The 144179-nt window shown below is 36.6% G+C and overlaps 15 protein-coding genes across 24 annotated transcripts in view; 8 read left to right on the top strand and 7 right to left on the bottom strand.

The window, feature by feature from the left end:
• The first annotated feature begins 24918 nt into the window (after positions 1-24918).
• Positions 24919-58485, top strand: LOC120777832 (G protein alpha i subunit). Its single transcript, XM_040109369.1, has 5 exons — positions 24919-25616; positions 55302-55773; positions 55831-55925; positions 57160-57348; positions 57416-58485. The coding sequence occupies exons 1-5, from the start codon at positions 25496-25498 to the stop codon at positions 57604-57606; spliced, it is 1068 nt and encodes a 355-aa protein (XP_039965303.1). The 5' UTR covers positions 24919-25495; the 3' UTR covers positions 57607-58485.
• A 2633-nt stretch (positions 58486-61118) lies between these two features.
• On the top strand, positions 61119-62237 carry LOC120777408. The gene is made up of 2 exons (XM_040108706.1): positions 61119-61575; positions 61690-62237. Exons 1-2 carry the CDS (start codon positions 61431-61433, stop codon positions 62013-62015), a joined length of 471 nt encoding a protein of 156 aa, XP_039964640.1. The 5' UTR covers positions 61119-61430; the 3' UTR covers positions 62016-62237.
• A 3242-nt stretch (positions 62238-65479) lies between these two features.
• Positions 65480-70527, bottom strand: LOC120778840 (putative serine protease F56F10.1). 2 transcript variants are annotated; one of them, XM_040110864.1, is made up of 9 exons: positions 70433-70527; positions 69937-70210; positions 67314-67501; positions 66746-66981; positions 66548-66683; positions 66351-66489; positions 65994-66295; positions 65750-65919; positions 65480-65686 (listed from the first exon to the last, which is right to left on the bottom strand). In XM_040110864.1, exons 2-9 carry the CDS (start codon positions 70180-70182, stop codon positions 65568-65570), a joined length of 1536 nt encoding a protein of 511 aa, XP_039966798.1. In that variant the 5' UTR covers positions 70183-70210; positions 70433-70527; the 3' UTR covers positions 65480-65567. The 2 variants fall into 2 exon arrangements, with proteins under 2 accessions (XP_039966798.1, XP_039966797.1); XM_040110863.1 differs by lacking the exon at positions 70433-70527 and having other exon boundaries at positions 69937-70301.
• A 3110-nt stretch (positions 70528-73637) lies between these two features.
• On the bottom strand, positions 73638-76712 carry LOC120777948 (putative serine protease K12H4.7). The gene is made up of 9 exons (XM_040109560.1): positions 76618-76712; positions 75913-76269; positions 75605-75792; positions 75307-75542; positions 74758-74893; positions 74559-74697; positions 74188-74489; positions 73954-74123; positions 73638-73890 (listed from the first exon to the last, which is right to left on the bottom strand). Exons 2-9 carry the CDS (start codon positions 76171-76173, stop codon positions 73769-73771), a joined length of 1554 nt encoding a protein of 517 aa, XP_039965494.1. The 5' UTR covers positions 76174-76269; positions 76618-76712; the 3' UTR covers positions 73638-73768.
• Positions 76713-81487: 4775 nt separating this feature from the next.
• On the top strand, positions 81488-82961 carry LOC120779070. 3 transcript variants are annotated; one of them, XM_040111208.1, is made up of 3 exons: positions 81488-81843; positions 81901-82029; positions 82679-82961. In XM_040111208.1, the coding sequence occupies exons 1-3, from the start codon at positions 81567-81569 to the stop codon at positions 82912-82914; spliced, it is 642 nt and encodes a 213-aa protein (XP_039967142.1). In that variant the 5' UTR covers positions 81488-81566; the 3' UTR covers positions 82915-82961. The 3 variants fall into 3 exon arrangements, with proteins under 3 accessions (XP_039967142.1, XP_039967141.1, XP_039967140.1); XM_040111207.1 differs by having other exon boundaries at positions 81898-82029; XM_040111206.1 differs by having other exon boundaries at positions 81488-82029.
• On the bottom strand, positions 82914-87725 carry LOC120779072 (cilia- and flagella-associated protein 52). Its single transcript, XM_040111209.1, has 10 exons — positions 87361-87725; positions 87076-87285; positions 86003-86106; positions 85501-85928; positions 85263-85441; positions 84909-85138; positions 83793-84009; positions 83501-83738; positions 83293-83436; positions 82914-83219 (listed from the first exon to the last, which is right to left on the bottom strand). Exons 1-10 carry the CDS (start codon positions 87573-87575, stop codon positions 82989-82991), a joined length of 2196 nt encoding a protein of 731 aa, XP_039967143.1. The 5' UTR covers positions 87576-87725; the 3' UTR covers positions 82914-82988.
• Positions 87726-89539: 1814 nt separating this feature from the next.
• Positions 89540-98583, top strand: LOC120777644 (UDP-glucose 6-dehydrogenase). Its single transcript, XM_040109095.1, has 5 exons — positions 89540-90013; positions 96500-96638; positions 96738-97387; positions 97456-97770; positions 97846-98583. Exons 1-5 carry the CDS (start codon positions 89846-89848, stop codon positions 98020-98022), a joined length of 1449 nt encoding a protein of 482 aa, XP_039965029.1. The 5' UTR covers positions 89540-89845; the 3' UTR covers positions 98023-98583.
• On the bottom strand, positions 98135-99820 carry LOC120777645 (SURF1-like protein). Its single transcript, XM_040109096.1, has 5 exons — positions 99569-99820; positions 99391-99512; positions 99118-99312; positions 98891-99058; positions 98135-98831 (listed from the first exon to the last, which is right to left on the bottom strand). Exons 1-5 carry the CDS (start codon positions 99764-99766, stop codon positions 98621-98623), a joined length of 894 nt encoding a protein of 297 aa, XP_039965030.1. The 5' UTR covers positions 99767-99820; the 3' UTR covers positions 98135-98620.
• A 485-nt stretch (positions 99821-100305) lies between these two features.
• Positions 100306-105483, top strand: LOC120778439 (NADPH-dependent diflavin oxidoreductase 1). 3 transcript variants are annotated; one of them, XM_040110227.1, is made up of 2 exons: positions 100306-102158; positions 105422-105483. In XM_040110227.1, exon 1 carries the CDS (start codon positions 100394-100396, stop codon positions 102137-102139), a length of 1746 nt encoding a protein of 581 aa, XP_039966161.1. In that variant the 5' UTR covers positions 100306-100393; the 3' UTR covers positions 102140-102158; positions 105422-105483. The 3 variants fall into 3 exon arrangements, with proteins under 3 accessions (XP_039966161.1, XP_039966160.1, XP_039966159.1); XM_040110226.1 differs by lacking the exon at positions 105422-105483 and adding an exon at positions 102764-102848; XM_040110225.1 differs by lacking the exon at positions 105422-105483 and adding an exon at positions 102761-102848.
• On the bottom strand, positions 102290-107535 carry LOC120778437 (intraflagellar transport protein 122 homolog). The gene is made up of 16 exons (XM_040110218.1): positions 106832-107535; positions 106511-106738; positions 106223-106433; positions 105377-106144; positions 105261-105317; positions 105040-105204; positions 104730-104974; positions 104189-104671; positions 103859-104133; positions 103643-103790; positions 103379-103579; positions 103136-103256; positions 102910-103066; positions 102735-102847; positions 102505-102669; positions 102290-102442 (listed from the first exon to the last, which is right to left on the bottom strand). The coding sequence occupies exons 1-16, from the start codon at positions 106894-106896 to the stop codon at positions 102344-102346; spliced, it is 3501 nt and encodes a 1166-aa protein (XP_039966152.1). The 5' UTR covers positions 106897-107535; the 3' UTR covers positions 102290-102343.
• Positions 107536-108308: 773 nt separating this feature from the next.
• Positions 108309-114263, top strand: LOC120778438. Of its 5 annotated transcripts, none has more exons than XM_040110224.1 (5): positions 108309-108417; positions 110038-110750; positions 110952-112351; positions 112459-113758; positions 113997-114263. In XM_040110224.1, the coding sequence occupies exons 2-4, from the start codon at positions 110147-110149 to the stop codon at positions 113698-113700; spliced, it is 3246 nt and encodes a 1081-aa protein (XP_039966158.1). In that variant the 5' UTR covers positions 108309-108417; positions 110038-110146; the 3' UTR covers positions 113701-113758; positions 113997-114263. The 5 variants fall into 5 exon arrangements, with proteins under 5 accessions (XP_039966158.1, XP_039966153.1, XP_039966154.1 ...); XM_040110219.1 differs by having other exon boundaries at positions 108310-108417; positions 110952-112360; XM_040110220.1 differs by lacking the exon at positions 108309-108417 and adding an exon at positions 108444-108930 and having other exon boundaries at positions 110952-112360.
• Positions 114264-115362: 1099 nt separating this feature from the next.
• LOC120778560 (uncharacterized transmembrane protein DDB_G0289901-like) lies at positions 115363-119691 on the top strand. Its single transcript, XM_040110422.1, has 3 exons — positions 115363-117644; positions 117715-117814; positions 119315-119691. Exon 1 carries the CDS (start codon positions 115656-115658, stop codon positions 117633-117635), a length of 1980 nt encoding a protein of 659 aa, XP_039966356.1. The 5' UTR covers positions 115363-115655; the 3' UTR covers positions 117636-117644; positions 117715-117814; positions 119315-119691.
• A 272-nt stretch (positions 119692-119963) lies between these two features.
• LOC120778561 lies at positions 119964-124535 on the top strand. The gene is made up of 3 exons (XM_040110423.1): positions 119964-121607; positions 121674-121788; positions 124444-124535. Exon 1 carries the CDS (start codon positions 120263-120265, stop codon positions 121586-121588), a length of 1326 nt encoding a protein of 441 aa, XP_039966357.1. The 5' UTR covers positions 119964-120262; the 3' UTR covers positions 121589-121607; positions 121674-121788; positions 124444-124535.
• LOC120778346 (pupal cuticle protein Edg-78E-like) lies at positions 124364-124840 on the bottom strand (the record flags this gene model as incomplete). The annotated part of the gene is made up of 1 exon (XM_040110136.1): positions 124364-124840. A coding segment is annotated over one exon (477 nt), but the record flags the coding sequence as incomplete, so codon positions are not given.
• Positions 124841-143958: 19118 nt separating this feature from the next.
• Positions 143959-144179, bottom strand: part of LOC120778657 (pupal cuticle protein Edg-78E) — a 3801-nt gene continuing 3580 nt past the window's right edge. Inside the window, exon 2 of the mRNA XM_040110577.1 lies at positions 143959-144179. This exon is cut by the window's right edge and continues 175 nt beyond it. Coding sequence (XP_039966511.1) covers positions 143959-144179 — 221 coding nt within the window.

Raw genomic sequence — 144179 nt, 5'->3', positions numbered from 1 at the left:
AGGTATGATGACCTTCGCCTTAGGTTCCGATGGAATATTAAATCGGTCCACTACATCCAGTTTCGCGTTTTGCCGAAGATTAGGAAGTATTCTGACAATTCAGTATAGAGTTTGGCTGCGCTAAATCATCCTGCTCCATCAAATGATGGCATGGGTTTGGCTCTGAATCCATCCTTGAGAAGAGGCCTTACAATATCATAATCTACACTATTTTCCACCGCTTCTGTGACGTATGCCCCAACGTCGATGAACGCCGCTGATTTCGGCTTGTCGGCCGTGTGGCGAAATGTGTCCGGCCATTTTTTACCTCCCCTCTAACTCAAGCCAACCATTCCCTTCTTTTTCCTTTAAGTTAGGCTTGCCCTCGGTCGGCTACATATCCCGATCGCCGCCTTGTATCGCACCTTTACCTTCAGTTCCACCATGTTTTCTTCCGGGGATCATTTGCATCGCACCTTTACCTTCAGTTCCACCAGGTTGTTTTATTCCGGTGGATCAGAGTTGGAACCCTCGATCAGGTCCTGTTCTGGAGATCGCAAAAGTGCTTCTTCTTTTCCTCGTGTAAGATCAAAGCATTTTATTTCTCCGAATTTTCTTGAAATTTGGCACCCGTGCACTCTAAAGATGGCTTGGTAGTAGTACTGCAACCACTGCAACCTGCTCCCGTTACAATAGAGGTATGGCCGCTGGCGACACAGCTACAAATATCACTCTGATCCCCGCTGATAGGAGTCTCATCGCCCACCGACATTTGAGTTGATATCCCACCCTGCATCATCTCTTCTTTGGTTTACATACTGAGAATTGTTGTGTCTCTACCATTAACGTTTCATAAATACAGCCAGGTACCTCAGGTTAAGACAAGTAGCTTAGACAATTTTTGGGCCTATGATATACAAAGTAGTAATGACATAGTATTATTTACATATGGAAGATAAATTTTTTTTTTGGCTTTTAAAGTATTTATTCATATTAAGGTAATTACACTCCCACGCAATCTCTATCGAGGTCATAACATTTTGTTGCTAAAATGAATGGTGTGCCTTTACACACTTTCAAAAATTTCCATGAATTGAAATTTAGCTGACGAAACAAAGGCATTACTCCAGACTTATTTTAAAATTTACGGCATTTCATAAACACCTCATTTTCGAAAACTCTGCAGAACAAAATCACTAAACGGACAAAATGTACAAGGAACGAGTGCTATTTGCATTACTATCACCATTTCAAAGCCATAAACTACTAGAATCGACACATAAAATTTCCTTTACGCGCAACACTAAACGAGCGCCAAACAAAAAAGCCGAAACTACAAATGAAAAGAAAAAATAAAAAATGCAGAAAAAAGAACAAAATGATTTGTGCTAAATTTAGAAATGTTTATATTAACAGCAAAGTAATAATTAAAGCAATTCGTGCAGGCGTATAAATTGAGCAAATCACCAAGAACGAGCGGCAGAGGCAGAAGACTTGGCGGGAAAGGCAACGGTAGCGACACACGCTTGGCACCCGCTTCAAACATAGCACCAGGGATAATGGGCACATGTAGAAGAGCAAGTGCAGCGGTGGCACCCCCGGCGAGTGAGCATAGTCAGAGCGATATGTAATATGTGTGTTTGTTTACGGAATCTGTTGGGCCATACCAACTAATTTTGACTATGAAAATTAATTACGCTCAAATCTACACACCCGAAATGCCCCTGCAATCGATTAAGGCTGCTGGAAATCGTGCGGCAGCTCACACTCGCACACATGTGCCTACTTATATCCTGCCGCCGCACTTGCTCGGCCGACACGCGTCACACAGATGTACAAAAAACGACGACTTTTCCGAATTTTGTTTACGTTGCGCGTTTTTTAACACGAAAAAATGTAAAGAACCTGGGATGTAATCATAAAATTGGAGGCTACTGTATGTGCGGCTTTATGGAGTTAATCTACGCTATTGAGAACTTGAAAAGGGCAACAACAGACATCGTTAACCACAATCCGCGACAATGTTAGATCTTAAAATTGACACATTAATTAAAATTTAAGGGCTTAGGACAGTCCAGAACCCTCAAAAAAGACCCAAGTTTGTCTTTCATGCTAAAATTAGCGAATCACCTTTTTAAAAAGGACTTCGGAGGAACTTCGGAGATCGTAGCTACTTCTTTGATAATAAACTAAGCCAAATTTCAAATTTCACGAAGATACCTTGACAAAAAAAAAAAAGGTTTCCATACAAGGTTTTGAGCTCGATCGGTTAGCTGTATGGCTGCTTTATGATATGCTACGTTGTCCGGTATCGGAGGTTCTGTTTTTTTTTATGAGCAAGGACGTGTGCAGACCGACATCTTAAAAACTGAGAGACTGGTTCACCTATGAACAGACAAAACAGACGGAAATCTTTTATATGTGTATATATTTTTGTAGGGCCTTGACATAAAACATATCAGTAAAGTAACTGCACATAAATTTTTGGCAGAAGGTCGGACTTGAAAAAAGTTATTTTTATCGAAAAATTTAACAGTAAAGTATTTATAAAACAAGTAAGGAAGGGCTAAGTTCGGGTGTCACCGAACATTTTATACTCTCGCATGATAAAGTGATAATCGAGATTTCATTATATTCAATTACATATTTTTCAAATACCGTATATTTGTAAAGTTTTATTCCGCTATCATCATTGGTTCCTAATGTTTATACTCGTATTATACAGAGAAGGCATGGAATTCAAAATAGCGTTATATTCGAAGAAGGCGTGGTTGTAAACCGATTTCGCCCATATTTCGTGCATATCATCAGGGTGTTAAGAAAATATTATATACCGAATTTCATTAAAATCGGAGAAGTGGTTCCTGAGATATGGTTTTTGGTCCATAAGTGGGCGACGCCACGCCTATTTTCAATTTTTAAAAAAAGCCTGGATGCAGCTTCTTTTTGCCATTTCTTCTGTAAAATTTAGTGTTTCTGACGTTTTTTGTTAGTCGGTCAACGCACTTTTAGTGATTTTCAACATAACCTTTGTATGGGAGGTGGGCGTGGTTAGTATCCGATTTCTTCCATTTTCGAACTGTATATGGAAATGCCTGAAGGAAACGACTCTGTAGAGTTTGGTTGATATAGCTATAGTAGTTTCCGAGATATGTACAAAAAACTTAGTAGGGGCTAGGCCTACGCCCACTTTTCCAAAAAAATTACGTTTAAATATGCCCTCCCTAATGCGATCCTTTGTGCCAAATTTCACTTTAATATCTTAATTTATGAAAACTTAGTTATGACACTTTATAGGTTTTCGGTTTTCGCCATTTTGTGGGCGTGGCAGTTGGCCGATTTTGCCCATCTTCGAACTTAACCTTCTTATGGAGCCAAGAAATACGTGTACCAAGTTTCATCATGATATCTCAATTATTACTCAACTTACAGCTTGCACGGACGGACGGACGGACAGACAGACATCCGGATTTCAACTCTACTCGTCACCCTGATCACTTTGGTATATATAACCCTATATCAGACTCTTTTAGTTTTAGGACTTACAAACAACCGTTATGTGAACAAAACTATAAGACTCTCCTTAGCAACTTTTTTGCGAGAGTATAAAAAGCAATTGTTAAATTTTAAGTGCAAACTGGTAGAAAAATGCAGAACTACCATGGCATATTAGCAGTAAGAAGGAAGTGATGAGTGTTTCTTCCTCAGCTTCTTCCATACAGCTTCTGCTGATGGCGTCCGGCATAAAAATTTGTCCACAAAATATTAATTAATTAAATCTATTACTTCCAATTGGGATGAGCTCAGTTGTGGCGTTAGAGGCGCGCACAAAAGATTTTCATCAAAATTTGCAAAGAGAAGTATCAGGCAATGTGGGCGAAGAGGTGGACCTTTTACTATCAGCTGAAAATGAAAATTTCTATAAAATTAACATTTTTTAATTTTTTTTTTCAAAAAATTTATTTTCGAGGTTTTATATTTGTATATTTTTTAAGTATTTAAAGGAAAAAAACAATCCGTGCCAAATTTGTCATTTCGACCACTGTGAGTTATTAACAATCTAATCTAACACAGTATAACTACACTATGCGGAAATTTGAAGTGAATGCATACGATCGTATCCGAGTACCATCGCCGCCCGTTTTGAAAGCTGCTGTTTCAGTAAAAAACGCATTTGAAGTTTTACATGCTAAAATGGACTGACGCGTGTGTTTCGACTCTATGTATTGGGCAGGAAATGTTTTACAATATTCACACTTGAATAATTTTTTAAAAACCTTAAGTAAATTTTAAACCAAAAAATTTTAATTATGGAAAATCACACAGAGACTGAACACACTCCTCTAAAAATCACACGCACTTTCATTTCATTGGAATTTATCAAAGGCGAACTAATTGGTGGCATTGTGTAAGGCAAATCATAAAAGTAATGGTAAACCTTCCGGCTTTATACCGTAAATACAAAAATCGCTGACTAAAAGACTTTGTTCGCCACTTCTAACGTTTTTTGCAATGATTAAGACCGCCTCCATTCACTTGTCGACTATTTCAGGTGAAACAACAATGACGAAACTTTATTTAGCCGAAATTTTCAGCAATAATCAGGTTGCGTTGCGTTGAGCATTTTAAGTATCTGCGAATGAGATGCCACAGATTAGCAAACAATGTAGACAACAGCTGAACTGAGAATTTTCCAGCGGCGATTCTTATACAAATATACATACTGGGAGCTCGATCATACATACATATGTGTATATTTACTGATCTGCACCGGCTGAAAAGTTCGGAAGCATATGCTTGACCTTCCAAAAGGTCATATATAATTCACGCGCTGCAATAACATCGAACGGGAGTTTTCGCAGTAACAAAGGTCAAAAACTCTTTTGTGTACTTGTACTTTCAGCAAGTAATTATTATTACGGTATTGTCAAACATGTCATGCATGCTTCTTCAATCGATTTTTTTGTGTCATCATTAAAATGACTCACATATCCACTAATATGCGATATATGTATGTAAATGGTGATCCATTTCCAGGTTCCTAACTTTTTTTTAAAGAAAAAACACAGAAACTTTAAATTTAGTGTGGAATTATTATCAAACGAAGGAACATTCTTTGGCATTTATTTGTCGAAGATTATCTATTTCAAATGTTGGCCGTGGCTACGTCTCAGATGGTCCACTTTAGATTTACATATCCCCACAGAAAAAAGTCTAACTGTGTGATATCACACTATCTTGGTGGCCAATCGACTGGCTCAGAACAAAAAATTATCAGCTCACCGCAGTGTTCTCTCAATAAATCCATTGATTGATGCGATGTGTGGGAAGTGGCACCGTCTTGTTGAAACCAAATGTCGCCAAGGTCACGAGCTTCAATTTCACGCATCAAATAGTAAGTTATCATCATTTTTGAAGATATATGGCCGTTGAAGATATACATATGTATGTTATGTAGCGCTATCTTGTGTAAACCAACAGTCGTCCCAACCTCCTATTGACTGCAACATTATGACCGACTTCACTAAAAGGAAATATTAATAGTCGAAAATCGCTTTATTGTTTTTCAAAATATTCTCAATTAACTACTGCTACAGGCAAAAAATAGTACGACTTTGTTCATAATTTTAAAATTCTTAACTAATTCTTAAAAATCTATGTCGATTCTCTCAAACTAATCGCCCTTGACCCCAATACAATAGTTCCAAAGTTTTTCCAATCCTCGAAACAGTTGTTAAACTCAATTTCGCGAATAGCCTTCAATGCGATTCACGTTTAATGTCTTCAATTGACTCAAAAAATTTTCCCCGGAGTGATCGTTTGAGTTTGCTGAGCTAAATCGGACGAATACGGTGCTCGCGGCACGATATTGATCGAAAATTTGGCGAAAAACTCACGAAAAATCAATGCATTAGGCAACGGTGCAAAAACAAAGAGTCATAACACTAAAATAGTATTCTTTCTTCCCGGTCAGAATGAATTCGGAGTGCACCACACCTCGATAATCGAAGAAAACTGTTAATATAACCTTAATTTCTGACCTGCTTTGACGTGGCTTTTTCGATTTTGGCTCACCTTTGCCACGATATTCGGCCGATTGATCGTCTGTTTCCGGATCGTAAGCATAAGTTCAAGAGTCACCGCCAGTAATAATACGTTTCATGATTTCATGCATTATTTCACACACTTTAACGCGACGGTGTTTGTGAAAAAATTTAGTGATTTTGGAACCAATCGTGCTTTCACCTTTAGTAGGGCCAAATGATCATTTAAAATGGTTTTCACTGATCCTTCCAATTTTTCAACAATGCCAGTAAGATCTCTGACTGTTAATCGTCGATTCGATGTTGATTATCAGTTATGTACCAATTGTCTAAGCAATTTTGCCGCTCTGATCGAGGTATCTCCAAAATATGAGTTCTGAACGCATCAACCGCCTCTTCAAGTCAAGAGTCAAGAGGTGGCCAGTGTCATGCGGAGACTCATTTCATGCAGGACATATATGGGATAGGTTTGGGTCTATTCTGGATAAGTAGGAGTTTAACCTGCTACAGTGTTCAGAACGAAGCTGCGCCAGGGTCAGTAGCGTTTCTCGCGGCAACTCGAGCTCTTCGTTTGCGATTTGACTCCAAGAACGCCGTTCACTGGAAGAAAGTTGGTGAAGATGTTGACAGCTATACTGTGAATGGCGGTCAGTGCCTGTCGGAAGTTAGTTGCGTCCGAAGTCCGGCCGGCGTACTGTTCGATGCCGCCCACTTAGTTAAGGCAGGACCTCTTGATGTTCCTAGGAGGCGGTTCCGCTCCAAGCAGATTGCTACAAGGGTGATTTCTACGAAAACATCCTAGCAGAAACTGCTTGGAGAAGAGTGCGTTATGGTCCTTAACTGGGAGCATAAGCGTCTCACTATGTACTACATAGGTGTTCGATGGGAGACATCAAGAGGCATCCTGTCGTGATCCGAAGTGCATTGTTCGACAGGTCTGAAGTTTCCTCATCTGCATACCACTGCATCCAGGCGACCATATTGGTGCGGTGTAATTGAGGACCGACCGGCCGATTGCCTTGTATGTTGCCAACAAGGTTTCTTTGTCTTTTCCCCATGTGCTGCGGGCTAGCGATATGAGGATTTTGTTGCAGCTCTGTACCTTAGCGATAATCGCGGTCATATGGGGAGTGAAGGAACATAGGCTATCAAAAGTTACACCTAAAATCTTAGGATTATTGACAGTCGGAATTTTGACGCCACCGACTGCAATATTAAGCTCAAGTCTATACTCCTTCGTCCGGTTCGTAAAAATAGTCGCTGTGGATTTAGTGGGGGAAAGTGTGAGGTTCCGTGCAGTGAGGGACGTCAATATCGTACAATCATCTGCGTACGAGGTTATGGAAAGTCTCTGGTGGCTGTTTGAGTTTCGAGATGTAGAAGGTAAACAGTAGCGGGGAGAGAACACCACCCTGCGGAACCCCCTGTTTAATTCTTCTCAGTTTAGATGTTTCACCTCGAAATAGTACGGATGATTGCCGACCGCTCAGGTAGTTCAGGTCCACCTCTTCAGTCCTGGAGAAAGCGTAGTTTTTTCGATATCCCGCAGTAGCGTTGTGTGGTCGACTATGTCAAAAGCTTTTGACAAGTCCAACGCTACGAGGATTGTTCTCTCACAGGGTGGTTTCTGGTTAAGGCCACGAACTATCAGGGCGTTTATGATGCTAATTACTGTGGTGGTGCTGTGCACTTTTCGGAATCCATGCTGGTGGTTGGCTAGGCTCAGATGGTGAGTGAAGGTCGGGAGTAACAAGGCCTCAAGTGGCTTCACTACTGGGGAGAGGAAAGTTATCGGACGATAGGACTCCTCTTTGTTGGCGGGTTTCCCAGGTTTCAGTAGTGGGACCACTCTTCCGACTTTCCACACATCGGCTATTTGAAGAGTGGTCAGCGACAGGTTGAGGACCTTGGTAAGATAGCTTACTCCCGTTGAGCCTTGATGATTTAACATAAGCATGTTGATTCCATCAGGGCCAATGGATTTAGAAGATTTCGATTTGTTGATGACATTCTGAACCTCCTGAAGGGTGAAAGTAAGTGGTTTTGTCTACCGAAGGGTGCAGTGTAAATTGACGGCTAAAATAGCTCGCGCACTTCTTCGGGTCCGAAGAGGCATGACCATTGAATTGAACTTCAACTCGGTCGTCATGTCTCCTCGAGTTAGACATAGCCTTGACAGTAGCCCAAAGCTTACTCACACCGGTGGAGAGGTTGCAGGACCTCAGATGCTCTATCCATTTCGTCCGCTTATGATGGTTTACCAATTGCCGAATCTCCAAATTGAGATCCCTTATTCGGGGATCCCCAGGATCGGCATGGCGTAAGGTGTCGCGCTCATTAGCTAAAACAGGAGGTTCCTCGATCGAGATAATTATGGGCAGATGGTCGCCAGGTTACTCTATTTATCAGGTGCCCATAACTCTGGTGGGGGCTTCGTCATTAATTAAGTAGAATGTCGAATCGTCAATCTGTTCAGCCAGCTCCAACTCCCTACGATCGTTTGACAGGCAGGAATGCCAAAGATCAGGGTGCGCGTTAAAGTCGCCTAGTACCAAACGGTTTTCACCGCGAAGTAGCGCACCTTCGGGTTATATCCTGTGGGGCAACATGTAATTGGGGGGATGTATATATTAAATATTTCGAGCTCGACATCGCCTGACCGGATAGATATATCCTAACATTCTAGGATAGTATCCCTGCGGGTCGATGAGACGATACGGCACAGTGTTGTGCAATATGAAGGCTAGGCCACCACCATTATCTCGCTCGCGATTCTTACGTAAAACGCGGCTGTTTAAAGGGGTATTCTGGTCTAGGATTTTGAAAATCGATTTTTTTTGTTTAGACTTTCAAAAATATGACCTTGGAAGGATTTTTCAAAATTCGACTTATTTTCGGAGATACAGCCGATTTTGTGTCGTGGCGTCCGTGTTCACTAGAATTATCTCCTAAGCTTTAAACGCATTTTTCTCGAAACTACTTTTTTTGAGGTGGTTGACATGATATCTCAAGTTCTACTGAACCGATTCCTTTGAAATGTGGTATATATCTTCTGTATACAATGCTCTATCGTGCCTGCCTTGGATTTCCAAAAATTTTGATTTGAAGTATTTTTAAAAAATTCGAAAAGGTCGAAAAAATCGGGCCAAAAATTTTTTTTCAAGTCGACGCCATTTTGTTATTATTATTATTTTTTTTTGAAAATGGTCAACCCGATAACGACATCCTTACTAATGAAGAATCTTCTTGTTTTTTGTGTTTTAGATCTCAACAAGGGGTTAAAATCACGTCAACCAGGACAGTTTTTTTTGAACCCCACCCACTACACCAGGTGGTTCTCTCGACGAATTTTGGTTTTTTTTCTTCAAATTTTTTTTTTTATATTATTAAAATGTCAATAAAAAACATAAAAAAGGATTGTAAAAATGTTTTTCATTTTTTTTTATCTTAGTTTAAAAAAGAGCAGAATACTTAACCCTTAACTTGGTTTCTTGGATCTATGAACCAATGATTGCCTCTGCTTAAGGAGCACACCTCAAAAAGGATGCAACGGCATTCATTACAAAATGGCAATCATATTAAGTCAAGCAACAGCTATCAAAAAGACTTAGCGAAAAAAGTATTGCCTCATTGAAAACCACACGTCTAAAAAAACACCCTGTACGTTATTAGGTCTCCAACCAATCGTGCAGGTTGTTACAAATATTGTACAATATTATTTACCGGTCAGGGTATAAACGTCTATAAATTTAATGTGATTATAGTTAAAGCACCGTTGCATAAAGGACTACCTTAATGGAGAGATACACTTAAACTAATACTTGTATACACAAACATACGAACAAACACATGTAAATGAAGGCGCATATGTATGTAAGTATGTATGTATTTTAGAAGTGACGAAAATCACGCGTCGTTCAAAGTAAATCCATTCGCCCATGCATCCATTCGCCGTCCATCCATCCATCCATCAGGCCATCCATCGCACAACGTTTTCGGTGAAGCAAATAGATTTCGATAAGTCACTAGCGCTGCAATTGTGTTAATCTTGAGCTGTTTTCCTTAGCTGTTGGCTGCTGTTGGCTGCTGTTTTGTTGTTTTTGTTGCTCTTGTTGCTCTTATGTTTTTTGTTGGCTGCTTTATACCCATATTGGTTTCTGGTTTGCCCATGGCACAGCTGAGTGGCTCAATTGAAGTTCGCCGTCGCTGTCAGTCAACTTCGTTGGCATCAGCCACGGCAGCCACAGCAGCGGCGGCAAGCGGCCAGCGGCTTTGTGTGGAGGTGTTTAAGTGAGTAGTGTTGCTGCAATTTTTATGCTGTTGTCAGCTAAAGATCGGCACTGGTAATCCATACAACAACAATATCGATGATAATAAGAAACTACTGACTGAAGGAAAAACAAAACGCTGTGACCGCAATTGGAAGATGATATTAAATTTTAATGTCTTATGCTACCGCGCGTCAACCGGCTGCTTGCCGCCAGCATTTGTAGCTATGTGTGTGTATGTGTGGATAGTTCATAAGCAGACGTTGGCACTCGTTAGCATGCTGAGGCATCGCGCAGGGACCACCCAATGCGCTGCTGCAGCTTTCAAGTCTCCAATGCGTGGCAGCTTATGCAAGGCTGCGGCGGCCACCGTCAACGCGGCAGCCCCACAGCAGAGTTGCTGTTGCTCAGCGCTTAAAATGACGCTCCCGCAAAACCGCATCAACCGTATTTTACTCAGCAGCAACCAACAATTGAATGGAGTGAGTATGAGTACGCTGCAACAACAACAACAACAGCGATAAATGCACTATAAGAAATGCATATAAATATTGTTCAGAGACAGACAGACATCCTAGGCGTATTTTGTTGTTTGTATAGTGTATGTGCGACTATAAAATTCATTGCGAGCAATTCTCATTCGGCGTCTGCTGCTCGCCATTTGATGAATTGTTGCATGGAGTTGTTGCTGCTATTGTTGTTATTGCCACGTCAATTGCTGCTTCGGCGTGTTGTTGCTGTACTTGCCGCCGTTTGTGATTGTGCTGTAAACATGTGTAAATCATGTCTGTCCGTCCGTCCGTCCGTCCGTCCTGTTGTTTGCTCAACGCTACTATCAATGTTAGAGGCGCTGCCATCGCCAGCCGCCGTCAACGATATCAACGTGTGACGTACGATGTCGATGATGGCTCGAAAATTGGGGTGATCTTTCATTGTTTACTTGATGTGGCTGGAAAATTTTTGGTAAAAAAGAAATATTGGCATTAGCAGCCTTGAATGAGCTGAGCACACAACATACAAACGTATCTAAATATAGCGGTGGGAAAGGGGCGCGGAAAATAAAAGTGATTTTTAAACGAAATAAAAAACGTTTTCTTAACGCTTTGATGAAGAATTTAAAACGAATTTTCAGTGCTAAATACATTCACCATAACCTAAACGTCGGCTAACTTGCAATAGAGAGGGCTGATAATTTACGCTAAGGCAGCACCTTTTTCTGAAAGGATTGTACAGTAAAAGTTGACAGGCTGTATTACAACAGATTAAAAATCTTACATGCCAGTAAAAGAAATAGATGCGATAAAGATGAAAAAGGATCCTCCTAACAGTTTCTCATTGTAAGAATATGGGTCTAAATTCGAGCCAGCGAATTTTAAGCCGAAGATTTTAAGGGACTTGTTCGTCAGTTTTTGAGATATCCCAGTGAAGATGAATTTTGATATAATATTTATGATTTGTTGGAATCTCCCACACAACCGATTATTCAGAATCGCTGGCCCCAAACCGGTTTTAGACCCTAGTCTCTTAGACAAAGTAGTGCAGAATGATCTATAGAACATTTCTCGCAAACGCGATATATAGTAAGAACAAGTAAGGAAGGGCTAAGTTCGGGTGTCAACGAACATTTTATACTCTCGCATGATAAAGTGATAATCGAGATTTCATTATACGTCATTTACATATTTTTCAAATACCGTATTTTTGTAAACTTTTATTCCGCTATCATCTTTGGTTCTTAATGTATATACTCGTATTATACAGAAAAGGCATCAGATGGAATTCAAAATAGCGTTATATTGGAAGAAGGCGTGGTTGTGTACCGATTTCACCCATATTTCGTACATGTCATCAGGGTGTTAAGAAAATATTATATACCGAATTTCATTGAAATCGGTATAGTAGTTCCTGAGATATGGTTTTTGGTCCATAAGTGGGCGAGGCCACGCCTATTTTCAATTTCTAAAAAAAGCCTGGGTGCAGCTTCCTTCTGCGATTTCTTCCGTAAAATTTAGTGTTTCTGACGTTTTTTGTTAGTCGGTTAACGCACTTTTAGTGATTTTCAACATAACCTTTGTATGGGAGGTGGGCGTGGTTATTATCCGATGTCTTCCATTTTTGAACTGAATATGGAAATGCCTGAAGAAAACGACTCTGTAGAGTTTGGTTGATATAGCTATAGTAGTTTCCGTGATATGTACAAAAAACTTAGTAGGGGGCGGGGCCACACCCACTTTTCCAAAAAAATTACGTCCAAATATGCCCCTCTTTAATGCGATCCTTTGTGCCAAATTTCACTTTAATATCTTTATTTATGGCTTATTTATGACACTTTATAGGTTTTCGGTTTCCGCCATTTTGTGGGCGTGGCAGTGGGCCGATTTTGCCCATCTTCGAACATAACCTTCTTATGGAGCCAAGGAATACGTGTACCAAGTTTCATCATGATATCTCAATTTTTACTCAAGTTACAGCTTGCACGGACGGACGGACGGACGGACAGACACACATCCGGATTTCGACTCTACTCGTCACCCTGATCACTTTGGTATACATAACCCTATATCTGACTCTTTTAGTTTTAGGACTTACAAACAACCGTTATGTGAACAAAACTATAATACTCTCCTTAGCAACATTGTTGCGAGAGTATAAAAATCGACCCGCTCTAATGGACTACTGTGAAATATAAAAAATATGTAATGGAAATAAAGCCTGGCACAACGAATATAATTACGATACACGATTTATCGTTTGTTCGACAGAATATAATTCTATGACTTTTATAGAAGTGTTTCTAGGAGTCTTTTTCATCATTTCGGATTCAGCGAAGCTTGTGAAGCAATGGAAAACTTGCTTCATGCCAGCTGTCCATCCACCTCTCACTATAAGATCGAACAAGCTAAAGAAATACTTTTTGAATATCTTCCTTTAAACTGAAGGTCATCCCAGTCGAGGCTTCTAACAAGCGTATGAAAATTTGGATTAGCGTTGGCGCCTTTTTATTGGATCGGGAGCCTACTCTGAAGGCTATAAAACAGATTTTTACTAGAAAATGTATTTTTTTTGACATTCTGTATTATTTTTGATCAGATGTACAAGTATGTTAGTTCATATATAGGCAAAATATACCTAAGGTAGCGGTGCAATTCTCATCTATTTATCTTATGTTTATATATTATGAAGTTGGAAAAGATGCAAATTAGATACAAAGCTTTCTATACAAGGTTTGTTCGGAAAATATTAGGACTGATTTTCTTCCTCCGCGACTGTACTTCGGAGCGTACGCGTAACGACTGGATTCGGTAGACGGCGTTCCTAGCTAACGAACGAGCGGCTGGTCAGTTGTCTCCAAGCACCTGAAGAATCAGGACAAACATTTTCGCGCAACGTCTTTCTGTGAGTGGTGCAGCATTCGTTAGATCAGAGGTACGACCAGAAATTTTCTGTAAATAAAGAAGGTCAAGCGGCAAAACTGTCATACTTTGATAGGAATTGTAAAGAAAACTCGTTGGGTAAGATATTAACATACATACTCGTAAGTATGTACATGGTAAAGGGAAGTCTTGGACCAGTAACGTTAAGGGAAACCTGCAAGTCTATAATTTTTCTCTGAACTTCTTAGTGTATTACTTAGGAGCGTTAATATTTATCACGTGTTGATAGAACCTGTGTCAATATTTTGAATAATACAAAGCATCGAAGAAGCTATTTGTATACTGAAAAGGTCATTAGAAAGATATTCCAAATACGAGCTTATAAATAATAGTGGAAGAAAGTGAACTTCTTTGGATGAATGGAAAAAAATATCAATGACAGTTGTAATATGTGTAAATTTGTGCAGGACTTTAAGAATCATTTCGTGCAAAACCAAACCCAATGAAGGTAAGACTAACAACAATATATAAAAATTTAAACCCCTTTCTCTAGCGATCTTTACTGTTGAACACAACATGTTTATACCTACTTATATAATTACCATTTCCGGAAATAGCACTTTCGAATAGCACTATCTGCCGTACCTGGTAAATGCAGCGTTCGTTAGATCAGAGGTACGACCAGAAATTGCAGCGAGTAGAAGCTTGATGAGAAAATTTGAACATGTGTGAAAGAAACTCCAATTTTTGAAAAACATTATTACAGGTGACGAGTCATAGATCTTTGAGTATGCTCCCGAGACAAAGAGGCAATCTTTCAAGTGGCACACGCCGGCGATGAAAACGATGCTAATTGTCTTTTTTGACATCAAAAGCATCGTCCACCATGAATTTGTTCCTCCTGGATAAACCGTCAACGCCAAGTTTTATGTGGAAGTTCTCAAGAGACTCAAACGAAGGGTCACTCGGGTCCGACAAGACATCGCAGCCGATTGGAAGTTACAAGCCAACGCCCCGGCTCACACCGTCTTTCTCTTGGAGGGCTATGTACCTAGCCAAGGCCGGCATCCCAATGCTTCCGCAACCGCCCTACAGCCCTGATGTGGCCCCCCGGACTTTTTTTGTTTCCTTACCTAAAAATACCGATGAAAGACAAGCATTTTGAGACGACAGAAGGGATCCAAGCAGCATGCATCTCGGCTCTCAAGACTATTCAGAAGAATGCCTTCCGTGACGCCTTTAATGCTTGAAAATTGCGTCGGCAGCGCTGCAACGATGCAGAAGGGGCTTATTTGAAAAGTTTTTAAAGAATTGTAACGATTGGTTCAATAAAGTTTTTTAAATCGACTCAGTCCTACTTGTATTACTTTGCGGATAAACCCTACGGCCTACATCCGACACGATTTCCATGTTAATTAGAGGCTTCATTCCAACAATTCCAACAATCGAAAATCAAGAAACTTTGTGTGGCATAATGTATTAGTTTGAGTCAGTATCAGAAAGCGATCTAAGCTACAAGTACTTCAGTTTCAACTATCAAACATTATAAAAGCTCACCAAAGATATCTGTTAAAGCTTTTTTGCCTTTCTTAAATCCGAGTTAATAAAACATACCCAAACGTCTGTATATACATATGTACATATGTATGTGATCGCTCATACCTCTCATACCCTAAATTAAACGCAACTTGCTGGTTTATGTGCATAAAAGTATTGTCATCGCTATCCGCTCGAAATCAGCATCTATAATATACTTGTGTTCGATTAGGTTAGGTTCGATCGCTGATCACTTGGTCAAATATATTCAGTCCTTTGTGAAGCCATAAAAATATAACTCCTGTATCCGAGCTTATAAGTCAGCTAAATGCCTTGTGGTCATTTCAAATTTTCTCAGGCAAAATTCTATTCACACCTGCTCAGTGGGATATCTGAATGTGTGTGCTCCCTACTATTTAAGCAAATCTCGCAAACGCAGGACAATAAAAAAGGAAGTGCTGAGATGTTTCCACCACATCTTCTTCCAAACATCTTCAGCAGCGCCGTGCGATAAGATTGTCAACCTTACATTATAGACGCCGACAGGACAATAGCCTTTCGGAACTCCCACAACTAATCTCACTGGATCTCATACAATTTATCTTGGGTCAAATGGATCTCGCGATAGCACATCAACCCATGGTAGCCTAGGATTGGCCCGCGAAGACCATCTAGTAGTAGACCACACGATAAGAGAGGAGCACCGACCCGTTTCCATTCTACGGATAGCGGCGGGACTAGGGCGGGACTAGGGTAGGTGAAATGTTAGAGAAGCACTGGACTGATTGTGTTGCTCTTGAAGGAGACTATGTTGATGAATAAAGTCGAGTTTTGCCAAAAAATGTGTTTTTCTTATTTAGTCCCGGGACTTATTGATCCACGTGTTATGTATGTATTTTTGTTGCATAAATTGTACACATATGTACATACTTGTTGCAAATGTTAAAAACTCATAAGAATAACTAATAATGAAAGAAGACTTCAGTCTCCCAACTGCAAGGAAACATTAATATCACAAATGCTAGCAAAAATAATAAATAAAAACGCAAATGAAAATACGATGGATTTTTAACCGCTGCGACCATTTGGTGGCCACAGAGATAACGGCAACCCCTGCCAGATTGTAAGAATGTGCAACACAGAGGCTTAACAAAATGTTTCCTTTCAAAAGCAAACATGTCAAATTTATACCCGCACAAACACACACACGAATACATATATGTATGTCCATAAATGATAGTTCATGCATAAATTATAATACTTAAAATTATCTTTGGCAACGCACACACTTGCACATTTTTACATAATTGCCAGCGATCATCAAGTGTGAGTTCGGTTGGACGACGAGCGCCATGAACTGCTGGTGCAATGGAATGCAACGCGCAACAGGCCTGGGAATTTGTTTCCTGCCGCATGTGCAACACCTGCACCGCAACCCCTCGACGGTCCGACAAGCGAGAGACACGAGTGTTGGCCACCGTAAACATTGCGCTGCCGGCCGGCCTGCCAACCATCCGGAACAGCGTCGATCAATAATGTCGATCACCGCACCGAAACTTTTACAACAACACTTACAAATACATACCTTCCTACACATGCATATAAATACATATGTATGTATGTTGTGTTAGAATGCCTGCTCGCCTGACTTTATTGTTTATTTACACTCGAGACATATCGAACAACAATTCACGATCACACGATCACTTGGTGGAGCGGAATATCGGGGATTTTCTTTTGATTAAAAAATCGTAAAATAATAAACAGATAATTTGAACTTTATGCATTCGAACCAGTAATGAGGTGCCAAAGCATCGAAAAAATTAGTTTCGTAAGCAACAAGCAAGCTCAACTTTCTTAGCCGACACTTCGATATTTGTCGTGTCGATTCGTTAGCAGGAGAAAGTGTGGCCTTAAAAGATCAATAGTTTTATAAATAGCAAGTGTATACAAAATTGTATCTATTCTTAATTTGTACATAGTCGTCGAGTCGTCAGCGGATGTTTATCACTAAACCTAAGGAAAAAGATTTCCTAAGATCACTCTCTCTTACTGAAATTCGCTACAAAAATAGGCCTTTGTTATTTCGCTTCAACAAATTAGTACGACTAATTGATGATGAAAATTGAGCACTTTAATCACTTACCCAACAGGAAATCCCATTGTCGCTAGGCGTCGTTTAAAGGAGTTACTTCAAGGCTTCATGCTTTCACTCATCTTCTGTAAATAAAGAAGGTCAAGCGGCAAAACTGTCATACTTTGATAGGAATTGTAAAGAAAACTCGTTGGGTAAGATATTAACATATGTAATGTTATTACATGGTAAAGGGAAGTCTTGGTCCAGTAACGTTAAGGGAAACCTGCAATTCTATAATTTTTATTTGAACTTCTTAGTGTATTACTTAGGAGCGTTTATATTTATCACGTGTTGATAAAAACTGTCAATATTTTGAATAATTCAAAGCATCGAAGAAGCTATTTATATACTGAAAAGGTCATTAGAAAGATATTCCAAATACGAGTTTATAAATAATAGTGGAAGAAAGTGAACTTCTTTGGATGAATGGAAACAAATTATCAAACCCAATGAAGGTAAGACTAACAACAATATATAAAAATTTAAAACCCCTTTCTCTAGCAATATTTACTGTTGAACACAACATGTCTATACCTACTTATATAATTACCATTACCAGAAATAGCACTTTCGAATAGCACTATCTGCCGTACCTGGTAAATATCAGTGCACCACTTTTTCTCTCCATTAAACGTCATTCTCCTCTTTATTATCGCTGTCATCTACTTCTCAACTTCATTAAAATCCTTTCGCACAACCAAATGTATTTCCTACTGGGCATATAAGTGTGCACCAATAGATTCTATAAGTGTACCCACATTGTATGTATTAAAATATTCGAAAACCACTTCAAATTTTCACTGTTAATTGATAAAGGAATGAAACAAGAGTAGTAATACATTATTGATGATTGATCTATTGATGACAATCCTTTGATACTTTTGATGAATTCATATCAGAATTCAAGAAACAAATTTCAGGAAATATAAAGCCAACTGACTGTGTAGAAATGTTTTATATTTTGAAGTGAGAACGTTTGATGGAAATTGAGGATAAAGTGGTGAACGCATAGAGCGCGACAGACTGCAAACTACATCTGTCAAATATTAAAATACACACGTTCTTATGGACACTGTTATTTTGACAGCTGCACGACTACACGACTGCAGGCCGACAGTTGTCGTTCTCGCTAACTTCAATATCCTCCTACATTTGCCAACGACAGTACGACGACAGTAGAATGGAAGATAGAGAGATGAGGTAGAGTGGTGATGCCACTAATATGTAAAACGTAAAATTATTCACAGCTCTAACAATCTTGAAGTTATTTTACAAATAAAAGCATAAAATGGCTATATTATAGCTCTATTATATCATTTGTAATAACAATTGATAATTTAAAGCAAAAATATTTACCTATTTACTTATTTTTTGTATAAAAAATTTCACTTTGAACAAAATATTAAAATTTCATTGAAGTGAAAGGAATTAGTATGGTCACAACGAAATTGTGTACATACAAAATGGACAACTGCGTTGTTTTGTGTGCATGCCGGCCATTGTGTTGTTGTTGCTTCTCAAAATGTACATGTAGTAAGATGAACAACGACGTTTTCAGTTCACTGTCTTGCTGCTGAAATATTTTTTTTTCCTTTTGAGATAAATAATTTTTAAACCCTTTAGGGGTTAGTAGGCTAATCTGGCCTTTTTTTGAAATTTTTTTCATAGAAATTTTTTTTCTACAATAGAACTTTTTTCACATATCATAAGGTAGAGTACTTATATCGTGGAGTGTATAAAAAAATTTTCGGAATTTTCTGATGACATCTGTCGAAGAAATGGTTGGGTGAATGAGATGCGTCTTTTCACTGACGGACACGATTTGTCATGTTTGTATCGTCTGAAACACAAAAACCCAATTTATTTTTAAAAACTACGTGAATAGTTATCGTTCCTATTAGAATCATGAAAAAATGTTGATAAATTAAAAAGTAATTATCTCTTTTTTTTTAATTTTTCCCCATGTGTTTTTACATAATTTTTGTCATAACATTGTCAATAAATTATAAAAAATATAGGGACGGTAGCTAGGCGTTTTGTGAGCATTAAAAAAATGAAGCAAATAGGTTGAATAGCTCGACCGGAATAGTGTCCGCCAGTTTAAAAAAATGTATTTTGAAAAAACGCGTTTAAAGTTTTATGTACTGAAAAAGCATACAAAGATGGAGGGAAACGTTGGAAAATTGACATACCGCTAATTACTATTTTTTCTTTTTCGAAACCTTCCAATGTAAAGTGGGCTTCTACATTAATTCCAAGGGTATAAGGGAACAGAAAATGCAAAAAACATAATAATTTTGAAAAAGATTAACCTACTGACCCCTTAACAATTCAGCCACGCCACTCCCCTTCCTCTTCCTCACTTCAGATTGCCGTAAATTATTTTTTCTTTCACTTTTCAACATCTTACTATTTTTTTGGGAAAATTTTAATTTCCCATCCAAGGATTCCGGGAATAAAATAGATATGGTCGGATGGAGGAGATTCTCTAGATTAAGAATATATACATATGTATAGTTATAGCCGCGGGAATCTTATAGTTTTAGAGACATTTGCGTTTAAAGTTGAAAATAACCGCTATTCGAAGTACGTAATTCGCTTGCGTACATTTATTTTTCGTTATGTAGAGCAAAAATGATTTTAATTCAATATTAACAAAAGGGTTGCAAACTGTCAAATAATCACTGTTACCTTATCGACATCTTTTGTGAATGAACTGAGAGAAATAAAATAAATAGATTATACCCCAAATACGGCAATCAAGAACCTAGAAAAATAATAAATAAAGATGTTATTCCAATTTAATAAAATAAGAGTGTTTTATGTCTTGCGCGTAAATTTTGTTTCCTCTAATAATTTATCATCCTCATGTCTGTTGGCCACATTTTTTTGCCAAACGTACTCAAGAATCAAATCCGCGAAGTTTTCTTGATTATTATAATTAAATACAAATACAAAAAATATTTTTATAACAACGCCACTGGAATTCTATTCGCTGCGTATGTGTCCCATCCTCCGCCACAAATGGATTCTCCCGATCACTGTGGTTTACACGTCGATGCTCCTACCTGTGATTCGTTCAACAACATTTTTTTTTATTCAGATTATGAGCATCTCCGCAGACCTGACATTATCCGGACATACCTCCAACCGCAGGTCGTCGCTGCCATCCCCAACACCCAGTAACCTTCCACCCTCCTGCTTAAAATGAGAAAAACATATAAGTAATTATCTAATATTAGGGGTATTCTCTTGCTCTTGCAAGATTGCAGATTGCAAAAATACTATACCGAAATATACAAGAGCACGAGAGCACCCATTGCAGAATCTAGTGATATATGAATGGCTAATTCGGTCAATTTGTTGTGAATGACTATTAAGCATGGCTATTGTGAATTGGCGCACCTTCTGCATACATTTTTAAGAAAAAAAACCTGTAACAAATCTTTAAAATTTAAATAGAAATAATAAAATCCATTTAAAACTTATCTTCCTCAACAATTTAACGACGTAATATGTCTTTATGTAAAATGGCAACTACAACAGGGTTGCAATTATATTTTTGCGTGACATTGCACGCAAATATACATAGGTTTTGGTCTGACATATTTTACAGCCCTTGCAAATATTTTTCTGCGTGTGTTTGTTGTTGTGCCGCAGTAAATCTGCAATTCTTGCACCATGCACCGGGTTTTGAAAGAGCAAGAGAATACCCCTATTGCTTATTTTTAAGCTTCCCTTTATTAAATTTTCTTTTTTTTGCTTTCGTCGATTTGAACCATTTTGTAAGGGCCACCAACTTTAACTGACGCCTCCTGATGTTCCACTTGGTATAATACTACCGCTTTGCTGACTATGCTATTTTTCGGACGGACTTCCTCCTGTGACCAGTGCGATGCGTAGCAAAATATCAAATAAAATATTTGGTGCAAAGGTATTTTATCGTTCTCGATCCAAAGGGACTTGGAGACGCAAAACGCGTACGGTATGATCCCATGCGACGTTTAAATGTACCGACGGTGCTGTTTTCGACGCCAGACAGCGCCATCGGCTGTTTATGTGTTCTGCAAATCCGCTCTGTCAAAATAAGCCCTTGCTCTTCAAATGCAGCTTTCACGCGACTGTAACGTTTTGAATTCTTTAGCGATGTTTCACATGCCCTTTATTTTCGATACTTTTAATGTATGTGTTCTACGAACAACGCCGCGACTTGTCGACTGTTCTTTCAGATTTACTATATATAATTTTTAAGAAGTATAAAAAAATTAATTTAATTATCATATTTAAATTTAATTGCTAGCACTTATTTTTTTTTTTGCAAAATACTATGTTGGAAATTTAAAATTTAATATAACCCTGGTCGGTCTTCACACAATTACTTTAAACTCGAAAAATTACGTAGGTACAATTCCGATTTCTTTGGATATTTTCATTTTTAAATTTATTAAGCAAATATGTAATATTATATACATGTATTAGTAATATTTTATAATAATATTATATACTATGTATGTATACATATGTATAAGTAATATTATATAATAATGTTACGTAATAAAGTGTAAGGTTACAGTACAGTACGAAAACTCAAATTTTGTTTCAATATGAGTGCATGATAACCGTAAAATATGTATAACCACTTTATATCCAAAACTCATATTTTAAATATATTAATATATATATCGTCACCTAATATACAAACCAATGTATCATAAAAAATAAATTGAAATCGCTGACAGATATAATAACCAAAATGTATAAATTTTATAACGAAAACTTAAGTTTTGTTTGAATATTGGATATAAAGTGGTCATATTTTTTGGTTATCATGCACTCATATCGAAACAAAATTTGAGTTTTGGATATAAAGTAGTTATATTAGTATTATTATATTTAAAATATGAGTTTGAGTGCATAATAACCAAAAAATATAACTACTTCATATCCAAAACTCAAATTTTGTTTCAATGTGAGTGCATGATAACTTCTCGAAAGTACTTCAGCCACATAAATTACGTATTACACATATACATATGTAGAAAGTATTTTTTTATGGTTAATATAGAAAAAAGAATCACGCGATAAAACAAACAAAGAAAAATTGTTAAAAATCCTACATATTTACTGTTTAAGATGTGGCAAGGCTCGTTTTGCTCATAATTGTAAACACTCTAACCTTTTCAACGATGAGTGTGCTAAGTGATTTTTAAATTAATAAATTTAGGTAAAATATAGCAAAATAAAAGTGAAATGTAAGCTTATTTCAAAGCTTAGAGTGTGTATTTAATAGCGGGATTCTGTAACCAGTCTCTAGTCTCTATTTGAGACATTTTGAGACAAAGTCTCAATTTGAGACTAGTTACTATTCACTAAACAGTCTCTAGCGTTAGTCTCAAAATATTGAGACCTGGTAGTTAGCAGGTCACAAAACTAAAAAGAACTCTTGTCTGCCATTTTGAATATACTGAATAGAGATCATCATAGATATTAATCGATTGCCGTTTCTTTATATTTTGTAAGCAACTCAAACACGAAAAGGTTAAAAATAAATCAATTTTACATAAATTTCTGTAAATATTATGAAACAAAGTCAACATATATTTTTATTTTCATTGATAATTATGTTTTTTGACTATGTTATAGAAAATTTAATATTTGTTATCGACATATTTATTTTCATTCAAGTGTAAAAACATCTCTGAATAATGAAATGTAATAGATTTTGTGACTGTCACTTACAGAATAGCAATATCATCTCAAGTCTCAAAAATTGTCTCTAACTTAAAATCTCAAATTTAGAGACTTGAGACTGTCTCAAGTTACAGAATCGCACGGTAAATATACAAAGTAAAAAATGTGAAAAAATTTTGTGAAATAACATGTTTTCTTAGTGCAAATTTTTGAACTTTTAATCGTGAATATTTTAAAAAAATATTAGTAATTTTTACATTATTTTTGGATATTCCTCCTCTGGAGAAGCTCCCCTATCCGTACATACCCCATTTATACGGAAATTCGGTTTTTTACCCCTCCGCCAAAGTAATCGGAATCGTGCCAATACGAACTTCAAGCAGTGGAAATTTTATTTGCTACAAAAAAGCTCCGTGGTCAACACCGCTGTCATTAATACTTCTCGAAATATTTGGCCTTTTAAATAAAGCTTTGTAGAATCTTCATAGATGGTATGTAATAAAAAATGTATGAAAATTCCATACAGCCTTACTTAAAAAGCTGAATATCTCGAAAAGTATTAACGATAGCGACCTTTCCTAAAAGTTTGTCATGAACATTTTTTCTGTAGCTCTTGTCATTTACGAGATAAATACAAAAAATGTGAATTTCATGGAAAAATCAGGTTTAGAGCCCCGTACTACCTCGCTGGTGTGAGTTACGACTTTGTTGCACTGGGCACTTTTGTAGAGTAAACAATTCTGAGAAATAGGTGTCTAAAGTCAAAGCGATGCCATAAAATGCCTCTGATCTGTAGGAATTTAAGGATAAAAAATCACGATTGTAGTGCATTTTCTATGGAAAATTTTTACATGCCTTGGTCCAGTTCTTAATGTTAATATTAAGGGCTAAAATTTTCAGGGAATTTTTTGTTTGGGTATTTTCAAGGAAATTTCGAGACGAGATTGAAAAAAAAGTAATAGTTGAATAAAAAAACCACCCTTATGTATATTCTTGATCTGGAGAGCCTTATCTGTCTGACCATAACCATTTTATCTAAAGCCGGCCAATTTTTTTTTTACTTTGAAGTTATCTGCCCTAGTCTAATATGGCAACTGTCTCGAATAATTTTTGATAGCCTGCCTAAATAGCTGCAAGAGTAAATAGTGAAAATCATCAAATTGTTTAAGATACTTGCTTGATCCAATGGCATAGCTTCGTTCTCAAGTGTTAAAAAAAGTTTTTCATTAATATTTGTTGCAAATTTTGCTTTATAATACAAATTGAAAATAATTTCAAATTCATACTAATTTAATGAACACGATCAGAACGCCGAATTGCAGCTAACTTTGTTATATCAGCTAATACCATCACCATTAGTAACTGTAAACGCTGTCCAGCAAGGAACACAACCTTTAATAAGTACAGCAACAGAGAATGCATATTTATAATTACACCTATAATCTACATTCTCTGACACCACTTGATTGCACATTTGATAACTTCATTTTTAAATAATATTTGTAGCAGTTTTATAGTTGAATATTGTAGAGCGATGTACTAAATAATATTAAATACACAAATTACAATATTCGAAGATATTACACCAGTGAATTAGTGGTAAACAATACTGTCAAAATTAAGAAACAGTAATGCCAACACCACTAGAATACAACGATCAAAAATGCGTACAAGTTTATTAAAATAAAATAAAAATTCTACGATTTCTTCAAAGTGCAAGTTAAAAAATACTAGCGGTAAAATAATATATGTACATAAATTTCAAGCATTTATTGAAATTATATTCAAATAAATTTACGAAAAGAAAACACATTTCCCTACATCAATATACTCACCATGCGGCACATTTTTTACCCTATCGTGTTGCAAACACTGTTGCCGATCGCCAGTTCAACGCAAACATTTGACCAAATAGTAGTGTGGTGTGAAACTAGCGGACGAATTGTAAATTGTATTTGTGCGTGAAGAAGCAAAAGGAATATTCAAGTGGTGAATCATAAATTACAATCTGCATTGGCAAATAAAATAATTATGTGCATTTGCGATTAGAAATAAATAATTACAACAAAATTGAGTACGAAAGTGAAAATCGCAAGTTTTTGATAGTGAAATATAGTAAAGTGAAGTTATTTGGTTGGTAGAAGCAGCAAGGAAAGTGGATTCGCGCAGACGCGACAGTGAAAAAGAAAGGAAAAGAATCAACGCGTGCGTCCGTGAAAGAGCAGTTGGTGAAAAAAAACAACCAAAAATCGACAAATTTACACGCGAAGGCCTAATTGCAAATTGCAACCGTAACTGTGCTTTGTGAATACTCAGCGACTGGAGTAGCTCAACCATAAACTATTTATCGGCGGTCTCAGTGGTTTGGATTTCGGTGCAAATTTCGTATCTCTTGGTGTAGTGTGAAGTGTCGCTACTAAACTAGCAAAGAAAATAATTTAAAATAAAAATTAATTGCAATAAAAAATGGGTTGTGCTGTGAGTACGTCGCGCGATAAGGAGGCGGTGGAACATTCGAAAAACATCGATCGGGTGCTGCAAAGAGATGCAGAGCGTGCGGCTGCAGAGGTGAAATTGCTGCTTTTGGGTATGTTTTTTTTATATGAATTTCCAATATCAAAGATTACTTTTAATTAATTATTGGAATAATTGCTACTGCTGGCATATTCCCATAGTGTTTCTGCTTAAATTTAGTCGTTATCTCTCTGCTGATTATAAAATGCCTGAAAAGCCCGTGCTTGCGCAATTCCAAGAAATATGTTTAGTAATTATTGACAGTGTGTGTACTTATTTGGATTTTCGAAACATTGTAAAACGTCCAAAAGAATTAACATTGACGCGCCGGCGGCAGGGGAACGTTTTTGTTGCAATAATTTGTTGTTGCTCTATTGTCGTGCCGTTGAAAGCGAGGGGAGAGTTTTACATATATACGTATTTTTCTTGTTATTTTTGCTGTGCAGTGTGTGTGGGGAGATTCACACATTTTCTACCTGTGTGAAAAAGGTGTGTGTGGTGAAAATATTGTGTCTCGGCCTCATAGCCGTTTTAATTGTTTTTCGTTTATTTTGCAGCGTTGCGCTTGCGTATGCATAGTACAGCAGACATCATAAAATTATGCATTGCCAGTGTTGTTAGCACGTTGCTACCGACATATGTACATACATATGTACCTACATACGTACATGTGTCGGTACGTAAATGTACCGCTGTAATTCGATACAATGTAGTTTGAAATTTAGTGCATACCCGGCGACAAGAGTGGGTCCTTGACCCTAAAAAAATGCCAAGAAGTGCTTTGGTCGCTTTTATTTGCTTGATGACTTTTTGAAATCATTATTATTTTTATTTATCAAGATCTCATAATTATTTACATATAAAATTGAAAGCCAGATTTTATAATAATCACACTTCTCTGTATCAGTATTTCTTATCTGTGTTAAAGAATATAACTTCAAAAGAATTAAACAATTAAAATGTCACGTAAATCACGCATAATTATAAACAATAAACCTCTCAAGCCTACTAAAACCGTCATAAACATGTACACATTCATGACATTTGCTTTGCTAAATTAAAAGGCTTGACTTTACTATAAATAACTGTTGAATAGTAAACAATTATATCAAACTGTTTCCGGATAAGATTAGTAAGCACATAATTAGCCAGATGTTGAGATGATGAATAGGAAATTTTTAGAAAATATGTACATACATATACATACATATGTATGTACATACTTATGTTAGAGATAAAATGGAATTTTATGCAGGCGGGGGGAAACTCGTTGCTAAATATTTCTTGGGTAAATTTTAGAATAGCAAGAGGAGGTCCTTCAGATCAAGAAAATATATATGTACATATATAGTTGCCGCCGACTTATGGTTTTTAAGATATTTGCATATTGCCTCCTATATCCGTACATACCCATTTTAACCCCGAAATCGGGGGATGCTAAATCGCAGCCTACTTCTCATTAGGTTATTAAATGGAATCTGTATAAATAAAAAAAGAACCAAACATGGTTATATCGTACAAAAAAAAAATCCGGTTATCGTCGACGGTCGTCACCTATGCGCAATAACATTATGTATGACATCTTGGATTAAACTCCTCGCACCTTCAAATTGGACCGTGGAATACGAAAAACTAAAAAATAACTTAAGATGGCAGACGAAGAGCTCGAGTTGCCACGACTATCCAGAGTGACCGTTGCGCAGCTTCGTTCTGGATATTGTAGCAGGCTAATTCATTCTTGGATGACCGCGATATATGCAAAGAAATCTCGAATAACCCGACCTACTTGTTTGTGCGTGTATTCATCTAAAACCTCCTTCTTAATAGCCCGAATCTGTTTGGTTGGCCTCTTAGGGTAAGATGACTTCGGTGACAAATAACTTTTCCTGCAGGTGTGCGCCTTAAATTCTACTATTTTTTTCTACTCCTGTTACAATTACAATATCTTATGTATACATAAATATAAGTATGTATATCTATGAGTAAGACAACTCAAGGAAAGCACTCCAATAAATACACTTTTCATTTCTTTCCAAACGTAGTTTTGTCAACCTGTACCTTCTTCTGCAATTAAATTTCACATCGTTTAACAATTCACCTGTTTTTCTCTTCCATGCTTTATATACATTTGTAACAGTAATTAAGTATATACAACCGTCAACTTTGACCTCAGCTGTGTTTTGTGAATGATGATCAAATAAAAAAGCAACAGCTGGTTATTTCTCAAACACAATGCACTATAAAAAGCTGTTCACACGCTTCAAATAGAAATACATAACTACACCAATACAAACTCGAGTGTGTACTTTGTTATTAGTGGAGCTACACTGTTGTGAAAAGTGGAGAAACGAGCAAAATATATACATACATTTTATTATGATATACATACATGTAAATTCCATTCGAGGAGAACGAACGGAACTTGTTTCATACTTTAATATACGATATATATGTACATACATACATACATATATAGGAAGAAATAATGCATTTATAAAATAATGTTTAAACTTGTATAGATTCTTCGATTCTGTCATGTTTTCTGCTTTCGATCTACTTACATATGCCTTCTATTGACAATAAGCCGATCAAGTCAAAATTTATAATTATAGCACAAGTCAATACGGCGATCTCATACAAGGATTCAGCCACACTTGCACCAGTGGCGATGTGATCTCGTGGACACAGATCGCTTTAAGTGACGCTTGACTATAGGTAAGTATGGCTATACATACGTTGCGTTAGAAGTCTATTTCTACGCACCGATTTATGGCAAAGACCTCTGCTTGAAATACTATATGCTCGGAAAACTTCTCATATGTATGGAGAGTTTGATTAACTGAACAAGTAGGTCGTCCTCGACAAGGATTCATAACAGGGGGGATAGCATTACACCCTGTTGGCAGCCTCTTTCAGTGCCGAGACAAATCCTAATATGCCCTATCGTGGTTTCAGCTATTCTGGTGTGCAGTACGGCCTCTATCCATCTACGCATCGGTGCTGCTTCATTCCTTTTCTTCAGTACTCTGGCTACGCTCCCATGAGACGTATTGTCAAAAGCACCTTCGATTTCTAGGAAGGCGCACACCATTACTTCCCCTCTTTCCAGTATCTTCGAGTTTAACTGGTACAGAGCAGTATTAGCTGATCTGTCTGTTCTGTAAGCATGCTGGTTGGCATGCAGCGGTGAACTTTTCAGCGTCTTCGACCTTATTTCATAATCCACGATCCTTACATTTTAGTAAGAAGAAGATCAGACTAATTGGCCTGAAGAATTTCGTCCTTCCTGCCTACCTTGGGTATAAAGATCGCTTTCGTCCCTCCATGGTTCAGGGATATGTGTGGCAGTAGAACCTGCTCTCCATGTTGTAAAAGTGCTGGAAACTTTAATTCGCGAACGAAGCCCTAACCCACCTGATTGAGTCCGCAGTAAACAGTTGTCTTGCGATTAACCAATCTAAGCACGGGATGGCTTATGTTCGAGTACGGATAGACACTGGTCTTTCCAAATTGTTACCGTGAAATGCGCCAGCAAAAGTGCCGTAGCTCTTTCTTCAGTGCTGATATTTTAAGTCCCGTCATACCTTAAGATTAATAATGCTTTGATGGCTACCATACAAACTGAACAATAAAATGTTAAAAAATTTTAAGAAACCGCGTGCAAACTGTCTAGCAAAGTATCTCTATTATTTTTTACAACACTGTAGAAACGTACAAGTAAACTTCACTTGTTTTTTTATGTCTTCTCTAGAGAAAAGTTAATCTATAAGATAAACAACGACAATTAAATATTTCATTGCCAACCAGCAAAAACAATAGAAAACAAAACAAATTTAATATTTCTACAAGATTTATTGCATATTTACCAACACACATGCATATACATATGTATGTATACATGTATATGCAGGTTCCAATTTCTCAGCTTTAAGAGTACTCGAGGAGGCCAGGTAAACTGTTTGTGCAAATGAAATAGCTTTTAATCTTGGAATGCGTCACTAACTGGTCATAAGCAGAAGAATACCTTTAGCCGTAAAGTACAAGCACACACCCACACACACGCCACGCACATCATAAGCTGTATTCTGTTTTGTTTTGCATTCCCTACAGCCGCCGAAATATCCCCTCGAGAACGTCATTAGTATGACTCAAATGCAAGCTCATACATTTACTAGCGAAAAACGCGGCCGCCGTCGCTTTCATCTCTCACCATTGTTGTTTTATTGTTGCCAAGATAAATCTTAAGTAAATGCTGATTCGGCGGCTGTTTTTTATTGTGACGCCTTCGGGTACTTTTTATAGGCGAAAATGAATTATGAAATTTTCAGTGCAGAAGGTGTCAGCGTGACAAACTTTTGATCTTGTCAGGAGTTTACCAACTCCGCTTTAATTTCATTGACCTCAAAATGGTTCAAGGGGAGATTAGATAGTAAAGCGTAGAAGTTTGGTTGACTATTTAATTATTACAGTTTTTCTTCTGTTGTTTTGTTGCTTTTTTTGCTTTGAGGTACCAGCCCAACAATGGATTACTTTGAAATAAATACAGCTGAGATTTGGCTTGCCGTGTATGTGGCTAATTACGAACACAAATTACACCGTACCAACGACTAGGTAAACGACTTTTTATGTAAATATCTTATGCAGCTACATATGTATGTATGTAAGTATATAAGTGTGTATGTATGTATATATATACTTGGCTTGTATTTAGTACGGTAAAAATGCAATATAAGCAACAGCATAAGTAACTCGCGAGGAAATATGAACCTTATAAGTAAGTTCAGTTGTTGTCTTTGTATGTACGTACTTTGTATTATATGTATAGTATTTCATTTATTGTGAAATCGAATTATATTGCTTACTATATTATGCAATTTGACTTTGTGGGCCACTTTTTAAACAATTTGTTTTTCTATCGCACATGTTTGTTTGGTGAAAATATTTATAATACCAGCTGATCAAATTTGATCTGAACTGACAAAAAAATAAACATATTCACTTTAAAAACTTTCTTATCGCATTCAAAATAGATCAAAACAGCATTCCAATAATTCATCAAATTTGCCATAGACTTGTTATAAGCCTCGTCTGGACAGTTTTGAGGTCATATTCATGAACCCACGTTTCGACAACAGTAATGATAAGTTTGGTAGATGTAGGGTCTTTAGTTCCTCTACACGATATTGTTTTTGTAAAAGATACAGGTATTTAGGTACGAGTCTAGCACTGATACGCATCATACCCCAAATATTTACCAAACACACACAGTTTCTTTAACTTTTTCGATATTGTCATCATTAACAGAGGTGGTGGATGACAAGTCTTCGATTACTTCACGATCAATGAAAAAAATGTATCGGATTCCTTTTGCGCGCGCAGTTTAAATGGGCCAGCCCAGATCCAAGTCAAATTTAATCGATAAATCCAAAAATATTTATTTTTTCAATAATAACATATGTAAGTATATTTCTATAAAATGTGTTTTAACATAACCAATTACCATAAATGAATTAAAATTTATGAAACAAATTTTGACCGAGCTTAGAAATGGGAAAGAGCCTTGAGTTAAGTTCATATATTCATAGTAAAACAGTCCGATCTATCTATTCTCTGTCATCTAGTTTTTCTCCATAAAGTTAGAGCTTACATTAAATTACTTAGACAACAATTATAAGTTTGAAGATTACGGATAGGTTTGGGCTTATAAACACTTTTAGGTTAATTTTTTTTTTAATTGGTATTTTAGTTTTTTGCAAAGTTTCTTGAATATTCTTGACCCTTATCTAAATATGAAGCTTCGCCGGTTGGGCATATTGAAGCGCAGCTTGGCTATAACGATGCAGTTCTCACAATCTTCTTGTCTGATTATATAAGGAAGGGGTGATAAGTACTTAACTTCCAAAAGAAAAAAGAAAAATTTTTAAAAATACCAACTTATTTCTCATCGTAGGTTTCTAACGAGCTAAAGACTTGATTTACTAAGTCATCTGAAAAATATGTCTTCTGGTAAAGTAGGCCTTCATGGCTGCGATGACCCGTAACTCGACTCGAAAATTCGCCCCAGAGAGTAACTTTTTCAAATGTGATAGAAAGAGAACAAGAACACTCTCCTCGCTTACTGATAGGAAAGTCTTTGCTTTTTCTGACAACTTTATCACGCAGAATATGACTCATGCAGTCTTCTTAGATGCCAACTGCCTAATCTTTCTCGTACACTTTTAATAACCAGTCTTTTGTCACTTACATAGTAGTCATCTGCAAAAGTATGCCTCTCTTGCGCCGATAACGTCTTCGCGCCTTGAGTCTAGGAACTTATAGGACTTTTTTCTTTTTTTATATGGGGCGAGAAAGAATGCGTTACAGAATCCATTTGGGTGCTTTTTAAAATTTTTCTTTGTTTATATATCCTTTTTCTTTAGATCAGATTTACGATTTTGGAAAATGAAGTGTTAAGGAATAAACCTAAGAACTTATAATTTCTCGAAATCATTCTGATTCGTCTACGGAGTCCAAATTTTATCTGCAGAGCAAGCTTGCTTTAATCCATCTACAATCGAGATGTCCCATCGTATGAAGTTTATTGCAGATTTGGCGCGTCATTAAATTAAGTATTAAGTCGACCGAAAACATTGGTCAGTCTTCTGGAATATTACGTGTCTTCGCGTATTCTTATGTTGTACATACATACATATTTAAGGGCGAGCACAAATAAACGAATTTAATTTGTCTATTTGAAGTGCTATTGTTTTTATTATTATTGTTTTTTAAGCAGCTTCATTGTCGCTGACACAGTCGTCACAACACATAAATTGACATTAAATGAAAATGCGCCACACCAGCAGATCAACCAATTTACCTACAAATACATACTTACATACATATGTCCATACATGTATGCATCACAATTTTGCTTGTTGTTATTGTTGTTGTAGATGTCGACCTCAAAGCGTAAATGCCGCAAAGCTTTTGCTTGACAGCGTTGAATGTCAGGCCTGCTTTGGAATAAACTAACACATAGACATACATACATATCGGTGATGTATTTCCCTTTGTTTTGGAATGAATTGCCATTTTAATTCGCTGTTTTTACCCACATACATAAATATACTATAAACTATGTACATATGTATGTATATAGATGTCTCCCACACAAACATAATTTTTGCATTGTGTCGGGTGTTTGTAAATGAAATTACTGATCTCCACTCGGATGTTGCACATAAGTGAATATGTTTATATGTATGTATGTCAGTAAGTGTATGTACAAGTATATATATAAGTGCATTACAGTTACAGTGGTACTTTGTGGATGACTTCATGCTTCTAAAATTCCACATACTCACTCACAGCACATTCTCGCCGACCAGCGCCTTTGGGATACCATTTAATCTTACTTCATGGCATACAACAAAAAAGTTTTTAAATACAATTCATTTATAAAATGTCTAAAATATCTCTGAATTGCCGAACGAATAATTATTTTTAACTTGCAGTTTTAATGAATTCAATTTCATTGCAGTTATTACACCCTGAAAAGGGTGTCAGCGTAACCAGCTGAGTCGATTTAGTCATGTCTGTCGGTCCGTCTGTATAATGCGAATTAGTCCCGCCACGCAATTGACCGATGAAACTCAAGTCCTTATATGAAAACTTCTTTTATTTGTTTTATTTGACAATGATGATTATCAAAGCCATTGCCACAATCCGTACATATTGCTTAGATCTGACCACAGCATATAGTAATATGTAGCTGTCATATAACTGACCGATCTTAATTAAGAAAAAGATCTTTTTATAACCTATTATGCTATCAAAATGAACCTGTGAAGGGTATTTTAGCTTCGGTGCAGCCGAAGTTAACTTTTTTTTTCGTGTTTTTTTTTTTCTAAAAGGGTGTCCACTTTCATAACCGCACCGCCGTGTTGTTGCACTGCTGAGTTTTATTTTCCTCTATTGAATTAAATTTTCGTATTGTGGTCCACAATGTTCACTTCTTCATTCTCTGCATACAAACTCATATAATTTAGCCTCAATTTATTTGAATTTTCGCAATTGTTGCACGAGGAAGTCGTCGTTTTTTGCTATTTTGTTTCTGGTTTGTTTTTGTTTATGTGCAACAAACATAAATTCCGTTATTCATGCGCTACGTGCTGCCTCAAAAACACCCTCACTCCGCAAGTATTAAGTGAGCATTATTTATTTAGGGTGGCCACTTGTTGAGTTAATATGAAAATTATGCATGTGTGTGTTTTGTGTGTATAAGTCTTATATAAAATAAGTCGGTTGAGTGCCAATTTAATATTCAAATAAAGAATATATAGTATATACATAGTTTACAAATATAAATGTTTATAAATACATAATTACATATGAAAAATTATATAGGTTAGTTTAGAGCTGCACAGAGTCGAAACAAACAAGTAAAGAAGGGCTAAGTTCGGGTGAAACCGAACATTTCTTGCAACTTGCAGGAATCAAAGCCTCGAAATATTTTGAGACCTAAAATGTCAACCAGAGGTATACATAGTATACCATATAGTATAACTGATACACTGACCGACATATTCGACATAAGGTTTGCTAGAAAAATGAAAATCAAAAAAGTCGAAAAAGTCTTTCGTATTTTGTCAATAGTGTCGTTGCAGTCGTATATTTCCATTGCTACCAATCACATTGTGTCATACCATATAGTGTTGGAAAGGTGAGTTTTTAAGCTTCATTTAACCAAAAATTTAATTCAGGGAAGTTGAAAAAAAGTTACAGCTGTTCAAAAAAGAGTGAAAATAATGAAAAAATTTGCTATGTTTTGAAATTTTTGGATAAAAAAGTGAATAATGCCACGCAAGCCACCAATGAAATTTGTGAAGTTTACGGAGACGATGCTGTATCAGCTCGTTTTGCACAACAATGGTTCGCTCGCTTCTGTTCTGGAAATGATGAAAGTTTTACACAGATGGAATAATGTCTCTAGCGGGAAAAATGGCAAAAAAAATGAAAAAAAATGGTACATAATTGTTTATTTATTTAGACGAAATACGAACTACTTTTTCGACTACCCAATATATAAATTCTATAAACATTTTTGATATTCTAGTCAATCTAATTGGCAAAAAAGACTTTTTCGACTACCCAATACATAAATTCTATAAACATTTTTGATATTCTAGTCAATCTAATTGGCATAGTGTTGAAAACTGTAATACTAAAAACAAAAAGTTGAAGCTTGACAGCACTTCAAGCGATTTTTTGTTTGATGAGTTAAGTTGAAAACCATAATACCGAATTTCAAAACTATTTCAACTAAAATGCAGTTGTTTCAAAAACCGTAATAAGGGCCGGAATCACAGTGGAGGATCCGTTTTCATTGCGTTGGCAGAGATTGATGGATTGTGGGTGGATTCCTTAAATATGTACTAACCCTAAAATTCTAATACAATTCATAAGTAGATAGATAGTTAACAAAAAAATTCCTTATTAGCTGTGACCCCAGGTGTGGCTCTCAACTTCGAATGGATCAGTTAACCAATAGCAATTAAAAAAATTAATTTTTGACTGGATGCTGCCGTGAGTTGAAAAATGGCAAAAAGTGGTCGACCACATATGCATGCATATGCATATTTGTTTATTTATTTACTAGTATAAATATAAAAAAATAAGTTGAAGTTTGATTAGAAATACGAAAAGGTTTTTTCGACTACGCAATATGTAGTATATGGGAGTTGGAGTAGTATCGAATCGATTTTATCTATTAACTATTATCATGTCACATATTAAAAAAAATGTTTCCAGGATTAATTTCACCAATCATATGGAGTAAAGTCAGTTCGTAAATCCTGCTATTAGTTATAAGAGGGTTATGTCAAGTTTTCGCAACTATAATAACTTTGGTCCATATGTTCAGTACCCAGAGGCTTGAACAGTTTTGATTGGATTTAGGCAATTTTCGGTCATACTTTTTTACAAAATTTCATCCCGTTATATTAATTATTTCTTGATTTGTGTTCTGGAAAGTGAAAGAATCAAATGGAATTTAAAATTGTGTTATACGAGAAGTAGGCGTGGTTGTAGTCCGATTTCCCCACCGTGACATAGGAAAACGAAAAGAATGACATGTACTAAATTTAGTCGAAATCGGTCGGTCGGGTCGTAAGTTATGTGATTTCACCAAAAAGTGAACAGTGCTACTCTCATTGTCCAATTTTCACCCCACCTTCCATAAAGTCCCCTCATACAATCTCGGATGTAAAATTTATTGTCTCCTGTGTAATAGTTAATAGTTATGGATTTATTGCGCTTTTAGTAGTTTTAAACAGTACCGTTATATGGAGATTGAGTGGGGTTATCTTCCTATTTCATGATACAGTTTTTGCGCTAGAGGAATTTGATTGTTGTAGCTTTAGTGGTTTAGGAGATATTTACATTAAACTTGTTGGAGGGCGGAACTACTTTTTAAAAATTGTTTGCCCCCTTGTGCCAATTTAGAGTGTTATATCTTTATTTAGTCCTTATTTATGGCACTTTATAGTGGCAGTGATCCGATAACGCCTATCCACGAACTCGCACTTTTGTTTACTAAGGGACGCGCATACCAAGTTTCATCAAAATATCGCAATTTTTACTCAAGTTACAGCTTGCATGGACGGTCAGACAGACAGTCACCCGGATTTCAACTCGTCTCGTCATCCTGATCATTTATACATATATACATAACCATTTAGACTTTTGACCACTAATTTTTATTTAAATTCCAGCCATTATATTCGCCTAGACAATTATTTTATTAAACCCTAAACCGAGTTTGCCTCGAAGTTTGTAACACCCAGAAAAAATGTCGGATACCCTAACAGCGAACATGCATAAATGATCAGCTTGACGAGCTGAGCTGAGTCGGTTTAGCAATGTTCGTCTGACCATATGTGTATATACTTAAGCATGTATGCTTCAGTTAGTCCCTCAGTTTTTGAGATATTGAACTGAAATATTGCACACATCCGTTTCTCCTCAAGAAGCCACTTTTTTTGTCGTCATCGCCGTTATCAGAAAACTTTGCTTAGTCGTTCCCATCTGTTCCCATCACAGTCGGATCTAACTAACCGGAACGAACCCGGATTTTTAGCCAGCCAAGTACTGCGAACTTGGCAACTTTCCACGATGTCCCTTCAGGGAAATTTTCTGCTGCTACAACAACAATAATAGTTTAGAAAATATTTTCCCTGGAGTTGAGAACTATTTCTGGGGGATTGATGAAAAAATCGTTTAGCGCCAAATCTATATTTTATGTCAGGTCTTTTGACCGAAAAAGAATCATTTTGCTATATGACCTTTTATACTTAAACAGTCATTCATTGCTTTATCGTGGTTGACAAGTGAATAAGTTTTATGGTCTTATCTTGGAACCCCAAAACATCTGTTTAATATCGGGTTCGTATAAAGAGGTTGTTCGTGTTTATATGTACGTCATAAACAGCTTTTGATGTACCACGATTGGGTTTTTCTAGCATTTTGCCCATCAACCGATCATTTTTAAGATTTGGTTTACAAAATCGACAGATCTTTTTAGTCGGACAGTTGAAACTTTTCATCTATTAATAGCAAACAGTGTTTTCTTTTTTGCTGCGGATCCCTTGAAAATGAGACTAGTTCTTTTGATGGCAAGAATTTTTTTGAGATCAAAAGAGCCGCTCAAAACTCAATTTGTCGGGTCACATTAAAATGAAGAAGTTTAGCCAACACACAGCTATATACATAAGGGGATATGCATATATGATTACATATCTTATTTAAGTACATCTATATTTTATTCATACTTATGTACATACTTACATATATAATCTAAGCATTGTTGAGTAATCAGCAGAAAATTGAAGTCTGATTGCGTGCTTTGATTTAATGCATTTCGAACTAAGCGATTTAATCAACACTGCATGTAAGTATGTATATGTACTATATACATACGTATGTAGTATATATGTACATTTGTATATTTTTATGCCCCTTATAATATGTATGAGTATCTATAGAGCAATTCAATGTGCTTATTTGCTCAGTTGTCTTGGCAAAACAAGCCAGCCAGTCGAAGGCAGAGGAGAGAGCAATGTCAATATAGATAAGAAATACACGGATATATGCACACACATACATACATGCAAATGGATGTGTACATAAATGAATGACGCTCAGGGAATATACTTGAGTATTGATAAGAGTTTGGCATTGTTTAAATTTTTTGTTGTAATAACAAATAAAAGCGCGAATTAAATGGAAATCACCACTTTGACATAAATGAGTAAGTCGGTAACAGCTGGTGCCACACGCTTTTGAAACGAACAAAATTTATGGATCTAGAATTTTTATGAAAATGTTATGTACTGCAAGGTACATACATACATATGTATGTATGTATGTACATATGTGCGTAGTGTATAATATTAATTTTGTTGAGACGTGTGCTTTTAAACTTTTCTAAAATTAACTTTCTTATATTTACGTTTATTTATATTCAGTTTGTAAGTACAAAAGAAATTAGTTTATGTGCCGACGACGTGCCGCCGCTGCTATTTACAATCAGCCCAGTCAACATTGTCACCGCACAAATAGTCGCCTTCGCTGGAAAGTGAAATTACTCACTCATTTTTAATTCACTGAGGTTAGGTTAGCTATTGCTTTTACTTAATTAATATATAACAATTTATAATTGGAGTCTATACATGTATGTTTGTACTTACTATATGGTACATCATCAATATAACATGCGCAGAGTATAATTCTCAAATTCTCCTAACGATCATTTGTGCTACCTTAAACTAATCGAGATACATAGGTAGATAAGGCATACAGGACTTAAAAAAAAACAGAACAAATGGTTTTTTCGGCAAAATCAATTTATTTTGTGCAAGCCTTTGCATTTTTTCGAAAAGGAAGAAGTCGCCCGGTGCCATATAAGGTGAATACGGGGAGTGGTTAATGGTTAAAATGTGATTTTTGGTCAAATAATCGGTCACAAGCGTCAATCGATGAGACGGCGCATTATCGTGCAACAAACGCCAACTTTCATCTTCGCGATATTCGGACCGAACAAGTCAAATACGGCGCAAAAACTTCAAAACTCCAAAGTAGAATACCGCATTCACGTTTGTGGACAATACCCTTGAAATCATAAAAACAAATCAGCATTGTCTTCACTTTTGACTTCTCCATGCGCGATTTTTTGGGTTTCGGCTCGTCCGGTGCCTTCCATTCAGCACTCTGGCGTTTCGTTTCGGTATCATATTGGAAACACCACGTTTCGTCAACAGTCACAATATTGTAAAGGAAGTTTTTGTCCTTTTTGACCTCTTTAATGATGTCCTTCGAATGTTGGATCCTGAGCAATTTTTGGTCGTCAGTCAATTTGTGCGGAACAAACCGTGCACATACCTTTCGTAAGCCCGAATGTTCGGTCAAAATGCGATAAGTCGATGTTTTGGAGATGTTCAATCCATTTCCATGAATCCGCTGATTTTTGATGAATTCACGGACAGTTTTGATGGAATTTCCGGTGATCACGGATTTTGATTGGCCCGTGTTGATCGTCATTTATGTCCTCACGACCAATTTGAAAACGTTGAAACCACTCGTGCACTCTGCTACGGGATAGGCAATCATCGCCATAAACTTGTTTCATCAATTGAAACGTTTCGGTAATGGTTTTACCAATTTTAAAATAAAATTTAATGTTGGCTCTTTGTTCGAAGCTCATTTTCGCACAGATAACACAAACATACTGACACTTAAAACGCAATAACTTCACTTCCAATCAATGAAATGTCATGAAATTCTCACTGGAGCTTTGACAGCTGCTGTTTTCCAAATAGTTTTTAACCGATCTAGAAGCATGAGGCCGATCGTTGTCATTTCGGCAATCACTCTCTTGATTTTGACGAGACTTTGTCGGTAGACCCTAATAATGGTTTAACCCCGTTTTAGACTGATTGAAAATTAGCGGAGTCAAAATATCGATCTTTCACCCGTCCTTTTTTCCCCCCAAAGAAGGTGCTCATTTGTCGAATCCGTCGATAGCAGACCACTATAGCATATATTATACATACATACTTAGAAAGTCCAAAAGCTATTCATGAACAACCATTACATTCACCTAAATTAATAGTTTGGTGCGGTTTTTGGTCAATGGAGAGCGGTATAGATCGTTGATATCAAACTTTTTACGGCCGCAATGGGAGGAAATTGATTTTGACAACATCTGGTTCCAACAAGACGGGACTACTTACATGTCACACAGCACGTGCAACAACCGAATTTGGAGTTTCGATTATTTCAAGAAATTGTGACATTGAATTGCCTCATAGAAGTTGTGATTTAACAAAATTAGAACTTTTTGTGGAGTTATTTGAAGTCATTGGTCTTCAACAGTAAACCAGACTCTCTTCAAGCTTTAGGCGTTAGTATTTAAGGTGCTATTCATGGCATACGACTTGATATTGTGCAAAAAGTACCCCAAAATTGGATTCATCGAATTCGTTCCTGCAAAAGAAGTCGTGATGACCATTTTCATGATTTTATATTCAGAATTTAATTGTAACAAATGTGCTGCACACTAAACAAAAAACATTTAAATTTCCATAACAGTTATGGCATCTTATTTGAAAAGGAATCATTTCGCTCTTATTGATATTATATCTTCGGTTGTTAAGATTTAAGATTATTTCTTGTTTTATTTCACTGTTGGAACATTTTTGGGATTATTGTCTGGGGGGTGAGAAATTCCAAGTCAGGGTGATGGTACTAGGTCAGTATAGTAAAACCCTCAAAGGGTTTGGCGTTCGTATGTGTCAGTTTTTTTTATGACCTTTTAAATTCTTTCCTTATCTTGATGTTTTTTTGCTTAGTTGTATGTTGTTGAAATCCGGATGTCTGTCTGTCCGTCCGTCCGTTTATTTGGACGTAATTTTTTTGGAAAAGGGGGCGTGGCCCCTCCCCTACTAAGTTTTTTGTACACATCTCGGAAACTACTACAGCTATGTCAACCAAACTCTATACAGTCGTTTCCTTCAGGCATTTCCATATACAGTTCAATAATGGAAGAAATCGGATAATAACCACGCCCACCTCCCATACAAAGGTTATATTGAAAATCACTAAAAGTGCGTTAACCGACTAACAAAAAACGTCAGAAACACTAATTTTACGGAAGAAATGGCAGAAGGAAGCTGCACCCAGGCTTTTTTTTAAATTTAAAATGGGCATGGCGTCGCCCACTTATGGACCAAAAACCATATCTCAGGAACTACTATACCGATTTCAATGAAATTCGATATATAATATTTTCTTAACACCCTGATTACACGTCAAATATGGGTGAAATCGGTTCACAACCACGCCTTGTTCCTGTTACAACTAAGCGAAAAAACATCAAGATAAGGAAAAAATTTAAAAGGTCATAAAAACACTGACACATACGAACGCCAGACCCTTAAGGTTTTTACTATACTGACCTAGTACCATCACCCTGACTTGGAATTTCTCACCCCCCAGATTAGCTGTTGTACTGTGTTTTAACTTATCAACTATTTTTTTTAAATTTATTTTTTTTTAAAACCGTATTTTGTTTTATTTACTTATACGACGTTAGTACTCGCAAAAATTTGCACAATAATTACAACACTTAAGTTATATAAAATCAAACAATTACCAATGCTGATTTGATAAATAATTTTTTATCGCCTGAAATTGTTATCGAAATGCATACAAATGAGTCTTCATATGTATAGTATGTATGTGTATATATTTATATATGGAAAAACACTAAATTAAGTGGGTATTCTGGTTTAGAAATTCGAAAAAATCGATCTTTTTTTGCATATTTTTATAGTATAACCCTTCAAGAAAATGTCCCTAAGAGGATTTTTCGAAATTCAAATTATTTTCCGAGTTACAGCTCATTTTGTGATTCCGACTCCGACTGCGCGCGACTAGTTCTCAAACTTTAAACTCGTTTTTCTCATAACTACTTTTCTAGAAACGGTGTGCATGATATCTCAAGTTCTACTCCACCGATTCACATGAAATTTTACACAGAGCTTTCTTATATGTATATTATAGTATCGCACTACGAAGAGCTTTCGAAAGATTTTTTTTTTTTTTTTTTTTTTTTAATTCCGAACCACAAAAAAAAACCGAACATACGACACTTTTTTTTTCAAACCTCCACCATTTTGTAATTTTTTTTTTTTTTTTCAAAAACGTTTCGTATTGCGATAACTACCCTTTTGTTCTTCACGGATTTCGCATAAATTTTCTTTTTACGTCACTGGAAGGATTTATATCCTGCACACCAGGACAAGCCATTGTTTCACCAGTCTCTACTTCGCCGACCTGCAATTTTTTTAAATTTAGTCAAATAATTTTTGATTTTTTTTTTTTATCGCGCCAAAAAAATAACTAAAATTCAGGCTTCTAAACCAGAGTACCACTTTAAGTTAAGTTAAAAATCTTGTTTATTGGTATTTTTAACATGTCTTTATATAGTTTAGTACAATTATGCGTTAGTAAAAGTTTTTAACTAAATATCGGGTGATTTTTTAAGAGCTTGATAACTTTTTTTTAAAAAAAAACGCATAAAATTTGCAAAATCTCATCGGTTCTTTATTTGAAACGTTAGATTGGTTCATGACATTTACTTTTTGAAGATAATTTCATTTAAATGTTGACCGCGGCTGCGTCTTAGGTGGTCCATTCGGAAAGTCCAATTTTGGGCAACTTTTTCGAGCATTTCGGCCGGAATAGCCCGAATTTCTTCGGAAATGTTGTCTTCCAAAGCTGGAATAGTTGCTGGCTTATTTCTGTAGACTTTAGACTTGACGTAGCCCCACAAAAAATAGTCTAAAGGCGTTAAATCGCATGATCTTGGTGGCCAACTTACGGGTCCATTTCTTGAGATGAATTGTTCTCCGAAGTTTTCCCTCAAAATGGCCATAGAATCGCGAGCTGTGTGGCATGTAGCGCCATCTTGTTGAAACCACATGAGTCAACATTTAAATGAAATTATCTTCAAAAAGTAAATGTCATGAACCAATCTAACGTTTCAAATAAAGAACCGATGAGATTTTGCAAATTTTATGCGTTTTTTTTTAAAAAAAAGTTATCAAGCTCTTAAAAAATCACCCGATAAATGTGAGTCAGCTGATTTTCTGCCGGTATCTGAAGCTAAAGTTTATCTTGATTTATACTATTCTTGCTCTACCAGAGTGAAAGAGAGACAGAGAGAGAGGAAAGTAAAACTGTATTTTATCAACATTTTTCAATCATCAACAACAATCAGATGACACAGAAACTCGAAAAAATGATAATGACTACTTAAGCTGTGAGTAATTTTTTAGCGTTAACTGAAAATATTATTAAAATATTTCTTCCAATGTGATAATTATTATCTGTATTATTTTATAGGCCAATTTCATGGCAAGTAATATGCGAAGGCTTCTTAATAACTTTGTAATGTTGCATAAATATTGAAGCAAGATATGGCCCGGGTATGTATGTGTATGTATGTGTCTGTACGTGTACGAGAGACAACAACTAATATGTATGTACATTTCCGGTAGAGAGGTGAGATAAGAGTAAATCGCAAATACCCAGCAGAGAAAGCAAACAGTGCGTAGTCTTTGAACCAGAGTTGTAAAGCTGCGAAGTTATTTTTTGTGAGCTCTCTTTCTCTCTCTTTATATGGGCTTATACTGACTCCCGATTACAATCAAGTCATTATATGTTCAAAAGTAGGCGTGTAACAAAAAGCCGACAGCAGTGACTGGGGTAAATGACACCAAACATACATATGTACATAATACATACATGTCGTCAGCTGACCTATCAGCGATAATTGCATATTAATATATACTATAGGTCCATATGTATGCAAATATGCGCTCTTATATTGTATCGAGAGAATTATTTATGCATAATATATTCCTATTTATTTGCTCTCAAACTTGAAGCCGGTAGCGCTGAAGCCACTCGCTTGTTTATTGTTTGCCACTCGTGTGCCTATTGTTAACACAGTTAACGGTGCTTCGTCGAAGTATTGTAATGGCAATAGCAATAAATTATGCAACGATTTTGTTTTAATTTTATTTGTTAATATTTCTAGCTGCTTTGCGTTAGCCGCAAACAGAGAATAATGGCCCAGCAAAGCTTTGACACAATTAATTTTTTTCTTTCGTCTTCTGGCTGAAAGCGGCTGATGATCCACTTGTACGAATTTGGCATTTTGGAGCTGAGTTTTGTGGTGGTCATTCATTCAATGAGCTACATTTGATTTTTATACCCTGAACGGGGTATGTTAAGTATATATAATATAGTATTTGAATATATATGTACATGTACATTGTGACATGGATAAAACCAATAACTTGTCTCAAATTTTGTATTTCTAATCAAATTCCGTGTGCCGAATCGTTGCGAATGTTGGAAAAGGCTTACGGTGATTCAGTTTTATCAAAAACACAAGCCTACGAGTGGTACAAAGTCTTCAAAGACAGTTGAGAGATTGTTGAAGACATGCCTCGTTACGGAAGATCCTTGACCCTCGAGGATTTGGTGCTTAAAAATCGTCAGGCAAGTCTTAGAGAGATGAGCTCGACATCTCTCGCGAATCTGTTAGGGTATGAAACGCGTTCTTGCTCGAATCGTCCAAATAAAGCTGAATTTTTTTCAAAAAGAGTACGATTGTGACCGAATTTATAACTAAAAATGCGATGAATACCATGATCAGCCACCGTATTCACTATATTTGGCTCCGTGTCATTATTTCTTGTTCTCCAAACTGAAAATGCCGCTCCGTGCAACTCGTACTCAGTCGATCGAAGAGATAAAACAAAATTCTCTGAAGGAGCTGAAGACCATCCCAAAAAGTGTTTCGAGGACTGGAAAAATCGTTGGCATAAGGGTATTAATGTCAGAAAAATCTATCCTACAAACCGAATGATTAAAATCATGTATTTGTATGGAAACTTATTTATTAGAAAAGTTATCTTCAATAAATTTGGCATGTATTATTAACCAAGACAGCGCTACATGCTGCAACCAAATCGTTGAGATCGGATCATTATAAAATATAGCTGTCATATGAATTGAATCATCAAAATGAAGTCCTTGGGTCGAAAACTTTTATATTTGACGAGATATCTTAACAAAATTTGTTCTCGATTATTGTCAAAGAGAAGAGTGCAATCTCCAAAGATTTTCTTCAGATCGAACCACTATAGCATATAACTGTAATACAAACTAAACCGTCAAAATCAAGTTCTTGTAAGTAAGCTTGAACCTGTAAAGGGTATTATAGCCTCGAAGAGCCGAAGTTAAAATTTTCTTGTTTTTTTGTCGAACTTTGACTTCGAAAATATTGTAATTTTAAGTGAAGTGGAATTTATTGACACATATCTTGACATCTTGACGAGTAAAATAGAACTGTAAGTGGCAACCAAAAGCAAAGTGCCAATAGCAACACTCCAACACGCTATCAACAAAACTTAAATGTCTCCCAATTTATATTCCCAACTATATATGTACATATAATGTATATATGTACATACGAACAAACATACACACATATATAAATTGGTATCTACAAACGCATAACGAATGCACAATTTGTTCGCTCTGCGCCCAATGAATGCACACACTTAAGCAATCAGTCAATCTTTTATTGGCGCTAAAAAATTGTGTCGTTTTTTGTTTTTGTTGTTTATATACATTTGTTTATGTTGCAATTTCTTTTATCGACATTTGATGCCAACATTATCAGTACTTTCAATGAGCTTTTGTTTGCTTTTACTTCGCTATTGTTTTTGGTGGTTTTGTTTTTGTTTTTAGTGTATTTTTTTGCCTTGCCATATTCAAACAACTTAACTAAAGTTGTACATTGTGCGAACGCCATAAGCAATACATAATGAGATAAGGTTTAATATATTTTCTTTCACCAAATTGCATAATAACACGAATTGCTCGAAACATTTCGGAATTTTACGCAACTTTTGCTCGAACTACTTTAATCATACTGTGTATTTGTATGTGTGTGTATGTGCGAGGGCTTGCTTACGGTTGACAACATGATGAATTCAGAGACACAAACTTAATGAACTGAATATTTGCAGAACCTTGAGTGAAGTTCCACAAATCGAATATAAAATATAGGGCAGGTACATATATGAGGATAAAAGAAAAATGGTTGATCAACGTAAGATATATTATTATAGATTAATCGCACATTTAATTTTTAACAAAACCGTTACATTTATATTGCGGGCGTGGTAATACTCCTATAAGTCGTCTTTCCTAGAGTGGAACGCAAAAGATTCATTAAGCTACCTGTACTAACAGTTTTTACCAAGGTCCACATAGTCTCAATGATAGGCGTCCTACTGGACACTATCCCATTGGCACTCACGCCATGTGGCTAAGGATTTTGGAGGACACCACTTCAAGTCAGTCAAAGCACTAACGTTGAAGCATCTCAGAGCCCGGTGAATTGGCTTAAAGTAGTAGTCTGGTAACTTGGGTTCAAAAAATTAAAATTTTTTTTGCTTAATTTGAAAGTACAATGTCTTGAGAAAATACTGTGAAAATTTCAGACAGAAATTCGAAATATTTCTTGAGTTATAACGAGTTTCCTAGAGCACATCGGAGTCCTCTTTCTCGGAGTTGTTGAACTTTAAACGCGCCTTTTCTCAAAACATTGTTTTTCTGATCGGCTCAGGTCCTAACTTTTTTTCTACGGAACCGATTGCTTTCAAATTTTAACAGGCTGTTCTACACACTTATAGTTCTCGTCGGTTCTAACGAGAATTTTTTTCACCCCTAACTTTTTTTTACAACCCTTTCTTTGCTAGAATAAAAGGACTTTTTTTCAAAGTCCGCCATTTTGTTATTTACCCTTGAAATTTATCTTCAGTAGTTCCGACCAGAATGACATACTATCTATAGATTAAGAATCAAGAGCCAAAATCACCCGGACCACCCGCTTGCATTTTTTTTGAGGTTCCAACTTCGAGTGACAATAATAACAGTAATAAAGTATTAAATTTTTTCAAATAAATCTTTTTTTTATATTGTCAATATTTAAATATTCAAGATAATTTTCCTATAAAAAACCACCCTCCAAAGAAATCATGAAAATAGGCATAAATTACCAGACTACTACCTTAAATTGATGTTCGCCGCTTCTATAAATTTTTGGTAGTTTCAAGGTGCTACGTCAAAATGAGACGGTGTTTTGATGCCCGCCTAAGAATCATAACGGGGAGGCGTCTCTAGCTGTCCAGGTGAGATTATTCGTGGCTTGACGAAAAATCAGTCTATTTACTTAACCTAATATTCCATTACCGCCCATAAGCAATACGTATATCACTTACCCTTGGTTGCCAAATAACATATGTATCACGTTTCATCAATATATCTCAATTTATACTCAAGTTATGGTTTGTACTTTTTTCATAGCGATGGAGAGTTGATTCGTCCGTTGGCATCACCTGTTGTTTCTTCTTTTCTTCGAAAATGATGCCGGTGAGAACGTTACCGTCAATGGCGACCATTGTCACGTCTTGATAACCGACTATTTGATGCCTGAACTTGAAACTCGTGATCTCGGCGGCATTTGGTTTCAACAAGTCGGCGCCACTTCCCACACATTGCATCAATCAATGAGTTCATTGAGAAAACACTTCGGTGAGCGGTTAATCGCACGTTTTGGGTCCGTCAATTGGACATCAAGGTCGTGTGATATCACACTCTAATACTTTTTCTTGTGGAGATATGTAAAGTCTAAAGCTTATGCAGACAGTCATCAACATTACCCGTGTCGCCCGCCAGTTATCAGTAGAATTGCTCGAACGAGTCATGGTAAATTGCACTCAACGGATGGACCATTTGAGACTTAGCCGCGGCCAACATTTGTAAGAGATAATCTTCAAAGCATAAATGCCAAAGAATGTTCCTTCGAATGATAATAAACATTCCCCATTAAATTTGAAGCTTCTGTTTATTTTCTTAAAACAAGTAGGAAACCTGGAAATGGATCAACATTTATCAAAAATAAATCTACATACATATATTAGTATACAATTTATTTTGGTGTTATCTCAATTACTTCATAACCAATCGTTATATGAACATAATTATAGCCATGTGTAAATGTTAAAACTTTCTAGCAAAAACAAAACGCTTTACTTTCTGATATTTGTTAATAAAAAAATTAAAATGCAAAAAGATCAAGTAAATAAATTTCAACAAACTTAATATCGCAAAAAAATAATATAAAAAATCACACATTTCGCAAAGTACGCCCTACTCCCATTTCCATATTTACTAGTCGATGAAAGAACTCCCATTCATGTTTAATCAGCGCAAGCAGATGTTAGAGCTACTAGATAGCCTTTACGCTGGTCAACTGGTCAAGTGCGGCGGACGGCAATATAACCTCAATCTCTTGTGAAGATTCTAATTATCCAAGTCCATTTGCACCCTTGAATAGCTGTGCTATTCTGTTGCTGCTCAACCAAGCTGACCCAACCTCAATCAAGTGCACGCCACAGCAATAAGCCCAGCTTATGCTTCTTCTTGCCATTCGCCTTTAATTTGAATTTTTTATTTAAAATACTTTGCACGCAATTGCAAACAGTTCTCCGCTCTTCCAACGCCCCTATAAATTGCTCGATTATTACTTGTAAACACAGCAACAAGTGTTACAACAACACGCACTGAAAAAGCAGTAATGTAATGGAGGAGCTTAGGGATAGTTAAAGAAAATTCACAGAAAGCACACAATAAATATTACAAGTGTCGGTTGGCGTTTGTGGTGATGTGGTACGTGAGTCCGTGTGTCAGGCCATCACCACAAAAGTGAAAGTATATGTACCTCCATATATACATATGTATGTACGTACGAGTATAAATAGGTTGTTGCCTTTGATTGTGCTGAGGCAATCTCCCATGTGAAGGCAATATTGGCCACCGCAAGCCCACTCTAATGACACTTGCACGCACATGCATACAATGTAAGTAAGGGGTGCTTCAATTTGGGCTAGTAGGTTTTAGGACATGTAGCTGTAGCAATCACCGGCAGTGCGATAGATTGATGAATCTGCTTTATTTTGATTTAAACACACTTACTTTCCCTGTAAGGTTTCTTTATCTAAAACAAACAGCTTAAATTTATTCATCGCATTCGTTTAAAAACAGTCCGAGCCTCGCAACAAATTCGTTTAATCAATTTCTTATCAATTTTTATAGAATGATCCCCAGATAATTCTGACCTATTTCAAGAACAGAATATTAAATTAGATAGGTCTTTGGGATTGACCAGAATTTACATGCGTTCTGTCAAACATCAATACACTAAAAAAAAAATCCTGGAAATTTTTGTAATTTGGGATCAACACTCAACTCAAGCTTACTCAAGACAGAAAATTTAGAATGTGTCCCGCTTTCCTCTTCAACTATCGGTATCTATCTCATCCCGCACGTGGTTTGGTCGATTGTAACGTTGCGAGGTAGGCCGTTTGTTTTCTCTCAGCCAGGTAGCTTGGCGAATTTTTTTATGCTGGAATTTAGTACGCTAAAGACACCTTTTTTGCCCACCCTGGCGTTTAAGTTGCCAAACACGATTTTGGCATCGTGGTGGGCAGCGATTTGTTGAAGAACTTCTCTTGGATGCGAATTGTGGCTAGTCGTTCATCCGCCGGGGTGAATGCCAGAACTTGGTGCTGGTGTCTCTTTCCCACCACGAATCCCACACCGAAATTGCGCTTCTTATATGGCCACTGTAGTGTTGCAGTTCAGTGTGGCTTAAAAAATCGAAATTTTATCAAAAACCTTACTACTTCCATCATTACCTGATAAATATATCTAAGAAGGTCGTGTGAAAAGTAGAAGTCGGTCGACCAAGCCGTTTCGGAGTAAGTTCTCTTAACGACTCCGAAAAAAGTGTTTCGTTGAAAAATGCGTTTAAAATTCGGAGCTAAATTACACAAACTAAAATAATTATTACAAATAGGGTTTGTCCGGAAAGTAATAGGGCTGAGACGATTAAAAAAATTTATTGAACCAAACGTTACAATTCTTTAAAAACTTTCAAAATAGTCTCCCTCTGCGTCGATGCAGCGCTGTCAGAGCTAAGGTGCATGTTGCTTGGATCCCCTCGGTCGTCTCAAAATGCTTGCCTTTCATCGGCCTTTTCAGGCAAGGAAACAAAAATTACGTTATTCAAAAATTGGGAGTTCCTTTCACACATGTTCAAATTTTCTTGGCACACTTCCACTGGCCGCAATTTCTGATCGTTAATAAGTACTTTTGGGACCATCTTCGCGCACACCTTGCGCATGTTCAAGTGCTCCGTCACAATGTCATGAACCACAGATTTTGATAAATTTAACATTTGGGCAATTAAACGAAAACTTATTCGACGATCTGAGTTCAAAACTTTGCGCACACGAGTCACATTGTCGGTTGTTGTCGAAGTCGCAGGTCTCCCAGCACGGTCTTCCTCAGCGACCTCTTCCCGGCCCTCCAAAAAGCCCTGGTGCCACCGAAACACACCTCTGCTTGCTAAAGCAACATCCGGGTAAACCTGCTTGATCATATCAAACGCCTCTGCGGCAGATTTATCGAGTTTTACACAGAATTTAATCGCGTACCTCTGAGACAACTGACCAGCCGCTCGTTCGTTAGCTAGGAACGCCCTCTGCACTTTTTTAAATGCGGATATAGCCCCTTAAGGCAACAGAGATCTGCCTATAGCTTAACACCATGGTTCTGGTGTTTGACCATTTTTCGGAAATATCATTCTTAGCGGCCATTATGATATACTACCACAACAACATCTACCGATACTTAGCGGAGCACCCTTTATATAGAAGTTATTTATGTTGCGGTCGATTCGTTTGTCGGTTGGGCGCTGAACTATACGATTACTAAACATAACATAATGAACTCATACTCCACCGTGTACATCGTTGGCTGGTCGGCACCGGCATCAGCATCGGTTTTGACATCGGCTAATTGCGTTAAGTATGGCAATTTAATACGTGACATGTAATTAAATAATAATAATGCTGACATTTAATTAGCCCTTCGCGTGTGTCGCTGTCATTGTTATTGTTATTAGTGTCTATATTACCACATAATCGTATTTGCTGTGCCGCACAGTAGGCCAAGCAATACCCGTAGTTCATTTTGTGGTAAGTGAGACCCAAACCGCGCGCACGGTTACTTTATAATATTTTCTTTGTGAAGAAGCTGCTTAAATGTGATCTTGTTTTGCGTAGAATTTTTCGCCGACAAGTAAAAAATGTCTGGGCTGTAAATATAAATAAACACATACATACATATAAATATGTGTATATATTTTTTTTATAAAGTGTGCATAATCAAAATGCATTTTGCTCATGCTGAAACTGCACTTTTAATATCAATTTGCTACCATACATATATTTCTTTATTTTTTTTTTTGGTAATTTTTAATCTGCATTTATAAGCAATTACTTCATAGTAACCAATCATATGAAATAATTGCTCGGTTAAGACCTGATGACCTTAAAATTTGCATTTAAGGCATCTGAGAAATCTCCTTAGGTCATATATTCCGTTATCACTGTGTCTTGTTCAGAAAGTAATATAGCAACATTGCATCTAAAACGTAACTCAAGTCTCATAGTCATATAAGGGCCACAATGAAGTTTATCTCATCCACAGTTACAATGACATGCAATGAACTCCTGCGGCCTCCACACCGCATTACGGATAAAACAGTATAAATATATCTGCAATGGTATTCTTTACTTACACTGTTTGTTAAAATTTTCAACTTTATTGGTGACATAGTCACGTCTCACCGTCTGTTGGCGCCATTATCACCAAAAACTATATTCTCGCATAAATGTCAGCGATTATGGTTTTAGAAAAATAAACGAGCCAATATTGATCGCTTCTATATCTGTTTTTGAAAGTGAAATCGCGTTGTGAAATCAAAGATCGCTTGGATGCTGTATACAATGACTTTTTATACTCTGGCAACCTGTTGCTACAGAGTACAATAGCTTTGCTCACCTTGATATATATAAGATTATGTATTTATAAAAGATAAGGATGACGAGACGAATTGATATCAGGCTGACGATCTGTCTGTCCGTCCATGCAAGTTGTAACTTGAGTAAAAAATAAGATATCTTCATGAAGGAAACCAAAGCCGCGGTGGCCGATGGATTGCCGTCCGAGCCATTCAAACACGGCGGCGAAGAACTGATAAGGAGCATGCATCAGCTTTTTTTTTTAATATGGCGCGACGAAAACATGCCCGAGGATTGGAATTTAAGTGTGCTCGGCCCAATATACAAAAAAGTAGACCCACAACCTGGCCAACTACCGTGATATAAGCCTTCTCAACATCGCATATAAGGTTCTATCGAGCGTATTGTCTGAAAGATTATAGCACACCGTCAACAAACTGTACAGACCTTATCAGTGTGGCTTTAGACTTGGAAAATCAACAACTGACCAGATTTTCACCATGCACCAAATCGTGGAAAAGACCCTAGAAAAGAGGATTGACACACCACCTCTTGGAATTTGGTATCCCTGACGTTGAGCAACACCAAAAGCTCCGCCAGGATCCGGAAGGACCTCTTCGAGCCGTTTGACACTAAACGAGCTTTCAGACAAGGCGACTCCCTATCGTGCAACTTCTTCAATCTACTGCTGGAGATAATAATTCGAGCTGCAGCCATGAATCGAGGAAGCACAATCTTTTATAAAAGTGTACGGTTGGAGTACGCCGATGATATTGATATCATTGGCCTCAACATCCGCACCGTTAGTTCTGCTTTCTCCAGACTGAATAAGGTAGCGAAACAAATGGGTCTGGTAGGGAACGAGGGCCAGACGAAACATCTCCTGTCATAACTTCGAAGTCGTAGATGATTTCGTCAATCTTGGAACCAGTATTGACAACAATAACAATATCACCCTCGAAATCCAGCTTAGAATAACTCTTACCAACAGGCGCTATTTCGGACTGAGTAGGCAATAAAGTCATCTCTTGATGAGTAAAAATCAAACTCTGAGTCACTCACTATTCCCGTCGTGCTATATGGTGTAGAGGCATGGACGATGACAACATGTGATGAGTCGACGTTACGAGATTTCGAGAAGAAGGTTCTGCGAAAGATTTATGGTCCTTTGCGCATTGACCACAGCGAATACCACCGCATTCGATGGAACAATGAGATATACGATGCCATTGACATAGGTGATCTGCCTAAAAATAGTAAACTTTCAAGATAGCTCGTCGCTCGTGTTGCTTCGTAATGTCTAAGCAACTTCCTCCATAACTCATATTTACAATTTACTAAATTAATTAAGTCATTTCAATTGACAATAAATACAGACGCATTCCTCCGCCACTGCAGATCAATGCAGTTGATATTACGGTATACGATACAGTCTCTCAACTTATATACTATAAACATACCCATTTACATACATATGCATGAGTGTATCTGTTGAATTCTTGACATTTGCGGTTAGCGCTGCGCTTAGTCATTGTCATTTGCGGGGCGCACACCAGACGATTGTTGGGTGTGCGCATCCAATTAGCCGATCAAACAGTTGGTCTTTTCGAGCTGCTGACTAACACACATTTCATATTTGGGTGTCTATTACTCTGGTATATTGGCAAGCCGCCTTTGTTTTTGTCCACTTCTCCAACAAGTTCGCCCACACATCTGTCTCTGCAGCGTCTCATGATCAGGGTGAACACATCAGTCTTCCTCTATTTGGTATATGGACATTATTTATTTATTGTTTGATTGTGCTTTTCTCGCTTTGCACACTTTGGCGCAGTGTCATCTGCTTTTGTCGTTTACTACGCTTCGGGTGAGCGTAAATTTGTGCTTTGACACTTTGAACTTCTCAATTGGACAATTTGTTGCGTTCATTCATAAAAGCAGACAGAATTTTTTCCATTCATAAATATGTAGCAGCCTCACTTTTCTCTTCTTTTTTTGTTCTTTCCAAATGTTTGTATGTCTGTTTGCCATTTTTACTCGTTCACGAGGGTGTGGCAGATGTTGTGAAATTGTCAGCTTTGAAATCGATAGCTAAATTGCCGCAGCTTTTGTTTATGAGTTTGCACATCGCTTTTCATCCTTTTTTAAATATTATTTGCCATAGAATAGATAGATTTCATTAGTTTGAATTGTGTTGTTTTGAAATTATTACTTCCTTTTGTCGATGATCTTTGTATTATTGTGTCATATTGAAATAATTTGGCAAACCTCAATTAACGAGGATGAGGAGTGCTACAATTTACATTCGTACAAATGATTAGGATGATAGGCTGAGTCGATTTAGCCATGTCTGTCTATGTATATGTATAAGCGAACTAGTCCCTCAGTTTTTAAAATATCGATCTGAAATTTCGCACATATTCTTTTCTGTCAAATAAACTGCTCACTTGTCGGACCACTATAACATATAAATAGCTGATATACAAGATGAACGATCAAAAAAAACTTGTCGATTTAAACGGGGCTAGATCTCAGAAAGTACAGCTCTTGGCCGGATAAAATCTGGATCGATTCCGGTGAAGTAGAACTGGCTGTTGTGTGTGCAGAGAAACGCAGACGAGGAGGCTACAGACAACTGCCTCTTGATGTCTTCCATCGAACACCTGCACAGTAAAACCTGCGTACTTGGAGCCAAACCATCATCCATTGCAGACGAGATGTCGCGAAAATCGAGAGTGACCCTTGTGCAGCTTCGTTCTGGATACTGTAGCAGGTTAAACTCATAGTTATCCAGAATCGACCCTGGCATATCAAACGTACATATGTGCTGCATGCAATGAGTCTCCGCATGACACTAAGGACCTCTTTGCATGCCCTGCAAAACCTTACACATCTGGCACCACTATCGCTATGATCCGTCCACGTCGAAATAGCGCGTTTCTTGGGCCTGCCGTTGGATCACCTCGATGATATCTCATCTAATCCTTACCATCCTAACTAACGATCAACCTGAAGTTCTTGTATGAAAAACATGTTTATTTCACAAAATAACTGCACGACGATTTGGCACGGATATTGTCTAAAACAATGCTAGAATCTACGAAAGAATTGTTCAGATCGAACATATAGCATATATGTAAATGTAATAAAAATGAGCGATCAAACTCAAGTTACAGATCTGTTTATACGCTTTTATTTCTATAAAAATCCACCTGTTATAGCCTCGGTGCAACTGAAGTTAAGGTCCTGAACTGCCGAAGTGATTCTGCACTTCTCCGTGGATGAAACTTAAACAAAATCTCACATCAAGACATTTTTTTGTTGTAGTAGCGGCAGAATTCTGTCGAGTTGACAACCCTTGACTGGGTAGAAAGGTCGTTCCGATTACGTAGACCCGACTGTGGTGGGAACGATCAAGATATTGTTCGTACAATGGCCTACGGTTAAAACCGAAAGATTTGGCAAAATGGCGGCGTTTTAAGAAAATTCAATTTTCTCCAAAATTTTGTTCGTATTTAGCCGGCTAAAATTCTGTTTTTAATCAGATCAAAAAACTAATAGATCAATGTATGGTGAGCTATATTGTATAAAAGTATGCAGTAAAAATTAATTATATTAAAAAATAAGTATATTCTAAAATTATTTTTTTTTGTTCCGCAAATTTTTTCACCCAAACTATATATTAAATTTTGCAATTTCCTTCATTCTAGGCGCCGGCGAATCTGGCAAATCCACCATTGTTAAACAGATGAAGATTATCCACGACAAGGGCTACTCACAAGAAGAATGCGAACAATATCGTCGCGTTGTCTACAGCAACACCATACAGAGTATGATGGCCATCATACGTGCTATGGGTCACTTGAAGATCGATTTTGCGGATCCCTCGAAAACGGAAATCGCACGTCAATTCTTTACATATGCCTCAACAGCGGAAGAGGGTATACTGCTGCCAGAAATCGTGCTACTCATGAAGAAACTCTGGGCCGATGCGGGTGTGCAACAGTCGTTTTCACGTTCACGTGAATACCAACTGAACGATTCGGCTGCATACTATCTGAACCTGTTGGATGAAATATCAAAGCCAAATTACATACCAACACTGGAGGATGTATTGCGCACACGTGTCAAGACCACAGGCATTGTGGAGACACAATTCTCATGTAAAGGAATGCATTTCAAGTGAGTCAATTTCTCCTTTTTTGATATGTTATGTTCTATATTTGATTTGTTTTACAGAATGTTTGATGTTGGCGGTCAGCGTTCGGAGCGCAAGAAATGGATTCATTGCTTCGAAGGAGTAACGGCAATCATATTTTGTGTCGCATTGTCGGGTAAGTTGAAAAGAACTGTATATATTTATATAAATATGAACAGAAGGTCTCTTCCGGGAGTTAGTTATCCACTTATCCTATAGAAATACCCTTTAAAGTTCTGCAGAAATAACATTTAAACAGTGCTTCAGGCTTGTCTTAGACTAAGCCAACACTGTTGAGACTGTCTCCGCAAGGAGCTACTGACTTGAACGAACCTCCTATATCGGACTACTATGGCATATATTTAGCTGCCTTACGAACCGACCGATCAAAATCGAGTTTGCATGGGAATTTTTTTTGATTCAAAAATAATTATGAATATAGCATAAATTATTCTTCTTCTTTATTGACGTAGACACCGCTTACGCGGTTATAGCCAAGTTTACAACAGAGCACCAGCCGCTCTTTCTTTTTGTTTTTTGACGCCAATTGAAGATTCCAAGTGTAGACAGGTCCTTCTCCACCTGGTATTTCTAATGGAGTGGAGGTCTGCTTCTTCCTCTGCATTTCTTCGGCGGGTACTGCGTTGTATACTCTCAGAGCAGGAGTGTTTTCATCTATTCGAACGACATGACCTAACCATGGTAGCCACTGTCTCTTAATTCGCAGAACTATGTCAATGTCGTCGTATACTTCGTACAGCTCATCGTTCCATCGGCTGCGGTATTCGCCGTTGCCAATGCGCAAAGGACCATAAAACTTCCGCAGAACCTATCTCTCGAAAACTCTTAACGCCGACTCATCAGATGTTGTCATCGTCCAGGCCTCTGCGCCATATAGCAGTACAATTTGATCTTTGCTCGTCGAGAGAGGACTTTACTTCTCAATTGTCTACTCAGCCCGAAGTAGCACCTGTTGGCAAGAGCTGTCGTGGGGGTCTCTCATCCGGCGATGTTTTGTTCTTTTCATTGGTGGTGTGTTTTTACGTGGCTGGGGAGAGATGTTTCGCCTTCTCACTTTAGATAGCCTTCTAACGGATATTTTTAGACTAACCAGGGAAAACTTGGTCTAAAACATTTTCAATTTCCACCAACAATTTCCGAATAAACAATATCTGCTATTCAAGCAATCCGATCAAAATCGAGATTATTAAGTGACCTTAATTCGTCTTATCATGTAAATCAAACAAATTGGCTAGAAATAACTTGCAAAACGTTTTCCTTTGTGAAGGGTATTTTTTCTTGATTTTTTTTTACAATACCTTACGCTATAATGACTAATTTTGTCTTTAATCTCGAATTTTTCCAAACAGGATACGATCTGGTACTTGCCGAAGACGAAGAAATGAATCGTATGATTGAATCGCTCAAATTATTCGATTCGATATGCAATTCCAAATGGTTTGTGGAAACATCAATAATATTGTTCTTGAATAAGAAGGATTTATTCGAAGAAAAAATCAAAAGATCTCCACTCACAATCTGCTTTCCGGAATATACAGGTGAGTAGTTAATAATTAAGTCAACATAATAAAACTTATTTATAAATGATAATAATGTTTATTTCAGGTCCCAACACTTATGAGGACGCTACCAACTATATACGCATAAAATTCGAGAGTCTCAACAAACGAAAAGACCAGAAAGAGATTTACACGCATCTCACATGTGCAACGGACACAAACAATGTGCGCTTTGTTTTCGATGCCGTCACCGATGTTATCATTAAGAACAATCTCAGAGATTGTGGGCTTTTCTAAAATTACATTAAAACTAGTTGATACGTTGCATTTAAGTTAATCTTCTCCACACTACATTTGCATATATATAAATATGTAAGCACGCATGTTTTGAGCAGTGCAATTCACTGGTGTATTGTTGGTATTCATTATAGATCATTGATCCAAACATTCCCATGCCACCACGCATACCTAAGATGTAGGTACTACACACATGCATTTGTGTATATATATGCGTCAGAGCGTTAATTTTGCAGCTAGTAGTTTTGCTTTTGTAAAATTTCAAGATCACTGAAGCTTGCGCAAATGCACAAATTTAAAAATATATACCGTTTATGTTAGTATTATTATGTATAAAGCTACTTGAGAAAGCAATTGGAAATTTGTAGCTTATGTATAGTTATGTAAGTAGGAAAAAATGTTTGCAAAATCTAATTATTACTCCTCTGGAGTTGACAATAAGCTACTCTGGTCAAATTAAAGAGTGTAACGCGCGAAAATTATAATATTTATTGACTAAAAGCAGCAAAAAATAAGCATACTGCTGAAACACAAAATATTTAGTTACAATCATATATAAATAATACTAAGAATATTTTTTTTACATCCACAACTAATTAATAATGTATAACAGCACGATTTTTATAAAAGAAAATAAGACAAAAACAAATTTACATGAACAATTATTAGGTAGTGTGTCTGAAATAAAAAACTTTATGCATTCTATTACATTTATCTTATATTCCATCAACGTGTGAAATGTGTCGAATATTAATATTTTCCGAACGAAAGCTTTTGTTTGTAATTTGCAATTTTTAAGCGCAGTAATGCTGTCGAAAAGCAATAATTTTGACATGACATTTTTCAGTGATGTATATGTCTTCTTGCTACTGCTACTAATAGTAATCATATTTAATTAGTGCATATTTTTTACGTTAGTGAAAAAACCTATTTTTATTTTGTAACTTTAGTTTTAATGTACAAAATATTATATAATATATTAAACTAAAAAATAAATTATGCGATAAAAAACTAATTAGAATTTTTTAATTTCCTCCAAGGGAAGTGGAATTTAGACACTTTTTGTTCAAATCTGAGGAACGCTAACAAATTCATGGCCAAAACAGTGAATGGTGCGTAACTGTAGAGAAATTCTTTCAAAAATTGCGAACATCAAATTATTACTTGAAGTGACAGGATGATTCATGCAAGGACGCCTGCATGCGCCACATGAAGAAGCCAAGCGATTTACTTAAGGATGACGTCCTAGAATTCATTGATAGATTTCAACCAGGTATAACGTGTTATCGATTTCGAGATTCCCTACTTAAAAAAAAACAGAAAACAAGATGGGTGATGGTGTTGCGCATAGTACGCGAAACACATTCTTTACAGAACGTGTATTTTCGTAATAAAGTTGAACAATTTGTAAACGTAGTTCAGGGCTAAGTTTTTCTTTGAACAAATGCCAAATAATACTGAACAAAAATAACATGGCATGAAAAAAGGAATTTACTTGGATCGCATGTAACATAAGATAAAATACATCAGCCTATGCAGAATAGACATTTGAGTTGCCACAGGAAATCTCACTACTTATCCAGACTTAATCGACCGTTACAAAACAACAACATCCGTTGTCATGACGGTCGGGTCTATGTAATCAGAACTGGCCCAGAATTGTATGCGCCAAGAACTGTAAACTCGGCAGCAACTTCAAATTTATTTCAAGAAGGTTTTGTGCCGCTACCAAAGCAACAACAAGATAAAACACAGAAAGTTTATGAACCATCCATTTTTTAGTTATTGAAAGGTGCATACTACGTAGGTTGCTATATACATATATTTCTGGCCTAATAATGTAAATAGGCATATTTATCAACGAAAATGTTTATTTTTATTTTTTTTTTGTCGATTGCTGTTTTGTTTCCGGCTCATACGCATAGATCCATGATTCGTCACCTGTGACGATCTTATAAACGTCCTTTGAAGCACCGCGATCGTATTTTTCAGCATTTCTTTACACCAATCCACAGGAACCTTTTTTTGAGCGATTGTCAAATTGTGCGGGATCCAACGAGAACAAACCTTTTTTACGGCCAGGTGTTCATGCAATATCGAATGTATGCTGGTGGGAGAAATGCATAGGCATGCCTCTATCTGAAGGTATGTTACATGACGGTCTTGCATTATCAGTTCACGTACGGCATCGATGTTTTCTGACACAACGGCTGTTTTTGGACGATCTTCACGGAATTCGTCTTTGAGCGAACGTCGGCCACGATTGAACTCGTTGTACCAGTTTTTCACAGTGCTATAGGATGCTGCTTCATAGCCATACAAAGATTAAAATCATCGATGCACTCTTGTCGTGATAATCCACGTCGAAAGTTGTGAAAAATGATCGCACGGAAATGTTCACGAGTTAATTCCATTTTTTGGCCGAGATGAATTTTTTAATTCCCTGTAAATAAAACAATTCACGATTAAATGACAAAGCGTTCTGAGTGATGCTATGCTAAAAAATGTCAAACTTTCCAATGGAAATGTCAGATTGCACCTGCCCTAGGCCAGAATATATACCAGCCCTCGTATAAATATGTAAAAATCTTCGACTTGTTATATGTTAAAGAAAAATTAAATTTTAAATTTTGTAAAACAATTAAGGGGTTATAGTCATTTAAAAGTCCAAGCAAACGCGGTTTTGTGAATTTATTTTGTAGAAGCATTTTATTTTATAATTGGTAAATAATCGGCGATTCTCTTGGAATCATTATGGATTCTCTTGAACCCGTCCCAGTTCTCCGAAAAGATCTCAGAAAACAGGTGTGGAAAAATTTTCCGCTAAAATTACCTTAAATCCAAAACCAAAAATCCAATATTATTGCTATTAATACAGCTACTGATCGAAGGATTTGTCAAATAAAATGATAATAATGAATTTTTTATAAATTTACACTCAAAGTTGCTAATAAATCGAAAATCTTATTACTTAATTATTTTCTGGCAATATATCTAAGCAGGCCACGTATAAAAATTAAGTCGATCGGTTTAGCCATTTCGGTGAAATTTTGTTCACCAACTCTGAAAACATCGCTCTTATCTCTGAAACTATTTGCTAGATCAACTTCAAATTTTCACAAAATATCTGATATATATTTATTTACATTCGGTATAAATATGTACATATGTATAAAACAATAAATTGATGTTTTGAAATTCAAAAGTTGATATAACTCTTTAATAAATCATCAAAAAGTTTCGGGTGTGAAGTTAATTTTGTCGGCATAATATATTTGGTCCCGTTAACTCAAATATCATATAACCGTTTACTGTAAACGCCAAAAACACAATTCTGACTGACGAAAGCGGTTCCCTTCTAAAATACGAACGTTTATTTTAGTAACTGTAAACACATTTTTTAAAATTGTCTCCAAAAACACAATAATTGAATCAAGAAACCTTTGAATTTTGTATTAAATAAATGAACACATAACTGTCAAAAGCTGGAAGAAAAGTTTACGACAGAAAGCAAAGAAATTGCGAAATTGTCAAAAGCTTGTTTTCACAAAAAAAGGCAAAAACAACACACAAACGCACAAAAGTTCCAACCAAACAACTCAGCGAGTTGGCAAAGGCAAAAAGCTGCACACGCGAAGCGTATACAAGTGCGAATTGAGTCAGTCTGCTAGTGATCTCATCAACGCCAAACAAACGCAATTCCAACCGGCTGCTACATTTGTAAATATAAAATATTCTTCCATTGATTTCGCAGTTTCCAACACAAAATAGTGACAATTTGCCATTTTCTTCGCTACAAAAAAATAACAAAATCAAAAAGCGAAATGTTACTTTCCAAATCGATGCGCATAACACCAACACTTGTGAGTGCAACTGCAGCAAGAATTAGTGGCCCAAGTGTGGTGGCGAGTCTGGATCAGCATAGAAATTTGGTTCTTACAAACGCAGTCATACAAAATGGTTTGACCGGTAAGTCGTTCGTTCCCGAATGCAACTAGTTCACCGTAATTATAGACAATTTAATTCGTATGTTTGTTTGTGTGTGTATTTCACAATTTTTACTTTCGATTTCCTTTTTTGTAGAGAATGTACGCGCGCAAAGCGATTTCATCAGTTTCAACGCAATTGCTCCCTTCACATTCACAGCCGTTCGCTTTTACGCCGATAATGCCAAGCGAGAGCATCAAACCACCAGCTCGACGCAGAATGTGCCTGCACCCAGTTTACCGGATCGCGAACAAGTGGAAAGATTCCTCTTCCGTGTGCTTGCTCTGCTTTGGGATGTAAGCGTGTGGGTGTATATTAACACGAAGAAACTAATCGACACACATATAATCGCTAACGATTCCGTGCAATGGTATTGGAAGCGAATGCATGAACGGATGGCTAAAGCCAAGAAGGAATGGTAAAATGTGTGCGTGTGTTTGTTGATTACGCAAAACAAAATGCATTTTCAATTTTTCGCTCGAAGAACGTTGACTATACGGTTCATTTCCATCTGATGTTCAACGATTTTGTTTTTGAAATTAAATTAGCTAGTATGTTTGTATTTCATTAGATAAATTTCATGTTTTGCCCCCATGTTAACATATTTATTAATTATTTTTCCCAATAAAATACAAATTAAAACATTTCCAACTATTAAAGGAATATTTTACACTGCTACAACACAACAACAGTAAAACTGTTATATTGTCATCAGATTGCAAAAGCTGTCAAACTAGAAGTACGAACACCACTAAGAAGTTCATAGCATTTCTACAAGACGGAAACAAAATAAGCCAAAGTTACTGTTACAACAACGAAGCCAAGATTTAAAATCACGTTATAAAAAGATTTTTTCTGCAAGATTTTAGCAGTAAGGGTTTAAACTACCAAAACTTAGAACACCTTTTGTTTTCAAAACCATGGTGATCAAGTTTGTATACCACAGTCTTCGGTTTTGCTTTATAGGAAGTTTTGCTAGAGTCAAATAATGTACATAACATCCATACGCTTATGTTCCATGGAACCCACTGATACATGGTTCACAAATTCAAGCAAATTAGTTAGAGTTAGACAAAATCCATGGTGAGAACAAGAAATTAATAATAGAGATACTATCTGCAAAAAATGTAGATATTACTTTGTTTCCCCTTTAGTTTTCAATGGTTTACCTAAAACCACTTTTATGCAAAGGGGTTATACTGGTTAATGACTGATTTCAAATTAAAGGAAATATAACTTGTTTAAGATAGGAATATATGTAAATATTCTTGCCAAAGCCAAATATACAATATGTGGCACTATTTTTCAGGAAGAATGAGAGTATCATATCCGGTATTGTATAACATGTGCCTATCTTCTTTCACAAACTGCCGGTTCTGCGACATGGAGCCTGAAACACCGGAACACCTGCTGATCGACTGCACAGCAGTCTTTAGACGCAGGATTAAAGCCCTCGAATCCATGTTTCCGGACAGGGATTGCATCGACTCACTGGCACCCGGTAGGACTTCATCAATGTGCTGGGGCTAAGTGAGTCCTTGTGATTTAGGAGAGGGCACAATAGACCTAAGGTCGCGGTGCATTCCTTATCAATAAATCTAATCTAATCTAATCATATCCGGTCCGTAATTAAAGACAGTTTCTTCTCCAAAAGTAGTTGAAGCGTTAATTGAAGATTTCGGAGAGTGCAAGTGCTGATAGGAAAAGTTTTGAGGAGAATTAGTACAGTAACTTAGTTTGAAGCATTATGCAAACATGTTAGCAATAATAGTCACATGACATGGTAATTTATATTTCAATATGGACGTCAATTTTAAATACTGTGTTTGGAGTTAACGAAACAATAAAAATGTTGGTTTACGTACAATATTACTTTTTACCTTATTTATGTATGGTAATGTTATAATAACAGTAGCTCCGAATACTGTCGACACAATGCAGAATATTTAGAATAAACGACTAGTAAACCAGTTTCCTTTTTTTTAATTTTAAAAGCTCGAGTTTTCTGCTTTTAAATTTGTATATGTAACTCTTCCACCCTGGATTTGTACTGTTTTCTGATAAACAATTATTTTTAAACATAGTTTTGAAATATATGTATGTATAATAGGTTTTTTTGAAATGCGAGACCCTAATTTAATATGTCCATTATAATCAGTCCAAGTAGAAATTTCTCACTCATCTTTTCTAAGTTAGCTTTTGCAAAGTTATACCGTGAAGTTTTATACATCAGGAGATCAACAAGTGATATATTGTAACGGGTGATCCAAATAGAGATACTTTTTCCAATATCTTGTTTTTGACAGATCACGCGTGAGTCGTGTCAAGCTGTATTGTTTGGCATTTCATCATGGAAAGTTTTACGCCTGAACAACGTTTACAAATCATTTAACTTTATTACGAAAATTCAAGTTCTGTAAAGAATGTGTTACGCGAGCTTTGCTCAACTTATGGTCAACATAATTGGCCTACTGAGTGTACTATTCGGAACATCCCATCTTGAGACCCAGCAATCATTGTTGCATAACATTCGAACGAATAGACCACGCCACAGTGAAGAAAATATAGCAGCCGTAGCTGAAGTGCATACGAAGACCGTGCAGAGTCGATTTGGCGCCGTTCGCAGCAACTCGTACTGAGCTATGATAGGTAGATATCTTAAATTGAAAGCTTACAAAATACAGCTTGTGCAAGAACAGAAGCCAGCCGATCTACCCAAGTTTTATCGCTACGCTCTATGGACTTTTGAAAAGTTCCAAGAAAATCCATGGTTTTCGAGCCAAATTTTGTTCAGCGACAAGGCCCATTTCTGGTTCAATGGGTATGTAAACAAGCAAAATTGTGGCATTTGAGACAAAGAACAACCTTTCGAGATTCAAGAGCAGCAATTTCATCGAGAAAAAACAATGGTTTGGTGTGATGCGCGGACCGGTGGACTCATCGGTCCATATTTCTTCAAAAATGATGCCAGTGAGAACGTAACCGTCAATGGCGACCGTTATCGCGCTATAATAACCGTTTATTTGATGTCTGAACTCGTGATCTTGGCGGCATTTGGTTTCAAGAAGACGGCGCTCTTCTCCCACATCAATCAATGGATTTATAAAGAGAATCGGTGAGCAGATAATTTCACGTTTTCACGTCGGGCGATTGGCCACAAAGATCGTGTGATGTCACATTGTTATAAATTTTCCTGTGGGGATATGTATAGTCTTAAGTCTATGCGGACAATCCCGTTTCGATTCAGGCCTTAGAGCAAAACATCACGTGTGTCATTCGCCAGTTACCATTCGAAATGATCGAACGACTCATCGAAAATTGCACACAACGGATGGACCATCTGAGACGTAGCCTCGGTCAACATTTGAAAGAAATAATCTTTAAGAAATTGCTGAGAATAATCGGATCGATTATCAAAGGGGGGGTATTATTTTGCCTGATATAACAAAAACAATATTTGAGTTAATCTCTCATGGAAGACTTTGAGACCTGTCATTATTTGAGATTAGATTATAATTCCTGTCGAACTGAATATGATTGTTTTTACAATTTGCATACAGAGATCAAATAAAATGTCTGAGTTTTTGGAAACAAAACTTTTTTGAGTAAAACCCGAAATATATGCTACATCAAGTGACCTGCATAGAGTTCGACGAGATAACGCTTACTGAATTATGATACAATTTGTGGGTTCGAATCGATCCAGAATGAAATTATAATAAAGAAACAGGCGTATTTTGCAACAAATAGACGTCCTCATCATCAATGGGGAAAGCACAAAAAATACCAGCAATTTCTTCAGATATGTGTGCTGAACAAGCATCAAAACTCATCAGATCCATACCAGTAATCAAAAAGTTGAAGATTGAAAAAGCGTTCATTTTTTTGTTTTGTTTATGTATGTGTGAAATGTATAAACAATACATTTTGTGTACTTTATTAAAGAAAGCAAGTATGCGGCCTTTTTAGACACTTCACATCTCGGCGTTCGTCAATAATTGTGCAAGATAATCGAATATTTTATTACGTGCCTCGATAAGTTGAGGTGGATCAGTTTCTGCAGCATCATACATTTCGGCGCAATGTGCAGTACCTATTTTGATAAAAAATATATAGGAAACACTATATTATCTCCACGGATAAAACAAGGGCATACCTTTAATAAAAACTGTAGGTATATTTGGGTTCTTCGATGCGGTCAAACCAAGCGCATGCCATGGATCTATTGAGCCGTGTACGTAAAGGACATTCGTGGACTTGGGATTAAGTCCACCATATAATTCATTTGTCTGCGAAACAACTTTCTCCAAGTACTTTGCATCCATGCTACAACAAATATTAAAAAATAGTTTAATTGAGAGGTAACGGGAATGAACAATTGATTTCTGTTAGCCTCGCACCTTTCTGCAAAAATATCCATACACTGTTTAATAAAAAAGTCCACCTTGAATCTGTCACCGAATGTGTCATGCTTATCGTTCGACGTTTGATAGAAACCGAACTCATTGCAGGTCTGATAGGTCCATTGTCGTGTACCGTTAGCTACTTTGGCGAACAAAGAAATATTCCTCATTTCAGTCAACATATTGTCGTATTTGTAATCTAAGCATTTTTCCTTCAAATTCTCCAAAACCATGCCGTTTACAATACCCAAGCGTTCAAAAGGAGGTCCAATGATGTCATTGACCATAACATTGCAGACCTTTTACCAAAAAAAATCATTAAAAAGTATGTATACTTAACATTTTATTACTCACTTCATCGATGGTATAATAAGCCTCGGGTCGATTGACTTTATTGAATTGCACCACAAATGCAATATTATCGGCTAATTTTTGAAAGAAGTTCGACATATCCAATGGCTTCGTAACCGATTCTTCAATTGGTGTGCAGATACTAAGAACATTTAATTTTTATAATGTGCATAAGGCGGAATTCAAAATATTAAAATTACTTAAATTTCTCATTCACATTTCGTTGGCCAATGGGTTGGCGTATGAGTGTTTCTAACTCAGCAAAGGCTCTTCCGAAAGCCTTCAAGCAGTTGTCGGAATGAGTTGCCAGTGAGGCTTTGACGACCTGAAGGTACTCTAAGACAAAAATTAAGTTTTACAAAAGTTTCGAAATTATATATTTATTTTTCTCTTTGTACCAAAGAAATCCACCTTCGCCACAAGCGGCGCACTCGAACTGATGGCGCCATATATTAAATGTGGATATTTTTGACGAGCCCAAGCCGCCAAAGCACCGGGATATGATCCACCAAACACAATCCATTTTTGCTTACTACTGAAATTGTATTTTAGATTCATACTTCGTATGAAATGAGCCACATCGGCTAGAGCTTGCTGCGAGGTAAGAAATTTTAAATTTTCGTATGAGAGATCGCTGCAACAGAGAGAAAATGGACTAAAATTAATATCAGATCATCAGAAAATAGTAGCGGAAGAAAATCACAGCCTAAGTAGGCCTTAGTTAGTAAACTTTGTTTAAAGTTTATTCTGGCATCAAAGAAAATAGTTATGTTTTTACTATTTTAAGCTCATTTATTACTATTATACTATTACGAACATCCACATATTTATTTTTTTATCACTTTAAACATCAATTTTCTATACTTATTTCAGGGCTTCGGTTCGATTTAACCGTAATATGACAATCGCTCTGCCAACTCCATCCGTTCCTAACAAACCCCTACCATAAGTGACATATTATCTCACCTTTTTGGTTGACTTTTACCGTAGAAACGATGCTCCAAATGAAAACACAAGGCTCCAAAGTGTTCAGCGAATTTAATCCAAGACCCCTTGGTCACCCCACGCGGTGATATCGCAAGTTCTCCACCAATTGTGAGAAAAATAGGTGCATTACTGTCATTGCGGTAGAATGTTTCGTTCATAAAGTATCGCTAAAGAAAGTGAGTGTGTAAGGAAATTTGGTAAGAAGGTATTAAAGTTAATTTATAATGCATTATATATACATATTAGTATTAAAAATTAAACAATAAAATAAGTATTTGTTGGTCGCAGAAGTAAGAGTAGTTCTAAAACCCTGAGGGAAAATGTTCAATTAAAAAGCCATTTAGGTAAGTGATATTAATTAATTACCAGAATTACCAGAGAATAATAAGACAACCTCGAAAACCTTAATCGAATTCTAACTTGCTCGAAACATATTTGTCGATATTCCCTTATAATAATAATAATACCCAACGATTAACCCACTCCCGCCCAATCCACGCGATAGGCGCAATCCGCAAACGAGCGAAGCTCCTAAAAGGTAAGAGAGTTTTAGCTACAGAAACATAAAGTTAAATACATTAAGAATTAGGTTAAAGTAAGTTCCTTATTTTTAAACGTTCTTCTTAAGAGTGGATAAAATAATTGGTAAGAAGTGAGTCGGTTAGAGCAAATGTGCCGGAATGGAAATTGAGATCGTGACATATACAGCAGAATTGTTCGTTTAACCTTAAATTTGTTTCAGAAAATTTTAGAAGTAAAGGTCTAAACTGCCTGGTTGAGCGAACGGGGACGTTAAAATTAATGTCCGAAAGCAGAGATGGACTACAGACTGACCGATTCATAAGTTTTACAAGAAATATTATACCAATCATTTCTTTAAGACTAGCGAGCGTAGGTAGATTTGTAAGTTTTAAACGATTGGTATATGGGGGAAGATTAACCTGAAATCCCAAAGTTAATGCTTTAAGACAAAAAGTAAAACCCGGTTTTGAACGGACTCCAACTTGATAACTAGGGTTTCATATCTCAGAAGCATACTACAATATAGGCCACACCAAAGATGTAAAAAGAATTTTCGTAATAAGCGGATCTGTAAATTCTTTAGACCAACGTTTAACGAAACTAAGAGCGCCTTTTGCTTTAAAACCCATGAAAGATGCATGAATTGAGGTTTATAATTACTCCCAGATCAACAAAATTGAATACTTGCTCCAAACTAAAGTTTTATATTACGTATCGTTTTAAGGTTCAATGGCATATCTTTTCTAACACACCAAAAATTAAATTGTTTAAGTCTGTTTATATAATAGTATAAAAACAAATAAGTGGAAGTTTGATTAGAAATACGAAAAGACTTTTTCGACAACCCAATATATTTCACACATTTTTTAAGAAAGCATGAGGGAATCATATTTGGGCCATAATTAAATGATTATTTTAAAATATTTAACTGATATAAGATGTCTACTTGAGAAATGGTAGGCGCATCAATTTGAGAAACCGGACGTAGCTTATGCTGATACAGAACATTTTTAGGAGAATTTGAAGACTAATTGAATGTCACTGGATATTGTAGTCTTACAGGGTTTGTCCGGAAAGTAATAGGACTGTGTCGATTTAAATCTTCAAAATTGGCTCCTTCTGCGTCGGTGCAGCGCTGCTAGAGCAATTTTCAAGCATTAAAGGCGTCACGGAAGGCATTCTCCGGAATAACCTTGAGAGCCGAGATGCATGCTGCTTGGATCCCCTCTGTGGTTTCAAAATGCTTGCCTTTCGTCGGCCTTTTTAGGCAAGGAAACAAAAAATGTCCGGGGCCACAACTAGGCTGTAGGGCGGCTGCGGAAGCGTTGTGATGCCGGCCTTGGTTAGGTAGCTCTTCACAAAAGTGGCGGTGTGAACTTCCAATCGGCTGCGATGTCTAGTCGGTCCCGATTGACCCTTCGTTTGAGTCTCTTGAGGACTTTCACGTAAAACTTGGACAGTTTGCCCAAGAGGAACAAATTCATGGTGGACGATGCTTTTGATGTCAAAAAAAGACAATGAGCATCGTTTTCACTTTGAACCTCTTCCCGGCGCGAAAATGTTTGTACTGACTGATCAGCCGCTCATTCGTTTGCTAGGAACGCCCTTTACCAAATCCAGTCGGTGGGCGCACGCTCTGAAGTATAACCAACCGGAATGTTTAACGTGGGCACCTGCTGACGACAGCCTTACTCCACGATACTGAAAAGTACAACGGATCAAATCAAAGCGTTGATCAGCGCCCTGAAAATGCCAGGCTCTGAAGTACAGTCACGGCGAAAGAAAATCAGTCCTATTACTTTCCGGACAAACCCTGTATATGTATTTCATCGCGGACGAAAAATTAGAAATCTTGCATTTGGAGTTGACGAAACCATAGAACAATTTTGAATTTCGTATCATTTAACTTTTTACTTTGTTTATGCAATTATTATAACATATTTTGTTGTTTAATGTAGCAATTGCAGTACAACATCCAAATGGACTACTAGAAACTCTGGTCATCGCATATTTTAAGATGTACATACTTAGGTTATATATTTACATATTACTTCAAAGACATTGTCACTTTCTTTCTTACTTGCTTCCATGTCGTATTCTGCTGTATGTCATCGAAGTGATCGAGTTTTTGTTCGAACCAGTTCTCAGGCGGCTCTGGTGTGTCGTCAGGTGTTAGCTGCTTGCTCGGTTCATCAATAGTGTAAAAAGCACTGCGACGTGGTCCGAATGCATTTGCACTATCAATATTATTAAAAGTAAATATCAACAAGCAAATTGTCGTCAATTGCAGGTGACCAATGATAAGGATCGATAAACTCTCGGACATTCTTAGTCCAAACGTCGATTACGCTATTCTAGATAAATTAAGATTATTTACTGTGTATTGACTTTGTTAAATATTTCTTTGATTATGTTTGTTTTTAATTAGTTTGAATATATTTGTTTTTCTCTTTAATTAAAATCAATGTAATCACACACACATATTTTTTTTTTGTATTTTATTTGTAGCCCACTTTAATCAATTTTGTGTTTCATAAGCCGGACAATATACTCCGATCAAAACTGTAAATACATACGTGTATGAGGCTTGGGCGGTGTCAAACTTGTAATTGATTCTTTAGAGATATGACACTGGTTTTATAAGGTTTATTTGGTTCAATAAAAAAACCAGAACAAAACAGTTCTTCGTATGCCGCTATTAGTACTATAATTAGACTTTCAAAGCATGCTCTCTTATGTTAAGAGTTTTCTCTTAGACTGGACCTGTACTTAAGTTGTAGAAATCAAATAAGCAAAAAATAAAGATAAGGACCATTTCGTCCACAGAAAAATACAAAAGCGAAAGAGACACTGGCTTTGTTTACAATTGCTAAGGAAGCTTGACAGGTCGCGTTTCATTTATAACTTTGCCCGTCGCATACTTGTCCCCATCACCCTTGAAAATAAATACTTACTGTATATGTACATACATATATATTTTGATCTACATGAAATTCTAAACAATTGTAATCAGTATCTTAGATTTAAATAATATTTACAACAATAATTATTTTAACATTTTTTCGCTGAAAACTTAAAATTTTTTAAAATATTTAATTTCTATTATGGAGGTGGGTTCAAAAAATTAAATTTCGCGGGTTTGAAGAGTACATCAATTGTAGTACGATAGAATTACCAGCTGAATCCATTGCTTAGTTTGTCTGTATCAGCCGCTATGGTTAGACGTGTCTTTATAAGCTTGACGATTTTTGTTTGTTAAAAGAAATGGATCCAAGAATTTGTTCGTGAATTCTTGGCCAAAGCAATACTGTAACGATACCGCAGCCTTCATATTCGCCAAACATGACCCCCTATGACTCTTTCCTATTTTCAAACATAAAAATAACCTTAAATGACTGTCGTTTTACAAGCATAGCCGGTATTAGAAGCACATCGCTGAAATAGTTAAAGGCTATAATAAAAATCGAGTTTGAGAACTCTTTCGACGATTGGAAGAAGCTTTGGCATCAGTGTTGTTGCATCTCAGCTCATTGTTTGTTTACTTTTCATTTTTGGTAACATATAGCTGGACGGGACCAGGACTAAAGCGAAATATTACAAGGATCATTTTCTACTGTGACCATATAAAGGAGCGCAAATTCGGTGTGGGAATCGTGGTGGGAAAGAGAATCCGTCGCCGAGTACTGTCATTCAGCCCAGTGAATGAACGTCTTGCCACAATCCGCATCAAAGCGAAGTTCTTCAACATATCGCTGATTTGTGCCTACGCCCCAACGGAAGAGAAGGACGATGTAACCAAAGATACCTTCTATGAGCGCTTGGAGTGCTGCTCCCCCAACGATGTCAAAATCGTGCTTGGGTGGGCAAGGAAGGTATCTTTGGCACACCAGTCGGTAAATTCAGCATCAACGAGGAAACATCCTTAAATGGGTTGAGGCAGATTGACTTCGCCGGGTAATCTGTAGTACACGTGCGGGATGGGATAGATACCGAGAGTGAAGAGGGAAGCGAAACGCATTTGCAGACAGAAAAAAAGAGAGGCCGAAATGCGTGAGTATGAAGAGCTTGACAAGCTGGCCGACAGGGGTAATGCTCGAAAATTCTACGCAAACATGCGCGACTAACAGTAGATTTCTACCGGAGCATACTCTTGTAGAACCTCCAAAGGTGACTGATGCCCAGACCATACTAAAATTATGGAGGGAACACTTCTCCAACCTGCTGCATGGCAGTGAGAATATAACGCCAGGAGAAGGCGAACCCGATTCCCCAATCGATGACGATGGAGCAGAGGTTCATCCAGACAAAACGGCGTGTGCCGTTGGGGTGGCGGCCGAGCCATTCAAACACGGCGGCGAAGAACTGACAAGGAGCATGCATCAGCTTCTTTGTAAAATATGGTAGGACGGTAGCATGCCAAACGATTGGAATTTAATTGTCCCCTGCCCAAAAAGGGAGACCCCAAAATATGCGCCAACTATCGTGGGATAAGTCTCCTCAATATCGCATATAAGGTTCAGCAATACCAAAAGCTCCGTCAGGATCGAAAAGGACCTCTCCGAGCCGTTCGATACCAAACGAAGATTCAGACAAGACGACTCCTTATCGTGCGACTTCATCAATCTGCTGCTGGAGAAAATAATTCGAGCTGCAGCTCTGAATCGAGAAAGCACAATCTTTTATAAGAGTGTACAGTTGGAGTTCGCCGATGATATTGATATCATCCGTCTCAACACACGCGTCGTTAGTTCTGCTTTCTACAGACTGGATAAGGAAGCAAAACAAATGAGTCTGGCTGTGTACACGGGCAAGACGAATTATCTCCTGTCATCAAACAAACAGTCGTCGCATTCGCGACTAAGCTCCCACATTACTGTTGAAAATCATAACTTCGAAGTTGTAGACAATTTCGTCCATCTTGGAACCAGCATTAACATCAACAACAATGTCAGCCTCGAAATCCAACGTAGAATAAATCTTGACATAGTTCAGCAAATTAAGAGACATCGGCTGTGCTGGCTAGGTCATGTCGTACGTTTGGATGAAAACACTCCCTCTCTGAAAGTATTCGACGCAATGCCTACTGGGGTAAGCAGAGGAAGAGGAAGATCTCCATTCCGTTGGAAAGACCAGATAGAGGAAGACATGGCTTCGCTTGGAATTTCCAATTGGCGCCACGTAGCGAAAAGAAGAAACGACTGGCGCGCTGTTGTTAACTCGGTTATAACCGCGTAAGCGGTTTCTACGCCAGTAAAGAAGAAGAAGAGAACATTGGAAATGGATGTTATACCTCATCAGAGTGTCAGGGCATATTTTTACCAAGTTTTATCAATAAATCATAAAGATAATTTTTATACCCTCGCAACATGTTGCTCCAAAGTAGAATAGTTTTGTTCACCTAAAACTAATCAAGATCTACACTTATCTTTTTTTTTAAGTATATAAATGATCAGGATAATAAGACGAGTTGAAATACGAGTGACTGTCTCTCCGAACGTATGTCTCTAAAAACTTGAGTAATAATGGAGATATTTTAAACTTTGTGTTTCTTGGCATCCACGAGGGCTACGGATTGCAATTGGGCAGAGTCGGACTATTGCCACGTCTACAAAACGCCATTCAACGAAAGACTTTATGTTTTTTTTCCACTCTCTATTGATTCCATATTCGTAGCGATCCTTCGAAAAACTGTTACTGTGCTGAGAAATTACCACTTCCATTACTTAAGGTAATATTTTAGATAACTCAAAAAAATAACTTTTTTATATTTATATAAAAATATATGTATTTACAAGTAAGGTATATATTCGATAGAGTTTGTTCAATTACATTCGAATTTCATTTGGTATCAGCGTAAAATAAAAACGTATAATTCTTCGCAATAAACCTTATTTTCTACTGTGTATTTAGGCTCACTCCAACTTGAAGTTCTCCAGCAATTGGGCAAGATATTTTATAATTTTATTACGTGCCTCTACAAGTTGTGGTGGATCGGATTTAGCAGGTTCGTACATATTGGCGCAGTGAGCAGTACCTAAAATCGAATAAGAAAGCATTAAAAGATATTGTTATACATCTGTAATAGGTGCTAACACACCTTCGATATAAATTGTGGGCAATTTCGGATTCTTCGATTTAGTCAAGCCTAGTGCATGCCATGGATCGATGGAGCCGTGTACGTAGAGCACATTTGTTGTGTTGGGTTTCAGTGCGCCATAATTTTTATTTGTCTGGGAGACAACTTGCTCCAAGTATTTCGAGTCCATACTATATGAGATAGTTAAAGGAAAGACTTAATTTGAAAATAGTGTGTAGTTAACGGGGTTGGTACCTCTCTGAGTAAACATCCATGCACTGCTTAATGAAAAAGTCAACTGCAAAGCGATCACCGAACGTGTCAGTCTTATTATTCGAAGTTTGATAGAAACCAAATTCATTGCAAGTCTGATAGGTCCACTGCCGACTGCCATTACAGGCTTTAGCGTCCCAAGAAATTTCTTTTAGCTCAGCAATCATTGTATCATACTTATAATCCAAACATTTCTCCTTTGACTCAGTCAAAAGCATATCATTAACCACACCGAGACGTGCAACCGGTGGACCAATGGTAGTATTGACCATAACGTTGCACAGCTGTTGAAGATTATTAAACAGTTATGTTTTAATTGCAAAAATATATTATTTTCAATTTCAAAAACCTACATCATCGATTGTATATTTGGCGCTAGGTCTGTTGTCCTTGTTATATTGTACAACACCAGCAAAGTTGCCAGCCAAAGATTCGAAGAAGTTGGACATGTCCAATGGATTATTTATGGAGTCTTTGATAGGTGTGCAGGTTCTGAAAGAGAATCAAACGTTTAAAAAATGTGAAGGTTTGAGCCATTAGCATGCTAAATACTTGAATTTTTCATCCAAATTACGTTGTCCGATCATGTGACGTGTTAAAATTTCGACTTGCGCAAAAGCACGACCCACAGCTTCCAAACAATCAGTAGAGTATGTGACCAAGGAAGCTTTCACCACCTCAAAATACTCTGTAAAGATATTTAGACGGGGTTTAGTGGTGTACATATGTAAATAAAATACTAAAGTCCAACACAAAAACGAAAAAGTATTTTTCTACGAATTGTAAATGTAATAACATTATTATTCTCATACTCTCTTTTATTTTTGGTTAATTTTCAAGGAAGTTTGCGGTCTTCCAATTTATTTATAGATTTTTTATAGATCTTTTATGTATCGAAGTGAGTACTTTTATTTTAAAATATTATAAAATCTTGTATTGCAATCATAAATGAAAACCCGAGCGATAAAAGAAAAGCATCATTGAAATTAGTCGAACTTTCAATCCATAGATATTTCTAATATGAAATCGACACTTCGAAATCCATCAACAGTTTAAACTCTTGTAAGCTCTACATTACTCTTTTAAAAATATTAATCTTACCTTTAAAATCGACTTTAGCCAATAACGGCCCACTTGAACTTATAGCACCGTGTATTAGATCAGGGAACTTTTCACGTGCCCAAGCTGCCAGTGAACCCGGGTAAGAACCACCGAAAACTATCCATTTTTGATTATCATTCATGTTGTATTGTTTCTTCATGCTGCGTATAAAGTTAGCCAAATCCGATAGCGCTTGTTCTGAAGTGAGATATACCAGATTTTTCGTGGAGAGATCACTACAAAAGAGCATAATCAAAATTATATAAACTTCATCGCCGGAAAGCTTTTTACTAAGCACCTTGTGGGATGACTTTTACCATAAAAGCGATGCTCCAATTGGAAACAAAGCGCACCGAAATGTTCCGCATATTTAATCCAAGCGCCTTCGGACATCCAACGTTTTGAGGCCTCTCCCTCGCCGCCGATCATCAGAAAAACTGGTGCTGTGCTGTCATTGCGATAGAACTCATCATTCACAAAATAACGCTGTGGAAACAATATAAAAAAGTTATATGTAGTATGTAGTATATTTATGTACATACATACATACATATACATACATATGTGAATATTCATGTATATAAGCATATTCGCAATAACACATACCTGTTTCCAAGTGAGTTCCTTGTTCTTTTGACCAAAATGATCCAGTTTCTGCTCAAACCATTTGTCTTCCGGTTCTGGCTTGCGTCGCAGTGACTCGAACTTGCTTGGCTCGCCTAGAAAGCCATCATCGTAACGCCCATTACGAAATCGACCCAATGCACTGGTCTTATCAATACTTGCGAAAATAAACAACAACAAAACAAAACTCAAACGCAATAGATAAGCCGTGTGCCTAGGAATGGCTCCATTTGCGGTGCCCATCTTGCCTCCGACCCGTTCTACAATAATGTCTTTGTAAATATGCCAATCGTTGTAGTTGTTATATATTTTATTGAAGTTGTTTGTTGTAATTTTATGCTGTAAAAGAGCAAAAAAGGTAAATCAAAATTTATTAAAATTTTTAGTGTCAATAAACTAAAGTGTTCAAATTACTCGCAAGCACACATTGGCGTTGTTTATGGGAAATAAATTTATATACACTTGTTTGTAACGAACTAAGTGAGGTTATCGCTACATAGTGATTACTATGCACAAATGGCAGTCGCACAGCTAAAAGCAAAACACCGCTAATAACACAAAGCTTGCACCAACAATTTGTCCTCTTACAAGGCAATATTGATTTTCCTTTTCGTTTTAAATGCGCAGATTTTATTTGATAATATAATTTGCTAAGGAAAAAGAAAATTGTGTTGAACTACTTATTACCTGTCAAAATCCGATAGAAATTACGAATAAGCACGTCCGCTTAACGCGATGTCTACGAAACGAATGATGAGCTGAGCGGTTTTCTTGGCACTTCCAGCTATTCTCCGTGATACATTTGCTCTTGAATATAAAAGTATGTATCAAAGTAACTATATATGCGCACATGTGTCGTTATGATGACGGAGAGGTGGTTCCACGACATTTTAGTGCACAGAGACAAATCCAATAAATCGTACGGAGTTCTCTGTTTGACGCTCTTAAAATGCTTGAAGTGATATACTATTATATTATATAATGTATTTAAAAAATCCAATATTTACATTAAATAAATTATCTCTTGGATCTCTGCTAGAAGCTTGAGCGAGCTTTCTTCTTCTATTCCACGAATTCTACATCGCCTCCGATCAGCTAATTTATTTTAAAAGGAAATATGCGTAACCTTTACCAAAACCACATTTTCACGTACTTGAATACAAATCTTAATGATCGGCTTCAAAATATTCTCCTTTTGAGTTAAAACATGTATGTCTAACGCTTGGTGTTTTTAACGAAAGGCTTTTAATGGCTTCAATGAACTCATGGGTCGGATTTTTCAGTTTCAATTCAGACGAATACATTGACTGATCGAGTACTCCCATCTCGAGTTTGTCTAAAAAGTCTGTCTTTATATTTTTGTTGTCTCCAATCTTTATCGATAAACAGTCATAAGTTGTCTAGGGGTGGCCGGCAAAGGTTTAATAATACTACTCACCAAATTTTTAACTTTTTTTGTATGTACGAGTACTAGTCACTAAAGTGCATGACGAAATATCTCCCGTTATCAAACAAATAGTCGATTCGAATTGAAGTCGTAGATAATTTCGTCTATCTTGGAACCAGCATTAACACCAACAACAACGTCAGCCTCGAAATCCAATGCAGAATAACTCTTGCCGACAGGGCCAACTTCGAACTGAGTAGACAATTGAAAAGTATAGTCCTCACTTGACAAACAAAGACCAAACTCTACAAGTCCATCATCATTCCCGTCCTGCTATTTGGTGCAGAGGCAGGGACAATGACATCATCTGAGTCGGCCTTAGGAATGTTCGAGAGAAAGGTTCTGCGGAAGGTGTATGGTCCTTTCCGCAGTCAATGGAACGAAGAGCTGTACAAGGTATACGGCGACATTGATATAGTTCAGCGAATCAAGAGACAGCGGCTGCTCTGGTTCGGTCCCGTTATCCGGATGGATCCAGCTTTGAAGGTTTTCAGTTCAGTAGCTGCCGGTGGATGCACTCCGTTGGAGAGTTTAGGTGGAGAAGGATCAGGTTGCACTTGGTATCTCGAATTGGAATCAAATATTTATGATTTTCTGAAAAATTTTTGACAACGTTCACAAAACATTTCCACGTGAGTATTTCCTGATCATTCAGTTTTTCTTCAAAGCTCTTGTTCTTTATCTGTTGCCGTATTTCTGGACCTACAAATATTCCCTCTTTAATTTTTGCATCGCTGAGTTTGGGTAACTTCTGTTTCAGATGTGATCCATTTTGAGGTTTCCTATTTACGAAAGAACATTCTTTGGCAATTATTTTTTGAAGATTATCTCTTTCAAATGTTGGCCGCGTCTACGTCTCAGAAGGTCTACCCGTTGAGTCCAATTTTTTATGACTGTGCGAGCACGCGTGGTGTTTTGCTCCAAGACCTGAGGCGGTATTTTCCGCATAGACTTTAGACTTTACATATCCCCACAGAAAAAATTCTAACGGCGTGATATCACACGATCTGGGTGGCCAATCAACCGGCTAAAAACGTCAAATTATCTACTCACCGAAGGGTTCGCTTAATAAATCCATTGATTTATGCGATGTATGTCTTGTTAAAACCAAATGTCACCGGGATCGCGAGCTTATAGGCTATTTAGGCATAAAATAGTCGGTTATCATGGTAACGGTCGCCATTGACGGTTACGTTCTCACCGACATCATTTTTGAAGAAATATGGACCGACGATTCCACCGGCCTACAAACCACACCAAACCGTTGTTTCTGGATGAAATAGCAGCCCTTGAATCTCTTTAGGTTTCTCTTTTTCCCCAAATACGGCAATTTCGCTTGAACCAAAAATGGGCCTCATCGGTGAACAAAATTTGGCTCAAAAACGATCTTCTTGGAACTTGCGATGTCGCTTGAGAAGATCAAGCAGCTTGAGTTCTTGCGTGCTGGACATGATCCATTCTGTCGAATATCATCCAATAATGAATGCTGGGTCTCAAGATGAGTGTGAAAAGTACGTTCAGTAGGAAGAAGCGAAGGGCGCGAAGCACATTCTTTACAGAACGTGAATTTTATTACGAAAATTGAACGATTTGTAAACGTTGTTTGGGCGTAAGACGTTTCGTGATGAAATGCCAAGCAATACTGAGCAAAAATAACCTGACTCGCGCGTGATCTGTGAAAAAAATGTATTGAAAGGAGAACCTCTACTCGGATCACTAGTTAAAATGCGATTTGTAGGCTTTGGCACTAGCAGCTCGGCACTATGTAGGGTCTGTTAGCCGAAGACAAGTTTGGGGTAGTGTGTTTGGGATTGGATCTTTTGTTTGAGTCAAAATAAAATAGCAATCAATTACATAAAACTTTAATTCGGTCCAAATCATTGGTATAGCAAATGGCTTATGTCCGGGATTTTGTTTAGCCCAACCTATTAGCGGTCTCAGACACGTTACACAACGTGATTCCTAACAGGAAATCCAAAATAGTCGACCATAAATAGCACTGTTCAATTAATGACGGGAAATTACGACGCTGATGTTCAAAACTTACTATAATTCGCCACGCACATAACAGAAACCGTCGGAGTGGTAAGAACACTTTCGTGGCATGTTTACGTTGGGACAAACGCATGTACTATATGATATAAGTTAGTCGAATGCAATAGTAATACATTTGTATAAAAAAATTATTTAAAAAAGGCACGTATATGAGGTGAGAAATTAATACTACTGTGGTCAAAAAGAGTAAAAGTTTATTAGCGCGAAAACCTACTCGTCGAAGTATTTTTTTCTATACTGGTAGTATGGAGCTGTCACAAAAAAAAACTAGACGTGATTGAAACAAAATTTTTAAATATTGTTAATGAGGATACATCAACATAAGCAAAAATCATCCCAAAGTGTTATTATATGGAATCATACTTAAATTCATCTTTTGGGCCTATGGTCAAAGCAGATCTCTGTGGTCTATAAGCTTTTTATTCAGGGGAAATTTACATACATAAGAACAAACGATCCTCTTTTTGACTTCAGCTTTTCCAGATATGAAAACGAAATTTCTTCAAGTTCAATTTCATCTTTGAAAGTCGATCTGGTCCCCCTTCTAAAAACTTTATGTGGCATTTATTATTTGCAGATTATCTCTTTCAAATGTTGACCGCGGCTACGTCTCAGAAGGTCCACCCGTTCAGTCCAATTTTTTATGACCCGTTCGAGCATTTCGATTTTTAACTTTACGCGTGATGTTTTGATGAATCGAAGCGTGATTGTTCGCATTTACTTTAGACTTTACAAATCCCTACAGGAAAAAGTCAAACGGTGTAATAGCACCCGATCTTGGTGGTCAATCTGCTCACCGAAGTGTTTTCTCAATAAATCCATTGATTAATGAGATGTGTTGGAGAATTGGCTCGAAAATGTCGGATCTTCTTGGAACTTTTTAAGAGCCCAGAGGCTTCAGTTCTTGCACAAGCTGTATTTTTTACCCTTTCAATTTAAGATCTTGCCATAAAATGCGCCAAGTCGTTCCATACGTCAGTCCGTGTACACTCTCAGCTACGGCTAGTATATTTTCGTTACTGCGTACTAGACCTGGTTTATTCAGTCGATTATTATTCAATAACACAACCCGACAAAATTAAAAAAAAAAACAGATCAGGTTTTCAGGCCATAAGTTAAGTGGAGGGTATAAAACAGCTATTTCATGAAAACTAGAGCTGATAGAGACAAACTGATTACAGATTTGAATTCATCGCACCCAAATTAACTAGAATCAGTTGATAAATTCAAAGAAGCAAATTGAGTGTTGGCCTGTGTAATGAATGCTGGGTCCCAACATGGGTGATTGGTGTTGCGAATAGTATACTCAGTAGGCCAATTATGCCGACCATAAGTTGAGCGAAGCGCGAGGAATACATTCTTTACAGGACGTGAGTTTTCATAATAAAGTTGAACAATTTGTGACGTTCTTTAGGCGTAAGTTTTTCCACGATGAAATACCAAGCAGTACTGAACAAAAATGACATGACAGCTGAACACGACTCACACGTGATCTGTCAAAAAAAGGCTATTGAAAAAAGTACCTCTACTTGGATCACCTGTTTTATATAAAAATTTGAATTCTCCTAAAAACTCCCCATAGAAATCCAATATCCATTCGAAAACATAAGTCCTCAGTTAGTAGAATAAAATCACTAAATTTCTCAGAAATTTAAGTACTCATACGACACACGTTATGGTTAAGAACCGGCTCCAAAAATTGTTTGTGTCAAAAATGTTACAACTTACCAAACAACATTAGATCGCAAAAACAACAATCTTTAATCTTTTTTTTTTCTCCATTTCGGACAGAACCCGCTGTCGAGGGAATTACCAACTTTTCCTTCAAATTTAGTTAAAGAATGGTTAGAATAAAAAAATTGCATCTGTATCCTTCTAAGTTCCATTAAATACATATATAAATTTATAGTAAAACCTCTACTCCAATTACCGATGGAACGAAAGCGCTACCAATAGTTCAGTCTCCATTCAATCATAACACAGTAGTGTGGCTCTCAAGCGGTTAATGATTATTACCGAACATTTTGGTGGACATGGAGCTTTACTTCAATTTTTTCTTTATTCAATTTTTTTCTTTACTCAATACATCTTGTGTATAAATAACTTTCGGAGCAATAATATCAATTTGAACAAAATGTATCAAATATCAAAATTATCCGTTTTACGTGCTTTTACTCAAACAATACGTCATTCTGCCAGCAAAGGTGGATCCTCTAAAGATGGAAAAGGTGATTCAAAGTGTGCGCCGTCTGGTAAAGGTGAATCTTCCGGCCCCTCCAAAGATGGAAAAGGCGATTCAAAGAGTTCGCCCGTTATCAAAGGCGGATCCCCCGCTGGGAAGAGTGGGTCAAAGTGTGCGCCGCCTAGCAAAGTTGCGGCCTCAGCCTCCGCTTCCGCTAAAGATGGAAAAGGTGAGTCAAAATGTGCACCTATAGAAAAATTAGATCTATGTGAATCTAAAAAAGGAGAAAAAGGAGGAAAAGATGCAAAAGCAAGTCGATGTGGCGGTGTACCAACAACTGACAAGAAACCCGAAATTTTGGGTGGCGCTGTAAGAGAATCCAGTTGCAAGCCAAAGAAAAAGCCGCCAACAAAAGGTATGTTCAAAGCTCTCTACTTAAGTTCATATTTGTAATTGTGTAGGTTGCGGTCAGTGGTGGTAAAAACTAAATATATTAAATTATCAAATGCGTCAGAGTAGGAATCCGAAACTTCTTCTCTTATTATAAAGCAGGGATCGCTGTTATAAAGAATGGTAGGAATAGAGTTTTCATCCCTCTAAATATTTTGACCGATGAATATATTGCTTCGTGCATTCAAGATCAAAAGAGGAAAAAGTTTTGTTTACAAATACTATACAAGTTTGACAGCTCGAAAGATCATGACTTTATCGAGTTGAAGAGTACTAAGTTCTTTATAGTTCGTGGTCAATAACGAAATTAAGCATTGATCAAATGGATCCCCGATATACTATGCGTCTGTTTTTCTCTTATTTGAGGTGTGTAAAATGAGGGTTTCTATAACTTTTGTTGACTACCGTGCACCTGAATGGTTCTATGAAAGGATTTTTGAGGTTAGAAATGTACTATATATATATTTGCCTCACCGACTGTTTTTTCTTATAGTGAAAACTTGTTTCTATACTTTAATAATAAGTATTTCACCTTAACGCAACTTAATAACCAAAATTCCGACAATTATATATTATATATGGTATGTACATATACCCATTACTTATCATTCAAGGCACCAGCACGGCGGGAACATTCCGAAAAATTTGTTTATTCGCCGTTTTACCAGCTGTCGTATTGCTGAATATGTTGATACTCACAACGAGAACCCATCCGGAACGTCCAGAATTCAAAAAGTGGCCACATCTATATAAGCGTGACAAACCCTTCCCCTGGGGTGATGGAATCAAATCGTTCTTTCACAATCCACATACCAATGCGTTGCCTGATAGCGGCTATGAAGACGAGTAAGAGCGAATGTGTCTTTATTTTTCGAATATGTACAATATATTTCATCAAAATGTCAAGTAAATGTACAAAATAAATTAACATTTTTTTATATCCGGTATATAATCGCAATTGATATCCGGTTGTTGTTTCATATTAATGGGTGGGCATTCAATGCAACAAACATTGTCCTTGGCCGAGCTTTTCAAGAGATTGTCGATATTTTCAGCCTTTGAGGTTCTCGGAGCAGTTTGAGCGGTTGCTTCGGCTTTGCTTACAGTTTCCGGCACCGCTGTTTGTGGGGGAGGATTGGGCTTACCCCAGAACTCCTACGAGGAAGAAGGTTTAGTTTTCAATAGCAATCTGAAACTTAATTTTCTAAAATATATTTTTTGAACTCACCTGCGGCACATCCCATATGATAATAGCACCATCCACACTGCCGGTAACAAATAATCGACCGTTCGGACTAAAAGCACAACTGAGTACGGGCGATGAGTGTTCATAGCCGGCACAAACCGTTATGCCACGATTATAGTCCCACATCTGCGAAAACATTACACACACATTCCCACATAATATTAAAGGCAATCTTCAAAACACCACCAACCTTAACAGTTTGATCACTTGATACCGTTAGAAAGTAATCACCTGTCGCATTGATGTCCAAAAAGTTGATCGAGTTCTTCTTCGTGCCGTGAAGTTCACGTATAAGACTGCCATTGTAAACCATCCAATAGCTAATGCGTCCATCGGAACCACAGGCGAGCAATTGAACACCGGTCGGAAAGTAGCGAGCACACATAAACTGTGTATTAGAGGTGACGACGAATTTACGGGTCATGCGACTGGAGAAAATAAACATAATTAGTTGTTGTTGGTTGTTAAGGCACTTCACATACTTTACATCCCAAATAACGCAAGAGCCATCCACACAAGCGGATATAATTTCAGTATCCAAATGATTGAAGTCTAGTGACGATATCGGTCCAGAATGATCCTTTAAAACGCCAATTAAGCTCTGTCGGTATGGTTCAATTTTCCATACACGCACTTGCCCCTCAACACCACCGGTGACAAGTAAGCGGCCAGTCGATGAGACCCGCAAAGCACTGCACCCTATAAATTGTATATTCTGTGTTAAGGGATACCTTTACTGTATTCATACGATCTATCTACATACAGGAAAATATTTTCCTGACTTTAAAAGCTCTAAACGCTAAACTTTGTAGGAGCTTTGAGACATTTTCCTTATATTACTTTTTAAATCTTCTGAATATGTCAGATGAGGGAGCTATGCATACCCTAATTATGTCACTACTTAGCTCAGTGATGTTAATCTTCAAATTTGATCCTTAAATAAGCTCAGTTTCCGAACCAATTTTGGGGACTTTCTAATCGGGGTATGAAGGAAGTTTAAAAAGCATTCCTTTTACGATTTAAAAGACTTCTCTTTCCATTTCTTTAATGACGCCAAAAACAAGAATGTTACATATAGTGAGTATGACAGTTTGGGTCCGTTACTTATTGTAGAGACCTTTTGTGCGAAAAATACATTAGTTTGTGACGTCATACAAGAAATGAGTTGAGAAAACTTTACTTCAAAATAAACTTGACCGATCGCATATATAATATAGTATGGTATTTATCATTCTTGATACCATATGTATGTGCCCCGCGGTTAATATAGCTTCGACAAAAGAAATACTCTCGAACCAATACTTCGTTTCGAACCGATATGTCCGAACAGTGTCTTTCTGTCTTATTTGCATAACAAAATATCTACTATATATATATATTGTCTAGTTTGGTTGGGAATCTGATAATAGGGTCTCCCAAATAAAGCGGTACGAAAAACATTAAAATAGAGATTTAAGGAGTAGATCAGATAATTCATTACACAATTTTGGAAAATAGCAATGGAGCAATTGAGTGATACGCGATGAAAGACCACCCTTGGACTGGGTTCTGATAACACACTTCAGAGTCTCTACATAAAACTACGGCATAAGGCTCACCTTTATTATGCGCATTCGGTATGGCATATATCAAGCGTCCCGTTATGGGCGTAAATGCACGAATAACACCATCATTCCAAGCAGATACAATGCTGCTGCCATCGTTGGCAAACTGTAAGGAAACACACTTGAAGTTATAGACCATAATACGTAATATCTCCTGTAAACGTCCGATCGACCAAATTCTTATGCTCTGATAGCCAGCAGAGGCAAAAACTGTCGATAAATTTCTGTGAAGAAAAAATGTAGTTTAAAAGCAACGTATAACTGTCAAATGGTATTCGTTAGTGTGACATCTGTCAAACCAACTGTGACGTAATTAACAATATTGATTAAGGTGTACAGATATCTTACTTGGGAAACACAATTTGATTAACTGGCTTGCGATGGCAGGTTCGCAACAATTTACACGAGAATTTTACAATATTCAGAAACCATATTTCATTTTGATCGGTAGACACTATGAACTCATCGGTTGTTGTTTTGGTTCTGACCAAAGATGTCACCGCAGCATATACATTGGCGCGCTTGAGCTGGAGATGAAATAAGGAAGTCTTACATGCAATGTAATGACATGTATTTTGTGTTATACCGTTCGAAATATGGGCCAAGTTGGAGAAGGATAATTCTTCATCATTTCCAGCGTAACATCCTTCCGTTCTTCCACCAACTCCAAGGTGCCATCTCCGGCGCCAACCAATATCAGTCCCTTCTTCACAATGCACAAGTGACGCACACCATTGACATAACGTTCACAATCCTTGCCGTACGGCTTACGCGGATTATGCTTTCCAAAAGCGCCCAACATCGACGCGGTCATACCGATCTGCGTAACATTTACCGGATCGCAGCACTTGAGTGCGACCTTGACGATATCACCCGTCATTGTGCCCAAGTAGAGGTATTCATCCTTCTCATCCACTTGCATGCCTGTATAGATGCGTTGAAGCTTGCCCACATGCATATCATGAACATGAAGTTTCTTCTGCTCCCGCTGAATGCTCCACATGCGCAGATGTCCTACATAGAGGGTACCATCAATCATATATATACATAATTCTTAAAAGTAAATTCATCGAGCTATGGACACTTACGATCACCAGCGACAATAAAATGAGACGGACTGTTATGTAGAGAGCAAACGGTGAGTGCGTTACCGGATATTGAACGAGCGGCCGGTGTCTGACATATTGGTGTACTAAGGCGGAACAAAATTATAAAATAATTATATAAAAAATAAATTTATGAAATAGTTTGAAAATCAGTGTGGGTTCCCGAAAACAGGGTTTGAGTATGTGCATATGTATGTATCCAGGAAGCACTTAGGCTCACCACGGGATAGCGCCAATATCGCGCGTAGAGTGTTCAATTCTTGCTGAAAGGTTGCACAGGGAAATCAATGAGACGCTGTTTTTCTCCTCGCATGTCGGTGTATGTTGAGCTACGGTCCCGAAAGTCGTACCACGGAAAAACATGACAAAAATACATATATTGGTTAGGGTCCGCCATTATTTTTTATATTGAAGGTTCGTAAACTAGCTGAGGCTGTATACATCTCAAAAGATCACCAGGGTCATATCCTGTTTGAAATACTACATCCAATAAACATGATGACCATCTATTTTTGCGATTCATAAGTGCGAGGTTAGAAAGCTCCACTATACTAAATTACTGAAGAAGAGAAATGTGGTATTTCACCTTGACAATGCACTGATTCACACTTCCGCTGTCCCTCAACCCTTTTGGTCGAATTATGCTACAAACTGCTGAGTATACTCCATCTACTGTGTTCGCTGCGCCATATTTTTTGAAAAATCAGGCAGAAATTTTAATCGAAAGAGCAAGTTATGACCACGGACACCTACAGACCCGCAGAAAGCGGAGTTTTCAATACATTTAAAATTTAATAATAAATCCCAACTTCCATTTTTCTAAAATTTGCCTCTTACTTTTGTAGACTTATACATAAGTAGCCATTGAATACATCTCGTATCATGTAGTCAAAGCCAACCTCTTCCTGTAAACCTCTAACGTGTTTAATTCTGGACTCCAAAAAGAGTACTAAGAATTTCTTTCGACTAAATTGTTGCTTAAATACTTTCTTTTTTTGTCATATGTTTGCAAACATTTTCTTCTAATTATCCATGACTTTAATCGAACAACTCACCGCGCTTCAGTGTCCAACACAATTACGGTGCCATCATCTTTTCCACCAACAGACACCAGACACTTTTCATCTGCCGTAAAGGAAATCGATTGTACCAAAACCTTGTGGAGATCATGACGAGCCAATTGCTTGCGTGTGGCGAAATCCCACATAATCACGTAAGCCGGAAAGCCCATGTGATTCCGCTGTCCAGAAGCTAAATATTGTCCACTGCCGCGCACAATTATGAAATATTGCAAATCACAATATTATTTAAATATAAAGGTTTCTCTTATTCTTCCATACCTTTTACTGATGGTCAGGCAGGAGACGGCGTGTGTGTGTCCACTTAAGAACTCTTGCTTATTATTCAGCGTATTCGCGATACCGATTTTGTTGCCAAGCGAGTATATCATGCTCACCTTGTCGGGATGCAACTGGACTCCATTTTCGACCTTACCGTTAGCACCGAAAATAGCGCGCGGCTCCAATTTTTTCACTTCAACCAACAGATCAGACATTTCGTGTGTTTTCTTTAGTGTTTTATATTAATTTTTAAAATATTGAACACCGTCCAAATCAGTGAGCGGAAAGATATATGTATTTTAGCAAAATAAATGTATTTACACAAAAATATGTATATATTTTCTACAATTGTAGGATATGTTAGAAAAACGTATAAATGTGAAAAGTTTTCCAAGTTGTCAGAATGCTGTTCAATTTAAATTCAACATAATGTTTTGAAATTGTCTTTATTTTGTTTTTTTTTTACTGTCCAAGGTGTATAATTACTGTGCAATAAAAGTTCAAATTGATATTGAAACATGACCTGGTATAGCCGGAATAGAAGGTCTGACATGGTTACCTCGTTAAGTTGTTTGGTTGTCTAAACAATAAACAAATACTGAAATCCCACCGAATTGTAAATGCAGTAGCCGTTATGAATAACGGAAATGTAAGACCATTGAATACTCGCACCCCTTTAACCGTTATGTACAACGAAAAGCAATTGTAAACAGCCTAAGGGTGCACTGCTTGCTTGAATGATTCAGTTGAGAGTGTGGCTGCAGCTCAGTTCTTCCAGAGGGCAGTTCTTAAGTGTGAGTATACATAAATAATATGACCGTCAACATCGGTGTCCTATTTCTTGGTCAAGAGGTAGCAATGCCGCTCAGAACTCACCTTTCAATAACCTTTGTTTTGTATACAATTGTAATTGAGAGTACAATCTCTTGTAAAGAGCAGAAGTTTGCTTAGAAATCATAACTGCAGTCATCTAGAGGGTGAAGTGGAACCTCCTCCTTGGAACACCAAGAGAACATTCCTACAATACTTTTACGACCTCCAACAATATACATATATCGAACACTTACACAGTGAGACTCGTATGCTTCCAGTAAAGGAGCAAAATGAACTCCACTCGAAGCAGTTTCTGCTGGGGTTTTTTCGTAGGAACCATACAAACCATTCCTGCAGTCGCCTGCTTGAAGCGGAACTGGAACTGTTCCTAGGAACATCAAGAGGTCTTTCCTTAAGTACCCGACGTCGAACAGACTTCGGACGCAACAAAATTAAGACATCCGCTGATCGCCATAAACACCTTCACCAACTCCCTCTCAAAGAATAGCGTACTTGGAGTCAAACCACCAGCATTGCAGACGATGAGCTCGAGTTGCGGCGAGAATCGAGAGTGACCCTTGCGCAGCTTCATTCTTTATACCGTAGCAGGTTAAACTCCTTCTTTTCCAAAATCGACCCCCACATACCAAACATATGTCCAGCATGCAAAAAGTCCCCGCATGACTCTAACCACCTCTTTGCATGCCGAACTAACCTTACACATCTGACAACCCTCTCCCTATGGTCCGACTCCGTCGAAAGAGCAAGTTTTTTTTTGGCCTTCCGTTGGATGATAACAACAACCTAAACATATAACTGGCATACCTAAATAGAAGCGTTGAGCGGCGAATTGACGCCAAAGCGGTTTCCGTAAATAAAGCGGAAACTTTTCTTGAAATTCTGACTTAAATTATACAATTAGTACAAAAGAAATACAATGCAAAACGAATAAATTTATTAATAATACTTTCATACATTTGTGCAAGCATTAAACATCGAATTCAATTACAAAAAAAAATGCAATAATAACTTCTTAACTTGCTGTCCAAATCGAATTTTTCAAACCTCAGCTTTGTTGCTGCATTTATTTAGGTTTGCGTCATACAAAATCTATGGGTATGATGAGTTTTTGACAGCAATTTGCCGATGCCGCGTTAATATAGGGACGGCAGTAAAGAGTTAGCATACAGAAAACTTTAATATGTTAAGTCAATTCAAGCATTTATAAATTTTTAGTTCATTCTTTCGGTGTATAACCAATCTATTACATTTTAAAGAACTGCATTAGCAACCCTGTTTAGTTGATGAGAGAAAAGTCACTACATTTCAGGAGAGACCCGGCAGCTGTCATTTTCAACAAGAAAAAAATTAAGATAAGAACTACGAAACGCCTGCACAAAAGCATTTGGAAAAATTAATAAATAAAAATGCTCGTGCTTAATTCTTTTATTCTGTGACGAGCAACAAGGTGTGAACATTTGTTTAACCGCCAGAGCGCGTAATAATTGTGCACAAATGAATTGAGCGTTCCTGAAAAAAAACTAAAGCCAAAAAAGTTCCACAGTTGCATATAAGAAAACTTCGTTTGCATTTATCAATTAAAAAACGTGCAATTTTTGCAAATTTAAAGTGTATAAAATAAAGTGCATAATTAACTTAATATACAACTAAAATGGATACATTAACCGTGATGAAAGTGTGTTGTATCGGTGCTGGATACGTTGGTGGCCCGACTTGTGCGGTTATGGCGCTTAAGTGTCCCGATATACAGGTCACGGTAGTGGATAGAAGTTCCGAAAGAATAGCGCAATGGAATTCTGAAAAATTGCCTATTTATGAGGTAAGTCTTTTTATATCAAATCACAAAACACCTTTTAACAGTTTAGTAAACAAACACTGAATTGATTTGCCAACTATACTGTATTCAAAAAGAGAACATAATTTTGTAAATATGTTTAAAAAGATTAAAAACCTGTTGTGCGTGATTCAAAGCTGACTAAGTACCACAGTCAGCATCTCTTTGATTTCTGACTGTTTGGCGTGGTTAGCGCTTATTTACAGTAAGGTCAATGTCACGGGAACATGTGTTTTGCTTCTTTTAATTAAGATACTTACATATATGTACATACATATGTATATACGTACATATATGCTATGAACTATGTAAAATTGATTAACGAGAAATTCATTTACTCCAAAATTTAAACTGATTTAATTTAACTATCCTGCTTATATAATAATAATGACACATAATAATCTCAATGCAATCTTTGCTTTTCTGCTTTCTTAACAACAAAATTGCGTTTGTGCAAAATTAACTATTAAGATACACATATTTTTTTTAATGTTTTTTGTTAAAATAAAATTGTTTATTTACAGCACTTAGCTGTTATCTTTTTTCAATTCAGCGCATTACAAATGTGTTCTTAACGCGTGTAGTATAATTAGTCTTAAACTAATAATAAATATTAGTAAATTGAGTTTTCTGTTCTGATAAGGATAAACGTAAAGGTACATATATACATATATATGTATTTTATTTTTTTAATATGTATGCAGGTAACTAAAATATTAACAGATATTTCGCGTTCAGGTGTTTTTGTTCCCAAGTATTTAATTGGTGTTTCTTTTGTCAATCCACTTCTAATGCTCTCACCTAGTTAACTTTTAAGTCTTCAAATTCTTTTTTCTTGTAATTTGCATGTTAACTGTATAAAACGTGCTTTGATTTCATAACAAAGAAAAAAATAATGGAAGGGCTAAGTTCGGATGTAACCGAACATTTTATACTTTTGCATCTTTCAAAAATACCTGCCGGCTATATATCTTCAGGTGTTGGCAATATTGGAAAATGTAGCGAAAAGGTTCCACTTCATTGTTCGACGAAATCCTGAATAGATTGCTATCAAAGCGATAATTATACTAAATCATTCTCAATCGATTTGTATCTATTTCGAATAATGACGTTTTGTGGACGTGGGAGTGGTCCGTTTACGCCCATCTACGATCTTGTCCTTACTTTTTTGCCAAGGAACATGTTCATCAAGCTTCATTGAAATATATTAATTTTCACTAATGTCTAATGAGTACAACTCGTCGCGTCATCCTCATTATTTATACATACATATTGTATTTAAGTAATACAAACAACCGTTAGGTAAACAAAACTATTATACCTTGTAGCAACATGTTGCAAGAGTATAAAAAATATAAAACATGGGGGTACTAAAACCTATACACATAGTAGAGCACCGGCAAAAAATTTTATAGAAAGAGGAAGCGAAATGAAATAAATAAGTTTGCAAAAATTGGATAAATCTGTGAAATTTATTGTGATCAATAGAGAGTTATGCGAGAATGAGGTACAGAAAGCAAACAAAATATGTTATTATGGAGGCATGTATGTAAGTAAATATACAAATGTATAAACAATTCAAGTTCTTCAAGCACATGTGAGCACTGAGTCAATGAACTAAAAAAAGTGCATTGTTTTGTACATTGTACACAATTTCAAATATACATACACATGTAGTTTCAACAAAAATGTAAGGTTTTGGGTACTATGAGAATGTGTCGTCTTTTAATAACTAGAAATCACCTCATCGCCGGAATTAAAGTTTTTTCCAATATTTAATTTACAACAAATTTATACATATACACATATATACACATGTATGTATACATAGCTAAAAGCATTACAGGTCAGGGCCTTTGAAGTATGATTTATTGTTCATTCTCCTCCTCTGTACAATACAAAAAATTATAAAGATATATCTACATACATATGTAAGTAATTGTGAGATGTCTAGTGATTAACACATTAGAAGATAACAGAACACGAATAATTTTCTTTAAGAGTACACATTTATAATAGTATTATCAAATACATATGTATATGCACAACTCTCACTGTCATTTATTTATATAATAATTTTAAATACAAATTTTATCATTTTATAGTTAGTAGTAGTTTGTAAAAAAATACATACGCATAGTAGTACATACATACAAATATAATAAATCTTATTACAACATATATGTACATACATACATATATTTACTCTTATTATCCCAATAGAGTAAGCAAATTATTAGCCTTAGAAGTGGCAAAAAAAATTGATTATGTAATTTTTCATACATATAAATCAAATAAAGTTAAGTGCCGTAAAATACAAATTTATATTTATAATTAAAACCCAAGCATAACCAAGTACGGCCTTGATACACGTCATACTTAATAGTTGATCATCAATATTTCATTGAAGTCATCAATGTCAGGTATAATCGTACATACATATGTATGTATATTAATTGTTAAACTTCTTGGGTATAAAATTCTTTTAAACAAATAAGTACTATATGTACACACATACATATGTACATACAGTGTGCCAAAAGTTTAGTTGACTCGAGTGCTGCAATGCCTTCACAGCATAAATATTTTTTTTTAAGATAAAGCTGTATGCAACACAGACAAAATATTATGTTATTTCAAATTAAAAAAAAAAAAACTATTATATTTGTAGAATGACGTTTTTAATACGTTAAAAATCAACTATAAAAGTTGTATATTTTTTGTTTTCATTATAAAAATATTTCAATATGTATTTCATTTGTGTTTTGCTTATTCAAATATTTTTAATATTTTATAATCAAATATATGTAAGTACGTAATACAGAACTGTGTTTCCCCACATAACAAATATTAGTTTATATTAGCTTGATAAAGATAAACAATAAAATAATAATATGTAATAGCAATAATATTATATTAGTACTGACGTATATGGCTAGAACATATTTTTTTATAAATTCTTGCGTGTACTTTTATTGCTAAATTTCATTTTTATTGACACAGCAGTTTTGTTAAGTCCACAATTCTGCAGTTTTGTTTTTATTTATTATAACTTTCTTGTGAGCTCATTTGAGTTCAGCGGGTTGACATATAGTAAATATCACGGACACAAATCAAACTATACTTATAAAACTAATTAAGTCTATGACTAATAACATAAATCACTAATTATTATTATAATTCAATCACAATCTGGTCTAACGATGAAAGTGCGATGCGCAACATATTTTTATATAAAGTTTGGTTCCGTTTACAACTTAACTCTTTATTAATTGGTTTCTTTTTTGTTTTACGGCAATTGATAATGATCAACATAACAGCAATTAAAAACTACATAAATGCACATACACATGTATGTATGTGCTGCAATCGAGCAGCGGATGCATCGGAAGCACCAAGTCTAAATAAATAAATAAAACATACTGAAATTAATCACAAGAAGAATAAGAGTAACAGTAATTCTTTTAATAATTAGTTCTTGAAAATGCTTTAAGGTTACAGTCCTTCGCCGTGTATAAATCCAGGCCATTAAGAGTTTGGAGGTTACTTTTACACTGGTATTTAGTCGAGACTTGTATTTACGTAGGTCATGGTTAGCTTTAGAGCGTTGCCACTTTTATTATTATCTATCAATTGTTTATTGTCAATCGTTAATGAATTATTTTTATGGCGTATACATTTTAGCGATCTTTCTACAAGTTCAATAACCGAAATTTCTATTCCGCTTAGCCTAATTCGACATAAATTTAATGCAATCGCTTATAGTTCACGGTATTATAGTATTAATGTATAAATGTTTTGTTGTTATCTATCATTGTTAATAATTTGGCTCTTATATACTAGAAATGTTGATAATAAAATATATACGTGCACACATGCACACATACACGGCTTATATAATTGATACCGCCGTATAATCTATTAGACTGTAGTAAATTATTTTTAGGTAGAATTTAATTTACCCAAGAAAATTATATGGTTGATAAAGTATACCAACATAATTATCCAATATACGTATAGTAGTAGTAGTTGTTAAGGAAATTCCGAAGTTTTTTGTTTAAACTGAAGTACAATTGAGTTCTGAATATAACATTATTCAAGTGGCCTCCACGACTTCTTTTGCATGAACGAATTCGATGAACCCCATTTTCGAGTACTTTTTGCACTAAATCAAGTCGTATGTCATGAATAGCCCGTTCAATATAAGTACACATACATACATATATATTTAAACAAATATATACGAGAATGTTAAAGCATTAGATACTTCCATAAGAACATACAAATATTAAGATCTTTAAAATTCTCTTTCTATATTTTTATTTTAAAACACTTAAAACAGCTTTGAAGCCGTAAAACCCAGTTAATCATGCCCACGCCTAATCCAAGTTTCCTTACACTTCTTATGAGCCTCGGCTGGGATGACCTTCAGTGCATTCAGCGAATATTGAGTTTTTTCGGTTCCGGCTCTTTTTTGGAGCTCCATACGCTAGGTTTTTCAACAGTTTGACCTTAATGTTTTCAGTTACGTTGTCAAGCATCAGATTGTAACCTCTACTCGACGCCGGTTTTGCAAAACATTCATGTCTTTTGATACGTCTGCAACATATTCAACGATTCCGTACCCGTGATTCTATTGGAACACACAAAATTTCTCGGAAACTCGCAAACACAAACTTTTGAGTCGTAAACAAATAGCTTTTAAACAAACGCTAATTGACATATAGAGACCAAACTTCACACTAACAAGAAAAGGGTTTACCAAAATAATTTTAAATCTGCATTTTTTATCGATTGGATTTGCGGTTTCGCAGTTTAAATGGACCAGTTCGGGTCAAATGTACATATGTAACCAAAACAATCATGATTCATTTCCTATCACTCCATTCAAAATCGATTATGATTTTAAAATATTCAAGAAAAGAATTTGCTTTTTGTACGTTTTATATAATCTCGCTAAACTGTTATCCCGCATACATATATATACGTACATACATATGTATATACATAAGTATAAATAAATTTCATGGAATTATTAGAATAGCTTCAAAATGAGTGCCATATCAAATTTAACTAAATTTCCAGCAGTGTTGCGTATGGATGCCTTATCGCAGAGCAGTTTCTCTAATTACGCACACATTTCCGCTTTGGTATGCATTGTATCTTTTGCGCGCGCACACACACGCTTTTCTATGCATATTCTAGCTAACACAAACTTTTATTATCAACCAGTTCCATTGCTTTATCTGGCCATTATTTTGACTTTATACATACATACATAGATTCTATACAAGTACTCTGTTTACTTAAGCGCTTTTGCTTTTGCAAGAAAAAGTACTCAGTTAAATCTTTTACGAAGCGTTTCACTTGAAATAATTTCACATGGTCACTTCCTAAACGTATCTCGAAACACACTTTCATACATACAAACACGCTCCGGTACTTGCATGTGAACATTTAAGCGTTCTTAGTCAGCACGAATCGAAAATGTAGCTTTCATGAAGTATTTTATCTTCAGCTGGAATTGTTTACTGCAAACACATACATATGTAAGTACTATATGTAAATATGTATGTACTTGAAAAAGTTAGACGTAAAAGTTTACAAAGTAGTTATATTGCCTACAAAGACATATGGATGTATGCAGAATATTATTTAGTAACGACTTCGTGCGGGTATTCGTATTCATAATTGCAGCTACAACTAAATATGCAATTTTATTTTGCACAAAGAATATGCTCATACATACATACATACATATGTACATACCATACATATTTATATAACTGTATATATCCATGTACAATTTCTTACGCAAAGTCAATAATACAAATTTTTGTACAGACAATATTCTAAATGAGCAGCGAAAAACCGCCACTCGGCGCCGTTGCTGCCTAACACCCTGTATGTGCGCAAAGTCATGGGAAGAGACGTGTGGCGTTATTCCCACTTAAGAATTTGTTTGATTTTTTCACGCAACAATTCATTTATATTTCGTACACGTTTCCGTTATTGTTAATTGAACCTCATTGGTTTGTTTGGCTGTGTGCTCGCCAATTCAGATTTGTTGGCCATTTATTAATAATTTAAACGCGTAGACCCTTGACTTTTGAATTTTTTGTGCTTATAGGAAGGTGCTCATGTACATACATACATACATACATATGTATATACATATGTAGTACTAAAATCGTGTTGAACTATTTGTCCCAAAAAGCGTTTAATTGCGGTTTGTAATAGTTTGGTCTTCATACATAGTACAAAATATTGTATTTTCATATGTACATATGTATGTACATATATACATACATATATTAATAAATTTATATTTCATGTAATAAATATCAATTTTATTACCTTTTAATGTAATATTAATAGCCAATTAAACTATTTTTGATAACAACTTTTTGCTTTTCTTTTTAGCAAAAAAAAATCATTAATTATTAAATTGCATTTTTTTCTAATTTTTAGCCTGGCTTAGATGATGTCGTCAAAAAATGCCGCAATATCAATCTGTTCTTCTCCACTGATATCGAAACTGCCATCAAAGAAGCCGATCTGATATTCATATCGGTAAATACGCCAACAAAAAACTTCGGCAACGGCAAGGGTATGTATACATGTCTGGCTAATACTAAGAAGTACAAGCATATATGTTTGTTTATAGTTCTAAAACATTACCAATAATCAAACTTATTAAAATTCGAAGGTCGTGCTGCCGATTTGAAGTATGTTGAGAGTGCGGCGCGCATGATCGCTGAGATCGCGCAATCGAATAAGATAGTGGTGGAGAAGAGTACGGTACCAGTGCGCGCTGCCGAGAGTATAATGCATATACTGCATGCCAATCAAAGGCCTGGCATTCGTTATGATATACTCTCGAATCCTGAATTTCTTGCCGAAGGCACAGCCATTGAAGATCTGGTGCATGCCGATCGTGTGCTAATTGGCGGTGAGGAAACGCCCGAGGGACACAAAGCGGTTGAAAAGTTATCCTGGATTTATGAACACTGGATACCGAAAAAGAATATACTCACAACGAACACTTGGAGCTCAGAATTATCGAAATTAGCGGCAAATGCATTCCTAGCGCAACGCATATCGAGCATTAACTCATTGTCGGCTGTATGCGAGGCTACGGGCGCGGATGTTTCTGAAGTGGCGCGTGCAGTGGGGTTGGATTCACGCATTGGCGCGAAGTTCTTGCAAGCGTCGGTGGGTTTTGGTGGTAGTTGCTTCCAGAAGGATATTTTGAATTTGGTATACATATGCGAGGGTCTCAATTTGCCGGAAGTGGCGGCGTATTGGCAACAAGTGATTGACATGAATGAGTATCAGAAGTCGCGGTTTTCGCAAAAGGTAATATTCAATAGCTAGATGGTTCTTGCAAATGACATTTTACATATATTCTTTTAATTTGCATACAGATCATTGAGAGTCTCTTCAATACGGTCTCAGATAAACGCATTTCTATCTTCGGTTTCGCTTTCAAGAAAAACACTGGTGACACACGTGAAACGCCAGCCATAACGGTGTGCAAAACACTGCTGGAGGAGGGCGCCAAGCTGGACATTTACGATCCAAAGGTGGAACCCGAGCAAATAATCGACGATCTAACACATCCGTGTGTAACGGAATCGCCGGAAAATGTCAAAAAGGCCGTGCAAATACATAGCGATCCCTATAGCGCGGTGCGTGGCACACATGCGATTGTGCTTTGCACCGAGTGGGATGAATTTGTGGTAAGCTCTTAATCAGTACAATTTGAGTATTTGAAATATCGTGGTGAATTAACGGTTTTTTTCTACCACTCACAGACATTAGACTATAAACGAATTTACCAGTCAATGATGAAGCCAGCATATATATTTGATGGACGTAAAATTCTAGATCATGAGAACTTGCAACAGATCGGTTTCCACGTGCAAACAATTGGCAAACGCTATCAACGAAACGGTTTAATGCCCTCCTGGGGCACTGTGCCACAATTGTAGAATTAAGCCAAATGTTTGCAAAGTCTTCACAAGTGAAGTGACAAATAAGTTGATAATGAAACGCCAAGTTGCTGAAAAACAAAACGAAAAAATGTTTCCGAACACTTTAAAGTGTAGCCTATATACAGTATTTATTTTGCTGTAACATTTATCATTGTAAATATTGACTAAATATGTGTGTACATGTATACGTCTAAAAATGTATTTTATATAATAACACAAACAACACGTTGTATTAAGCATATTTAAAGTTTAAATGCGTCGCCGTTAAAAACCGCCATGCATACTACAACCATTCTATTCATACCACCATGCGTGGCGAAATTAGTTATATCATTTCCTGCCAACGGTACTTACATAAGTGAATGCAATTTTGTATTGTGTTCAATTTACATAAAGGTATTTCTGAATACATAAAATCATGCACTGAGCTTGCATTTTTGCTCGTTCTAATTCATTTTGCAATAAAAAAAAACATTGAAATATGCGTGAAATTCCAATTATGTATGTGTGCAGTAACTAAGTACATTTTACGAATATAATAAAAGTATAAACAATAAATTATATTACTTTTGAAACTGTATTTTGTAAGCGACTTTTAAAATGGTATCCTCTTAACTATTTGACGGTACCACAGATAGGAAGTAATTGCTGATAAGCTGAACCACGTTAGTAAGTACGACAAATGCTCGTTACGTAAGGTGACACGTGTTTGTCCACCTATGGGACCGTTGGGTATAGATGACTCATAGGTGGCATCTAACATAATCGGAGATGCGCCAGTTAATGCGCACATTTTTGGCAAATCCCTGAAACAAAAATATATATGTATATAATGCTCACTATTTTTGAGGAATGCAATGCTCACCTGTAGAGAAAAATGCCGCCTTTATGATCTGGAGAGAATTGTGGGCGACTTTCGCCCATGCGTACCACACCAGTTAACTCCACCTCAGTGTCTATTTGACCCGAAATACGCGTTTCCGGTTTGACGTGTTTTCTCGACACCCAGCCCCGATTGATCAAAATTATTTCACTATAAACACGAACGGTCAAGAAATATAACACATAATATAAAAATTTTAGGTTTCTTACTCTCGGTCAGCTAATTTAAAGGGTGTTATTACAAGGTAGCCATTACCCGTATCACGTTGGGAGAATAAACCTCCAGCCGTTTCTCCGCCATCGGGACGTATAAATGAACGAGGGCCCATAAGCATTTCCTTGTCGTGAATAAATTTCCCGCGTACCGAAACCAAGCGATATTCCATGGCGGACAATTCAGAAAAGCTGAGAAACATATATGTGTTAAAAATCTAAATACTTTGTTTTTTTTTTTTTTATAATGTGGATGTAGTTAAATATTACTTATCCGGTAGAGGTACTGGCGGCATTTGCGTTTGCAGCTCTAAGTCTTTTATTAGTTGCTCTTTCCAAGCTTTACGTTTCACCTGCCAACAACCTAGACCAAATGTGGACACAGGCGCGAGCTGATTATATGAAATATTTAGAGATTTTCAAATAATTTTGAGAAGGAATAACTTACTAACAGAAACCAGCCAAGAGGCGTTATTTTTTTGTTACTCTCATAGCGAACAGTAGTGGATCCGTTTCCCCGAGAATATTGCCATCTTTGGTGTCCTGTTGAAAACAATCTTAATGTAGGAGGTTTCTCTCCAATTTTTGCTACTAATTTAATTGGAGTAGATCCCCAATTAATTGTAGTTTTAACTACTCTTAACATTTTTATTATTTTCGTTGCACAACATACAGTAAATAATATTTTTTTATTGTAGTTGCATTCGCCGGTAACACAATCAGCTGATTATAATTTTGCAGTTACCAACTGATTTAAAATAAACAAATTGTAAATACAAATTATAAAATGTCTATCAATAAATTGCAATAACAACAGTTATGTATTATTTAATAATTTTTGAATATAGATTTGCTTTTTTAGAAAATACTATAAAACTTTAAATCATACAGATTCATATAGAAAAATCGCCTGCACTATTTTTTATGAAGTTATGGTTATCTTTATATTAATACGCATTTTCCTAAAAAAAAAATTAATATTGTTATTTTTATTGATAATTGTATGCCAAACATATGCAATATAAAATGTTTACAGTACTACTAAGTTTTGTATAAAAATGGGAAGAGATATAGTCGCATAATTTCGTTGGGAAAGTATGGGCGCTATGTTAAGTTTTATTCTGTTCCCACCAGTAGTACTTCGTGCACAGCTGTTTCATTCATAATCCAAATTTCACTTAAAAATTTACAAGATCGAGCGCGTGTAAATGCGCTCGTTCTAAACAATTTTATATACATTAAAACAACAGAAAATTTATACTAAAGTGTGAAAATGCGTTTGGTTGTTCTCTATGGTAGTCAAACGGGCACAGCCCAAAATGTGGCAGAGCAAATTTGGCGCGAATCAAAAACGTGGGGATTTAGTGGCCCAGTACTACCAATGGATGAGTATCCAGTAGAACAAATGATTGAGGAAAAATTAGCAATTTTTGTCGTAGCCACCACAGGCAATGGCGATGAACCAGATAATATGCGAAAAACGTGGAAATTTTTATTACGACGAAGCTTACCGGGAGATTCACTACAAAACTTACAATTCGCTTGTTTAGGACTAGGCGATTCTAGTTATGCTAAATTTAATTTTGCAGCTAAAAAATTAAACAAACGTTTAATGCAGCTAGGTGGCAAAATGATCCAACCTTTAGGTCTATGTGATGATCAACATGATCATGGACTTGGTGCGACAGCTTTACCATGGATTGCAGAGCTGTGGAAAAACTTGAAAATGACGCTACCGTTTAATGCTTTGAAGAAAAATGGTGATTCAAAAAACATTTTTAAGTGGCACTTGATTTGCCTTGCCCGAGAAACGCCATTGATAGCGGAGGATAAGCTGAAATGGCCACTAAACACTGAAGCTATAAGTTTAAAATTAAGTCATAATCAGCGAACCACTGACGCAAGTCATTTTCAAGATGTACGATTTCTTAGTTTTGAATTTCCTTCTGATGTTAAATGGAATGCCGGTGATGTTTTAGACTTACGACCTACTAATTCCGATGAGCAAGTTCAAAAGTTTTTCGAATTAGTCAAAGAACATAATTTGGACTTTAACGAAAAAACGGTAGTAAAACTGGAAACTGTGTATGATGATATGCCAGTGCCATTGGCTTACGTGAATCCAGTGAATGTGGGTATGTTAGCAAAGTATATTTGGGATTTGAGTGCTCGCCCCAATCAACGCGCTTTTGAACTGTTGTCTTTGAATTGTGAGGATGAATTGGAGAAGGAAAAATTAGAAGAATTCGCCACAATTGAAGGTTTGGATGATCTTATAAATTACGTGAACCGCCCAAAACGTACAATCCTAGAAGTTTTACAAGACTTTAGGCACAGTACTTCAAAATTGAAACTATCAATTTTGTTTGAAATGTTCACTGTCATACAACCACGAAGTTTTTCAATTGCTTCTATGCCGTCCACACATTCACTTGATCTCCTCGTAGCAGTGGTTGAGTATAAAACCAAAATGTCAACTCCACGACTTGGACTTTGTTCAAATTGGTTAAAATCATTACCAATTGGATGTAGTGTATTTGGTATGGTAAAAAACGGTACAATGACATTGCCTACCGACCTGGCAACACCAATCATTATGGTAGGCCCAGGTACAGGAATTGCACCTTTTCGGAGTGTGATACAATATAGAAACGAGCAACAAAAAAGTGGCGCCAAAATCGGCGATTTGATTGTTTTCTTCGGTTGCCGAAATAAAACGAAGGACTTTCACTTTGTTGATGATTTTACCAAATGGCAAAAAGAGAAATGCTGTGAAGTGTTTGTAGCATTTTCACGTGATCAAGAACACAAAGTGTACGTTCAACATTTGATAACAAAAGAAAAGGCACGAATTAGTGAATTAATTTTGAAGAGAATGGCTGTGATATTAGTTGCTGGTTCTTCGAATAGTATGCCCAAAGCGGTTCGCGAGGCGTTTATTGAAGTGTTGAATGGAGATGAGGAATATTTGAATCAGATGATTAAATGTCAGAGATATCAAGAGGATACATGGTCGTAAAATAACGCAATAAAAAATGGTTAGTAAAATTTAATATTCATAAAAAAAAGTATATAAAGTATGGACAAGTGTGTATCTGTAAATACTATACCAGCATTTATAGCATAATATTTTATATTAGTAATAAATTCTGAAAAAAATCACACATAATTATTATCTTTAGAAATTATTTATATTTATTAAAGATTTGTTTCTGAAGGCACTTTACAAATATTCATCAAATAATTTTTCTGATGTTGTACGACAGAAAGGACAATAACCTTTCTGTAATACTTGTAACTCAAAGTCCTCCGAATAAAATACCTGAAAAGAAATAATACATTACAAACAAAGAGTAAAGTTTCGATAGAGCTTGTGCTACTAACCAATAAACATTCCGGACAAAATGTAACTTGTAGGTCTGGTAATATATTACGATAGTATATATTTTTCAGATTTTTTTCACGACGTTTAACTATTAAAATGTGACTTGGGTCGATCCCGCGCAATGCATTGCGATCCAGACTTAATGGTAAAGCGCTAGCAACATCCTTTTTTATAAAATTTTTATGAGTTGTAGTACATTTAAAAATACCATAAATATACACGTTCTTACTTCGCTAAAAGGATCACCTTCCTCAGCAGGTTTTGGTGGAGCAAGTAGCAGTCGTTCAGCCTCGGCATCAGTTATATCAACCTCTGGATGAAATTGCACTAATGGTAAAATTTCTAAAACAAAAATGAATCGTTGACATTTGTAGTGGATTGTGTTAAATACAATATGGAAATACCAAAAGAAATAAAAGAAAAAATGTAATCCTGCTTGCAGGTCGGACAGTTATTGCCGTTTAAGTGTTGACTGTAATTTGAGCATTTATAACAGAGTGGCAACAGTTCCTCCGGATCATTGAAACCGCTTTTGCAGGCCTTACTATTCAGATAGTTTATCTGCAAGTAAAGTATTTGAAGACAAATTGATTATTTACGGTAAAATTGCGCTAAATAAATAAAACATACATCGATTTGCTCTTGTACGCCGGCCGGTGGTTTAAGCGATTGCAAACGCTTGTTTACAACTAAGCACAATTTGTTAGCCTGCAGTAATTTGGCCTGTTTTGCCAACGTAAATAGTACAGCGCTGGTGGAAGATAATGTTTGAAGAATAGCAACATGAATAACCAAGATTATATGTAAGTTCATATACTAATTGTATTATAAATAACAAATCTGATAATTTTGAGAGAAAATAATACGACTTACAATAAGCTAACTCCCTTCGGTGTGCCTTTGTACTCCAACTCGTTCAATATAAAACGACTCACGTTGAATAAACTAACTGGCGAATATGTTGTAAACGGCTCCTTCATGTAATTAAATATTATGCTGTATGCATAGTAAACTTTAGCAATGCGCAAATGACTTTGATACTCCTTAAAGTGGTGGTCGGTAGGCGTTTGTTCGCTGATAAAAACAATATAATATTTCATTAACAAAATATCTTGTTCGAAAAGCTCTCATATTTACTCCTTCTTATAATAGATGTCCAGATATTGTTTGGATAACAACCAATAAAAGTAGCTGGCATCTAGAAAACGTTCCTCTTCGATAGCCGATGTGCTTAGCTGCTTTAGCAAACGATTAGCATCCTTCAAACGACCCGCCTTCAAGTAAGCTACGTGATGTTGTGCAAAAATTATTTTGAAAACTACTAAATAGTTAATAAAAAAGTATAATGTTAACCTTCATGAGCTTCAATAAATTTATCTGATTCCGCAAGCCATTGAGCATGTTGATAGTTCACAGTTGGCAACATTTCAGGTATATTTTCAGCCAGCCTGAAAGCCTCAGTCCAATCGCGTGCTTCAACATGCAATTGTATTACTTGTGCCTCATCGCCCAACTTCTTAAAAATTTCGGCAGCCAACGGTAATGCTTTTAACTGCTTTAAATTGAATGCAACCGACTCCAAAGGAGTTCTCTCGCTCAAACTTAGACGGCGACCGATATCGTATAAACTGTAAATACAATTGAAATCAGCAATGTCAATTCGTTCTCAATGAGCCTACCCACATATCTGCCCAACCCTGCTCTGCAACAATATCAATAGCTCTTTGATGTTCTCCAGCTGATAATAATAGTTCGGCAGCAGCGCGTGGTTCCTTCACGGAGTACGCCCACTCGGCACGTTTTTTCACCAACTCACGTTTGGCTTCATCGGAGCCGTCCTTAATGAATTCTTGGGCTAAATCGAACATACGCAAATCTGTATACATTTCTAGGGCACGCATAGGCTGATTACACTTTTGAAAAAGACGTGCAGCTTCCTTATATTTTCCTGCATATGCACTGCTTTCACCCTGCAGCACCTCTTTTGGTACTTCGCCGCGTTTCTGCTTTTCGCATAACTGATCAATAAACTGTAACCAAGGAAGATTACGCACTTTTACATATGCGTCGCGCGCTATATTCAGATGCAACGCTTCTAATGCTGATTGCGCAAGACCCTCCCAATCGGCTGTGGTCACACCTAGACAGGCAACCTGATAGGCCTCACTGAAAAAACATTTTTAATTAAAAAGACACATTTAAGTTAGCCAATAATTGAAATTACTCAAAAAGACCCGCTTCCACGAATTGCCACATTGTTGCACCCAGAGCTAGTGGTATGTTATGCATAACGTTGCCACGTAAACAGAAAGCTGTAGCGCCACAAAGACCCACAACTACACCTAACATATTCTGTGGTCCTCGTGGTGGTAGGCTGCCAACTCGAATGCTCAGGCCACCAATAGTGTGCGTGTAGCAAAGCATTGAATCTAGGTGTGTATTCCAAGTTACTGAGTTCACACCAGTGTCCTTAAAATTAATTCCAAATTATCCATGTACATATGTACATTATTATGATTAAAACTTGTAGAAACCTGGTAGAGTAGAGTATCGCTCACGATATCCCGAACGACTAAACGTCCAGTGTCATCCACAACAGCAATTTTAGTCCGATTCGCATTTATATCTAAACAACGCACGGCTGACACAACGCTTGTGATCATAAGTGGCAGCGAGTTGTCCAAGAATATACGAAATACCTACGAATTTTGGGTGTAGTGTTTGGTTTATTCGTAATACGTATAATGAAACTAACCTGCCCACTCTTTAGACCGACAAGTAGTCCTTCTCGACCTGCTGGTCCGCCAGACACCTTTACAAATATATTCATAAATATGTATTTTTAAGAAAATAATTTAAAAAATCTAGCACCTTTATATAGCGAATGAAAGAATCCATTATCCAATCCCGTTGCAGTATGCCGTTGAAGTCTAAGCATTGGAGACGCTTTTCTTGACATAGGACTATGTGACGTGCACACACCACTAATAGACTACAATCGAATTTCTTCTGTATTTTTTCCTTGACTTTGTAATGCATCGGTTGTTCCTCACCGGAGCTCAATTCGTATAAGACTACCCGCTCGGGCAATTGCACCGCTAAGCGATTCCTGTAGATAGCTATTTTTTGCACTAAATCACGGCACTTAATGCGCACTTTTTGCCCTGATATCAGATGCTGTATAATAACATCACACATGTTTTCACGAAATGCATAACGCTCGCGGTATAAAGCGTGTACTGTGCTGGAAACGATGTTGAAGCATGCGACTGTGCCATTTTGACATCCAATTGTGTAGGACTGTCCATTCGGGTGTATAGCAACAGACCAAATCCACGACTTAAAGCCTTCGCCGAGTATGCCCAACCGTACACCTTCCTTAGTAAATAAATGCAGTGAGTCCGAACAGCCACTCACTATACAATATTCTCCATTAGGAAAATATGTTAAGCAAAGCGGGTCGAAACCAAGCGCACGTTCCTTTCCAATCATTTGACCGCTGAGTGTATGAAACGACAGTGTTTGACCCCAATCAGCCACACCAATGACATCAGTACTGGTCATAGGACAACATTGTAAACTGAAGACATTGCTACTAGAACCACCTGGACGATCAAAGCGGCCTTTTTCCTCGCCAAGCTGAACATGAATAAGAAATATTTATATGTACATAAATGGTAAGTACAGATATATGATATTAATAAATTATGTCTATACTTTGCTTCGTATGGAAATACTGCCGTTAGCTAATCCAAGTATCAAATATTGTCCATCATTGGTCCACGAACAGGAATTGACTCGTGTTGAGATCTTATACTTTTGAACCGCTTTCTGATCCGCAGACCAAAAAGCGAAGTCACTGTGAGAGCAAGACGCCAATTGGTGTGAGACCGGATTAAAAGCCATGCATTGTACTGAATCATTATGCCTATAAAATAAATAGCATTATTTACATTAGCTAAATGCAGTGTTGGCTCTGGCCAGAACATATGTATAAGAGCTTACGAATATTTTAGCAAGCCCTCCAGTTGCGGTGTCCACACAATTACTGTTTTGTCTACAGCACCACTAGCAAACTTTTTACCATCGCGAGCGTAAGCAACACAATTAACCACGTCTTTGTGTGCTTTAAGCGTATTCAATAAGGTTCCATCGGGGTCATAAATAAGCACACGTTCACCGGCTGCAACCACTAGTTGCTTGCCTTCCGGATGATAACAGAGAGAGTGTACACTATTTAAAAAGTGGCGATCGAAGAAATTATTTAATTATTTGTTAATTTTGCTAACAGTTGTTTATGTTAAATGTTTGTAGTCCTCTACTAACCTGACTTGGTCATCTTTTATGTGTGGAAATTCAATCTTCTGCACCCATTTCAGCACACCACGCATTATTTTAGCTTTTTCCAACTTCTTTACACGGGGAGTGACTTCAAACAAGTTTTTAAGAACGATTTTATGATTTTCCCAGTTAGGAGAGAATTTTATTTTTGTTTACAAAATTTAGTTAAGAAAGTTGCTTAGCAACCAAGGTGCTGGTTTATATACATAAGTATATATGTATTTCATTTCGTAAATATATACAGATGATTAACTTAGTGTTGCGAGTTGTACGTACATAGATACATATATGGTTATTCGTTAGTTTGTTGAAAATGATTTTGTGAAGAACTCAAAAGGAATTCCTACAAGTTGATAACGTCGGCACAACACGATAGGTATAACGGCAATTCCTTCTCTAATGCCTATAAGCATAAAATGCACACAAAATATCCAAACACGAAAAATCGTTAGGTGCAACCAAAGCTTTAATACCTTTCACAATTAAAAAAGGTTCCATACAATAACTTGACTTTGATGCGGTCAGTTGGTACGCCAGCTATGTACTATAAGAGTCTGATATGTATCAATTTATTCAGACATTGCACTGTTGCTCGGGAAAATATTACATGCCAAATTTCGTGAAATTATTCAGGGTATAAAAATGGGTGCAGCCACTGTGCTTCTCCGACCTTTCATGGATTTTCTTTTCCTAGTGCACTGAACACAAAATCTTTCGATTCTATGTAAAGTATAATACGATAAATGTATACAGATGTAATTATATGGAAATCTTTACATAGCTGCGAAGAAGTATTCATAACCCACACGTAACTGAAGGGAACCGAATACCCGTTGACTAAAATTGACATCACTAAATAATAAACGCAGATCTTGGTATAGATTTGTATATACTTATGTATGGATATTTGAGTTACACATACGTGGAAATAATAGCCATATGTATGTAGGTAGTATGTATGATGTGTATGGTTGTAAAAAGAAATTGGCGGAAAGAAGCTCCCAGCCGGCAAATTTTATTAACTATACGTGTACATATATACATGTGTATGTGTATTTACATATACTATGCCGCTTGAACCAAAACGGCTTTCAATGCCAGTATATTAAGCGATTTTAATTGCATAATACATATACATATGTATATTTTCGTTTATAAAACAGTTTTTCACTTTTCCATAAGCCTAACACATTATTAAATGGAAATCTCAATTTATGTCTCTTTGTATGTCAGTCGTTTCAAAAAGTAAATGCGCTGCTACCCGCCTTTTTTCCCTCTAAAAAAGTACAGCATGCGTGTACTTTCATCCATACATATGTAAACACATGCATATATGTTTGGAAACGTGAACAGAAGTTTGAGTTTTCTTGGCATCCCTCGATGTTCTGCCAACGTCAATGTCAGTACTCTGCTACTACGATTTCGCGGCTCTGCCGTTTAGTATTGAGAAAGCAGCGGTACAGCGAAGAACGTGTTCTGTGCGTGGGACAAGGCATACGATACGTTTATTTTTGCGTCGCTTTTATTCTGTTGCAGCGCAACGCCGCGTTGCTTCGTTTGAGTTCTCGAGGGTGACTATCCTAGTTTTAAATTACTGAGTGCATACATTAACATATAAAATGGAATATTTCTTGAAAATAAAATCAAATTTAGTTGAAAAAGTCGGATTTAGCTAATGGGTTTATATACTAAGGAGAATATAGGGAACGTAATAGGCGGCATAAATAATGCCTGAAATCACGCTTGGCATTTTACAATAAATTTAACGAAAACAGAAGTCGGCCATTTTAGTTTTATGCTTGACGAATTTTTAATTTTCGTTGAGTTATTTGTGGATTGTATATTTGTTTCTTTCGTGCACATGTATTTACTGGGGAAACATTCGATTCAGTGGTGTAAGAAAATCGAACGAACGCGAAGACCATTCGTTAAATTGAACATTGTCGTACGGAACTTCTAGGCGTTTGGAATATTTTTCTGCTTGCAACGGCAATTTTTGTACAGTGTTGCTTTTTTGTGGTTCCAGTGGTGTGTTCATGAAGCAGTAGCAGTTAAATATTAAAATCATAAAGTTGTATTCATAGGTAATTGATATTATATTGTATTTAAAGTTAACTGGGAATGGAGGTTTTAAATAGAAAAGAAATTTTGAGGGCTTAAAGTGAATAGACAGAGGCGGCAAATTTAGTTACATCTACTCGTGCTTCGATTTGTCGTTCGTTAAGTTGATTTTCATTTTGTGGCTTGCTGAAATGTCGTACAGTAGTGGACAGTGTGAAATTGATTGCGTTTGCGGCAGTGTCATTGTGACAAGAAATAGTTTGTGTAAGATACTAGTTGTGAAACGTAATTTTCACCAGCAATAAAATGTAAAACTTGGAATTTATGTTATAAATGAGTTTATACGCATACAAATTTGGGTACTATTGAAATTTTAAATAAGCTCTCCCGCCGATTATGTTAAGGGAGTCTGGATGTAGGAGCAGAACTTAAAAAATGATTTTATTATCTTCGCTAGTGTCTAGTAATTGTATTTGTTTTGTGGTGTGGCGCGGTTTGAGGTTTGTCCAAAAATTTTCAATATATAGAAAGTCAACTATGCCCGGGACTTTAATCCACTTTCAAAGAATGTCATAACAGTGTGATCTTAGATGTAGACTTCGGTTATTAATTTAAAGAAATATTGAAATTAAAGTAGACTTGTAGACTTTGTATGTTCTAAGTTGTAATTAACGAACAATTTTTAAGTTTGGTTTGGTACAATAAAATCGTGGCTTAATTATACTTCCTATTGAAAAGAGATCGCATTTAGGGATTTTTAAAGTATACATATATGCAGTTGATAAAATAATTGATAAAAAAAATAGCCGCCGGATGCCTAACCATGATACATTTCTTTCTCAATTAACAATATATTTATCTCACTCTTTAAATTATATGATGGCCTGAAGCACAATTCGGGTTTTATCTCAAAGCATGTGTCACTTGTTCGTTAAATTTTAACGAAGAAAACACTGAAATTAATTTAGGGGTAATCCAACGAAAGTCGCCTAGTGAATGGGTAATGCTTAAGAAAAAATATTTGGTTTTTTTTTTCGCTAGAAATAGTTTCCTTGAAATGGCACTATATTTTTATTGAAATATTACAAACAATGTAATTACAATTTGGGTGATATTAATTTTGTTTTTAGGCAATTCGGTGACAGTGAAACCATCATTTTGTATAAATTGTGAAATCCTGCTTTGGCGTCGTTTTAACGCGTCGCGGTAGCTATTATTTTTTGTGTCCTTCATCAAAAAATGAATAATCAGATGAATAACGCGGTTCGCAAAATTCATAATTTGCATTCAAGCGGTGCGGTGACAGTTACCGGCCTCAACCAGCCTCGCATATTAAAACAAAAAGTAGGTTCTGGTATTGTGACGTCCAGTAATACACATAATCTGCAACAGAGCCATGTAAATAGCACAAACCGTTGCTACGTCTGCGATGATGCACTTAGTGCCAGTCAACAACAGAATTTGCTCACTGAAACGCAGACATCACATACAGCGACCAAATTTCCAAATAAAATTGGGCAACTTGTGGGTGATGCTTTTATGGTCATAGTAAGCGTAGATGATGTGGTTTGCGCGCGTTGTACGAACCTGCTTAATTATTTGGATAGGTTGGAGAATGATGTGGAGCGTGTTCGAACCAACTTAATGAATCTACTTCATAAGAAGTATGGGTTGAATGATGACAGTGGTGGGGGTGGAACATCACCACCAATTAAAATGCAAAAATTAAATAGTGGTGGAGTTACACGTACAGTCGAAGATACCAGCAATGATTTGGGACGTGTACGTAAAGTATTGCATACAGCTACAGGAGATTCAAATGTGGGAAAACAGTCGCCACCAGGTAATCATATTTTTATTTAGTATACTCAGTTGAAACCATATTGCATATGTATGATCTACTATAAAATTTCTCACATATAATATTTGTATATATAAATTTAAGAAAGAATCTACTTCATCGAAAACATTGTTATAGCATAAGTTTATTCCGAATAATACTAAACCATTATTTCTTACTCTATTTTTCGAAATTTATTAATAGTGGTTAGCGCAGTTCAGCAAATGAAAATATCAACGCAAGGTTCAGCTCAAAACACTTCAGTTGGAGGCACGCAAACATTTCAACGCAAGACAACTAGAATTTATAAGTGTCTTTCATGCGATTATAAGACATCTGACATGCGGCTTTTTAATACCCATTATGAGACATGCAAATCGCAAAATTTCCAGTGTAAAAATTGTAAGAAAATTTTCCCGAACTTTGGTACTATGAAACAGCACATGGTGCGGGAACACAATACCACTATGGATAATACGTGCGCTGTATGTCATATAAACTTTGTAAATGAGCCGGCCTTGCGAAAACACATGGAAGCAAATCACAGCACAAATGTAGTAGTAACAAGTACTACGACAATTCCTGCAACACAACTGGCGTCAGGGGAAAACGCTGGCGCTACAACGCCATTATACACATGTAATCATTGTCAATTCAAGTCCACAGATAAGGCGCTCTTTGATGAACATTTTAGAAAGCATCTGTCTGGTGCAAAACCAAAACCATTCAAATGTCGGTTATGCGCTCAACGCTTTGAGACACGAGATGCGGCCACTCAACATGCTCGACAACATCAGCCGAATTACTTCAAATGTGGCACCTGCGCAATGTCCTTCCCCAAACGTGAATTGCTGGTTAAACATTTCGAGGTACATCAGCAGCCCCAGCAACAGCAGACTACTAATACAGCAGTGGTGCAACATCAACAAATAGTTACACAGTCGGCGCCCGTAGTGAAACAGATAACAACAACTAAACAACAACAACCCACGACTCAAAATCTGTTAACAACACAAAAATTGTTGCAAGAAACTATCGACGAGGCATTAAGTGACAATACAGTAAACACTGTTGTAAGTAGTGGCAATACCGATGTATCAGCAGCCAACAACATACGCTTCTTCTCCTGTCACATCTGTTCACTGACATTCATACAAGAAAACTATTATAATCAACACATGGAGGCGCATAGTCAAGACAAGGAAGGTATTAGTAGTGGTAGCACGAGTGGTACCACTATTACTACGTCTGCATCAGCTACCTCGAGTGGTAATAATATGCTCCACCCGAGTGCTGCTGCATTGTTAAATGACGACAACAAAGGTGACAATGGTGAGGGTGGTGATATGTCGTCTCATCAAGGTGTTGGGAGCGGTGTAGAAGCCGACATTGAGAGCATTTTTGAAAAAATGCATTCCGAAAAAAATGATAACGGTGGCGATTCGGTATCGGTTACAACGGGCAATACTGTGGCTGGAACAAATACTGCGTCTACGGGTGGACAAAATAGTAATGACAATTTGGTTATTACATCACAGCAAGGCTCTGGTGGTATCACATTTAATATTACTATTCCTCAGCCAGATAGTGGAGCTGCACAAGACGCAAGTGAGGTAATTATTCTTAAACACTTTGTAAAATATATAAATATTTACTGAAATCTTATGCTATAAGTCGCACTCACATACAATACTAAATTTCCGTCTTCTAGAGTACTAAATCTATACCCACAAGCAGTGCGCCAGTTTCAGTTAGCATAGATATGCCCGTTTTAGATCAACCTGACGATGGTATGACTTCCACGAATGCTGACAAAGCAGAAGGAAGTGGAAACAAAGAAGAACAGGAGAGTGGTGGTAGTCTTGGGGTGGAACGAAAGATTTCTGGTCCTGTTAGTATGCCAAGTTTAGATGATGATAATGATACGCAAGAGCATGTACAACCCCAAGTGACGCAGGATGACATGCCCGCATTGGTGACAAAGAAAGGTGTTGAAACAGCAGATGAAAGTGCTCGAGCTGATCTAGAAAAACCGAAAGAAACTGAACAAACAGCTAAAGATGGCGAGACAGGCACATCTGCCTCTGAGGAGGCAAACGTAAGCGCTGTGGGGACTGCAGATGCTAACGGAGAGGTCCACTCCGAACATGGCACTGCGGCTGGAGATGGAGAAGCAGATCATAATCAGCAACAAGTTGCAATGGAATTAGATGAGTCAATGCAAGCACAAGTAGAAGGCGGGCAAATAAAATTCATACTTAATGAAAATGGACAGCTGCTGCAATTGGATAATCACATCATAACCGATGCTGATGGTAATCAAATATTAGTACAGGATCCCGAACAAATACAACAACTTTTACAAAGTGCCGGCCTCTTGCAATCCGGCGATGGTATCGATGGTGAAACATTACAAATGATGACCGATGGTAATGGTCAAATGGTTTTGGTGCAGGGTGAAAACAATGAAACACAATTGATTGATGCCTCACTATTAAATGCCGATGGTCAATTGGTAATACAGCAAGGTCATGACGGTGAATTGGGTGAAGGTGCGCATGTAATTGGTGAAGATGGCACCCGCATACCTGTATCAGTATCATACACTGCCGATGGTCAACCAATTGTGAGAGTGCAACAGCAAATGTTGGAGACTGGTGGCGGTGAGGAGGATCAACAGCATGTTGTGCTGGAAAAAGATGCGGCGATGGCCGCAACTCAACAGGAGGGAACGCCACAGGTGGCGGCTGATAACACAGCGGCAGCAATATCTGGAACATCTGCAACGTCAAGTGGCGTTGATGCGTCAGGTAGTGGCAATACAGCTGATAGTGAGGATAATGTAGAGGCAGCCGGTGGCAGCGGTACAGGAGCCAGTGGTAGTGGGGGCGGCGAATTTTTCCCCTTAGAGGATCTGATGCAGCAGTCGGCGGAGAGTAAACCCGCGGAATAGGAATGGCTTTAGGGAAGCATTAATTGTACAATTATTGCAGACGATTGGAATTTCTAGGGTGAGTAAATATTCGCTATAAAAAAATCTAATCTTTTAATGGAGTGTATGTGTGTATGAGTGCAATGAATTTACACTTTTTGTGTTTAAGTGTTGTGTTTTTGTCACGATGAGTAGATATTTTCTATATGTAATCTTGTGTTCATATAAAAGTGCGCTAGCCTAATCACTAAAAAATATTTGCATATATAATAAGCAATATCAAGAATGCAAGTTGAAAGCCCGATATTGATTTGCAGATTTTAACCCAAACAACACACACCTGCATGCTATGGTGAGTTTGTCGGAACTAAAAGTGCCGCATTTCAAGAGCTGGTGAATAACTCAACAGATGGAATTTGGCGAATATGGCAAGTTAAAAACTGAAAATAAATAGATTTTTATATTTTAAAAGAAAACAGTTTTGAAGTTAGCACATAGATAACTATTAATTAACTGTAGTTATGATTAAGTTGTAAAATAATGTGAAAATAACATAAAATAATATTAAAACAGACACATAGAAATTTTAAATCTTGATTCTTATAAGGTAATTACGGGATGAGTATCGACAAATATATAAAAATTAAATCAAATATTTTGGGGAGGAATGTGTACTCATTTTGAAAATGACATCCAATTAAACTCAGAATAATATAAATAAGTATGAATTAACTGGAACGCATAATGTATTACCATAATTCATAATAATAGAGGAAAATTTTGTCTTTGGGTCTCATCGCGAGTAGCACAGTCTGCTGTTGACAGACATATTAGGTAATTTTTTAGTTTATATCCACGCACCCCCCTTACGCTTAATTTTACCACGTTCTAAACTTTACTAAATTGAGTCTGGTTAAAATTTTACTTTTTCATAAAAGTTCGCCGATTATTTGATGGCAAATAAAGCATAAAAATCCAGCCGCGAAGTAGAGATAAATATGAATCACATTTAATTCGTTTATAAGGTTTTACGTAAAACATAAAAATAATTAATATGAAAACGTTATAAATAGTAGAAATAAATTGAAAATTAAAAAAATTATTATAAATTATTAAGTTAAGACAATGTAAGGATTAAAAAGTAAAATTAATTAAAATTGCATATAAAATTCTTGAGAATTAAATAAACTTAATTGTTAAAAAGTGTAATATGATTTGCTGGTTTTTACTTCCTATCCCAAGAGATTGAACCGCGGATGCCAACACATCACATAGAACTTTTGAATTAGAAAAAACAAGCAACCAAGTATTTAAAAGTTTTGAATTCTTCTACTGATAATAATGACCAAATATCAATAAAGTTTAAATAATTCATAAAACAGCATTTATTAAGTAAGCATTCGACAATAAAACGGGTCACTTCGTTCCTCTGCGTACGGATTTATTATATTCGTTCAAAGTCAAATACATATGTACATATTTGTAATAGATTTCGTATTCCGACGCATATTTATTTGATCTGTTTTTGGGAAATTTTGTATAAGGTCCCGGTTTGGAATATTTTGTACAAGCTTTGACGTTCCAAACAATCCAAACAAATATCTGTTTTTTGTTTTTGCTGGAATGTATATTTTTGCTTGTAAGTTGGCATCCTTGAAGATAAAAAATTTTCCCCCGCGAAGGCAGGCACCTTGTCGTGGTGCGGGGGCTTAGTCGAATCATTAATCAGCCCTTATTAGCGGATGGCAGTGTACACATTTGAGTACCAGTACTTGGTGTGTGCACTCCATTCCTCTGACTCGGGCTGCTTTTTGAACGATGACCAAGTTCTGCCAATACCCCCTAATCCAGGGTGTAAAGCGACACCGTGCCCATTGGATGGTTTGCAGCCAGGGGGTTTAACAGACCGGCTGTATTTGAACGGCGCCTTCCTGACACCGGGCCGCCTCAGGGAGTAACTGTGGCCTTACCGCGGCATGGGGCGCTGTCGTGGTGTACCGTTTGAATTCCCCACTATATTACTTAGACTGCTGAGCTCGCCTCGTCGAGCAGGTGGTCGTACGAACAAGATGAATTCAAATACTTACTCAAATAACAATTATAAATCAAACGAAAGGGCTTTGGCCGATCTATTGGGTCAGTTGGTGAGGGGTAGAAACAACTCACCACCTGGCTACAGTAGAGGGAGACTAGGAGGTAGTAGCGGCGGTGGCGGACCCATAAATAATTATGGAGGACCGAATGGTGGTGGAAGTGGAGGTGGTGGGGGTTTAGGCTCTTGGGGCGTAAATGCACCGAATGATTGGAATCAAGGTGGAAGTAGTGGTAGTTACGGAAATAGTGGACGTGGAGGTGGTGGCGGTGGCTACGGAAATAGTGGGAGTGGAGGTGGTGGTAGTGGCAATATGATGTCATTAATGCAACGTGGTGGGGGTATGAACATGAGTAATGGTGGTGGTGATGGTGGTGGCTTTGGTGGTATGCCACAAGGAGGTGGCATGAACGATGGCTACGGTGGCATGCCACAAGGCGGTGGTATGAATAACAACTTTGGTGGCATGCAACAGGGCAACAATTATATGGGTATGTCAGGAGGTAATCAAGGTGGTTTCGGTGGGATGCCATCAAATAGGGGAATGAACGATGGTGGTTTTGGCGGCGGCGGTGGTGGAGGTAGTCGATTTCCACAAAATAATTTTGATGGGGATGGGTTTGATAATTGTCCACCACCTCCATCTGGTCGCTCACGTGGCACGTGGGTTAGTGGAGCTACTAATCGTAGTAACCGCAATGTGACGTCGCAATCAGTGCGCAATTCAAGCCGCTCATCGAGTTCAACGCACGACAGACGAAACTTAGGTGGTTCGAAAACGTCACTTTCATCGAAAGGTAGTCGCAGCGGAGGTGCCTCATCTTCAGGTAATGCTTCAAAACCTGTACAGGCACTGAAACGTAAAGCGCCACCAAATTCCGCTCCGCCTGCAAAAATAAGTACCAATGCAAATAATGATAAACGAAAATCCGCTCAAGCAAATCAAACAACCGCTCAACCAAAAAAACCATCCGCTGAAGCAAATAAAACATCCGCTGTTAGTCCTAGACGGGTGCTGACATCAACTGGTGGTCGTTGGTACCAACATTTCTTATCAAAAGGCATGAAACCAAACGATGCCAAAAAGAAGGCTTTTGAAAATAACAATAAGCCATTTACGGCAGGAGCTGAAGGGGCGGCAGCGGCAAGAAGGGTCAGAAGACCATTCCCCCCACCCCTGGATACGTATATACGACTTGCGATTTTCGCAAAGGGTTTTCCCGAAGTTATATTGGAAACCGATGATCTATCAGCCCTCGAAGAACGGATCGTCGATGAGGTTGCCAATAGTAGCACCGAATCAAAATTGCAATTTGAAAGGTTACTTCGGAAACCGGGCGTGATGGTTGTTGATTGCGCAAATCAGAAAACCGCAGATTGGCTGATAGACACTATTCCCAAATTGAATTGGGAGAGTACTGAATTGGCAATTTGTTATGAAGCAGACATTCCAGACGCGTACATAATGACCCTCTCGTTGCCAAGAAGTGCTGGCCAAGATTATGATCAGACGTTGTCTTTAATTCAGTCACAAAATACCGATTTGACCACCGATTCATGGGAATGGGTACAGGAGCGTGAAGATGGTGATAGATCAATTCTTACCATCCGTGTTGATAAGGAATCACACGCTGCAATTAAAGAAAAGAAGTGGAAAATATTTTACAAATTCGGTTTAGTAGAAGTAAATTTTGCCCGCTATATACGTTTTGCTATAAGTATACGCTCGAATGAAGTAGGGGGTGCCGAGAAAGCTAAGGTTAAAGAAGAAAAGTCAGTTGGTGGAGGCGATAAAGAAACAACAGCGGAAGCGACTAACGAAATCCAACCTTCTCCGCCACCCGCTCCAATAATCAGCAAATGAATTTAAAATGTAAGGAATTTTAAAATTACATTATTGTTCTAATTTTAGCTAAAACTGTATTTATTTGTTAATTTTTTAGGTATGCGGTATCTGCATCTAATATATAACACACTCTTCTCAGTTCAAGACATAACATCTTTTCGAAACAATTGACCATGTTCGACAGATTTGATTAATGGGTAAGTTTTAATTTTTTTGAGTATAATAATAACCATTTAGAAAGTTAAAATGTGCGTCTTAAGTAAAAAATGGTGTTAGGTTATAAAAGGCGATTAATTTGACAAATCATTTAGGCGAGTTAGGCGTATTTTTAGAATCAGTTATATGTTAACTAAAATAAAATAAAAAGGTAGCCAAAGGATTATTATTCGAACTGAATAACATGTTTAGAACCCTCAGCGTACTTTACGTTAGTTGTACCATGAACAGGATATATTAAGTTTATCACGAAGGTTATAAATCCCAGAAGGAAACGTCGGAGAATTTAAAAAACATACATAAATTATCAGCATGACGAGCTGAATAGATTTAGCCATGCCAATCTCTCTATATACGCGCACTTAGTTTTTGAGATATCGATCTGAGATTTTGCTCACGTTCTTTCTTCTTATAAAGCTACTCAGTTCCCGAAAGCGATCGACCAGAACCAAGTTTGTGTATGGAAAACTTTTTCATTTGAAGAGGTATTTCATATTGTCCAAGGCAACTCTATAATCTCTGCAGAAATTTTTCATTTGTTTATAATGGGTTGTCAAAAAAGTCTTGCGGTATTTTGTTTTGATTTTTTTTTTGTATTGAAATAGAAATGAATTTTTGATGACTCATGCCCAGCACTTGACCAATGCTACGGCTGCTACTATGACGGTCTCTTTCGACCAATTCAGCGATTTTATCGCAATTTTCGACGACAGGCCTTCCGGAGCGTGGCGCATCTTCGACCACCTCTACACCAGAACGAAAACGTTGAAACCATCGTTGTGCGGTGGAAATGGAAACTGTATCGGGTCCATATACTGCTCAAATTTTATTGGCGGCTTGAGATGCCTTTTTGCCTTTATCGTAGTAGTACTGTAAAATATGCCGTATTTTCTCTTTATTTTGTTCCATGTTTGCGACGCTATAACTCACGAACGACTTAAAAGAAACGACGATCAAACACGTGTTAGCGCGTGAAATGAGCTTTCGAAAAAGGTATAGCATGACCCGATGCGTCGAATAAAACTAGAACTACGCGCTTTCAGCGCCAACTAGCGAAAATACCGCAAGACTTTTTTGACAAACTATTATATAGTATATGGCTGCCTTACAAACTGGTCGATTAGAATCAAATGGTTGAATGTAATCTTTTGAATTTGTGGACAATTTTTTGTCCCTACAACAACAACATTTGACAGTAAACAAATCCCTAAACTCCAATATATCAATTACTACGATTCCTAGCGAAATATATTTTCATAATATTTCCATTTTGTGCACATAATCTATAAATTCTTGGAAAGAACAATTATCGTGGATTATCACATATTGAAAAAATATTATTCTTAACTTCTGTAGCACTTTTTCTTTCGTACATAATAATTATTTTTTTATTTCTTATTATATTGCAATATAAAGTTCGTAATTCTTATATTATCGAAATTTAACTCGATTTATTTTATTTTTTATTATACATTTTTCAGTTGGATGCCTGAAAGTGGCCGTTGGCGATATACAAAGAATACTATAAGCTAACTTCTTCAACAAATAATAGTAAGAAACTTCCTTTATCAATCGAATTCATAACGGAACTCATACAGGAAAATCGTGCTGTACATTAAAAGAATAACATACGGCGATGACTGAGTCCTGTTGTCCGTGTGTAACGTCAATTGTTTTGGAAATGATATATCAAGTAAATATTTTCTAATTTATTTCAATCCTCAAGTACATATAAAATTGTAAGATTTATTTATGTAAAGCTGCTTGGTCAGCCCTTGATACATTATGAAAAGTTGTATTACCGTCAGCATCAATAAAATTCTACTAGATGGCGATTTGAATGAAGCCCCTCTTAAAATAGTCTTTGTTATTTTCAGATATAAACTAAACAAATCTGTTGTACATCAAAAAGATATCAGGGAAACATTGCTAGCAGTAAAAAAATCTAAAGCTAAACTTGCATTGATTAGAATAGTGTTGTTGTTAGCTGAGTTATAAAATTAATAATTATTTATAACTTTAAGCATTTTGATATTGTTTGAGAGTGTATTAAAATATATCAGCATTAGGATTGAAGTGAGCGTTAACATTTGTTATTAGTATGTAGTAGCGTAGGAGTTTTCCCCCGCGATGGCAGGCACCTTGTCGTGGTGCGGGGGCTTAGTCGAATCATAAATCAGACCTTATTAGCGGATGGCAGTGTACACATTTGAGTACCAGTACTTGCTGTGTGTGCACTCCATTCCTCTGATTCGGGCTGCTTTTTGAACGATGACCAAGTTCTGCCAATACCCCCTAATCCAGGGTGTAAAGCGACACCGTGCCCATTGGATGGTTTGCAGCCAGGGGGTTTAACAGACCGGCTGTATTTGAACGGCGCCTTCCTGACACCGGGCCGCCTCAGGGAGTAACTGTGGCCTTACCGCGGCATGGGGCGCTGTCGTGGTGTACCGTTTGAATTCCCCACTATATTACTTAGACTACTGAGCTCGCCTCGTCGAGCAGGTGGTCGTACGAACAAGATGAAGTCAACTAACAATTATACAAATTACAATCCAAATCAACAAGTATTAACTCAGTTAATAGGTCAATTGATGAGAGGTGGCAACTCATCAAATGGCTATAGATCAAGAAGTGGAGGTGGTGGGTCCAGACAAAGAGGCAGCGTCAGACGAACAGCCACAAGAATAAGGCGTCGACCAGGAATTAGAACGCATGCCAGTGCATCGACGCGAAGACCACTGTCTACTAAACCATCAAGTAGCGGTACGAGTACGAAGAAACCTTCGTCAACAAGTGCAACACAAAAGCGAAGTGCCACAGAAAGTAAAGCTGAACCTGACAAGAAAAAAACCACTTCGGATGACAAAACAAAAAGTGGTGACACTAAGGAAAGCAAAGCAAAAGCAAACGATCCTCTTTTGAAAGGGTTGTGCGAATCGGGTGTGCGATGGTATATGCGATATATAAAGGAAGGATTAGAACCGAAAGTGGCATGCAAAAAAGCTTGGGAACACCGTACAGAACCGGTGGAATATGAACCTCAATGGGGAAAAGAATTCCAAGCGAGAGAAGTCGAAGACGAGCCAAGATACCGACAGCGTATACGAAGAAGGGTAGCGAAAAGTGTTGAGATCAACGAGGACTACCGTATTGCGGTACATCCCAAAGATTTCCCGGATCAAATGCTGGACTTGGATTCGGTAATAGCACTGGAAGAGGCCATTGCTGCGGAAATAGCTAAAGGAGCCAATGGAAAACTGCAATTCTCCAATGCCCATATGCGACCAGGTGCATTACTCTGTGATTGCGTAAATGAGGAAACCGTTAATTGGCTAAAAGATATCGTCACCAAGCTATCTGAATGGGAGGGTCCCGAGCTGACGACAAGCCAAGAACGTGTTATTCCAGACGCTTATGTGATGACAGCGGCTTTATCGAAGAGCATTGAGCAAGATTTCCAACGCACATTGGCCTTGATTGCTGCGCAAAATGAAGATTTAAATACCGAAGTGTGGAAATTAGTGAATGAACGTTCAGAGGATGGAAAGAATGTGGTGACGATACGTGTAGATAAGGATTCCTTCAATACAATGAAGCGACATGAATGGAAACTTTATTATCGATTTGAAAAAGTCAACGTGCATTTCCATCGCTACTTAAGATATAGCAAAAAACCTACTTTATGGATAACGAACCCCAGTTGCCACAAACAAAATCAGGTGAAACCACCTGGTCCATCAAATGCAGTATAAAATAAAATAAAAAAAAACGGTAAGTGGAGCACACCATTGCAAATTGTTACAAATGTGATGCTAAAGATCTCTTGTACCTTTTCAGTTCAAAAATCTTCCTCCTTGAATGAAGTGATTTCTTTGTCTTTCCACTTGCAACAACCCCAAAATCCTAAGTGAATAGAAGCTTCAGCGGAGTGAAAGTATAACCAAGAAATGAGGTGAGCATTAAAAATGGCAGACCTGCTCTTTATAGACATCTAAGCTGTTAGTTTCTCTGCTTAATAGCTTTTAGTGAATTTAACCAGATCTTTAAAAGTGTTCTTTTTGGTTTTAATTTACTTTTATTTTTATTTTTTGTTTGGATGGCAGCTATTTGGATTATTTTCCAAAGCAGCAATATAATCTCCAAAGAAATGATTCAGATCGAACCACTATAGCATATAGTTATCATACAAACTGGTTAATCAAAATCTTAACTTCTCCACAGTTAACGTTTTTTCTGATTTCTGTCAAACTTTGTTCCATTTTTTTTGCAAACCATATAGTTTTTACCTTGATCCTATTACTTTTTGGAAAACCCAAAATACACTGATTATTAACCCAACAACAAAAACAAAATTCCCGAGTTATCACAGCTTACCAAATAATTTCAGTTTTTAAATTATGTATCGGGTGTTTGAGCGTAACGTGAACAAGATATTGTTCAAAATTGTTTTTTTGTGATCACTTTTTTTGTAAAAATATTGTATAAATTTTTTTTTAGATATCTGTTTATGTCACGGTTGTACCAAATAACCTATAAGTTAAAATAATATAAATCATTCGGATGTGTTTTGGCTTGCTTTTAATTACGCTAACGGACATAACTTGCCCTACCAGCTCTTAATTCTGGTTAAACTTCCAGCTGGACAGATTCAATTAAAAGCGGAGAAAAAATTAAAAATCATTTTGTTGCTATAAACTTTAAGATAACCACTAAATATTCACTAAGTAAGAATGCTCATAAATTTATAAATTGACATATATGTACATACATACATACATATATCTACATAAATTAATAAGGTCCAGCTATTGACCACAAAATTATGCTTTATCTTTAGACTACAGACCTGTATAAAAGTGGATGTCCCCTTTGCATATAAAATTTGTACAAATGTACATTTGTATTCCTATGCACATATGTACGTATGAATGCAGATCTAAATGCTACATACAAGTTTTCATTTGTTCTTATATGCTAATTTGACTGCTAATTGGTAATATATTTTACTTTGACTTGCCGCATACTATATATCCACATCTGAATATTGTATGTTTGTATATGATTGTAGATATGTGCTTTATTGCAATTTTTCGTGCTTTTATCATCTATGCTAATTTATCAAAGAAATATGGATGCAAATATATGTGTGTCAATACTTTCAAATATTTAATCTGGACGACTTTTTATAATTTTTCAAAAATTTCATCATTCCATAAGGAAAAAAAGGCATAATGAGGCTAGTTCATGAGCGGCTGTTTTATTAGGGATTTTGTTCATTTGCAAGTTAGTAAAAGTGTGTTTTTTTTTGAAAAGGTATTTTATTTAATAAATAAATCAAAATAAGGTACATTTCCAGAATTTAATGTACTTCAAAAATCGTCGATTCATTTTTAAACCTTTTGCATTTTTGTGCTTAAAAATATATTTCAAATCCAAAAACAAAAAACTGAATTATTCACCTAAGGTCCAGTCATAGTTTTGCTTTTTGACAAAATGGTGGCTTTCCGAAACAACCGTTTCAAAATGACTAAAATTCGAAGTTCTAATCGGAAAAATTTTTCTCACCGAGCCGATTCCACTTAGTTAAAAAGTTTGTACAAATTCGCTCTTAGCTCTGTAACTATTTGCCGGATCAACCTCAAATTTTCGGAAAACATTTTCAAATACTTTATATGTGCATTCTATATACTACTGTGGGCAAAAAATATTATGACTTTTTAATTAAAATTTTTTGTGCCGAATCAAATTTCTGTTGCCGAAAGGTGGTGTTGTTTGTCGTGTTTTGAGTTGGCGGAAATAATAGGCACACCCACTGTAAATTTGTTTAAAAGTAAAATTTTGAATCAAAACATGTCAAAAAAATTTAGTTTTTTAATGTATACGTTCATGAATGAATGAATTCATAAATAATAATCTTGGTTTTGTAAATTGAACTTGATGAGAAGAAATTTAAAATATGGGCTGCGGAGTGCATTGGAACCCTTTTGAACCGAAAATGATGATGAAACCTACAAGAAAAGGAAAATTATGAGAATAAAACTCAATATCATAGACTATTCACAATATCTGTAAATTTACTTATACAAATACATATGTACATACTTCGCTTATATATGTATGAAATACATTTTAGTTTCTCTTATGCAAATTAGTACTAAATCTTAAGTATGCTTCTATTGTTAGTATAAGTCGAGTCTTTTGCGTTTTTATATAACGATTTGAACTTTATGAAAACAATTTCAATATATTATGTTTCTTTAATTATTTAAATGTTATTTCTAAAGCTTATTGACAAGTATTGAACACAATTTATTATATTTTGGTCATTCCCCACATTTGGAAATTTTAAGGTTAGATTGGGCACTATATGTAAACGATTACATTTACGGCGGTACAAGTTATATAACTAACATAACACAATTTTTAGCGAACTGAAATACTTTTTTTTGTTTTCAATTTGCAGATTGAGTCCCCGTTCTAAGATTTAAATTTGAAATAATTTTTGAGAAACCACATTTTGCACATCATTATTTAACCACACTTATTTTTTTACTTGTTGTTTGTATTTTTCTAACAGTAGTTTTTGCATATGTCTTCTCGTCTACAGTTCGTTGTTGGCGTTTACTGCGCATCTGTGTCGCCCAAACTTGTTCCGGTAACTTTGGTATGTGTTCGCCTGTCGGATGATAACCATCGGCATCGGCTACATATGTCATCGTGATGGGTATGCCTTCTGCCGAAATGTACTGCACCACACCACTATGGCCGAACTCATTTCCCGCTGCTTTTGTTGTGATGCCGTTGGATGTTTGGAATTCGTAATGAAAATCACCGCTTTCATTGGGCGCCTGGTTTTTGTAGTAAATGGTGTGTGCATCACGATCAAGTGGTTTTACGGCCGCATGCACAGGTTGCAAGTGTTGTGCAAAGATATCACAGAAGACTACACACAAGAGGAGACGTTTAAACTGCAGATGAAAGAGCGAAGAGAAAAGAGCAACTATTTATTATCCATAAAGAACTATACTTAAGCCAGTTAAATTAAGCGGTGCATTAAGAACAAACCGTTGTTTGGAATTGTAGTCCAACTATGCTGTATCGAATTTTACGTGTCACCCGTATTTTAAACAACATTCCCATTATTTGATTCGTAATAGCGTCCAATGACACAGCTGACAGGGAATGAATAAATTCTGGAAGCACCGTCTGGAAGTTCAGTTAGCAGCACGTTTATTTGTTTTTCCACACACATATGTGTGTATATGCGTACTCGCCGAATGTTTAGAACAACACAATGAATCTGCCGCTGGCGAATTCGTAACGAAATGAAGCGGGTTTCTGGTGCGATGGAAGCTTTTATAGATGCGTCGCTGATATGCAAATTAATTCGGCAAACAATTCTTAAAAGAAGAGAAAAATTGTCGTCGTTAATTAGTTTAGTGTCACAAAAACGACGTGTCCATTCCTCTGCAAGTTGTTTATGTCAACTCGAGTGTTTGATGCGACGTGACGCGTGCGTATTTCACATATCAAGCACCGAGCAATAGTAATGCATGCAACAACCGCTATGTGGAGTGCGCTTTGATCGTTAGGAATCTTGTTTGGCACGTTTGTTGAATGTGTGTCTTTTGCGGAATTAAATAAATATTATGTAATGCTTAATTTCAACCATATTAATTGAACTGAACGACGGAGTTGTCAACTGATCGCTGTATAAATCATAAACATCATCAGAAAATATACTTAATTCACCAATTTCTACATACTGTGCATTCGAAAGCACGTGATGCTATAGAAGGAGCCCTATGGAGCGAGAATATTTATATCAGTATCAAATAAATAAAATCTTCATTGGTGCGCCGATATGGTAGCCACAAACTAAAGTCCTAAGTGTTGTAATTTGCTGGTAGACTGATGAAATGGTAGTTTTATAGTAGTAGTTGTAATGGTTTTCTAATTCCCGCTTGGGTGTGGGCCTCGGATACGCGCTGTTTCGACTGGGTCGGACCATGCACATAGGTGTCTCGAGTCATGCGGGGACTCGTGGAAAGCAGGACATATATTTTGTATGTTGGGGTAGATTCTGGATAAGTAGCAGTTTTATCTGCGCCAGTATTCAGAATGAAGATTCTAGGGCAACTCGAGCTCGTCATCTGCAATGGGTGTTGGTTTGACTCCAATTCCGGCATTCACTGAAAAGGAGGTCGTTGAAGGAGTGCGTGAATGCGTGACTAAAATGATCTGCGTCTGAAGTCTGGTTGGTGTACTGTCCGATGTCGTCGACGTAGTTAAGGAAAAAGATCTCTTGATGTCATAGTCCGGAGTCCGTTATAGTCCGGATTTCAGTGTTCTGCCATGTCTGAAGTTTTTCGTCTGCGTTTCACTGCATTCAGGCGACCATATTGGTGGGGCGTAGTTAAGGACCGGCCGGACCCATGTTCTGCATCCCATTTGTTGCCGTCCTGTACTTTGGCAGTTATCGCGGTCGTATGAGGAGTGAAGGAACGCAGGCTATCTAATATTACACATAAAATCTTAGGATTTTTAACAGTCGGAATTTTAACGTCATCGACTGCAATGTTAAAATGCCTATATTCCTTCGACCAGTTAGTGAATATGGTCGGTGTGGATTTAGTTGTTGTTGTTGTTGTGGCGGCAGAATTCTGCCGAGCTGACCGTCCTTGGCCGGATACAAATCCGGGTCCGTTCCGGTTACGTAGACCCGACTGTCGTGGGAACGGTGGGGTAGAGTGGTAGATTCCTTGCAGAAAAGAAGCGGGGAAGGTCGCGGTAATAGAAATTCCCTCACGTGATTGAAGGAGTTTCGAAATGTAGTTCATAGTCCACCTTTTCAACCCTGGGACGAGAGTGGATTGTTCAATGTCCTCAAGTAGCGGCGTGCGGTTGAAGTGAATTTCAACTGATCATAACGGGAGTCATTTTGCTTGTTTTGAGTGCATGGGGACCGTAAAGATCCTTAATTGAATTAATTTTAATGCTTGTTGTGAAATTACAGTAATATTCCGAAATAACCAATTCGTTTTAATCAAACTCGCTTATAAGGAACAAGCAAATTTTTTAGATTGAGTACCTTAAATAATGAAACAACACAGAGAAGACATAAACTGTACAAAAAGTACCCGGAAATTGTAAATAAAACGCAAAGTATTTAATTATTCATCAATATTTGCTTTGTCGCCTTCAAAATAATCCCCACCAGATTAATTAACTAATTAATTTGTTTCATTCCCATGATTGCTGACTTATTTGTAAGTCAAACTCATAAACTATTGTCTCGCCGGCAGTTATAATGCTCTCCATGTATGAGGGATCGGAATTCACACGATCAAGCATGTCCAAAGTCCTGTTGACACCGCGCACATATTTGTATATACAAGTGTCTAGTTTTTATGAAAAGTGCTTGGAGAGGGATTCAATCATAAATTTCCACTCGAAGGAGGAGGTACAAATTCATATATCAAATGTATAGTATGCGTCTTGCTTCTAAAGTTTTACTAGGAGGAGGTTGAGAATACAATTTAATAATTTTTAGTCGAAATTCCTCAACAAGTTTCTTAGATATGAAAATTAATCGATTTCTCATTTAGAGAGCAATCTCATTTAGTGAATTAGGGAATGATTTTATGAAGTTCTTACTCTATTTACTTGGTTAGAACTTTAGTTTAAAGTTCGTCAAACATCTTTCACTTTAAGTTTTAACACTGAACTCTAATTTGTTCTGCTCAGCTATAAGAAAGAACTTGTGGCGAATTATACATATGTATGTACATGAAAGATGCAATTAGTGCACACGTAGCCATTGCATACACAATATACTTAATATTTCCATTTTTGTAGGCTAAAATATGAGAACAACTAAGTTCTACTGTATTTTGACAAAGATAGTAAAAAGTCGCCACTAAAAAATGACGAAATTGAATTTTTTTCCTAAGATTTTATAGATATTAATGAAAACCGGTCTTCAAATATCAAAATAAACACCTTAATTGGAAGTAGAATTTATTATACTCTCGCAACATAATGCCACAAAGTATAATAGTTTTTTTTTTTTATTTTAAAATAAAAAGAAAAGAGCAAACAGCATTTTACTTCATTTTGCTCTGTAGTGAGTATGTAGTTTAATATTAAAAAAATTACCTAAAGCATAGATACATTTGAAGAAATTATTTCCAACTTTGAGCTGAGTATATACATACATACAAATATATAAATAAGTGTACTGTATATACGAGGTTTGTTCAAAAAATATCATGATTTTTTATTTCTTATGAAAATACTTATTTATTCATGTATGTATATCCATTTTGTCCCATTCAAAGATTTATTTTCAAGATATATTGCACTTCTGCCAGCGTTTTTTCCAATCCTCAAAGCACTTAAAAAGTAATTTTTATAGATCTTATTTAGTTTCTCCTTCCTTGCAGTTTTTATATCCAATTGTAACGTAGCGTCATCCTTTCATGTGTCTCTTATGTTTCGAGAAAAAAAAATCACAGGGGCCAGGGCTAGACAGCGTGAACAGGGGCATTATCATGGTGCCAATTGGGGTTTCTTTTTAACAAATCCGGGCGTTTCTTCGCGAAAATTTGCGCATAACTTTCAGGTAATATTCTTTATTCGTACGATCATTTGCTACGATTGTACGACGATTGGCTAATACTGTTTTCTTCACTTCATTAATTTTGTCGTTTTTTTGTATTCGGGCGCTCTTCTTCATTTCTTTGAGAACATTTTGTGCTATCGATAAAAGTTGCTTTTGTCAAAGATAGCTTCACCATATGCCACATTCAACTTACATAATTTTGTTTTTCACACAAAATGTATACAGATTCTTTGATCCATTTTTTGAAATAAGCAAAACTCGATTACGAACCAAAGCGTGACCAAGCAAAGCAGATGTCAAAATTTTACTAAACACTCAAAATGGTCGACCCTATCAGCATAAATATCGGATATGAATACCAAGATAATGCAACAAAACAATCCAAAATCGAATACACGTAGCGATACTTTTTATATAAACCTCGTATATATGATCAGCTTGAGGAGCTGAATAGATTTCGCCATGTCCGTCCATCCGTCCGTCTGTCAGTCCGTCGGCGAGCTAATCCTCTAGTTTTAGAGATATAGATCTGAAACTTCACACGCCCTTCTCTCCCCAAGAAGTTGCCCGTTTATCGGAATGGCCGATATCGGACCACTGTAGCAAATAGCTGTCATCCTAATCGAACGGTCAGATTCACGTTCTTGTGTGAAACTTTTCTGTTTGTGAAATGTATTATAGCTTCGGTGCAAACGAAGATAACATTTCTTTTTTTTCTTGTTTTCAAATAACAACAACTTTTTCAGAGTCTAGGTGTTACGTTTAAAGTTCTCAAGTTGGAGATTGTGGATCTATATTTTATACTAGTCCATCTTATAGCAAGAAAAAACGTTAACTTCGGCTGCACCGAAGCTAATATACCCTTCCAGGTGAATTACTTTTAGTAACTATGTGTTCAGTTTGTATGGAAGCTACATATATGCTACAGTAATCTGATCTGAACAATTTTTCGGAGATTACATTGTCAAATGTGAAAGTTTTCCATACAAGAACTTGATTCCGATTGTTCAGTTTATATGGCAGCTATATGTTATAGTGGTCCGATATCGGCCGTTCCGACAAATGAGCAGCTTCTTGAAGAGAAAATGACGTCTTAAAAACTGAGGGACTAGTTCGTATATATACAGACGGACGGACAGACAGACAGACAGACGGACATGGTTAAATCGACTCAGCTCAACATACTGATCATTTATATATATACTTTATAGGGTCTCCGACGCTTCTTTCTGGGTGTTACAAACATCGTGACAAACTTAATATACCCTGTTCAGGGTATAAAAAGGGAAGCATATACACTCGATTTCGTTAAGTGATCTTTCTTACCATCTAATATATTCACTATCAGTATATACCTACTTGTATGTTAGATTAAAATTTTACCGATTTTTTTCGGTATATAAGAGGCTTTGGAAATAAGTACAATACGGACACTCTTCATAACCGGAAAGCTCCCATAACTGGACAAATTTAGTCAACACAACGTTTTCATTACTATTTTCATACATTTGCTTTCAAGCCCAGTAAGTTCCAATGACCGAACACGGACTCTATTTTGGTAATATTTCGTTCAAATTATCTCTAAAAAACCGACAAGATTTCAAAACACGTGTCAAAGAAATTTTATATAATTTACAGTCCCCGACTTTTAAAATTCTTATTAATTTCTGTTGTTTTTAGACAGTTTTGCTATATTAAAGAACAATATGGAAAATATTCGCGTTGGCTCAACGTAAACTAATGGGATAATTGTCATTCATTCGCTCCTGGCTGACATTGGCTTCCATATATTTCTTCAGTAGGAATATATTTTTGAATTGCAGCATCTGACTGTAAGAATATACTACATATAATAACCACACGTGTTTGCACGCCACCATACGTGGACTGCTTCCTAAGTCGGGCAAAAACCCTGCGACTGTGAGTGTCCGGTTACGAGAAATTTCACTATATTACATGTATGTATATGATTTCCGCCACTTTTGGAAAAAGAGTAGTTATTTATTGCTTTAATGGTACCATACGTGTTTCAATAAATATAATTTGGTTTAGATTATGAGACATGTTCATTGATCATATTATTTTATTTATTTTCATTAGATTAGGTTAGATTCGATAAATAAATGAGGATTGCATCGTGACCTATGGTTCTATATCAAAACGCCTCACTTAGTCCCAGCATAAAGGTATTGATAAATTCAAATATACTGATATGTGCTATTGAGGCGAAGTGATCCCTATTTGGAAACATGGATCCAAGGGCCTTTATCCTGCGCCTACGGACTGCTGTGCAGTCAATTAATAGGTCTTCTGCAGTTTCAGGCCCAATGTCGCAGAACTGGCAATTTGCACAAAAAGATATGACGAATGGGGCATTGCCCATATTATATAAATGCTTCTTGAGCTTAAAATGGCCAGTGTAGAAACCGACAAGTAGCCTGAGTTTGTCCCTTGTGATGTTGATTAGATATGTATTTAAATCTTTTAAGGTTGTAACCACTCATTAGCAACTTGGCATGACGCATGCCTAGAAGTTGTCGACAATACCCCTCTCTGCCCGCTCTTTCATCCTTGCGGAGCAACTTCTTTATGGCATGGGGACCGACCGCAATGAAAGGATCGGGGCCTACCATGCTGGTGGATGCTGCGGAGCGGGCGAACTCATCAACCAGTTCATTTACGGCTATACCTTTGTGCCCGGGCACCCAGATAAGGTGCACTTGGTTACGATTTCATAGTTCAGCCGTTCTACACACTACTGTAGCAATAACGATTTGATTTATATGCAGAGATCGCTTTAAGTGCCGCTTGACTGTCGTTGAGTATAACTATACGTTCAGTGCTATTGGTTTCATTGTAGTTTTACCTCTACGCACCGACTTATAGCAAAGGCCTCTGCTTATAATGTGCTCGGAAAACTTTCCATAGGTGTGGAGAGTTTGGCGGGTGATCCTACGACTCCTGCACCAATTCCCTCCGGCGTTTTCGAGTCGTCGGTGTACCAATTAATTGCTCTATCCCAGTGGCTCGAGAGCGGAATCATTCCATTCAGCCTTACTGCTAAGGGTAACCTTGCACTTCTTAATTAAGTTTACACTTTTAGTAATGTCGTCCCTTTAAAAAGAGATTATTATAAAATCTTTTATTTTGAAACAAATATTTTTATACCCTGAAGAGGGTATATTAAGTTTGTTACGAAGTTTGTAACACCCAGAAGGAAGCGGCGGAGACCCTATAAAGTAATATATAAATGATCAGTATGTTGAGCTGAGTCGATTTAGCCGTGTCCGTCTGTCTGTCTGTCCGTCTGTCTGTCTGTATATATACGAACGAGTCCCTCAGTTTTTAAGATATCGTTTTGAAATTTTACAAACGTCATTTTCTCTTCAAGAAGCTGCTCATTTGTCGGATCTGCCGATATCGGATTACCATAACATATATGTAGCTGCCATACAAACTGAACGATCGGAATCCAGTTTTTGTATGGAAACCCTTCACAATTGACAAGATATATTCACGAAATTTGGTGTAGATTATTTCCTAAGGCAACAATGCAATCTCCGAAGAAATTGTTCAGATCGGTTAACTATAGCATATAGCTACCATCCAAACTGAACGATCGGAATCAAGTTCTTGTATGGAAAACTTTCGCATTTGACGTGGTATCTTCACGAAATTTGGCATGGATTACTGCTTAAGGTAATAACATAATATCCGAAAAAATGTTCAGATCGGATTACTATAGCATAAAGCTTCCATACAAACTAGACACACGAAAAGAAGAAACACCTGTGAAGAGTGTATTAGCTTCGGTGCAGCCGAAGTTAAGGTTTTTTTCTTGTTTTTTTTTTTAATTTTATCCATATGTTTATTAAAACAAAATTATTTTTAGGCGATAATTCTTCTGAAAATTCTCGTAACCTGCACCAAGATTCAATTAAAATGTACTGTAATCTTGAATTCTATTCTTTACTAAATTTGGGCATTTAAAATAATTACTTTATAAAGAAAATTATGGTTTTTTTCCAAAATTCCTTTGTTGGCAAAAGTTCATGATTTTTTTTCTAAAAATTTTTGATTTTGATCTAAAAATCATGATTTTTTCCTAAAATCACTTTCAGTGTATAAAATTTAGTTTTGCACAACTTCAAGTCAATTATTCACAAACGTTGAGCACAACAACATTTTCATATGTACATATATCTGAGCATCTCCAGCAATGTAACCGCACTACATTACAAAAACAAATAAATGCAACACGCCGTTTTTTTATGTGATTTTTCGTTCTTATTTTGTGCTTTTATTTTTTATATTTTGATTACTTCAGCATTATTGATACTTTTAATTAATCATATTAACGTGTTATTGAGTTATAATGAATGCACTTCATCAGTAAAAGTCAAATTAAAATCAAGAAGGAATATTTATGATTTTGATATTAATTAACATTCACGCTCGTACCGCTGCAAAATGAAATACCAAAGCAATTCTATTAACGTAGATTTATTAACACACATCAAAAGGTCACAGAAGCAGTGATCCTACCGAAAAAATGTTGAGTTTGTCGCGTCAACGCGTAATGCATTTGTATAATAAAAATGTTTAATGTTAAAGTAGCCGCTGGCACGAGCGCTATTCTCTGTTGGTGCGGCTTAACTGTGAGTCACATTGTGCTGCTGTTGCTGAGTGGTGGTTAGAAAATTCGATTTCAAATCCTGTTCCGAAATTTTAATAATTTCTTATATTTATTTATGAATTTATAGCCTTTGATATTTAAAAAAACTTGTTTTAAAAATATTTCACTATCAGGTGTGTTGTACGTACATATGTTAGTATAAAAGTCAAAAAGTCGATTTTTAAGGGAGCGGCTTAAAGTTTTCGATTGTCTCTTATTTAGCAAATATAGCAAACACCATAAGTTTATTGATTAAACTAGTGGAATGTAATATATTAAATAATATGCTGAGCACAAGTGCCACTCTGAATTAAATAAAAAAAATTATTATAGAGTAATTTCTCTGTCATAAGTTAAATGTGTCGTTATTTCTAAGAAAAAATTCATGGGAAAATCAATTATCTTTTCTGCAATGTCGTTGTAACACAAAATATCTTTCATAACAAACTAACTTCACCCTGGCGCAACTGAGTGTCTTTGTTGTGGTTAAAAAATTATAAAATAAACTATGATATATCTCTAAGACTTGTTTTAATTGACCGATGTATACGGTATAAAGCCAACCGGAAGTTTGAAATATTGCTGTTGGCGAAAAATTGTAAGACTTTTTAATTTAAATTTCTCGCGAAAACCCATTTGTCACAATATTTTTTTTTTAGGTTGGTATGACTGTCAGTGACATCTGTGCCAAATGTCACATTAAACAAGAAAAAACGTTAACTTCGGCTGCATCAAAGCTAATATACCCTTCACAAGTGCATTTCTTTTAATAACTATGTGTCCAGTTTGTATGGAAGCTATATGCTATAGTAATCCGATCTGAACATTTTTTCGGAGATTATGTTATTACCTTAAGCAGTAATCCATGTCAAATTTCGTGAAGATACCACGTCAAATGCGAAAGTTTTCCATACAAGAACTTGATTCCGATCGTTCGGTTTGTATGACAACTATATGCTATAGTGAGCCGATCTGAACAATTTCTTTCGATAATACATTCTTGCCTTAGAAAATAATATATACCAAATATATCTTGTCAAATGCAAAAGTTTTCCATACAAGAACTTGATTCTTATCGTTCAGTTTGTATGACAGCTATATGTTATAGTGGTCCGATATCGGCAGTTCCGACAAATGAGCAGCATTTTGAAAAAATGAAAATGACGTTTACAAAATTTCAAAACGATATCTTAACAAGTAAGGAAGGGCTAAGTTCGGGTGTCACCGAACATTTTATACTCTCGCATGATAAAGTGATAATCGAGATTTCATTATCCGTCATTTACATATTTTTAAAATACCGTATTTGTATAAAGTTTTATTCCGCTATCATCATTGGTTCCTAATGTACTATATATTATACAGAGAAGGCATCAGATGGAATTCAAAATAGCGTTATATTGGAAGAAGGCGTGGTTGTGAACCGATTTCACCCATATTTCGTACATGTCATCAGGGTGTTAAGAAAATATTATATACCGAATTTCATTGAAATCGGTTGAGTAACTCCTGAGATATGGTTTTTGGTTCATAAGTGGGCGACGCCACGCCCATTTTCAATTTAAAAAAAAAACCTGGGTGCAGCATCCTTCTGCCTATCTTAGGTAAAATTTAGTGTTTCTGACGTTTCTTGTTAGTCGGTAAACGCACTTTTAGTGATTTTCAACATAACTTTTGTATCCGATTTCTTCCATTTTTGAACTGTATATGGAAATGCCTGAAAGAAACGACTCTATAGAGTTCGGTTGACATAGCTATAGTAGTTTCCGAGATATCTACAAAAAACTTAGTAGGGGGCGTGGCCACGCCCACTTTTCCAGAAAATTACTTCCAAATATGCCCCTCCTTAATGCGATCCTTTGTGCCAAATTTCACTTTAATATCTTTATTTATGGCTTAGTTATGCCACTTTATAAGTTATCGGTTTTCGCCATTTTGTGGGCGTGGCAGTGGCCGATTTTGCCCATCTTCGAACTTAACTTTCTTATGGAGCCAAGAAATACGTGTACCAAGTTTCATCATGATATCTCAATTTTTACTCAAGTTACAGCTTGCACAGACGGACGGACAGACAGACATCCGGATTTCAACTGTACTCGTCACCCTGATCACTTTGATATATATAACCCTATATCTGACTCTTTTAGTTTTAGGACTTACAAACAACCGTTATGTGAACAAAACTATTATACTCTCCTTAGCAACTTTGTTGCGAGAGTATAAAAACTGAGAGACTTGTTCGTATATATACAGACGGACGGACAGACAGACAGTCGGACATGGCTAAATCGACTCAGCTCAACATACTGATCATTTATATATATACTTTATAGGGTCTCCGACGCTTCCTTCTGGGTGTTACAAACTTCGTCGCAAACTTAATATACCCTGTTCAGGGTGTAAAAATCAATAGTGTATATATAGTACTAACGCTTTACTTTCGGAAGTACATTCGGTTATTTGTACAATGCGTGAAATTATTAAACAAGGAAGTTCCATTAAATTTTGTGAGCGGAATCAAATTTCTGATGCCGAAACGCTCAGAATGTTGGAAAAGGCCTTAGTTGATAATTTTTTGCCGCAAGCAAGTGTTTTTGATTGGTGCAAATTATTCAAAGATGGTCGAGGACGTGTTGACTACGAACTACGTTCAGGACGGCCATCAACAACAACTGATGATCAACACGTTAATAAAATAAAGGAATTGGTGGTAGAGAATCGATGATTAACAGCCAGGGATCTGACATCGTTGGCATATCGGAAGCAATTCTTCCATTTTTTTGAAAACCATTTTGAAAGAATATTTGGGTCTAAGAAAAGTGTAAGTACGTTTTGTTCCAAAAATCCAAATTGACTCAATTGTTTCGAAAAAGAGCGTCGCGTTGACTTTTGTGAAATAATGCTTTCCGTCATGAAACGTATTATCACTGGCTATGAGTATTGCATCTATGATTACGACACGGAAACAGACGATCAATCGCCCGAATATCGTGGCTAAGCCGAAGCCTAAAAAACCACATCAAAGCAGGTCAAAAATCAAGGTTATGTTTTGACCGTTTTCTTCGATTATAGAAGTGTGGGGCACTCCGATACTGCCGCAATCCGTATCCGTATTCGCTTTATTTAGCTCCGTGGGAAATTGTTTTGAGACGATTGTAGTTATTAAACGGGAAATTGACTTTAACAACTGTTTCGAGGATTGGAAAAACCGTTGGCACAAGTGTATTGGGCCCAAGGGGGATTACTTTGAGCGGGACGACATGGATTTGCCTCACAGATTCACCGCTATGTTCGGTAACAAATTCAGCATATGCTGTAGGGTCCGTCTTTACATTTGTTGTCTGAAATAGCTTGAGGGCTCTACGGATATTTGTGAAACGTTTTATTCTGATAACTTCATTGATGTTTGATTTGTATACTGTAAAGTGAATGAACCAGATGGAATTTTAAAATTTGTTATATGGGGAGTAGTCGTGGTTGTCATAAGATTTCGGCTATTTTTGCGTATAATAGGAATGTTTGGATAATCACACATATCAAATTTTGATGAAATCGGTATAGTAGTTCCTGAGATATAGTATTTAACTTAAAGGTCGGCGGTGCCACCACCCTTGTCCAATTTTAACAAATATTCCTATAAAAGTCTTTCTTCAGCATCTTGGTTTGTAAATTCTAATCTTTGTGGCGCATTTTTACAGTGAGTTATCTTACTTACGCCCACTGCTTGTGGGTAAAATCAGATTTTAGCGGTTTTCAGGGTACTAAAAAGAAGTACTAAATGACTTCTTCTCATAAAGTTTGGTTAATTCAGTGCCTTATTATGATATTTTATGGGTTTTTGTTTAATCGCTTGTATGGTACTTGTCTCGTCAACCTGATCAATTATATACATTTATATAACTCTATATCTATCTCGATTAGTTTTAGGTGATACAAACAACCGCTGGGTGTACCATCAAAACTCTTATACTCTGTGCAACATGTTGCGAGAATAAAATAAAGGTCTCATATAAGTTATAGTCCCCGTTATTGGCACAATTTACAGAAGGAAGTAATTGGAAGGATGACACATCTATGCCAAAGTTATTTTCCGAAAATGATCCCAGTGTTTAAATACGTGATACAACAATTTTTAAAAGAACTAAGCGTGGAAGGATAAAAAAATTGATGACAAATACAGATTTTATCAAACTTATGATTGTTTTAGAAAGTGGAAAAGTTTTGGTTTTATAGTCGAAAATTTCCTTGCTAATCATGAAGCACCAAATTACAAAGAAATTCTAAAGCCTCTAGGAGCAAATGTGATTATTAAGTTAGAGTATCGTTAGAACAATTTTCTGGAGACTTTTGGGAATAATAGTAAGAAACAGAGAGAGAGAGGGGTTCACCAGGATCTAAAAGTGAAAGAGAAGAAAGATATCAAAGTTTATGCTACGGCAGATTACTGTTAGTCCTTGAAAAGAAACTGTTAACTGGAAACTCATAAAAGAAAGGATCATAAAAGGAGCTATATTGAAGTTTAACATACGTTTTCTATAATTTTCACTTTACTTGCTTTCATGTTTCTTTTTTTACCAAAACGGTGTTATAGTAATTTGTGCAGGTATTTTAATTTTTGTAATTTAAAATAAAAATATAAATTTAAAAATAATAAAAAGCAAATATTATAAAATCTTTAATGGGTTCGTAAATTGTAGGTACAAACATATCCAAAATCGATATTATATCTAGGGCAAAAAAGCACTGTAGGCTTCTGTAAAATTTCGAAAAAGCGCCGGTCATTTCATTTGAAATTCTAAAGTGGAAATTTTTCTAAAATACAAATATATACAGACATAAATAGGTTCAGAAATATATCTTCAATGTGTAATAAATTGGTACAATAGCCAAGAAAAATGATAACACTGGTAAACAAAAATCCACTTGTTTTTTTGTGACATTAAGAGAACAAAGTGTTTATTATGTAAAAATTTCCACAAATGCAGAAAATAGCTATAGATTTCTTCTATCACTTACAGTTTTTTTGCTATGAGGATTTTTGTTAAAAAATAAACAGCGATAGAGTTCCTTAAAATGTTACTGTCGATATTTTCCGGCGATATTTTGTTTTTGGAGTATCCCTTAACAATGTCCAGCAGTAATCGGCAACCAAACTGGCACTACATTTGCCTTAATACCGTTTATCCATAGCAGAAATGTCTTGGTGGAATCGTTCCCCATGATCGCCACTTGTTCGTCACTTACGGCTCCTAAAGTTTCGGGGATGGGAGTCCAGAAAGTGAATTTTAAGGGACATGTTGCAATCCAAATTTTTTTATAGGCCGTAAATAGTTCAGTTACAAAATCTTTGTAATTGTCAGTTTTCACATTTCCAAGAAAATTTTTAACAACGCTTTTAAAGGCACTCCTTAATTTTTGCATCACTGACTCTTGGAAATTTTTGTTTCAGATACAAGAACCCTCTTTCATTTCTGTCCATTGCCTTAACAAAATTCTTATTCAAACCCAATTTAATATGCAAAGGTGGTAATAATACAATTTTTGGATAAACTAGAGGTTCACTGGTAACGTTTTTTTCTCCAAAGTGTAACGAAGGAAAAATTTAAATTTTTTTGTTGTCCACTCTAATGTATATGCGTGTTCGTTTAATGTTGAAGTGTATGGCTAATGCCTGTTAGATAATCAGCACTTGAATGCCAATATATGAAATATGAATAATTGAAAACGAGTTTAGTTTAAAACAAGAAAAAACGTTAACTTCGGCTGCATCGAAACTAATACCCTTCTCCGGTGTATTTTTTATACGGTAAAAGGTAATAAAAATATCTTTATCTTGATTTTGGATCAATCAGTTTGTATGGAAGTTATATGCTATAGTACTTTGATAAGAACATTATATTCGAAGATTGTATATGTTGACGTTGCCTTGAACAATAATCTATGCGACATACATTTTTAGAGTTTACGACGTTTCTTTTTGACTATTAAAAACTTCGTGGCAAACTTAATTCCACGTCGGCTGTTCAGGGTATAATGAAGTGTACACAGAACCTGCCAGATTACCCACATATTCTCTATATGGCTTAAGAGCTTTTGATTCACTCATATTAATGCAATAAATAATGGATATTTCAATTGAGGAAACATTTAAAAACAATTTGATGATAATTAGTGCCATCTCATTCTCCAAAAACGCTTGACACGTCACCTCAAATGATTTTATCGTACATGTACGTGTGAGAATGCCAGAGGGTTTGATAATGAATTTGAATACCAATAAGTGCATATAATGGATAATTTAAAAAAGGATTATTTTTGACATCCGGTTTTCATTAATTTTTGAAACGTAACAAATTTTTGAATGTAATACGACTTGTCAACTATTTAAAGCTTCATTTATGACACAGAGCCCAAGGAATTCTTGGAGCTACTGCAATTTCGAGTTTAAAATATGGCAGAAGTTTGAAATAATTATGTATATGTATTAGGCATATATGTATATGAGACTAGGGATAGTATAAGCCCGATTTGATCAATTTTTCTGGTGGAATGACTTTCTTTTTCCCTACTATAATTTTACTAAATGAATCAGAGATTTATCCAAATGTGTGAAAGAAAGTTCTTTGCCACACATATTTGATCCTAAAGTATGAAAAACTCTCAGCATGTTGTAGTATTAAATATTCCATCTTTCAATTTTTCACAATAAACTTCGGAAACTTTTGCATATTTTCGGTAAGAAGCATGAGAGTGGAAATCACGTGATTTTTGTATGCGCAAACCAAATGCGCAGAACGCTAAACGGGACCATAAAATCACAAAAAACAGAACACATTCAATACTTTGATGAACAAATTCCTCCTCTGGACTCTTGAAAACATCAAAAGATACCAGGAAAAAAAATTATTTTGTTGAATTCTATTTAATCACTAGAAAATATTTTAGTTATAAAACTTAAGCTCAAACAAAATCAAAACGTAATTTAGACAGTCAAATGCTAATTATCCAAGCGAAGCCTGGTTCTTCTCCACCTGGTCTTTCCAATGTTGTGGAGGTCTTCCCCTTCCTCTGCTTCCTCCGGCGGCTACTGCATCGAACAATGTATCAATGGATTTATTAGCAGCTGTACGTGAAAGGCTTGAAATGCCGTCCCACAGTTCCCTTATACCGAGTTGCTGATGAGTGCTCTTAGAGAGCAGGATTGCAATTCGAGTAGAAAATCCTTCGGTTGTCTCTTGTGATTGCAGCTTCTCGACACCGAACCTTCCTTATGTTTGTTGACGTGCGTTTTTTGCTGCTCAGAAGCAAGTGCGTATCTTCTTTGCAACAAGAAAGAGGTTCTTTGGTTTTGAGCAAAACTCTTATATGAGAAATACTTGCAATAACATTTTTTTGTGACATATTCTTAAAGATTCATACTAAAATTTATGAAAAAAATATATATTTTTCGTTAATCCTATTGTGGTTCCCAAAGTTTTGACTACGCCACTGTATGCTACACAACTTTGTCAGAGTGTCAAAGAATTTATGCAAATGTCTCTAAGAGTAATTTCTCTCAAACTACACTTTTGTACTTAAATAAATACATACATATTTAACAACAAAATATCAATTTAATATTCTTACGAAAGTTTTTTTATCTAAAATATCAATTATTTTTTCATGTTTGACTAAACTTGTTTTAAATTTCGCTTTGCCAATAGTCTTCCCAACTGCAAATGTATCTTGCTACTTTTTCTTTTCTATTATTCTTGATTTTTTTAAATTAATCTGCTTTGATTTTCACTTAACACACCCATAAATAAAGAAACAGCATTTCATTTTTAGGTTGAAATCAATATAACATAACAAACAGGGTGGGCCATCTAAGTTAGTGTGCAAATTTGTATAATCGACTGAATAAAAAACAATATGTTTGACACAATTTAAAAAGTGAATCTTAATGACCGTTGATGAAATAATGCCATTTATTATTGAGATTTTAATTTAATTTTTTAGTTCTTGTCTGAATATGAGTGTGGGTGTGAGAAATTGCCATACCTAAGCATTAAATTAAGATATAAAACTGTAATTTGGTATAGGGGATTGAAGACGCAAGGAACCTCTGTGGGCTAAAAATTTTATAAAAGGGGTGAGGCCACCTTATAATTGGCTTAATGTACATACATACATATCTTCTAAATCGCTTACATTCTCTGACATTTATATTATACAGGGTGGCGCAAAAGTAATCCTCCTATCAGAAGATGCTATAAATTTTGCATTTGACCTCTAATGTCAGTTCTGTTTTGACATTTGTGTAGTAAACACACGCGAAATACACGTAAATAAACAATGGTATGGCTGATCATTTTGACCAATAATCGGTCGGTTACATTGGCAGAATGTGAATTTCGTCGCAGATTTCCTGGCTGTCTGACGACTACTGGTGAAACACTGCTACGTTCAGCTGTTCGCTCGAAGAAACTGGCACAACACGAGATGCTGCCAGGCGTGGCAGACCCCGGAGTAGCCGTTCTGCGGAGAATATTGCTGCTGTTGCCGAGGATGTCATGGAAGCGCCGTCGACATCGACCAGACGACGTGCCACGCAAATGGGTATCAGTCGACGGTGTTTACAGCGAGTTTTGGTACAAGATTTGAAGATGTTTCCGTACAAAGTCCAGACGGTGCATCAGCTGTTAGCTGCTGACCGCCAATTGCGTCAAGCCTTAATCACCAGCAAGAGGAAGATGATTTTTCATTAAAAAAAATAAATAAGCAAAATTTACGCTTCTGGGGCACTGAAAATCCGCGTGTAACCCACGAAGAGCCATTACGCTCGCTCAAAGTCACTGCATGGTGTGCTCTTTTCGCTGGAGGAGTCATCGGACCTTTTTTCTTCGAAGACGTCGTGGGCCGAACGGTTACTGTGAGGGGTGAGCGCTACAGAGCAATGATCAGCGAGTTCTTTTTGCCGCAACTTGATGAATTGGGATTGACAAGCATGTGGTTCCAACCGGACGTTGCAATGGCACACACTACAAGTGCCACAACCGATATGCTGAAGAATGCATTTCCCGCCGCCTAATCTCCCGTTTTAGCGATTTGCACTGGCCAGCAAGATCGCCTGATTTGAACGCTCCAGACTTCTTTTTGTGGGGCTTTTTGAAGTCGTGGGTTTATGTCAACAAGCCTCAGACTCTTGCAGCTCTTAAAAACAATATCCGTCAAGAATGTGAGAACCTATTGCCGGAAGTTCTGGCCAAAGTCATGGAAAATGCTATAAAAATGGCTCAAATGACAATCAATTGTGGCGTCGGCCATTTACATGATATCATATTCTCGACTTGTTGTAAAAAATTTAAAAGATCAATTAAAAATAATCCACAAGCAGAATCAAAGTTTTTGGTGTTTTTTTTTAAATTACAGCCAAGAAACATCGGAAGGTAATTTTTGCGCCACGAAAATGGGAATAAATCGGATTACAGAGATCGCTTTCATGCGACCATATCTTGCAAAGAAACTGATACATGTACCTTGTCAGTTCTTCGCCGCCGTATTCTTTGTTATTCTTCAGACGGGTAATTGCTATCCGAACCTCTCCATAGTCCGACAACGGAACATCTATCCATTTATTCCATTGCCATCGATTGGGGAATCGGATTCTCCATCTTCAGATATTATACTTTCACTGCCGTTCAGCAGGCTGAAGGTGTCCTTCCATAATTTCAGTATGCACTGAATATCTGCCAACAGATCACCTTTTTAGGTTTGAATCTTTTCGTAGAATTTTCTAGTATTTCCCCTGTCGACCAGAATCTCAAGCTTTTCATACTCACGTATCTCGGCCTCTTTATTTTTTGTCTGCATGTGCGCCTCGCTTCCCTCTTCAACCATGCCATATGTCTAAAAATTAAGGGGGGTATTCTAGAGACTGAAATTCACGAAATTTGTTAAGTGTCGCAAAAAAAAGACAATATTTTTAGTATCCATGTTTTAGTAGTTATTTATTAACATTAAAGAAGCAGAAAAAAACACCAAAAATAAAATAGTTAGAAATTTCAAAAATTAGCACATGATCATTTCCAAGATTTGAACTCTCCCATCACTCTAAAAAAAATATTAATCTACAATAATGACCTTAAGTCTACAACTTCGAAATTTTTTTTTACGAAATCGACTGCCTACAAAAGCAATTTTTGTATCACTTTTTGACTGTTCGAATTTTTAGAAATTGTAAAAATTAAATTTGCGGATGTAGTCAGTTCTAGACATAGACAAGCCTAGAAATCGTGGATATCGTTTTGAAAAAGATATAATATATGTATGTAGTTATATCACCGGTGATAATTTCAGTTTTGAAAAATCCATTTTTTTATTTCTAGACGAGAATAGTTTTATGGAATTTCACTTATATAACGTTTCGTTCTCTGCAAACTTTTATATGTACTTACCAATTTTTTCATAAACCCACACTTTAACACGACTGTGTTCAATTTTTTCGATATACTATATGATCCAAAAATTTTGAAATCTTGCCTGTATGTTGCACGAGATAATGAGTATATGAATGAAAGGCCACTGCTTATTCTGTGTATATTTACATATGTATGTATGTAGTATTAGAATGCGCTTACAATAATTATTAACTATAAAATTTGCTAAATAAAAATTACTAAATTACTTTTGTCAACCAACGAGCATTTGTTCAGTTTGTTTACCCGTTGGTAATGTAATTTGTTTTCTCGTGACTTGTTTAATGATTAAATATATTCTGTGTGCATGTGAGAATGCAAACTATTTAAATTATAATTGTTATATGCATGCGTACAAATATAATTTTATTTGTAGACCCTGTAACGGCCACGATCCTCTTCATTCGGATGCGTGCGTATATACTCGAGCGAACGAAGTATGTAGTCTGGTATTGGTGGCGGTCGGGGTAGATGACGTCCAACAGCATGGAAGCCCAGTTCATCAGCAATGTAACGCACTTCGATTGGTATGCCCTCGGGTGAGGTGTAGCTAAATATGCCTATAGCTTCCAGTGCGCTGCCAGCGG

The sequence above is a fragment of the Bactrocera tryoni genome, chromosome 5 (genome assembly GCF_016617805.1).
Source record: "Bactrocera tryoni isolate S06 chromosome 5, CSIRO_BtryS06_freeze2, whole genome shotgun sequence".
Taxonomy (NCBI): Eukaryota; Metazoa; Arthropoda; class Insecta; order Diptera; family Tephritidae; genus Bactrocera; species Bactrocera tryoni.
This window is presented reverse-complemented; position numbering and strand designations above follow the sequence as displayed.

Coding starts and splice junctions, on each gene's coding strand:
- LOC120777832 (XM_040109369.1), top strand. CDS start 25,496: ATGGGTTGTGCTGTGAGTACGTCGCGCGATAAGGAGGCGGTGGAACAT. Junction 25,617..55,301: donor GGTGAAATTGCTGCTTTTGG/GTATGTTTTTTT, acceptor CCTTCATTCTAG/GCGCCGGCGAATCTGGCAAA. Junction 55,774..55,830: donor TGTAAAGGAATGCATTTCAA/GTGAGTCAATTT, acceptor TTTGTTTTACAG/AATGTTTGATGTTGGCGGTC.
- LOC120777408 (XM_040108706.1), top strand. CDS start 61,431: ATGTTACTTTCCAAATCGATGCGCATAACACCAACACTTGTGAGTGCA. Junction 61,576..61,689: donor CATACAAAATGGTTTGACCG/GTAAGTCGTTCG, acceptor CCTTTTTTGTAG/AGAATGTACGCGCGCAAAGC.
- LOC120778840 (XM_040110864.1), bottom strand. CDS start 70,182: ATGTCCGAGAGTTTATCGATCCTTATCATTGGTCACCTGCAATTGACG. Junction 66,296..66,350: donor CTTATTATACCATCGATGAA/GTGAGTAATAAA, acceptor TTTTGGTAAAAG/GTCTGCAATGTTATGGTCAA. Junction 65,687..65,749: donor ACCTACAGTTTTTATTAAAG/GTATGCCCTTGT, acceptor TTATCAAAATAG/GTACTGCACATTGCGCCGAA.
- LOC120777948 (XM_040109560.1), bottom strand. CDS start 76,173: ATGGGCACCGCAAATGGAGCCATTCCTAGGCACACGGCTTATCTATTG. Junction 74,894..75,306: donor GGCTAAAGTCGATTTTAAAG/GTAAGATTAATA, acceptor ATATCTTTACAG/AGTATTTTGAGGTGGTGAAA. Junction 73,891..73,953: donor GCCCACAATTTATATCGAAG/GTGTGTTAGCAC, acceptor ATTCGATTTTAG/GTACTGCTCACTGCGCCAAT.
- LOC120779070 (XM_040111206.1), top strand. CDS start 81,567: ATGTATCAAATATCAAAATTATCCGTTTTACGTGCTTTTACTCAAACA. Junction 82,030..82,678: donor GAAAAAGCCGCCAACAAAAG/GTATGTTCAAAG, acceptor TTATCATTCAAG/GCACCAGCACGGCGGGAACA.
- LOC120779072 (XM_040111209.1), bottom strand. CDS start 87,575: ATGTCTGATCTGTTGGTTGAAGTGAAAAAATTGGAGCCGCGCGCTATT. Junction 87,286..87,360: donor TGCCTGACCATCAGTAAAAG/GTATGGAAGAAT, acceptor TGTGCGCGGCAG/TGGACAATATTTAGCTTCTG. Junction 85,929..86,002: donor TTTTATTGTCGCTGGTGATC/GTAAGTGTCCAT, acceptor CCCTCTATGTAG/GACATCTGCGCATGTGGAGC.
- LOC120777644 (XM_040109095.1), top strand. CDS start 89,846: ATGGATACATTAACCGTGATGAAAGTGTGTTGTATCGGTGCTGGATAC. Junction 90,014..96,499: donor AAAAATTGCCTATTTATGAG/GTAAGTCTTTTT, acceptor TCTAATTTTTAG/CCTGGCTTAGATGATGTCGT. Junction 97,771..97,845: donor CCGAGTGGGATGAATTTGTG/GTAAGCTCTTAA, acceptor TACCACTCACAG/ACATTAGACTATAAACGAAT.
- LOC120777645 (XM_040109096.1), bottom strand. CDS start 99,766: ATGTTAAGAGTAGTTAAAACTACAATTAATTGGGGATCTACTCCAATT. Junction 99,313..99,390: donor CCAGTACCTCTACCGGATAA/GTAATATTTAAC, acceptor TATGTTTCTCAG/CTTTTCTGAATTGTCCGCCA. Junction 98,832..98,890: donor GGCGGCATTTTTCTCTACAG/GTGAGCATTGCA, acceptor TTTTTGTTTCAG/GGATTTGCCAAAAATGTGCG.
- LOC120778439 (XM_040110227.1), top strand. CDS start 100,394: ATGCGTTTGGTTGTTCTCTATGGTAGTCAAACGGGCACAGCCCAAAAT.
- LOC120778437 (XM_040110218.1), bottom strand. CDS start 106,896: ATGCGTGGTGTGCTGAAATGGGTGCAGAAGATTGAATTTCCACACATA. Junction 104,672..104,729: donor GTGGAAGCGGGTCTTTTTGA/GTAATTTCAATT, acceptor ATGTTTTTTCAG/TGAGGCCTATCAGGTTGCCT. Junction 103,580..103,642: donor GACATCTATTATAAGAAGGA/GTAAATATGAGA, acceptor TGTTTTTATCAG/CGAACAAACGCCTACCGACC.
- LOC120778438 (XM_040110219.1), top strand. CDS start 110,147: ATGAATAATCAGATGAATAACGCGGTTCGCAAAATTCATAATTTGCAT. Junction 110,751..110,951: donor GGGAAAACAGTCGCCACCAG/GTAATCATATTT, acceptor ATTTATTAATAG/TGGTTAGCGCAGTTCAGCAA. Junction 112,361..112,458: donor CTGCACAAGACGCAAGTGAG/GTAATTATTCTT, acceptor TCCGTCTTCTAG/AGTACTAAATCTATACCCAC.
- LOC120778560 (XM_040110422.1), top strand. CDS start 115,656: ATGGGGCGCTGTCGTGGTGTACCGTTTGAATTCCCCACTATATTACTT.
- LOC120778561 (XM_040110423.1), top strand. CDS start 120,263: ATGGGGCGCTGTCGTGGTGTACCGTTTGAATTCCCCACTATATTACTT.